At 36.6% G+C, this 144,179-nt stretch overlaps 3 protein-coding genes across 6 annotated transcripts in view; 2 read left to right on the top strand and 1 right to left on the bottom strand.

Annotated features, from left to right (window-relative positions):
• The window catches only part of LOC131144847 (cyclic phosphodiesterase-like), a 22,127-nt gene extending 14 nt beyond the window's left edge, over positions 1-22,113 (top strand). The window contains exons 1-3 of the mRNA XM_058093748.1: positions 1-529; positions 8,227-8,281; positions 21,714-22,113. The exon at positions 1-529 is cut by the window's left edge and continues 14 nt beyond it. Coding sequence (XP_057949731.1) covers positions 215-529; positions 8,227-8,281; positions 21,714-21,919 — 576 coding nt within the window. The 5' untranslated portion in view covers positions 1-214 and the 3' untranslated portion in view covers positions 21,920-22,113. The remainder of the gene's footprint in view (positions 530-8,226; positions 8,282-21,713) is intronic.
• Positions 22,114-67,703: 45,590 nt separating this feature from the next.
• Positions 67,704-134,330, top strand: LOC131144846 (integrin-linked protein kinase 1). 4 transcript variants are annotated; one of them, XM_058093744.1, is made up of 12 exons: positions 67,704-68,750; positions 71,205-71,279; positions 71,410-71,505; positions 85,022-85,107; positions 85,211-85,331; positions 93,669-93,748; positions 103,100-103,162; positions 103,332-103,450; positions 103,903-103,988; positions 110,864-110,985; positions 132,706-132,817; positions 133,956-134,330. In XM_058093744.1, exons 1-12 carry the CDS (start codon positions 68,424-68,426, stop codon positions 134,058-134,060), a joined length of 1,392 nt encoding a protein of 463 aa, XP_057949727.1. In that variant the 5' UTR covers positions 67,704-68,423; the 3' UTR covers positions 134,061-134,330. The 4 variants fall into 4 exon arrangements, with proteins under 4 accessions (XP_057949727.1, XP_057949726.1, XP_057949729.1 ...); XM_058093743.1 differs by having other exon boundaries at positions 132,706-134,330; XM_058093746.1 differs by lacking the exons at positions 71,205-71,279; positions 71,410-71,505.
• On the bottom strand, positions 114,595-117,225 carry LOC131144844 (exocyst complex component EXO70A1-like). The gene has a single exon (XM_058093742.1). The coding sequence runs from the start codon at positions 117,199-117,201 to the stop codon at positions 115,189-115,191; it is 2,013 nt and encodes a 670-aa protein (XP_057949725.1). The 5' UTR covers positions 117,202-117,225; the 3' UTR covers positions 114,595-115,188.
• Positions 134,331-144,179: the final 9,849 nt, after the last annotated feature.

Raw genomic sequence — 144,179 nt, 5'->3', positions numbered from 1 at the left:
TACTCATCCCTTTGTCTGGAATACGCCTACTTGGAAACATTCTCGCAGATTTAAATCTACTTTTTTTCCCCAATAAAAATCCAAGCGAGGTTCTTCTCGCTCAGTGACTCAGTATGCCTCGCTGCCTCTGTGAACGACAACTCGTCTCTCGTTGATTATATTTCTAGCGTTTCTGGGTCTTTCAGGCCTCTCACTCTTCCTCTGGCCAGCATCCATGGACACCCATTTGACCCCACAACAAGCGACGCACAGCACAAAATACATCTATTCGGTATGGGCCATCCCCGAGCAAAACGTGAGGCGGCGGCTGAAGGTGCTGATGGACGGCCTGCGATCCGAGTTCGGCGGTCCCCAGTTCGAGGCGCACGTCACCGTCGTCGGAGCTATCGAGCTCGCGGAGGATGATGCAGTTCAGAAGTTCAAATCAGCGTGTGATGGTCTTAGGGCGTATACTGCAAGTGTGGATAAAGTGGACACTGGAACTTTCTTCTATCAGTGCGTGTACCTCCTCCTTCACCCTACCTCTCAGGTAATTTCAATTATGTGTAAGAAAAAGGGTTTACATTTGGGGGAAAATGTAGAACTGCAATTTGTAGCATTGGTTTGTAGATTCTCTTTTTTTTTTTCCCTACCTGCAAGCATGGTAATCATTGAATTGAAATCCTAACTAACAAAATCAAGGAATTTTATCCTCTTATTACAATCCAACTAAAGTTGATTGGATTTGCGGATGAATTCCACAAATGAGATAGAAAGATGCAAGTTTAAATCCATTTCACCTCCCTCAAGTTTCTGAAATGACCCGACACACCCTTTGAGTTAATTCCACACGGGCACGTAACGCAACTATATAGTTAGATATTAAGGTTATGTTTAAAATAACTATTCTTTGGAATAAGATAGAATGTAGTGAAAATTTTAGGAATAGAAGTAATTACTATTCCTTGTATAATCCTCATTATTTCATTAAAAATGTAATAAGAAAGCAATAAACATTCTCATGGTGAAAGTTAGGAATAGTTATTTCTAGTCTATTCCTCATTATGGACTCATAAAAAGTTTCTGATTGTTATTTTCTTTATGATAACAATATAATTTTTTGGTTGCCAACAAATTTGGTGACCGTTTGAAAATTAAGTAAGACAATCAAATCATTAATTATATATTACTCCTTTTATTTTAGAAAATGGAGTTGCCACTTTATTTTAGTTTTTGAAAAGGTAAAATAAAGAAAAACCTTTTGAAAAGAGGTTTAGGTTTATGAATACAACTGTTAATAAGGAAGGTAGTCCCTTTAATTCCTTTTGGATGGAATATAGAGAGCTAGTATCCTACAGTACCTATTCTATGAATGGTTACCGTACTTACCTTATGCGTGTGTATCTCCCTCGAGAAAAGCAATTTTTTCTATGGAAATAATCATTTAAAATCATGGAAATTGAGTTGCAGCAGTGGCCGGTTGATTGTGTGTAGAGACCAGTCGACCGCCTGCAGCAGTCTTCTACCCCTTTTGTATTTTTACAGAAAACTCTTTATATCCATAATCCCTTTTGAAAAGGCGTTTGTAAGGTCTATTCAAAATATTTAACCCCATGAAGATCCCACTACTTGATATCTTTCCAAAACGAACGAACATTCATGCACAACTTGAAAGGAAAAGATGAAAGGAAAGAAGAAAGAAAAAAATGGAAGACTTATGGTCTTTTTTTGTTAGTGAGGTTGAGTCTGTCTACTACTGTAAATTGCCTATATATCCTTGAGAGAGAAATTAAGTCGTCTAGAGTTCATCAAAATACTTTCAAATTAGGATTTGAAAAACATTTTGAATTTTTTTTTTAATCCTTGAAAACACTTGAAGCTTTGTTTGAAAAACCTCCATTTTGTTTAAAAAAAAAAATTGATTTTTCAATAAACTCTCTACAAAGAAGAGCCTTGAAGTCAAGTTTAAGTTAAGAAATACGACACTTTTCCAGCCTCAAGCTCTTCATATATGATTGCTTTGAAAATTTTCATTTTAGAACTACAAACCTGCCTTGAAAACTCATTTTTAGAACTCGAAATTTCTAAAAAAAAAAAATGCCCAAAAGTTGCATCATGGGCATTCATTCCTAAATTTTGTTTTGAAAACACTTGAAATCTCTTGAGAACACTTTAGAAAACGAGTTTTTGGTTTTTCCATGGGAAAACTGTGAAACCACATCATGATCTCAGCAAACAAATTCAACCATAGACTCTAGGGAGTGTTTTGACCATTGACATCATGAAAAATCGAGAAAATGCCCAAAAATATGGCCTCTGGACTAAGAGTTAACCATCTGTAGAGACTGGTGGACCGTCGACAATAGCCAACAACTACATTTTTTGAAACCCAGAGGGGTGATTGGTCATGCCTGCTAGCCAACCAAATGTTTGCATGTCAACCTCTAAAATTTTGTAATTCTATGCAGTTTTTATGCAATTTTTCACAAAATCAGACTATAACTTCATTCCTCAATGCATCCTAGATGACATATTCATCACAAAAGCACATGTTTTTATATAAAAAACAATCACAAGTATCCCACATGACAACACACATGACTTTGTGAAAAACCAAAATGAAACTTGAAAACAACAAAGGTAGGGTGATAGGACTGACCTTGTATCAATGCCACAAAGGTATAACAAATGGGGATTCCCTTTTTAAAATTACACACTCCAAAAAACCCTAAAGTTGGAAGAGAAAAAATGTAATTCTCTTTAGAAAATCCAAAATACAACTCCTCTCAAACCCCTAAGGTTGCTCTAACTCTGACTGCAATTCTCTCCCTTAACCCCCACTTGGATGTGTAGAGAAATGTTCCCCACATGTTATATTTATAGACCATTCAAAAAATGGAGCGAAACAACCTTTGATTTTTGAATGTTGAAAATTCAAATTCAAACTAAAAACCACCAACCAACAACCCTGGTCATTGCCTAACATGTGGCAACAACTAGGACAGTCGGCATGCCCAAGTCCACTACCCAATCAAATCAAAACAACTCAAATTTTTAAATTTCCACTAGACCGATTGACCGCCCCAAAAGGGCTAGTCGACCGCTATTAGGTGGCGCCAAATTCCTTCACAGATGTGCAAGGAAAGGGGGTCGGTTGACCACTCTATGCAATGTTCCTTCAATCTTTTTAGCTTAATTTTTCATATATTTAGTTAGGTTATTTGACTATTTTGGGTAAAAAAAAAAATGACTATTGACAATCTCCAAACCAAATGTAACCAAAGTTTACAAAATTATACTGATGAAATGCCTTTTTTGCCCCTTTATTCACATTCAGTAATCTATATATGTTTTTTTCAATTGAAATATTGTATTTTATCATATATTTTGTGCTTGAGCACGTAACCTGTGTGCTTGCATGTGCCTACTTGAACATACACACTTGCACATTTTTACTTTGGACCTAATTATTAGGCTGCTTAAGTTAGGTTTGGCTAGGATTAGATGATGTTTGGGCCAGGCTGGGATATTATCTGCTAAGCCAGTCTATGTATATTTAAAAATATCCAAAATTATTTAATATTATATATAAATATTAAAATATAAAAGTATACAAATTAGATATATCTGCATACTAGTTGTGGGCACAAGTATCATGCATGCTCTGTTTCCTTCAGTACTTATGGATAGTGTTTTGAAGTTATGAACAGTTTTTTGGAAGTTATGGGTAGAAATGTGTGAAAAGTCAAGGAGTGTCAATTAATAATTTGTTGATTAGTTAAAAATTACTTTGACTATGAACCTGTAGAAAGAATGTTTCTAAAACTACATAGGGAGAAAAAGCAGAGTGAAAATTGTCACTTTTTGTTATTAGATGAGATATGTAGATGTATACTTTTTAAGTTAAATTGTTCTCTCTAGGCTGGCTAACCTAGAATTGCTTTGTCTCATTGAGTCCTGCCTATTATGAGGCTCATACTTAAGCCTTGTCTAACACATTCATATGTATAGATTTTTACATGTGCATGTGAATTTAATTTTTCCATTAACGAAAGAAGTATAATAATGTAAGAGGCAAGAATCACAATCTAAGATAGGAGAAGACACCTACTCAATCAGTTACAAAATATTTTTCAATATTGACCTGCCTAATACTCGAGTTTAACATAAGCATGTGCAAACTTAGCCCAATCCCCTATTTTTCTTGGTTTAACACAAGGGTGGGCAAGTGCGCATGTCCATGCATGCATACACGGTGTCTTGTATACCCATGCATGCACACATGCACAAGTTCTTTTGTATTTACACATAAATCATGTGCTCGTATGCAGCATGCACTATAAAATAAATTTATTATCTAATGTGAGGAAAATGGTAAAATAGGCATTTTGATTAGAACAAGTTGATGAACTTAATGGATAACTGGAGGCTGGGGGCTTGTATTATAACATTAGAAAGCAGGGAACATCTAAATATTTTTTTAAGATGTAGGGGGCTTAATGCCATTTTTAAATACCTAAGGGGGTATGAATAGATTTTACTCAAAGGTACATTTGGACATAAACCAACTCCTTCACATTTATTATGGGATAGAGTTGTTTTTCTTGCTTCCTTGTTGGCTCATTCTTTGCATTTCCTTTGGGGAGTTTTGTTGTCTAATCTTCGAAGGGATTAGAAGGGCATCTTTATATATATAGACTAAAATAACCCTCATCTAGTGCAACAGTTTACTCCAAAATAACCTGACGTCTAATTTATTGTCCCTCCCCTGGAATTTCACTCCCTTGTTGCCATTATGCTCTTTCCCTCTTGCTGCAGTCTTTACATCTCAATGGTAGTTGCCTAGTTGGCCTACATGAACTGGACGGCTATTGACCTAGATGATTGTGTTATGAGATATGAGATAATATTTATATGGATGGATGCATTTTGTTAATATGAATAAGTGTTGTGACTAATGTTTAGGTTACAATAAGTTGTAAAGGCATTAGCATTACTCATGAGCCACAGAACCCTTGGGGATCATTGCCTAAGTCCCTTTTTTGTTTTTTCCTTTGGGTGAAGCTTCTTTTCTGTTGTGCTTCTTCATCTTTATCACCTCTCTAGTATTTATATTGCTTCACTTAATTGTCATAATCATTGTCATCGTCATAGTCATCGCATCATCGATGCGTACTCTTTCACGAAACCTTAATTTCTTCAAGGAACTTTATGATAGAGAGGTGGAAATCTTGTTTTGCTTCTAACATTATTGGATTCTTTTCATGTTCTAGGGGTTGGAGTTTAGATAGTTTTGGTGTCCCTTCATGGAAATCCTTTATTTTTATTTATTTATTTGTTTGTTTTATTCAGTCTTCTACTCTTATTCCTCGAGGGAGTTATGGAAAGCAAAGGCCCCTTCCAAGGTTGTGGCTTTTGTTTGTCGGTGGTCCTTAATAGAGTTAAAACTTAAAGCTAGTAAGTTAACTCCTCATATTTGTTTGGTGTGCCTTAATAGTGGTAAATCTTGTTTTCATTTTTTTACTGTTTTGTTAAGCTGCTTGGAGTAGCGGAATAGGCATTTTGCTAGTTTTTGAGCAAACCGGCCTGTATTGATTAGTTGAATATTTTTTTCCCTACTAAGAGTTTTGGGAGGAAAAAGATTCCTAAGAGGTTGCACATTTGTGCAATTTTTTCTGTGATTAGTGTATTTGGTTCGAGAAGAATGCTTTAATATTTGAGGGTTATCATTTGCCATTATATGGACATTGAAGAAAATCATTTTTCTTTTGCTACCTGTATATGGTTTTGTTTTTATTTATTTATTTGTTCGTTGTTTCTTGTCAGATTTTTGTGTTCATAAGAAAGTATCATATCCTCTATTTGTACTTATCTCTGAATTATTTAATAAATTTCTTATTTTATGAAAGAATGGCTAATAAATTATAATAATTGATTACTGACAGAACTCTAAATTAAATGTGAGATTTGTAAGATGAAGAAGTTTCAGATTTGTATACCAGGGACTGTAGTTGTCAATTCAAGATTTGAAGCGTGAAAATCAAAATTCCAATTTTCGGAATAGAGAATCGACAATCAAATCAAATTGTAAGATTCAGTACAAACTTCTGTAATGACATGCATATATTGAACAAGCAAAATAGTACAACATGTTTAAATTTTGACAATAAAAAGCATATGGCTTCCATAAACAAATGAAAGGTAATGGAATGAGTGGAATGAGTTGAGAAATATTAATAAAAAATGAACTTTATGCTGTTTAAGAGAAAAAAAGAAGAAAAAAAAAATTGAAAATTTTGGTGTTTAATTGTTGATCACAATTAAAAAATAATATTTCTACATTTTTTTCTCGAATTAAAAATAATAAAAAAAAAACTTTGAAAAATGATAATAATTGAACAAACTACTGAAAAAACTAACTATTGGGTCTTAATAACGCAATGAAACATGAGTACGACCTTAGCCATCGAGTTTTCTGCCCCTTCTCAATGGCAGAACACTAGACTCCTATAACTTAGACCAAAAGTTCAATATTTTCCTCTTTTAGCACAAATCTAATGTAGACAAAGAATGGAAGGTAATTGTGTAAAAAAAAACAATAAAAAAAGTGGAGTTTTAAACTAATCAAGTATGTAAGAATACAATAGATCTAGAATGGTGTGGATTGATAAATTCAGTTCGATTCTTTAGATTCATGACGTGAATATATTCATCTATGTTTTAGTTGTTGATTCTCTAGTAAGATTTGAATCGATTTAGTGTTGAACTAATATGAATTGTATGAATCAAATCGAGAATCTTAAGATTCTAACTATGGATGATGTGCTGTTAATGAAGTGAAGCAATAGATGAGATGAATGAACAGAAAATGTTCTGTATAAATAGGAGAAAGTGATTTAAACAAAAACAAAAACAAAAAATTGTATACCCAGTTGCTAGTTTTATAAGAACTTTTATTCCTCCATGACACCCCCCCACCCCAAAAAGCTGACCAAATGTTTTTTTTTTGCTTGCATGCATCTTTAAACCCCACTTGCCCCTTACAATTAATTCCAGTTGAAGGACACGTACTCCTTCCACTACCATGCAAATATATGTATATATATATTTTTAAAAATAAATAACATGCACCTAAATTTTTTATGTCATGATTTAAAAATTAATAACTGCATTTATTTCTATTATCATATTTAGTTTTTTTTAATAAATAAAAAGAGAAATTATAGTTAGAACTTATTAGAAGAATTTAAAAAATCAAGTTAAAAATAAATACAAAATGTAAAATTTCATATCTAATAGTATAAAATCTAATAAAAAATGTTAAAAGTTAAGAGTTACTAATACCAATATATAGAATAGGTACACATATAACAACTTGATAATTCTTAAAAGAAAATTCTTAGAGAATAAAAAGTGACAAAAATATTCATCGTAAAAGTATATTAATTTTATTCTAAAGACTTTTAGACATTAGTTACAGCATTATTAACTTGATATTTGTTAGTTTCTAGAGTTTTTAAGAAGTGTCAACTCTTTTAAATTACATTGAGAGTTAGTGGAAACAATAACATTAGTAATCTATCCCCTTGTTGCTAGATTGACTGAATTTATTTTAATTATCCCTATTTCTAAAATTGTAATCAAGTGTGTTTTTTCCCAATTATGAATTTTATTAAAACCAAGCTTGTAATAAATGAAGATGGCTATCTTGTGAATTACTTTATTATGTGCAGTAAGAAAAAAAATGTGAAAAATTTTGATACTAATTCAATGATTGATGATTTTTCTGCTATGAAAGAAGCTGCAAACACAACTATAGGATTATTAACTCAAGTTAAATTATTGGTCTATATTTGATCTTTTGAAATTTCTTTTTGTACATGTCATCTTCATAGTGGCGTGTGTGTCTATATATATATTTTATAGTTACTGAGATATATTTACTCATGGCTCTAATTAATAATTTTTAAAATTTTTTTGCATATGTAGATAGTTTAATTAAAAATTAATAAAAGTCATAATAATTTATAAACATATTAAAACAATCTTCATTAATTTTTTATACATATATTTTGGCCTCCCCTAAATATAATTTCTGGATCTGCCACTGCCTAATATCTATAACTGGTGAATAATGTTTGGTTTTGCTATTCATTAAAGGTGATAAGCCAAATACAGAAATAGAGTTGCTTCCCCCTTGTAATGGCATGGTTTGCTGGGATGAATTTTTTTTTTTTTTTTTTTCAGGTAAAGGAAGCTAGTGCACACTGCACCCATTATTTTGGATACAAGAGCTCAACACGTATGTTCTATACACTCTTCCTTTTTTCTGAAGTCGTAATCTCTATTTTAACTATAAGTAGTACAAACTGGGAGAAGTCTTTGTCACTATTGAAACTTGTGTAATGTGATCGGACTATATCACCAGATTCCGCTTTTTTAGAGAAATTTAAAACAATGAAGCTTTACAGTTTTCAGCTAAGGAATAGAATGTTTATGAATCCCAGTTGAAGTTGTTATACACTGAATAGTATCAATATTTTATATGCACCTTGTACATCATCACAAGAGATTCTAAATAGAATCTAGGTCTGCATCTTGATGTATTAATCTGGATTATTTTGGTAAGGTAGCTGCAGTCTTTATCAAGCTTAGTCCATTCAAGTATTGAGCATAGAACCATTCCAGATTGATTCAATTCTAGGTCTACTGCCTGGGTAACATAAGCTGATTTAATGATGGATAGCTACGTTTATGGTTTTAAAACAGTTGAAGCTTTTTGTTACTCATTAGGGGTCTGCTCCTCCTCATACATAAATGCTGATAGATGAATGTTTCCCCAGATTCTGAGGCAAGGAGAGTTTAGTATATTGAAGGGAAAGAATAATTTCACATCCAAAGCCCTAGTTCCTTTCTTTACATTTTTTTGGGTATAAAATTTTTTTAACTGTCCTGTACTATATTTTTTTGAAACATAAGAATCTTTTTTCACTATGTCATTGCTGTTAGAATTGCCACATATTTCAGAATATTAAGCATTGTTGCTGTACATGTTGCTGTACATATTATTTCAGAAATCTCTCTCTCTCTCTCTCTCTCTCTCTCTCTCTCTCTCTCTCTCTCTATTGGGAATGCGGCTCATATTCTGAGTGGAACGCATGTATTAGGGGAAAGCACCGTGAAGCGAGGGACCAAGAGAGAAATGCAAGGTGCAGCCTTGAGGGCAAACCGTCGATAGTTTGGGGTGTAACCGTCCATGGTTTCAGGCAGTGCTGCGAAGTGTTCTTCTCGGCTTCAAACCATCGACAGTTTTGCCTAAACCGTCGACGGTTTCACTCACGGACGTCACGGATTTTCAAATCCGAGATCAATAGATTGGGCTAATCAGAGGGATTTCCTCCGGGGGATCCCTACAAAAGTTTTTTAGATCAACTATAAGTCTTATGTACACATTAGATCATTATAAAATGATTATTATGTAACCCTAAACGAGATTAGGCTTGTAAGCTTCATTGTTCATAGGGAAAACAGTCGCTACTCTCGTGGACGTAGGCAAATTGCCAAACCATATAAATTCTTGTGTTTTGATTGTTGCTTTCATTGATTCTCATTGTTGAGTGATTGATAGGTTCGTATGGTTCATCATTGAGTGATAGCTTGCTTGTTCCATTGATTGTTTAGTGAGAATTTGTGTGAGGTCTTCCGCTGCGCACACTTGGTGCTGACAATTGGTTTCTGAGGGCTGATTGTTGAGAACAACAATCAGTATTAGACCTAGGTGATTGTTGGCATGTTTGCACAACAATTGGTATTAGAGCTATTGGTTCTCAATGGTTGGGATTCCTTTTTTAAGGTTCGAGGTTGGTAAGTTCGATCGAATGGTGAACTTTGGGCTGTATTAAGAGGAGGGTGAAAGATTTGCTGGTGCAGCAAGGGATGGTGAAGGGTCTATACGGAAAGAAGTCGAAAAACATGGATGACGCAAGTTGGAAGGAGCTAGAAGCGAAAATTGTGTCCTCTATCAGATTATGTTTGGCCGATGACGTGTTGTATCACATAATGGATGAGGACTCGCCGGCGGTGGTTTGGCTAAAACTGGAGCGCCAGTGCATGTTGAAGTCATTCACAAACAAGCTTTATCTTAAGTAAAAGCTTTATTGGCTTAAGATGGCGGAGGGTTTGAGCTTGACTCAGCACATCAACACATTTAATCAGATCATTAGTGATCTTGGGCGAGTTGATGTGAAGTTCGAGGAGGACAAAGTGTTGATGCTACTGAATTCCCTACCTACGTAGCCTATGTATGAGAATCTGGTTACCATGCCAACTTGGGGGAAAGAAACCCTAGAGTTGGAGGACATCACGAGTGCATTGTTAGGGTTCCATCAAAGGAAAAATGCCAACGATGAGGGTTCACATGGTGAAGGGTTCGTGGCGAAGAGTAATCAGGATCGTGGGAAAGGCAAGTCCTAGAGTGGATCGAGTGGTAATAAAACTCGGTCCATGAGGAAGGACGTTCGCTGTTTTAAGTGCGGGAAACTAGGGCACATAAAATCGGAATGTTCGGAGTGGGAGAAGGGGAAGGCAAATGCTCAATAGGGTTCTTGAAAATCTGCGAATGTAGTGGAAGAAGGGGACTCAAGGAGCAGTGATTGTGAGATGTTTTCTATTTCATCAGGTTCACAATGCCTCACGGGTTCTTGGATTCTAGATTCAGAATGTTCTTTTCACATGCGCCTAACAAAGTTTGGTTCACCACTTACAGATTGGTAAGTCTTGGTTCCGTTCTGATGGAAAATGATGCGGTCTACAAAGTTGTTAGAATGGGGGATATCAAGATCAAGATGTATAATGGTGTGGTAAGGACATTGTGTGGGGTAAGGCATGTACCTGATCTACAGTAGAACGTGATATCATTGGGTGCTTTAGATTGTAACGAGTATAGTTACAAGTCCAAAGGTGGGACGATGATGGTGTGTGATAGCGTATTGATGGTGATGAAAGGACAGACGATAGTAGGCAATCTCTATGCACTACAGGGTAATATAGCTGTATGTGGAGCTGTAGCTGAGAATTCTGAGTCAAGTAATACCGTTTTGTGTGATGCAACCACACACAAAACGTGCGGCATTCTTACCTACATTGTTATGGATGTTTGGGGACCAGTGAGGACAGCATCACAGGTTGGACATGGGTATTTCGTGAGGTTATCACGAATGGTCTGAGGGTATCTCACACGGCACAAGTTAGAGTTGTTTGCTAAGTGCAACTTGTGGTGGAGGTGGAGTACCAAATCGGAAGAGAGTTCCTCAAGTCAGATATTGGTGCTAAGTACGCTGGTGTTCAAGTAGTTTTGTGAGCAGGGCATGGTGAATGCAGGGCTTGCAAGGGACTTCTTGGTGAAGTCAGCGATTATGGCGTGTTTTTCGGTTAATCGATCGCTAAAGGTATCACTAGATGGGAGAGTTGCAGGAGAGGCTTGGATTGGTTATACGGTAGATTTTGGAGGTCCAATTATGCACATTCTAGTGAGGTGGGATCTAGGCTTCGTGTGATATCCGGACAGTGCATTTTCTGGTATATAAGAAAGATGGATTCAAACTGAGTGATTCAATGACAAATAGGGTAGCGATTGGTGGATACATGATTTTAGGTGTTAAAACCATGGGACAGCGTACTCAGGTAGATGAAGAGAAACGGGTGCTAGAAAGTTGGAGTAGCAGCAATGAGCATGTTGTGCAGGCGGAGTTGGAGACTCAGGGCAGAAGTGTAGGGAATTCTCACTCAAGAGGCTTGCAGTATCATAGGATAAACTGGAGCAGAAAGGAGATTGTGATGCAGGTGGAGTTTCAAACTCAAGGTAGACATGACTTTGGTCATAATGCAGGGAGTTCAAGCTCAAGAGACCAGCGGGATCACAATGGGCTTAGAAGCGCTATCAAGCCACCGCCCAGGTATGATCTGATGTCTTATGCAACCATTACTATAAGGAAGGATTCTACTACTTTTCAGGAGGCAGTGCATGGCCTAGAGAAGGGTTGGTGGATAGGTGCCATGGTGGAGGAGATTGAGGTACTGTATAATAGTTAGACGTGAGGGTTGGTGGCGCTTCCAGAGGGGGAGAGGGAGATAGGCTGCAAGTGAGCAAATATTCTGTTGTTTTATGTAAGTGACATGCCGATTGTTGGGAAGGTTCCGATTGAGGTAAATCAGTTGGGGACTCTGTTGAGAAAGAAAGTTGACATGAAGGTTTTGAGTGCTGCCAAGAGTGTTCTTGGGTTGGAGATTCACAAGAATAAAGTTACAGGGAAATTTGGATTATCTTGGGGTGACTTTGTAGTCATAACTGCGGGGAGATTGGTGTTATCTCAAGGCAATTGTATAGACAAAACTACATGAAGATTGTGCTTATCTCAAGGTGGTTTTGGAGATCAGGTCTTGGTGAGGTTTAGCATGGTTAGTGTAAATCGATCGTAGGTACATTGTTGGCGAATGTAAGTAAACAGTCTACCGCTCAGCACTCGAGAACGAACGGTGATGTTTAGGTCGTGTCAAAGGTTTCCTACACTAGTGTAGTTGGGTACTTCGGCGAGCAACCAAAGGGTTTTGTCAATTGTGAGGTTCGTAAATGGAGGCTACATAGGGGACTTGGATGATAGGAGGCTTGCAACAGAGCATGTTGTGGGAAGGCTTAATTGTTAGAAGTCCAGGGTACAGTCTCAGAGTGTGCTGGTTACAAATGGATCAAAGTTCTTGGCAGAGGCTGAGGTTGCCAAGGTAATATTGTGGTTCAGAGGATTGTTCAAGGAGCTGAGTGTTCAGTTAGGTGGAGTTCCTTTTACCACAGTCAAGTTCAAGCGTGGCTTGGACTTGGTTTACATCTCCAGGTGTTAGAGGGGAGCTGGGTTCCAATCTACTGGCTTGAGTGTGTGCTTGTTTATTCCATTAATTGTTTAGCGAGAGTTTGTGTGAGGTCTTTCGCTGCGCACACTCGGCGCCGACAATTGGTTTCTAAGGGCTGATTGTTGAGAACAACAACCGGTATCAGACCCAGGTGACTGTTGCCATGTTTGCACAACACTCTCTCTCTCTCTCTCTCGTGCATACATATGGAGTTATGGAGCCTTATGCTGTAAGATATGGTGAATCCTTCGATCTTGATCAATGGAAAATCCTTTGATCTGCGTTTAGACAAGATCAGGGAGATTTCTTTTTTGCTCATGGTAAAAAATAATGTTGCTTGAAACAGATGGGTTAGGTTGTCTAAGGTGGCAACTTTCTGGTTACCTGATGGCTTGTCGGTCTTCTACCAGATAGAAAGGGGTGATTGGAGCATTCGTGAGGATATCAGGCGATATTGGATGTCAATTAGGTGGACGAAGGTGGGAAAATTTTTGGAGTTAGGGTTAGATAGTCTAGTGAGTCTTGAGTCCAATCACATAATATAAACATCCATTTTTTTCAGTATTTTTTCAATGTGAAACAAATTTACAAACCAAATTCTTAATCTTCCCCTTATTTATGAGTTTTAATTGCTCCCCTTCGAGTAGAAATTGTCTCCCACGCAGAAGCTAACTCAATTCTCCAACAATTGCTCGAGCAAATCTTGCTCCCATGCCTTATGTGCGTTGAATTGCATTTTACGTTCCTCTTAACCAATCTTATCTCTCATCACAACCCTATTCGAATCCATTTATCAAGAGCCTAGATAATCTTTATTGGTCTCAATTGCACACTTGATCCTTCCAACTATTAGCGGGTCAAGACAATTAACTTCATATCTTGACTTTATGATACCACTCTCTCGAAATTACGAATCGTTGGCTCTAATACCACTTGTTAACACCATAAGCGTCCATGGATGGACTTGATACACATGGTTGAGCATCAACTTGATTTAAAAGTTTAAACTTATTGGGTCTTGGGCCTAAGCATGTATATAAGCACTAATCTAGCTTCCACTTTATTTTTTCAATGTCGGACAAACCCAAGAAAAATTCTCAACCAACACGTTAAAGTGATGTGAGACTTAAGTAATTGGAACATCAAGGTAATCGATTAGTTAATATAAAATGTAACATGGTTAAATAGCCCAACAACGACAACAATCTAATAAATTTCTCCTTACTTTTGAGTCCAACTGATAATGGGATGTGACACCTTACAATAAAGAGAGAAATTATATAGGAGATTTATCCCTCCATGTTGTCCATGGATCTGTTTTTTGGATGTGATACATGATACATGTGGCAAATGCGTCTCGTTTCTCTCGTACATCCAATGCTAATAAATGTAAAACCAACCACGACATGTTTCACAGTAAAATATATGCATACAGACACATGTAGGGACAAGATCGACATGTTTCACAGTAAAATATACGCATACAGACACATGTAGGGACAAGATTCCTGTATAATTTCTGCAATTGATGGGCTTCAAAACCTAACTAGAGAAATTGTCCTTGTGAGCAAAATAACTGAATCATTAATAACCAAAATGCAAATTGCATTTGATATACCCAACCTAGCTAAATATCTAATGTAGGCACCAGAACAGATCTAACATTATCACTTACGTTTGTGTCCTAATGAACATCTAAATGGTTAAATTTTGAAACTTTCATGTTACAAATAATCTTATGTTCAAATCTTGAGAAAAATAGAAAATGGTAAGCCATAAAAGATATGATGGACCAACTCTTGTCATATAGTCAATGTCTAGTACTATTTGCCAACAATGAACCCAAGAAAAAAAAAATTATACTACAATTGGTTCATTTCTTATGAAATAAAACAAGATAAAATAGAATAATTATTGTCTTAATAAATAATTTACAATAAAAATATTGTCATCATTTTAAGACAAATGATTGTGCATCAATATTATTTTAATTAGTATGAAATACTGTAAGAATAGTTTGAGTAGACATTCTACTATAAAATGCAATTTTATAAAATAGTAATTTTTTATTTATTTTATATTAATTATATCAAATGATACACAATTTTTTTATTGTCATTATTTAGTGAAATGAAAAGGCACATCTGGTCTGCTTGTTTATGTAGAAGTGCCAAAGGCTTAGATAGGAAGATGAAGTGGGTAATTGGGTAATTCTGACGGCAAACCTCTCAAGTCCTAATGAAAAATGGATTCAAATTGAAATTAACTAATTATTTTTCTTCCTTAGATCTTAGGACTAAGTCTAGGGGTTGTGATGATTAAAAGGCTTAGGAAGTGGTTCTGGCTTAAAATATAAAACCTTAGTATATGCATTCCCAATACACTATCTCGTTATACTAAGAATCTAAATCCACTTCCAAATGGACAAAACACTTGTGCCTGGTAAATAATTCCTAATGCTTAATTCATATTTGAATGTAAAACCTTAAGCAAAGCATACCTCTTGTCCATTACACGGGCCTAAGCCTTAGGGAATCAATCTTGCCATATATCGTTATATACCCTAAGCTCATTCCAGAACATAAAAGCCTGATCAAATATTAGTCATCACTCTAGGCATAAAGCACTATTGATCATAAATGACTAATATATATTGAGTGCTCATCACAAGACATCCCTTCCACACACCAACTATATCCTTGCTTCATATCATAATCATATCTGAAGGATACTTTCCTTTCTCCAAAGAGCATTGTTCACAATATTTATTTTCTCTTATATGCTCTTTGCCCAAGCTTGGACATGATTACTAGGACGAAAATATTTTGGAAAATGTCTCATAGACACTCTTCTGAACTTTCTAATGATCTATCTTTTAAGAGTATTAATCCAAAATTCCTTTCATTAGCTCACAAACTTTAAGTCAAATCAATTGGAGCTTTTGATTGGTATCAAATGGCTGATATGATTGTCTAGGTTTCAAATTTAGATGGTGGAATGAAAATTCAAAGAAACTAGGTGATTCAATGACTAACAGGGTAGCGATTGGTGGAGACATGGTTTTAGGTGTTAAAACCATGGGACAGCGTACTCAGGTAGATGAAGAGAAACGGGTGTCAGAAAGTTGGAGTAGCAGCAATGAGCATGTTGTGCAGGCCGAGGTGGAGACTCAGGACAGAAGTGCAGGGAGTTCTAACTCAGGAGGCTTGCAGTATCATAGGATAAACTAGAGCAGAAAAGAGATTGTGATGCAGGTAGAGTTTCAAACTCAAGGCAGAGATGACTTTGGTCATAATGCAGGGAGTTCAAGCTCAGGAGACCACAATGGGCTCGAAGTGCTATTAGGCCACCGCCCAGGTATGAAGACTGTATAGACAAAACTACATGAAGATTGTAGTTATCTCAGGGTGGTTTTGGAGATCAGGTGTTGGTGAGGTTTAGCATGGTTAGTGTTAAATCGATCATAGGTACATTGTTGGCGAATGTAAGTAAACAGTCTACCACTCAGCACTCGAGAACGAACGGTGATGTTCAGGTCGTGTCAAAGGTTTCCTACGCCAGTGTTGTTGGGTACTTCAGTGAGCAACCAGAGGCTTTTGTCAATTGTGAGGTTCGTAAATGGAGGCTACACAGGGGACTTGGATGATAGGAGGCTTGCAACGGGGTATGTTGTGGGAAGGCCTAATTGTTAGAAGTTCAGGGTACAGTCGCAGAGTGTACTGGTTACAAATGGATCAAAGTTTTTGGCAGAGGCTGAGGTTGCCAAGGTAGTATTGTGGTTCAGAGGATCGTTCAAGGAGCTGAGTGTTCAGTTAGGTGGAGTTCCTGTTACCACGGTCAAGTTCAAGCGTGGCTTGGACCTGGTTTACATCTCCAGGTGTTAGAGGGGAGGTGGGTCCCAATCTACTGGCTTGGGTGGAGCAGCGGAGGGATTATGCTTTCGGATTTCTCCTCAGTGGTGAATATTCGGAAATGTAGCTCATATTCTGAGTGGAACGCATGTACCAGTGGAAAGCTTCGTGAAGCGAGGGACCAAGAGAGAGATGCAGGGTGTAGCCTTGAGGGCAAATCGTCGACGGTTTGGGGTGTAACCGTTGACAGTTTTAGGTAGTGCTGTGAGGTGTTCTTCTCGGCTTCAAACCGTCGACAGTTTCACTTGCGGAAGTCATGGATTTTCAAATCCGAGATCAGTAGATTAGGCTAATCGGAGGGATTTCCCCAGGGGGGATCACTACAAAAGTATTTTAGATCAACTATAGGTCTTCTGTAAGCATTAGATAATCATATAATGATTATTATGTAACCCTAGATGAGATTAGGCTTGTAAGCTTCATCGTTCATATGAAAAACAATTGCTGCTCCCGTGGGCGTAGGAAAATTGCCGACCACGTAAATTCTTGCATTTTGATTGTTGCTTTTATTGATTCTCATTGTTGAGTGATTGCTTGGTTCGTATAGTTCATCATCGAGTGTGTGCTTGTTTGTTCCATTAATTGTTTAGTGAGAGTTTGTGTGAGGTGTTTTGCTGCCCACACTCAGTGCCAACAATTGGTTTCTAAGGGCTGATTGTTGAGAACAACAATCGGTATTAAACCCAGGTGATTGTTGCCATGTTTGCACAACTCTCTCTCTCTCTCTCTCTCTCTCTCTCTCTCTCTCTCATGATACGATTCTCTCTCTCACTCGTGCATACATATGGAGTTATGGAGCCTTATGCTGTAAGATATGGTGAATCCTTCAATCTTGATCAATGGAAAATCCTTTGATTTGCGTTTAGACAAGATCAGGGAGATTTCTTTTTTGCTCATGGTAAAAAATAATGTTGCTTGAAACAGATGGGTTAGGTTGTCTAAGGTGGCAACTTTCTGGTTATCTGATGGCTTGTTGGTCTTCTGCCAAACAGAATGGGGTTATTGGAGCATTCGTGAGGATATCAGGCGATATTGGATGTCAATTAGGTGGACGAAGGTGGGAAAGTTTTTGGAGTTAGGGTTGAGATGGAAATGAAGGAAATTTGTGGTGTTCATTCCTTGTGTTGCAAAGGGCAATGGCTGGAGAAACTTTGCAAACAATTATTGCGGGATTGCTAAGGAATTTTGGAAGGACTCTGGTGGTGTAGTTGTTGATGATTCTTCACTTCCCATGTCATGGAGTCAGGTAGTGCTTGCTGTAGGGCTAAAAATACAAAGATGTAGTTTCTGGAGGTGCAATGCTGCTTTAAATTAGGAATAGCTTCCAAAGAGGGGGGGTGAATTGGCTTTTAAAACTTTCTTTTAATCCTTTTTAAAATTCTTAAACTTATTTTATTTCTTTTAACCAAATTGTGACTTATTTGTTTAATGTGTTAAGCACTCAAGAACTTAGTTTTTTTATTTAATCTTTAACCATACAAACATCCAATCATTCAACCAAACCCATCAACTATAATTAGAAAGCAAACAACCAAGCCAATACACAACACTTATGTAATATAAAAACTCAGAATGGTTGTTTGTTGATATTAGCCAAATTTGAATCAAGCCTTGTAGTGAATGAGAATTTATGCTTGCTGATGTAAAGCCCTGTATAAATGAATCCAATCACTCTTTCCAAATATTTAGAATTCAAATAAACTCTTGGTAAATTTATCTTTGGGATGTTAACCAAGTAACGTACTCCCGTATGGTTTCCGTAAGATATGGTGTAACCAACGTACTTCCTTTCGGTTTCCACAACCCAAATCAAAATTGGACTTTAAGTTTACTTGATTTCCAAATATACGTAGTATGTATAATTTAGATATTTAAAACATCCACGCAGTTGTATATGAACTGAAAATAAAGAATAGGGAAAAAGAGAATGAAACGATGATTTTTACGAGGTTCAGCTTATACCCAGCCTACGTCCTCGCCTTTGGTAAACCACCAAAGGATTCACTAAACCTGTTACTTTAACGGGCGGAACAAACCTTTACAACACTCCTTGGTTAAGGTTAGTGCCCGCCTTCTCCAAATGATATTCCCTCGTTCGGTCACTCCTTAACTAGGCTAGAGCCGGCCTCTCTAAGCAATATCCCCTTGCTTAGCCAACGATCCAAACAACCCTTGGAATCGTCGATCTACAAGATAAAGATCAAATAGATGCGTACAAATAACTTGCTTCTCAAAGAGCTGGTTAGTACACCAATTACAGCATAACTAGTATACTTCAAAGTAAATCACAATATGGAAATTAACTTGAAGCTCAAGGAAGTATATTACCGATTAATTCTTTCAATGATTGAAAGATTTAGAATTTGTAGCACAATTCCGGTGGAAGAAAATCAACAAAATCTTAGTTGAATTCGTGCACAATATGTGAGCTTGAGAGCAAGAGAGAGACTTGAGAATTTGAGAGCAATTTGAGAGAGACTTTGAATTTTTTCAGAATTTGGATTCTTGGTGTATGATTCAATGATCCTTTGAAGCTTATTTATAGACTTTAAAAGGTATGTAACTTGGTCCCCAAGTGGCTTGAAATATTACCCAAGTTTTCATAATTTTTGAGCCCCAAACAAACCATTTAAAAAATGTTTCCGTTGAGGTTTTTTTCAAAATCTGTTCATGGCAGTCGCCTGCCCCAATCCACCAGTCTCCTACCATGTTATTTTTAAAGGAATAGCAGGGGCAGTAGCCTAGTAGTCGCCTACCAGGACACAACCAGTCGCCTGCCACAACCACCCAGTCGCCTGTCCTGGTTCAGGCAGTCTACTGGTTGCTGTTAACTTCGAATACCCTTCTATTTTTCGACCATAACTTTTTCTGTATAACTCCAAATTTGATGATCTTGGTGTCAAATGAAAGCTAAGAGAAAATCCTACAACTTTCATGTTGAACACGTTTTAAAATAAAGAGTTTTTGATAGAGAAAAATACACTTCAATGCAAATGTAGAAAAATTAACAGCGTTTGGAAAAATCTCTTTTTGGTGTTTTTCATTCCAAAAATGATTCTAACCTTTTTGAAATAATTTTTGACCTTATAAAAATATTTTCCAAGTATGTTGAAAGGTATCTAGGTTCAATAAATTAACCTAAGAGTTTCATGTATCCATATTGAAATTCTTTGAAGTACTTACATGAAATTTTCTATAAACTCCTTCAAATTTTCAATCTTTGAATTCCTTGAGGTCTTTATGTTTGTTTTATCTTTCTTTGAGCTTTCCATGTTGATCACTTGGGCTTTCATTCTTGAAGCTTTTTCTTTAATATCAATGCTCTCATGATCTTCAAGTTTTATTCCATGCCTTAAGCTTTGATATAATCATCATTCTTTGAAGTATAAGCTCTCATGAATTCTTTAACCTTGCATTCATCATTGAGTCCTGAAAATACATCACTTAAACAAAGCATGTTAAGTTCTACTTATTTGTTAGCATCAAAACAAGATGTTAAACCTTGTAAGGCCAACACTGCTGAAGGGTCGTAGTGTTTCAAAGTCAGTTTCCTTCACAGACTAACAGGAATCAATTTGACTAGGTGTGGGGGGGAGCTAGGGTTCTGGTGGGAGTTACACCTATCTCAGATGCAGCTAGGGGGTTGTGTTCAGGGAGGAGATTGTGAAGAGGACTAGGCTGGGGGCATATTTCTTGTTTTGGACCTGGCCCAAATAGTTGAAAAAGGAGGCTCGTTTCTTTTAACAAATTGAGCCACTTACTGAGCAGTTCCAATGTTCAGGAAAGTCTGATTTGGATTTTAATGTGAGTCTAAGAGATCTCAGACTTTGGGCTCTACGCAGACAGGCCATGGCGGTAGTCGGGCTTATGGTTTAAGACTGATCCAGGTACTTTCTTGCTAGAAACCAAAAAAGGGCATGCCCAAATACTGATCCTAAAACGCAGAAGACAAGTACTGGGAAGGAGGACCCTAGTCCCTTTGATAATAGAATCAGCTCCCAGTCTACTGCTTTCCAAGTTATGAGTCAAACTAATCAAGTTTCTGAACAAATATCAGAATATTAGCAGATTAGATTTAAAACAAGATCATGAGATTAAAAGTGCAACTAGTTTTGGAGAGGGATTAAAAGTTGTTATGGAAAAGAATTTTAAAAAAAAAAATCAGAAGATGCCTTGCGGGGAAAACTGATGGTTTTGATATTAATAATAACAGATTTGAGGGAACAAGGTTTATGCTCGTCAAAAGGCAGCTTGTATGGGTGCTGAGATGAGGAAGGTGTTTGAAGATAAAGAGAGAAAAATTTTGGGAGTCGGTGGCAGAGCTATTAAGGAGGGATTCTCAAGGAGAGCTTAGCATGATGGAAGATTCTCATGCTAAGGAGGAGGAAGCTCAAGATATTTTGGATAAAATGGGCTTGAAATTGACTGATATTTGGAAAAAATGGAGTGCACATGGATGGTGGCATAGCTCAAAAGTTGAAGGGTCGAAAGGAATTAGTGAATTTGAAGAGCTCGGTAAATTATGATCGAAGGGGTTGAAGAGGGGCTTTCTTGGTTAACAATGTCTAGTTTTATTTTGTCTCTCTTTTTGTGGTTTTTTTGTCTTATTTGGTGGGCTCTTTGTCCCAACTTGTTGTATCTTCCCTTCTATCTAATATCGCTTCCTTTTTTATCAATTAATGACTAATGAAGTTATCTTCCTCCTAAGGATACAGGATATGCCAACAGTCGCACAGTTATTGTGTCAACCTTGCAGCCAAGAACTCATTGATATTAGTTATATATATGTTTAGAGTTTGTGTATGTATGTGGGAAAAGGCATTATATTGCATCAATATTTGTTTTGTGCCTCTTCCCACAATGGGATTCATAGTGACCTTGGCAAAGTTTTGCTAATAAAAATCTTCTATGCTTTTGCAGCTTACATGCCACACCTGAGCCTCCTCTATGGAGATTGTACAGATGATGTGAAGAAGAAAGCTCAAGAAAAAGCCAAGGTCCTTGATGAGGGCATCTGCAACTTGAGCTTTCTCATTGACCGCCTTGCATTGTACAAAACAGATACAGAAGACAGAACTCTTAAATCCTGGGAGAAGGTGGCTGAATGCCCTCTCATTTCCAATTAGGTGCTCTTATGCTTACAGTTTGGTAATATAAAACATTTGGCACTATCTTTTTTTTTTTTTTCTTTGCCACTATTTATAATAATGACAATTTGGTGTTCTTCTTTTTCTTTTTTTTAATGTATCTTTACATGGGTTTTACAATAAAAGAGGTAAGCAGACATAAAGGGAAAATTACAAAAGCATCCCTTTAAATATGGCCAGATTCCAAAGGCTTCCCTTTGGCTATTTGTAGATATTGCATGCCTATTTAGTTTTGAAAAATAATTTTTATTTTCCATTTTAATTTTCTAATGAATTATAGAAATTGTCTAATTTTTTTTTTTTTTATGACATTTGTATGAATTAAATGAACAACAATAAATAGTTTTAGCATTATTTGCTTGTAAAAATAAATTTTGTTTTTTTTTAATAATTTCTAAATAATTACAAAAATATAATTGTGGTTTTAAATTTTTCAAATTTATATAAAAAAAAGTTGGAAAACATCGTTTTATTATTTTTCTAGATTTTTAACTTTTCATTTACCTATGGAAGCAAAGCATTCAGATTTTAAATTTTAATTTGTGTGATTTATATATAACATTTCTTCTGATTTCGCATGAATCCAAATTTAAGTCTCAAAATCTATTATTTTATATATTATCTCACATAAAATTTAAAAAAACAAAAAACAAGTTATCTATTTTGCAATTATTTTTAAATTTAAAAATAAAGAAAAAATTATGTTGCTATTTAAACAGGTTTTTTATTTTCCACCTTTTTAAATATGAAGCTTAAGAAATTAAAAAATAAGATATAATTTTTTTATTTTTGACCTTTTTAGGTTTATATGGATATATAAAATATATATATAATTTTATATTATATTTTATTTGGATGTACCATCCAAACTTAATGTTAACAATTGAAAATACTCTCCCCATAGGTGGAAGATAATTTCTTAATTATAAGTACTCTCAGGCTACGACACTTTCTTAAAAAATTCACCAAACGCGCCCTTAAATTGACGGGATATATTAATAAATCAAACCAGGCTGACCTGAATGAAACATATGTGATTTTGATTGTACACCCATAAAATAAAATGGAAGTGAATTTGTCAATAAACAACTTTAGTCTAATAATAATATTAATTATTTTATTTCTATTTCATTTCATCCTTTGATTGACCAGCATAGCAGCCGGCAATCCAATATTCTGCCTATAGAGAATGGATAAAAAGGGGGTTAGCTGCGTTTATGTTAGATCTGGTCCAATGTTGGGATAGCTTAACTCACACATATATGCAGGTAGTCCGTAAAAGTAAACGTATAATATTTAATCATGTTTTAAAATTGAAGTGGAGTGAAGAAATTGAATGGGTGGTCAGGATACACACACACGTGATGGATCTTATCCCTTTTTTAACCCTAAATCAGGGCGTCTGATGGGCAATTGACTAAATGAAAATGAAATTGACCTCTTTAATTTAGCTGTCAACCTCTGCAGCATTCCATCCTCATCCATCCACCCTATCTTTGGACTGCATCTTATCCATTACATTGAATATTTGAATTACACATTTTTCTCACTTAGAAATTAGGGAAAAAAAAAGCCCCTCCAGTATTTTTTGTTTTTTATTTATTATATAAGAACTCCAGCCACCAATGAGCCCTTTGGATCTCCTAGTGTGGCACCAAACCTACGGATCGGCGTCTTCTGCCTCAGGTCTCGCTGATCAGGATAAAGTACGAAATGCGAACGCGGAAAAAAATAGAGGGAAAAAAATAGTGGTTGGGAAAGCGTGTGAAGGTGAGATGGGTTGTTGGGTAAGTGTAAGACTGAGAGATCGGGGTTCGTGAATGCACCACTCCTCTATTGCCATGTGTCACATGAGCTACAACATATATATCATTACGCCGACCCCCTTATTAATTAGTTAATTACTAGAGCATTATTAATATAAAAATATTTAAAAGTGGTGATTTTTTATTTAAAATTTAAAATTCAGTGATTATGAGATAATATATTATTGTTTGGGCAATGTTGAGGCGAGAGAATATGTTAGTATTAGTCATGCTATAACATCTTGTCACTTGTTAATGCGATGGAAAGTTATTATAAATTATATACCACAAAAGTTTAGGTCTAGTAAGTCTTGAGTCCAATCGTATGATAATAACATCCATTTTTTTTTCAGTATTTTTTCAAAGTGAAACAAATTTACAAACGAAATTCTTAATCTTCCCCTTATTTATGAGTTTTAAGTGCTCCCCCTCGAGTAGAAATCGTCTCCCACACAGAAGCTAGCTCAATTCTCCAACAATTGCTCAAGCAGATCTTACTCCCGTGCTTCATGTGCGTCGAATTGCATTTTACGTTCCTCTCAACCAATCTTATCTCTCATCACAACCCTATTCGAATCCATTTATCAAGAGCCTAGATAATCTTTATTGGTCTCAATTGCACACTTGATCCTTCCAACTATTAGCGGGTCAAGACAATTAACTTCATACCTTGACTTTATGATATCACCAGGGCCGGCTCTTCACAATATGGGGCCCTGGGCGAATGATTTAATCAGGGACCCTTAATATTGTGTTTAATATTTTCTTTTTCTTTTTTCGTTTTTCATATCCAAATTCACATTTTCTCGTTGACATAATTAAATTTTAAAATTAACACTAACTATAAATTGACAAATTATGTAAACAAATAAAAATAAATTTAATAAATCTATAGAAATAATAGATTGAAACAATATAATCTGATTATTATTATTATTGCAAATCGATCGGCGAATGAGACTTTAGAGATATTGGATTCTTACTAGATACAACGCTCTAACCTCAAAGCTTCCAAAATTTAAGAAAAAATAGAAAAAAAAAATTTAGAGTGAAAATAATAGAAAAATAATGCACAAGCATTAAAGTCAAAATTAGGGTTGATGAAAATTATAAAGAATCGGAGGCCCGAAGATGATGAACACAAGAGCCGAAACAAAAATCATACAGAGACCGAGAGATGAGAGTGAGAGTGTGAGAGATGGAAAGATAGTTAGAAATATAAAAAAGTTGTTAGTTGGGAAAGCAATGAGACATGAAAAAAAAAAAAGAATTAAATTGCATTTATTTTACATTTTAAAATACAATTTCATTTATTTGTTAGTTAGGAAGTCAATGTATGGGAAGAGAACATAATAAATAATATTAACATTATTTAATTAAAAAAAATTTGGGGTCCTAAAAATATATTATTATATTTAAAAAAAATTGGGGGGCACAAAATTTTTGGGACCCTAGGCTAACACCTCAGCCGCCTAATGGTTAGGCCGGCCTTGGATATCACAAGCTCGAAATTACGAATTGTTGGCTCTAATACCACTTATTAACACCATAGGCGTCCATGGATGGGCTTGATATACATGCGTGAGCACTAACTTGATTTAAAAGCTTAAACTTATTGGGCCTTGGGCCTAACCATGTATATAAGCACTAATCTAACTTCCACTTTATTTTTTCAATGTGAGACAAACCCAAGAAAAATTCTCAACCAACACGTTAAAGTGATGCGGAACATTGAGGTAATCGATTAGTTAATATAAAATGTAACATGGTTAGATAGCCCAACAACAACAACAATCTAATAAATTTCTCCTTACTTTTGAGTCTAACTAATAATGGGATGTGACACCTTACAATAAAGAGAGAAATTATATTGGAGATTTATCCCTCCATGTTGTCCATGTATCTATTTTTCGGATGTGATACATGTGGCAAATGCATCTTGTTTCTCTCGTACATCTATTGCTAATAAATGTAAAATCAACCACAACATGTTTCACAGTAAAATATATGCATACAAACACATGTAAGGATAAGTTTCCTATATAATTTCTACAATTGATGGACTTCAAATCCTAACTAGAGAAATTGTCCTTGTGAGCAAAATAACTGAATCATTAATAACTAAAAAGCAAATTGCATGTGTTATACCCAACTTAACTAAATATCTAATGTAGGCACCACAACAGATCTAACATTATCACTTACATTTGTGTCCTAATGAACATCTAAATAGTTAAATTTTGAAACTTTCATGTTACAAATAATCTTATGTTCAAATCTTGAGAAAAATAGAAAATGGTTAGGCATAAAAGATATGATGGACCAACTCTTGTCATATAGTCAATGTCTAGTACTATTTGCCTCCAATGAACCCAAGAAAAAAAAAATGCTACAATTGGTTCATTTCTTATGAAATAAAACAAGATAATATATAATAATTATTGTCTTAATAAATAATTTACAATAAAAATATTGTCATCATTTTAAGACAAATGATTGTGCATCAATATTATTTTAATTAGTATGAAATACTGTAAGAATAGTTTGAGTAGACATTCTCCTATAAAATGCAATTTTATAAAATAGTAATTTTTTATTTATTTTATATTAATTATATCAAATGATACACAAATTTTTTATTGTCATTATTTGAGTTACAAGAGGATCATATATCTTTTTTCTATAAACTATATTATGTCTCTTTATAATGGCTCTTTCCTAGCTATTTCATTTACAAATCTATATGTATATTTAAATTATATGTTAAAGTTGAGTTAGTGGAGGTCATGTGTCAAATGAGAAGAAAAGTTAGTAGGGTTTTTTTTTTTTTTTTTTTTTCATATCTTAAGGTTTTTTTATCCAATTTTTGGTTTTTTTTTTTCCTCCTACTACTGAAAAAAAAAGAGTCATTTTCTAACCGTAGTAAGTTACTAACACCCTTTCATATAGTTAGTTGAGTTCAGTAGGTGTCATATGTCGGATGAAGAGATGAGTTAGGTAATTGTCGATAGTTATTTTTTTGCACAAACAATTTCATAACCTAACTAAATATTTAAAAATTTAATTTTAAAACAAAGAATTAAAAATTTTGTACATGGCGATCGACTAACCACTTAACGGCAGTTTGCCGATCCTTGATCTCCTCATTTTTTTCACACATGCTTGAAGTGTTTTGGCGCCACCATGATAGCAGTTGACCAGTGCCCAAGGGGTGGTCAACTGATTCAATTAATTTTTAAAAATTTGACTCCTTTTTATTTGATTCGTTGATGGATTCAAATGTGCCAAGTTTCCTAATCAGTGGCATGTATCAGGTAACAAACCAAGTCGTTATTTATTGATAGTTGGTAGTTATAATGGTTGGAATTCAAAATCTTGCCTCCATTTCCCTCTACCATGCATTGTTCATTTCTTGTATGTCCGAGTAGGGAATAAGGAAAGAATATAAAGAGAAATTCAAGCTTTTTAAAAGTGATAGAAATTATTTATTGTTTGAAGGGATATTGAAGAGGTAACGTCAATCTCTCAATTTTTTTTCTTGAGCAATCTTTGAGTGTGTGCATGTTAAGAGTGTATCTCCTACTTAAAAAATACACTTATACACATTTTAGGTCAGTCCTAACTATAGAAACCCGAACAAAGAAAATAAATATAAAAGAGATAAAGAAAGGAAAACAAAGGAAAAAGGAAGGAAATTGGTTTGGCAAGACCTAAACCGTCAACGATTTTATAGAGCTAGGGAAAATCGTCGCCTGTTTTCAATCAACTGCCAAACCGTCACCGGTTTTCTGAGGGCAAGGAAAAATGTCGACGGTTTTCCTGCTAGCCTGCTTACTTAAGGGCTAAGCAAGGCATCTTTTTTTATAAACTTCTCTCTCTCTCTCTCTCTCTCTTAGAGTTTTGGACTCTCACTCTCTCTCTCTACTCTCACTCTCTCGTGGCTCTCTCTCTCCCGTAGACTCACTCGAAGCCCGTGCTCGGTCTCCGATCACTCTCCTTTCCTCTTTCGGCTTGCCGATTTGTTTTTGGTGGTGGATCGGAAAGCTAAGGTTTTCTGTTTTTCGAACGAAATCGATTTCTTTTTCAAGAACAGGTAAGGGGATTAAGTTAAGTCATGTTTTTATTAAGTTTGAACCGATTAAACTGCTTTATATATAAGTATACTGTGATTTCAAAGGTTGTTTCGAAAATCGACCGTTCAAATATGGGTTTTTCAAATATAGGATATATGATACGATATTTTGAATAAAATGAACGGTGGAAAGCTTGTTTATAAATTAAATATACTATGAGGTACTGGTTGGTTATTTATGGATTATGTTTAAATACTGAAATTGTGTGGCAAATGAATAATCGGTATGGTTATTTTGTAATCGAATTTGAGTATGGTTGTGAAAATACTAAACTGTTTGTGGAACATATTGGAACTGCCTTTGCAAAAAAATTAGTATTTCAAATGACGGCAGGGGGCCAAGTTTTACTTAACGGTCGAGGGTCGGGTTTTATTTAACGGCTGTGAGTCGGGTTTTACTTAACGGTCGAGGGTCGAGTTTTACTTAACACTCGAGGGTTAGGTTTTATTTAATGGCTATGAGCTAGGTTTTACTTAATGGTTGGGGGCCAGGCTTTATTAAGTGGCATGTTCTATATGAAATGAGATTTGTACTATAATTTTATTACTGAAATTTCATGACATGGTTTAAGAACCCTGAGGACCAATTGTATTATGAGCACGGTACCGTTGCTAGAGAATTATTTCGAGATGATGTGCGCCCACACTATATTGAGAGGTGTAGGGTGGTCTCCGCCGTTTAGCCTGCGTAGGATGAAGTACCTTCCCTAGAGTTCAAACCAGGAAGTGGCAAGGCTAGTAGACCTACAACTGAGTTGTGGATGCTTGCAGACATACTTGCAGATGGTTACTTTGACTGTGTCTAGGTAGATCCCCCACAGCATAAGTCCAACCTTCTGCAAAACCCGTCATGGGGGCTAAGCATGTCCTTAGTCCTAAGGAGTGTCTTTTACACATATTTGTTAATTTATGTAAATGATATTTCTATTTATGGAACTACTTTATATTGTGAAAATAAAATGCACAAATGTTTATGACGAAGTAAACTCTCCGTCCAAGGGCTTGCTGAGACAAGCAAGTACCCTAATAAGTATCAATTGTAGCCATACCAGGTTGCATAATGTATTAGAGCAAAGGGGAGCTACATGTATGGGCGTATAATCTCCCCTATCCTCGAGAACTTTTACTTATAAACAATTGTGTGTGTGTGTGGGTATGGTTTAAGAATGATTTTTTAACTGTGGTTAATTCACAACTGATGATATTTTGTATACATTAAAACTCACGTTGGCCACACATAGATATCAACTTAATCTGCCTTACTTAGAAGTGTCTCACCCCCAATATACAAATCATTTTTCAAGACCATCTCGAGGTCAAGTTTAGCAAACTTCGGGGCGGGGTGATAGCTAGTTTAATTTTTGTGAGTGTCTATAAGAACTCTAATGTGTTTAAGTCCTTGAATATGTAATATGGTCGTATGTACTGAGTTGGGTTTTGTATTGTATTATGGTTTATAATATAGATATTGCGAGACTTCTATTTATGTTAGCGGTTTAGAACTCTGGTAATGGTTTGGAGAATGTGTCATTTATTACCGTGGCTTTTATATATGATGAATATGGTATCAAGTAGACAGACGTCACTAAAGTAGCACCTCGGGCTCCACGTGGCGGGTCAGGGCGTTACAGGTGGTATTAGAGCCTAGGTTTGCTAGGTTCTGTAGACTTTGATAGGGGATGATTACCAAAGTATAGGTTGAGATAAAATAGGGATAAGAGTGGATAAATTAGGCGAGTCTTGGTCTAGAAGCTTAGAGGGGAGATCTTTTGATGATCTTCTGTGTTTCTCCTAAAATGACAATTTTAGGAAAACCATGGTAAATCCATCGATGGTTTCTTTCCTAGGTTGAGAGATTAAAAACTTGGGAATTTAAGTAGGAATGTTAGGTCGAGTGAGTATGTGTTAGTCTCAAAGTTGTGATTAGGGGTCGATGCGTTAATTTGACTAAGTTTATACGAGTAGCAGAGGTTAGTGTGGTTTGCAGGAAGCAAACCTTCGACGATTTCCTGGAGGATATAAAATTGTCGCCGGTTTTCTTCAAAAAGAGGTCTCTGTAATTCAGGTTTTCCGTTGATGGTTTTGGGACGGACCCTCTAGAAAAACCGTCGACGATTTTGTGGCAAGATTGGGTAAATGATTCTTTTAGCCACGAACTCATATGTTTTATTATTTCTTTATTCCATACTTGCATCAACCATGATAAATGTGGAATTTCTAAGTCGGTTTCTATGCTATCTTCAGGATGGGTTCCAAGAGAAAGGACATTGTGGCTCGAGGGGATAATCATGTGGAGACTTCCAGTGAGGATGATGTCGATGTCTCGACAGTGCTACGAAGTATAGCGCGACAAGCTAGTAAGGAAACCCAGAGGGACTCTAGAGAGTAGGATTAGCCACTAGTTGGTCGGAGTTGCACTTTTCAGCAGTTTACCAAGACAAATCCGTCGACATTTGTAAGAGGAGTGAACCCGATCACAGCTGAAGATTGGGTTCAGGAGATCAAGGAACTGCTGGGTGTGCTGGAGTGCACGGAGGAGCAGAAGGTACTGTAATAACTCAGAAAAAAAATTTTAAAAAATAAAATTAACTAATTAATTAAAATTATTAATCAATTAATTAGTTAAAAATTATTAAATTAATGTATTAAATAAACAAATAAAAAGAAATAGTATGAAAAAAAAAGTTAAGAGTAATTATTAATTAATTAATTAATTAAATATTATTAAATTAAATAAATAAAAGGAATAGTAAAAAAAAACTAGTTGGAATAAAGATATATATATATATATATATATGTGTGTGTGTGTGTGTGTGTGTGTGTATGATTAATATAATATAAGTTATATATATAAGTTTATTATAACATATTTATATAAGTAAAAGTATGATTTATCTATATAGATTAATATAAGCTTCTTTAGGAAGCTTTTTTTGTTGGATTCTGCGTTCATCTCTCTCTCTGCTTCTCTCTCACCGTCACTTCTCCCTCTGTCCATCCTCCCTTCTCTCCTCATTTACTCGGCGAATATTCGGCCGATCGTAAAACGGAAGGTACCGTTGGGTTCCTAACTCTGCCACCGACATTTTTACTGGAACGGATTTGTCGTAAGAGCGATGTAGGCACCATTCCTAGGGTAAGGTAACTTTTTCCTAATTTCTCAATTTCTCGTTAAATCTTCTGTTAAATCGACGATCAGGCACCATCACGGGATCTTAGTCGTGATCGTCGTCATTTTGACGTGAGTAAATTTCTAATTAGGGTTTTCTAGACCCCACTCCAAAGCGAGAGTAGGATTTGAAAATTTTGGTAAATTGGCTATATTTAAGGGTATAATTATTTATTTATAATTTATGGGCCTAGAAAATATTAAAATAATATTTTATTTATGGTTGATTTAATGGAACTAAGATTTTTACTTCAGGGTCAGGGTGAGCCCCGCAGGTATCTTTTCGGGGTCCTTGTTGGCGTAGTTCAAGAAACTAGGTAAGGAGGAAAACATATATAAAACTAGAATTTTAAGAATTTAATGAAAAATAAATTGTGTTATATATGCGTGTATATGTTTCGGTATGAGTTTAAAATGCAAACCATTTAAATTATGTTTTTCTGAATTTAGGGTTGTTTATTAGATACGTATATGTGAAAATGAACTGATGAAAGTGAAAAATATTTTCAGGATAATTATGTAAGAAATGAAAGGTATTTTCAGTATATAAACATTAAATGTTGATTGGCTTATTTTATAGGCAGTGTATGAATTTTATTGTTAAATTGTATGACATTAGTAAATATAAGTTCTGTGCAAATATATGTTAAATGTATGAGATGTAGGTTAAGTAAGTAATGCATTGAGAATGAAATATGATATGAACTATGCTACTTATGTGTTTTAATGCAACCATGTAAACAACTGAAAGATGTTGGGTAAAATAGTTGAAAGATGTTGGATAAAATAGCTGAAAGATGTTGGGTAAAACAACTGAAAAATGCTGGGTAAAATAGCTGAAAGATGTTGGGTAAAACAACTGAAAGATGCTGGGTAAAACAGTTGAAATATGCTGGATATGTAATGAAATGAAATGAAATGAAATGAAAATGGAAATGAATGAAACGAAAATGAAGTGTGAAATGTGAACAATGTAAAATGGAAAAGAGTCACTTAAAGTGAAATGAAGTGAAATGTTAAAGTTATGAACATGAACATAGGTGGATAGAAAGAATAATGTGTTATGATATTAGAAGTATCTATGCTCATAGAACATGTTACGATTGGGTAAGGCATACTCTTCGCCTGAGGGCTTGGTGAGAAAGGCGAGTGCACTAGTTGTATCAAATGTAGCAGTAGCTGCATAATGCACTAGGGCAGAGGGAACCTACTTGTATGGACGGGTAGATTTCCCTATCCTTGGGACCTTCACTGGTAAACCTTTGTTTGAACTGTGTAAGTACGAGATCAATCTAATACTTAAGGGCTTACTGAGTAAGGTGAGTGTCTGGTGTGCTTCAGTTGTGACTTTCGGGTTGCCAAATGTATTATAGTAGAGGGGTGCTACTTGTAGGGGTGGGTAATCACCCCTATCCTTGGGTAATATCGTGGGTTAAATCTTTTGCATGTGATTGATTAGGTTCAAAGAATAATTTCAAAAATTATGTTAACGATTTTCAAATGTAAAATATTATGTTGTTATATAAACTCATGTTAGTCACACACTGTTTTAATATATTATTTCTTCCCTTAATGAGATGTGTCTCACCCGAATATAAATTTATCTTTTTCAGGATTTCCTCGAGATCGAGTTTATAGAGCTTGAGGTTTTATAGCATTTTTGGAAAATAGAAAGAGAAAAGGGTATATTTTTATGTTAATTTTGAGATGTATAAATTTATATTTTATGTTCTATGTTTTAAGTTTTATGAGATATGGATGGTTGAGAATAATGGTATTTGGGGATTATGTTTTGGAGACATATATGTGATTACAGGTGATGAATAGTTAATTTGGATTATGGATAGGAATAGTAAACTTTGGTATTATATTTTTAAGATAGTTCTTATCTTATAACTGTCTTATAGATTTTTTTCTTTTTAAAATTTTATGAGTACTATACAATCACATAGCCATTGTTAAATCACTCTTCTATTTTAATCAACCTGCTTCGACTCTATGTATTACTACCTCTTCAATTTCTTTTTCCATTAGCATAATAGATCTAAGGTATTAAAATTTACTAGTAATATTAATTTCTTGACCACCAAGTTTAATTTTATCTCCAAATTCCTCCTTACATAGTTGAAATTGCATATTATATATTTTATCTTATTTCTACTTGTGTAAATTATCACAAAAATTTATTAACTATTCCATTTCTAAAAATGGATATTCAACAAACCAAGTATAACTTCAAATAATACCATTCGTAGAAATAGGATGGAATACGATGAGAATGTTAATGAAAATTGTAAAGGGGTGTAATAATTTTAAAATAAATTAATCATGCAAAAGTTTATGTTATTCCATCTAATGTGGAATAACCAAAAAGAAAAAACACTTCTCAAGTGTACTCACTTACGCCGAGGTGATGCGGAGAATAACGGTGATGTGGTGACAGGTACTATTTCCATTTTGTCGAATAGTGCTGTTGTGTTATTTGATTTAGGTGCGACGCACTCTTTCATATCCCGAGGATTGGTTAAACTGTGCAGGGTAAAGACTTAGTTGTTAGATGCCGAGTTAGGTGTGATAAGATCAGTTGTTGTGTGTAGTAAGTTGATCAGAGACTACCTAGTGAAGATTCAGGGGAGAATGTTGTTTGCTAGCTTAATTGTTTTTGACATGCATATGTTCGATGTCATTTTTGGGATGGACTGGCTAGCATCCAGCTACGCTAGCATCGATTGCCACAGGAAGGAGGTAGTGTTCAGACCTCTAGGGGAGCAGGTGTTTGAATTCATCAGGTTGTGTGCGCGCTCCGCGCAATAGATCCTTTCAGCAGTTCAGGAAAGGAGGTTACTTCTGAAGGGTGGCCAGGGGTACCTTGCATTTGTTAAAAAAGCACCAAAGGAGGGACTTAAATTGGAGGATATCCCAGTGATAAGGTAGTTATCGGATGTTTTTCCTAAGGACTTACCAGGATTGCCTCCTGATCGCAAGGTGGAGTTTGCCATTGAATTAAATCTAGGGACAACCCCAATTTCCAAGGCTATGTACAGAATGGCTCCGACTGAATTAAAGGAGCAGTTGCATGAACTACTTGATAAAGGGTTCATCAAACCAAGCGTATCACCCCAGGGAGCATCGATGTTGTTTGTAAAGAAAAAAGATGGGTAGATGAGGAACTACAGGGAAATTAACAAGATGACAGTGAAGAATAGGTACCCATTACCCCGTATTGACGATCTATTTGACCAACTAAAGGGCATACATATTTTCTCCAAGATCGATTTGTGATTCTGGTATCATCAAGTGAAGGTGAAATCAGAGGATGTACTAAAGACGGCTTTCTGCACTACGTATGGCCATTACGAATTTTTAGTTATGTCGTTCGGTTTGACAAATGTTCCTGCGGCATTCATGGACCTGATGAACAAGGTGTTTCACGAGTACTTAGATCAGTTCGTGGTGGTGTTCATTGACGACATCCTGATTTATTCGTGGAGCTCTACGAAGCATGAAGCTCATTTGAGATTAGTACTTCAGGTACTCAGAGAAAAGAAGTTGTTTGCTAAATTTAAGAAATGCGAGTTCTTTCTGGAACAAGTTACATTTCTGGGACATGTAGTGTCCAGGGAGGGAATTTCAGTGGATCCGAGCAAAGTAGAGGTGGTAGTTGATTAGGCAAGATATGTGCATGAGAATAGAAGTTTCTTAGGTCTGGCAAGATACTATTGTCTGTTCGTTGAGGGGTTTTCGAGGTTATCAGGTCCTCTAACACAGCTTACGAGAAAGAACAGGAAGTTTGAGTGGACTAGTGAATGCGAGCAGAGTTTCCAGGAATTGAAGCAACAACTAGTTGCTGCTCTAGTGTTGACCATTCCATCAGGAGAGGGTGGATTCATGATCTACAGCGACGCATCTCAGAAAGGACTCGGGTGTGTCTTAATGCAACAGGGAAAAATCATTGCATACTTTTCTCACCAACTCAAGGAATACAAGAAGAATTATCTGACGCACGACTTGGAGCTGGCAGCAGTAGTTTATGCGTTAAAGATTTGGAGGCACTACCTATACGGTGAAAAATGCGAGATATTTACTGATTATAAGAGTCTTAAATACTTTTTCACCCCAGAAGGAATTGAACATGAGGCAGAGGAGATGGCTTGAGTTGATTAAAGACTACAACTGTACCATTAGTTACCACCCAAGAAAGGCTAATGTGGTAGCTGATGCTTTGAGTCAGAAGTCGGTTAATGTGTCAATTTCAGTGGTTTTTGTATAGCATCAAATCAGGATGGACCTGGAGAGGTTGGGTGTAGAGTTAGTGGATGGGGATCCACAGGCGATCATGGCCAGTTTGATAATTCAAACAACCTTACAGGAGAAAATTAAAACTGCTCAAATGAAAGACGCAAAGTTGATGGAAATTGTGGAGAAAGTATGGAGTGAGCAACAACCAGACTTTAATGTTTTTGATGATGGAGTTCTCAGATTTCATGCCAGATTGTGCGTACCTAACGACGCAAATATTAAAAAGATGATTATGGAGGAGGCTCATTGCTTTCTCTATACTGTTCATCTGGGAAGTACAAAGATGTATAGAGATCTGCAAGAATCCTTCTGGTGGAGTAACATGAAGAGGAAAATTTCCAGATTAGTGGAACAGTGCCTGACATGTCAGCAGGTAAAAGCAGAGCACCATAGGCCAGCGGGACCGCTTCAACCACTTGATATCCCTAAGTGGAAGTGGGAGCATATCTCGATGGACTTTGTATTGAGGTTGCCTTCAGCGGTGCATGGAAAGAATGTTATCTAGGTCATAGTGGATCGGATGACGAAAATTGTGCACTTCATTCCAATCAGAGTTAGTTATTTTATGAATAGGCTAGCAGAGCTTTATGTGCAGGAGGTTGTACGACTTCATGATATCCCGATTTCTATTGTTTAAAATCGAGATCCATGGTTCACCTCTCGGTTCTGGAAGAGTTTGCAGGACGCCTTGGGATCTCAACTTACTTTCAGCATCGCGTTTCACCCATAGGCAGATGGGCAATTTGAAAGGACCATTCAAATTTTAGATGATATGCTTACGGGCATGTGTGCTGGATTTTGGGGATAGTTGGATTTTATATCTGCTGCTCGTTGAGTTTAAGTATATTAATAGTTATGAAGCCAATATCAAGATGGCACCAAATGAGGTTTTGTATGGTCGCCGATGCCAATCTTCGTTATACTGGGATGAGGTAGGCGAGCGGAAAATTTTGGGGTCGGAACTTGTTCAGTAGACCTCTGCAAAGGTCGAGCTCATCAGGGAGAGGATTAAAATAACACAGAGGTGGCAAAAGAGCTATGTGGATACTTGCCAACGAAAGCTAGAGTTCGAAATTGGTGATATGATATTTTTGAGAATTGCTCCGATGAAAGGAGTAATGAGATTTAGAAAGAAGGGTAAGTTGAGTCTAAGGTACATTGGGCCATTTGAGATCTTGAAAAGGATTGGTCCACCTATCTATCGAGTGGCGTTACCCCTAGCCTTGTCTAGGGTTCATAATATTTTCCACGTATCAATGTGGACGAAGTACGTGCCAAATCCTTTGCACGCGACAAGTTATGAGTCTTTGGAGATAGGGGATGCTTTGGTATACGAGCAGGTACCAATTCAGATTCTAGATAGGAAAATATAGGAACTTCATACTAAGGACATACCGTTAGTGAAAGTGCTGTGGAGAGATCACGCAGTAGAGGAGGCTTCTTGGGAGTTAGAGACGGAAATACATCAGAATTACCCACAGCTTTTTAGAAAGGTTTAGTGCTAAACAGATCAGTACGATAGTACAGGTAAGTGTTGGTTTTGTTTGCAGGTTAGGTAAGCTAGGTTTGGTTAGTTTTGTCAGTTATTTATGGTTCCATATATGGATGGTCTCTGGGAGAGTTTTATATGATATTGTAATCTCCCGAGACATTGTGTGTAACCACAGTATTCCTCCTCCATAAGTGAGGGTATTTAATAAACTTGAGATGGGGCCACTTTGTGGGTGGCAACCGACTCTTCTGTAGAGATGGATCGTGAATTGAGGATGTGATCGGTAAAAGTTAGAAAATTTCAGAGATGAAATTTTTAGAAGGAGGGGAGATTGTAGAAACCTGAAGCCGAAAAATAAATAAAATAAATATAAAAGAGAGAAATAAAGGAAAACAAAGGAAAAAGGAAGGAAATTGGTTTGGCAAGACCCAAACCATTGATGGTTTTATAAAGCTTGGGAAAACTATCGCCAGTTTTCAGTCAGCTAGGAGGGTCAACTGCCAAACCATCACCGGTTTTTTTAGGGCAGCGAAAATCGTCATCGGTTTTTTGCGAGCCTGCTTACTTAAAAGCTAAGCAAGGCATATTTTTTTATAAACTTAAAAATTCTCTCTCTCTCTCTCTCTCTCTCTCTCTCTCTCTCTCTCTCTCTCTCTCTCTCTTAGGGTTTCAGACTCTCTCTACTCTCACTCTCTCATGGCTCTCTCTCTTTGTCTCTCATAGACTCACCTGGAGCCCGTGCTCGGTCTCCGATCACTCTCCTCTCCTCTTTCGGCTTGCCGGTTTGTTTTCGGCGGTGGATCAAAAGGCTAGGGTTTTTCGTTTTTCGAACGGAATCGATTTATTTTTCAAGAACAAGTAAGGGGATCAAGTTAAGTTAGGTTTTTATTAAGTTTGAACCGATTAAACTGCTTTATATATAAGAATACTGTCATTTTAAAGGTTGTTTCGAAAACCGATCGTTCAAAGATGGATTTTTCAAATATAGGATATATAATATGGTATTTTGAATAAAATGAATGGTGGAAAGCTTGTTTATAAATTAAATATGCTATGAGGTACTGGTTCGTTATTTATAGATTATGTTTAAATACTGAACTAGTGTGGAAAGTGAATAATCGGTATGGTTATTGTGTAACCGGATTTGGGTATGATTTTGAAAATACTAAACTGTTTGTGAAACATACTAGAACTGCCTTTGCAAAATACTGGGATTTGATATGATGGCCTGTTGGCTTTGGTGTATTCCCAAGAAGGGGGGTGAATTGGAAATTTAAAAATTTAGCTCCTAGGTTAAACTATCCAGCAACAGTATATACACAACCTAGGGTCTGTCTATGCAATTTTCAAATGCACAGATAAATATAATGTGGAAATTAAATCATACGCAGCATTCACACTATAACAAACACGTGCAGGAATATAAATTGCCAAAATATAAACAGTGCACACCCCATATGTTATCGGGGTTTGACCAATACTATCTACATCCCCGCCTCTAGCTTGCAAGCGCGAGGATTCCACTAATGCTCACTTAACGGGTGCGGCAGCACTGTTTATAACCAGGTCAATTAACGGGGCTGGCCTCAATCTACAACTGCACCTTACCAGGATAGTGCACCTAGCTGACCTCGACCTACAACCGCACCTTACCAAGATGGTGCACCTATCTTTTCTAACCTGGTCTAAACCAATCCAGGACTATTCAACATTTTCAAGCCGCGCAGGCTAATGATGTGGAGTTGATAGAGGTTGTGGAAAAGGTACAGCAGAGATTGGCTTCAGAGTTCAATATCTTTGAGGGAGGTGTGTTGAGGTTTGGGATCAAGTTATGTGTTACGAATGACAATGAGATCAGAAGGATGATTCTGGAGGAAGCGCATCGCTCTTTGTTTACGGTACATCCAGGTAGTACAAAGATGTATCAGGACTTATGCAAAACCTTCTGGTGGAGTGGTATGAAGAAGCAGATTGCTCAATTCATGGAGCAGTGTCTGACGTATCAACAGGTGAAAGCTGAACATCAGAAGCCGACAGGTCTGTTACAGCCCTTAGCTATTCCAGTGTGGAAATGGGAGCATATTTTCATGGACTTTGTGACTAGATTGCCGCCAGCACTTCACGGGCAGAATGCTTTTTGGGTGATTGTCGACAAGTTGATGAAATCTACTCACTTTTTACCGATTAAGGTTAGCTACCCTTTAAGTAGGCTAACGGAGTTATATGTGCATGAGATTGAGAGAATGCACGGAGTACCGGTGTCCATTGTATCAGATCAAGACCTAAGGTTTACTTTTCGATTTTGGATGAGCTTGCAGGAAGCATTGGGGATGAAGCTTACTTTAGTACAGCGTTCCACCCCCAAATTGATGGATAGTGGGAGAGAACGATGCAGATCTTGGAGGATATGTTGCGGGCTTGTGTGTTAGATTGCGGTGGCAGCTGGATACAGTTGATGCCACTAGTAGAGTTCGCTTATAACAACAGCTTCCAGGCTCGTATCAGGATGGCATCGTTCAAGGCTTTGTATGGTTGGAGGTGTCGATCTCCCCTGTATTGGAGTGAGGTTGGTGAATGTCAGGTGTTAGGACTTGAACTTGTGCAGTAGGCATCTGAGAAGATAGGTTTGATCCGAAAAAGGATTAAATCAGCTCAGAGTCGGTAAAAGAGCTACGCAGATGTTTGCTGCCGTGAGTTGGAGTTCAAGGTGGGGGGTAAGGTATTTTTTAGGATTGCTCCGATGAAAGGGGTGATGAGATTTGGGAAGAAGGGCAAGCTGAGCCCGAGGTACATCGGACCATTCGAGGTTCTTGAGCGAGTGGGTCCAGTAGCCTATAGGATTGCACTACCCCCAGCACTCTCGAGGATCCACGATGTGTTCCATGTATCCATGTTGAGGAGGTACGTGTTAGATCCTTCACATGTTATTAGCTACGAGGATGTGGAGATTGGGGATACTTTAGCGTATGATGAGATACCTATTCAGATTCTGGACCATAAAGTTCAGAAGCTAAGTACCAAGGACATACCTTTGGTAAAGGTATTGTGGTGGAATCACGAGGTTGAGGAAGTTTCTTGGGAATTGGAAGCAGAAATACGCCAAAAGTATCCACAGTTGTTATGAGTTATGTACATTATCCTACTTTGTATTGGAATAGGTAGTTGGTTTTGGGGAGTGTGTGTATTTGTGATCTCGTGAGACAATTTATGTTTGTAACCACGATATTCCTCCTCCATAAGTGAGGGTATGTATATGTTGTGATGGGGCTGCGTTATAGTAGTTGCCGATTTTCTTCCTAAAGTCAACTATATAATTGATTTCTTGAATGAATTTATGAATAAGAGATAGCAAATTTCGATGACGAAATTTTTATAAGGAGGGGAGGTTGTAAGAACCCAAATAGTGATTTAGGGAATTAAATAATTAAGAGAAGGGTAAATTGGTAATTGAGCAGGCTTCATCGATGAAGTCAGGGTTTGTCAAGAAGGCCCGGTGCTGCTCGTCGACGAAATTCAGAGGCTCATCGACGAGGAGAAACCGAGGGGTTTCAGAAAATCAAAAATCTCAGGCTCGTCGACAAGCTCATCGTCTCGTCGATAAGCTGTCTATATGATCTCGTCGATGAAGACACCATTCGTCGACAAGGAGTGGTCGGGTCAAAGGGCTATATATAGATATCTTCATTACTTCTCAGCTAAGAAAACTCAAACTCTCTCTTTATCTCTCTAGAAACTCAAGCTACTCTCTATCTCTCTAGATTTCTTCATCGTATGTAGCAGGAATCATAGATCCGATGTTACCACGAGGATCAAGGAAGGATTCTCTACAAGTTCTACGGATCGGATTTTCGTTTCGGGCATTCTCGGGTTTTGGCCCAAAATAGAGGTAAGGCTCAGTTTTCAGTTCTGATTTGGTAGTCTTGTAGGTAACAAAGTTGTGAGCGTGTTTTATACTATGGGTTGTAGGTTTCGGAACTCGGTTCACGGTTTAGGGGCCTTGGAGTTTAGGATTTGTCATTTGGGGAAAGGTAAGAGGATTCAGTTTATGTCGGTTATTTTTGAAATCAGACTTGGTGGAACTATGGTTCACGGTCTTGCGCACCTTTTGGTTACTCATTTGGGGAAATCTAACGGGTAAAATTGTGGGTTTTTCATGTAACAGGTTTTGGGAAAAGGGGGGTACTGGGTTGCATTCCTTGGTTTTTTTGGAAAACCTTTGGTATACTGTGTTAGGTATTGTGTTAGGGATGGTCGTGCCTTGACTATGTTAAACTGTATACACTTGGAAAATCATGATTTATAGATTACCAAATGGGTGTGGTTTGTTTGGTTATATGAGCATGCATGATTGTGTTTTGATGAAATGCAATAGGAACTGGGTTCCAAGTTGTTCCAGGTACTGAAAGAGTGTGCGGCTCTATATCTGAGGGCGTGTGTTTATCACTTGCCACGTTGGCAAGAGTGTCCAGCTCTATCCAAGAGTGTGAGCCTTACTGGCTGATCACCGAAGGGTGTGGATCCACTAGTTTGTACCAGTACGATGCCATGGGAGCCTAGGGCTCGCCATGTGTCGGGGACGCCGTGTATGGCAGGCCGACTACGGGCCGACTCCAGGTACTGCGGGCCAGCTTTGGGCCGAAGGGTGTGACATGACTGGGTTACTTGATCATGTGTGTGTGCGTGTATGCACCGTTTTAAAACTATTTTGTGAAAATACTGGAATTGCATTTAATTATGTATGTTTTGATGTCATGATAACACTCAAATGTCACACACCGATATAACCTGATTCTTCCTTACTGAGAGGTGTCTCACCCCTTCTGTACGTACATATTTTCAAGTCCTTCGAGTAACCGAAACTAACGTCCTAGTGTTGGGAGCGTAGTGGTTGGTGTACTACGAGAGGTGCTTGGGTAAGTACTAGGGTTGTCTTTTGTGGTTTTGGTTGACACCCAGATTTGTATTGTATTATGGATCCTAGTCCTTCTTGTATAGACTCTGGTATGGTACAAGGTATATATGTATAGAATGACCTTTTTTTGCTATGAATATTCTAGTTGTATTTGAATGTGTATAGGATATCTAGGAACCCCACGGGGTCGGACCCTCATTCATTATTTTGTGTCATGGATTTGGTATGATACAGGGACATGATAGGTTACTTATTCACCCCTAGGTCCCATTACTGGGTTCGGGGCGTGACAACAAGAGTATTCAAACAAGTTATTCTTTGAAAACCAAGTATATCAAATCTCAATATCATATTAATGTTTCAAAGATGCTAGCAATAATATTCAAACAATCTCATAACTATTTTCTCAAATATGGCAAGAACAAGAGTTGTTTAAAATCAAGCTTTGTAAAATATTTTTGCACACCAAAAATAATGCTTAAGGTATCTTCCAATAACAATGCAAAGAACCCAAAACCTATGAGTTTTCCCACACAAGATTTATTTATTCAAATTAATGGGAAAATCTCTAGCCTTACTCTCAAGATAAAAATCAAGCAATAAAAACTTCAAATGAGAGTTATGGGCTTTTTAGAATGAAGCACAAACAATCTAACTACTCTTACTAGGCTTGAATTATCAAGGAATGTGGAGTGGGAGAGTATTTTGAAGTAGTATGAATCATATAGGCTTGGAAAATTTTAGAGAGTTTTTGAGATAATCAATTTCCTAATCTCTCCTTAATCTTTGCAAATGAAGCACTGTATCTAGACAAGGTGGAAATTATGGCAGTTAGGGACATATAGGGTATTATTAATTTTGTTTTAAAAACCATTAGGGAAATTAACCCTATTTACCCCTTTTTAATCTCGATAAAAATAAAACAACCCAAGAGTTCTAGGGTGCCTGAACCTCAGTTCGGTCGCCTGAACAAATACAACTTGAAAAGTTATTTTCAAGGTTTGGGTGCCCAAGTATAGGCTCAGTTTGTTGAACCAAGGCGATTCCCATTCTGTCCACGTTTCGGGTGCTCGATCTGAAGTTTGGTTTTCCGAACTCATAAGTTTGGTCGCCCGAGGCTATTTTGAATTTGAACGTTCATGCGCCCGAGTTGGTGGGAAAGTACTTGACATAGGTTCGGTTGCCCGTGGAAGATACGTCCATTTTTGGTTCAGTTTGCCGAACACAGGTCAACATTTTGACCCGTCCACGATTTGGTCACCCGAGGCAATTTGAACTACTAGGTTCGGTCGCCCAAATGCCTTCTAATTTTTACCTTTTAAGTCCAAACATAATTCAGTTTATTCCCCTGATAATATATGTGATATTCGGGACTATCTTAAGTGTAAGTTCAACAACCTAGGGTTTTTCTAAGGTCTTTGAGTTTAGTCCCAAAAACCTGGGGTCGGTCGACCGAAGGGTGATCCCTAAGGTCTTTCTAAGGTCTTGAGCTTATAGTCCTATATGCATGATATGCAAATTATTACAGACCTTGGATAATTATTATTACAGACCCGGCAAAATGAAATATAGATTACAACAATTAAAAAAACATTCTAGGTCTTCATTTTCCTTCTGGTCTCCAAATGCCATCATATGATATTGCTAAGATAAACATGCACATCAACTCGGCAGACATTAAATACCTAAGTATTTGTCATAATCAAAATAGGGTATGGCTCATAGGGTTAACAATCTCCCCATTTTGGATGATGACAAATACTTGCCTACTTCTCCCCCTTTTGGCAACAACAAAAAGGACCTAGATAAACATTTAAGTTTATAGGAAAAAATGAGGAAAATATCATTCATATACAATATATGGTTTGGTAAAATTTTAAGAAAATTCGGCAGCATGTCATTTGAAACTAGAGCATTTCCCAAAAACATGTTTGTATAGAAATGACCTGATTGAATTCAATTTACAAATATTAAAAATAACTAACTCAAACAGTCCCGTATAATCAATAAACATAAGTATAATCTTTCAAAAGCCTAGATATATAATAATCATGCAGGGCAAAATGAGTAACACAAACAATCTTACAAAGCATGGAGTATATGAATTAAGCACACAAACAGTATAACTGGTCATTTAAAGATTTAAATGATATGAAAACAGAATTAGACCATAAATATGCACAAACCATTGCAATTGAAACATATCATAAGACCCGTGAAAGATATGGGTTTAAAGCATACAACATATGACAACAAATAGTTGGTTTGAACACAAACACGGTCTAACTAGTTCGCATGCATTTTCATATGAAGTTACCGAACCAGTTATGCAATTTTAAAAAATATATATGTATATAATAAATATATATACCCCTTATGATGTTTGCAAAAAGGTACTAGGGGTTGCTTGCTGAAAAGAGATCTTTTAAAATAAGGCACAAGCAAGCATCATTTTTCTGGTTTGTCAATTAAGCACATACTTAGAACATAACTAGATAAAAAACAACCACAATGATCCTAAGGATGTTAGACAATTTAAAGCAAGGATCACATGACAAACACAAACAACATATGGCAAAGCGATATATATCAACTTAAGATTTTCACACAGATCATTTTATTTAAGCACAAGCCACATTTGATTTTTATAACAGATCTAAACTAAACACATGGGTGAGCAAAACAGGGGTAGTAATTTAATTCTAGATGTTCCCCCTATCAATTTGAATTGTTGCTTGGATGAGATAAACTGCTTATACTAGTTAAAGACTAATTTCATCTAACATGTCATGCAGTATAAGCCTTCATATTTAAGTCTTTTAAAAATAGTATATTGGATTAAGATTTATTCATTTTACTATGCGTCCAGTATAATCATCCCTATAGGTTACAGATGCATCTGAGAATATGTATTAAGGCATACAATAGAATTCATGACCCAAGAACATTCCTTATTAAATTATAAAGCTTCAAGTGCAGAATATAATGTTCAAGGATTTCAGAAGAGCCTCAATATTCAATAAGCGTAGTGATGCATATAAGTTTCTTATGCTCTTTTCTAAGGATGGAGCTGAAGTCCTCTGATTATTCAATGATTATGCTAGGATGAAATTTAATATATTCAGTTTTCACTCATCCTTTCAAAAAGATTTTAATATTAATTTTATCATAATCATCCATGTATAAGGTTTTACTTGGGAAAATTCCTGTCGAAATTTCGGCAGCATACCGTCTGTAAATTGGATATTTTCCCATAAAACCTGTACCTGATAGGTTCAAATAAGCAATTTATAACTCAGTTCAAGGCACACGAGAACCTATATCTACTACCAGCATGCAATACACATCACTGCATCCGCCATGTAGGAGGCTTTCAACACAAGCATGCAATCCAGTAGTAATCAACAATTTATGAAATATAAATTATCCATCAAAGAATATGCATAGTAAAAAGCAGAGGATTGTTATGAGTTTAGTGCAATGCTGCAATTCATAAAGGAATATGGGCATAGATATTATAAGATAATGAGAGCATTTAATTTTTATAGTCATAAAAGAGTAATGCTCCCCCTCAATTATGTACTCTACTCATTTTATGCCATCATATGCTTTAAGTTTCTTGGCCAAGTGACTTAAGGGTATTTAATGATATAAACTTGGCATTTTGATTATAGGCTTAACGGACCAAAAAATCACAATGAATATCTTTTCTGTAAGCTAAGCCTATCTTGCCTCTTTTCTTATGAATCTCAATACGTGTGAGAGGCACAAATTTGAATGGCTTTAAACTTTTAGTGACCGTGCATAGGTTTCCTTTAAAATATGTTTCTTCTTCTAGATTGAGACCTAGGCGATCAACTTAGCCATTCAACTCATTTCTGAAGCTCTAAAGGATATGACTTAACGTTTTTAGAGCTTATGAGATGAAGTAAAGAATAAATACTCTTAAAAGTTAAATTTCTATTAAGTTCAGAAGAGTATTTAGGAGAGGTAGGACATTGTTCAAAATGTATTCGTTCTAGCTAATATGTCCTAACAGTTAGACCAAAAGCAACTAGGAGTATATTATTATTTATGGAACAGTGCTCTTTGGAGGATGGAAAGTATCCTTTAGATATGAAAGGATACGAACCAAGGAATAGACAAAATCTCTACCTGATGTGATCGCGGTATGGTAAAGATTTCCTATGGAGGATATGGTGAACCAACCTTTGACGATTTTACAAATTAAGTACATAGGAATTTATTTTGGCTATGGTTTAGTGAAAGACTTAAATCCCTTAATGGATGCCACAAGTTTGATTAAGGAATGATATCTCATAACAAGCACTTATCGGATTAGGAATTTATAATAACGAGTGCTTACACCTAGAGTGATGACTTCTACTTATTCAAGGCTATAAAGTTCAAGGATGAGTTTAGGACTAAATGATATATAGTGTGAGATGGATTCCCTAAACCACAAGCTTGTGCAATAGACAATGTGTGCTTAACTAAAGATTTTCATATTTGCGTGTGAGTTAAGCAATCAGAATTATATACTAGGTCTAGTTGCCTTGTCCATTCGGAAGTGGATTTCATTTTAACAAACTGCCAATGTTTTCACATTTTCACCAATCATTATGATATATATGCATTAAGTTCAGATTAGATATATTACTTGTATTTCCACACTGACGTGATTCTCTAAAGGTTCTTAGTAAAACAATATTATATAGTGAATGCATATACCAAAATTTGACATATTAAGCAATGACCACTTCCTAGCCTTTTGGTCATCACTACCCCTAAACCTAGGTGCTAAGGATGATTAAATGATTATATAATATTAATTTGGATCTATTTTTCCTTAGGTCTTACAAAGCTTGCTTTTTCGATCACCCATATCATCCTTTTATCCAAGCCTCTTTCATTTTTACTTGACATGACATGATTATGGGTTTAATGAACTAACCATGGACCCTTTTTGAAAAATTTATTTCTTTTAATTCTTAAGGGTTCATTATGATTATTCTTTTCATTTTTAATTTCGAGTGTTATGCTAGAATAATCATCCATTACTTCTTCTAAGCTGATAATTTTTAATATCTTCTTAATTTTTCTCTTCTCAAGAATAGCATAATAATCTTTTAATTCTCTTAGCTATCCTTTTGTTTTGATTTTTTAGAAAAGTTTTATGATACGACATTCTAACTAGAGACTTATGAATTTTGAATGAATCCTTTTCTAGTTGTCTATTCAATGATATGTTTTCATCATAAAACTCATTGTATGATTCAATACAAGATTTATCTCTATAACTATCATATGAATCAATGCATACAGTATCATCATCAGAAACAATCGATGATTCATCATAAGATATATCACAAATTTTTTTATAAGAATCATCGCATGCATTATTAACAGAATTATCATGAAATTCAATAGATGATTCAGTATTTGACAAATCATAGCATTCAGTAACAGAATCATCTATAGAGGCTGAGATAAGAACATATACCTCTCTGTCTGTTAATACAATTACCCTATTATTTACCACTTCCTGAGTGGTGGTCTCATTCTCCTGGGACTCTCTATATTTCCTTCGAGTTCATCCTAGATATCCTTTGCACTCTGACATGCTACAAACTCAACAAAATATTAGAACTAATGCAAGATATAACATGTCCATGGCATATGAATTCGCATGTGTTAACCTAATATCATTTTCATCCAAGGGCATACAAATCTCATTAACAATCACCCGCCAGGCCATCCAATCCATTGATTTTATAAATATGCTCATTCTAATTTTTTAGGTGGTGTAATCGACACCACAAAACAATGAAAGACTGGAAGGTGATCGTCCCTCTCTGAATAGGGATACACCAATGTGAGTCATCCCGATCTTTAGCAAAAACGTTTAAGTCAATGCTACGAGACTCTGATACCAATTGTTGGCTTTGGTGTATTCCCAAGAGGAGGGGTGAATTGAAAATTTAAAACTTTATCTCCTAGGTTAAACTATCCAGCAGCAGTATATACACAACCTAGGGTCTGTCTATGTAATTTCCAAATGAGTAGATAAATATAATGTGGAAATTAAATCATATGCAGCATTCACACTATAACATACACGTGCAGGAATATAAATTGCAGAAATATAAATAGTGCACACACGATATGTTATCGGGGTTCGACCAATAACGCCTGCATTCCCACCTCTAGCTCGCAAGCCCAAGGATTCCACTAATGCTCACTTAACAGGTGCAGCAGCACCGTTTACAACTAGGTCAATTAACAGGGCTAACCTCAACCTACAACTACACCTTACTAGGATGGTGCACCTAGATTTCCTAACTGGGTCTAAGTCAATTCAGGACTATTCAACAAGGCTAGTCTCCCTCTTCAGGCCCACGCCTGGAATACAACAAATTCACACTATAATATGCATACATGTAAAATGCTTCTTACACTAAGAAGATATGTACCACTACGCACAGTATAATCAATGCACATCACTAATATAAGAACTATAAGTTCAATGGTATATATGTGCAAGCTACACTCAATATAATGTATAACCTCAAATATGCACAAGAGTGTTAAAACAAGCTATTCTTTGAAAACCAAGTATATCAAATCTCAATATCAGATTAATGTTTCAAAAATGCTAACAATAATATTCAAACAATCTCATAACGATTTTCTCAAATATGGCAAGCACAAGAGTTGTTTAAAATCAAAGTTTGTAAAATATTCTTGCACACCAAAAATAATGCTTAAGGTATCTTGCAATAACAATGCAAAGAACCCAAAACCTATGAGTTTTCCCACACAATATTTATTTATTCAAATCAATGGGAAAATCTCTAGCCTTACTCTCAAGATAAAAATCAAGCAATATAAATTTCAAATGAGAGTTGTGGGCTTTTTAGAATAACGCACAAATAATCTAAATGCTCTTACTAGGCTTGAATGATCAAGGAATGTGGAGTAGGAGAGTATTTTGAAGTAGTATGAATAATATATGCTTGGAAAATTTTAAAGAGTTTTTGAGATAATTAATTTCTTAATCTCTCCTTAATCTTTGCAAATGAAGCACTATATACAGACAAGGTGGAAATTATGACTGTTAGGGACATATAGGGTATTATTAATTTTGTTTTAAAAAACCATTAAGGAAATTAACCCTGTTTACCCCTTTTTAATCTCGGTCAAAATAAAACAACCCAAGAGTTTTAGGGTGCCTGAACCTTAGTTTAGTCACCTGAACAGATACAACTTGAAAAGTTATTTTCAAGGTTCAGGTGCTCGAGTATAGGCTCGGTTTGCTGAACCAAGGCGATTCCCGTTCTATCCGCATTTCGGGTGCCCGGTCTAAAATTCGGTAGCCCAAGGCTATTTTGAACGTGAACATTCTGGTGCCCGAGTTAGTGGGAAAGTACCTGACATAGGTTCGGTCGCTCGAGGAAGATACGTCCATTTTTTGTTCAGTTTGCCGAACACAAGTCAATATTTTGACCCGTCCACGGTTCGGTCACCCGAGGCAGTTTGAACTGTCAAGTTCAGTCGCCCGAATGCTTTATGATTTTTACCTTTTAAGTCTAGACATAATTCAGTTTATTCCCCTGATAATATATGTGATATTGGGGACTATCTTAAGTGTAAGTTCAACAACCTAGGGTCTTTCTAAGGTCTTTGAGTTTACTTTCAAAAACCTGGTGTCGGTCAACTGAAGGGTGATGCCTAAGATCTTTCTAAGGTTTTGAGCTTATAGTCTTATATGCATGATATGCAGATTATTACAGACCTTAGATAATTATTATTACAGGCCCGAAAAAATGAAATATAGATTACAACAATTAAAAAAACATTCTGGGTCTTTATTTTCCTTCGAGTCTCCGAGTGTCATCATATGATATTGTCAAGATAAACCTACACATCAACTCAGTAGACATTAAATACTTGAGTATTAGTCATAATCAAAACAAGGTATTACCCATAGGGTCAACACGGCCATGGGGCCGGGTTTTACTTAACGGTTGAGGGTCGGGTTTTATTTAACAGTTGTGAGCTGAGTTTTACTTAACAACTAGGGGCCAGATTTTACTTGACGACCGAGGTCCAGGTTTTATTTAACGACTATGATCCGGGTTTTACTTAACAGTTGGGGGTTGGGTTTTATTAAATGACATGTTCTATATGAAATGAGATTTGTACTATAGTTTTATTACAAATTTTTTTTTTAGAACAACAGACATAATTTGTACTCCTCACCTTAGTGTTGCAGTTGTGCCTAAGATCCTCAAATCAAAAATCTGCTCCGATTAACTTGCTCAGAATCGAGGCCGGGACCTCATGGTGGTGTCTAATCATCGATTCGACTGAAGATTGGAAAGAAATCAAAGAGAGAGAGAAAGTGAGAGCGTGAGGAGAGAGAGGGAGAGCTTGAGGAGAGAGAGTGAGGGAGAGCTTGAGGAGAGAGAGTGAGGGAGAGCAATTCGACTAGGGCAATTGGAATTCAATTTGGGCGAGGGAGGGGGTTTAGAAATCTTCCTAAGGAAGTCTTATACTTCCTTTATATATATACGTATATATTATAAAATTATAATAGTATATCTTTATATTAAATGGTTTTATATTAGTATATGTCATTACATCATATTATATTACTTACTTAATTATTATTATTATTATTATTATTATTATTATTATATTAAACTTACATATATATTATTTTTGGGGTCGTTACATTCTCCCCTCCTTATAAAACTTTCATCCTCAAAATTTGCTAACTACCCCTTTCAAATAAACTTTATCGTGAGCTCAACGATTTTAAGTTAACCTTGTGAACAAACTTACCAAAACTGGAAACTACCCGAACCAATGGATTGAACTTCTTACACTAATATCCCTTGCTACATAACCATCACCCAAAAATATTAATTCCCACTCCCAATTCCCCAAAATCTTATATGAACTTAACCTTTATCTCTTAGCATACTATAAATTTTGGATATTCCTTTGAAAATTCCTAGCATAGAATTCCACTGGAAAGTCCCCAACAACAACCTTATCCCATAATAGCCAAGATGGATTCAAATTTTGAAAATAAATCCCTATATTATTTGTGAAGACTATAGGGAATCATCACCATAATTATCACACAAAAATTTGATTTATATATATCAAAATATTGTACTCCCATGTGCACTCCGCATATGAATCCAATCATAAATTAAATAAAATTCAATCCACAACAAGGTATGAATGTTCCCATTTATTTCTACGCACATGCATCTTTGATCTTACTTCTCACTAACATATATCACTAAAATCTTACATAGTAAGTAATACAAACTACCCAGGTTTGTTCAACCCTTTCTCAACCAACAATCTCAGAATGCCAAGAAAGTAATGCAACATACCCCAATCATTGATTCTACTCAACGTAACTACGACAAAACCAAATAAAGGGTCACCCTACCAAATTTGTCAAGTCAAGCTAAACCTTAAATAGCTCAATGTAAATTACATAACTTACCATCCACCCTTTGAGCAACACACCCACGCAGTTCCTCCATATATTACTATTCCTGCAAACATTCATTCAAGAAAGTCTACAAGGCATTTTCACATCTAACTGATATAAGCCCCCAGTCAAAATTAATTCCCAACAAGATTAACATGAATGGATTATCCTGATCAACTCGGTTGCCCCTAATGAAATCACCATAAATAAATAACCGAATGTACCGTTGACATTATGAAGTTAATAATAATCTCTTGGTAACAAATTGCATTATTTCTCCACTATTAGAAAGAATTCAAATTCAAATTTTAAAACAAACAACAAAGACCACAACTATTTTTTCTTCTACTAACTCAACATGTTGTGGGTTGAACCTCAAATGTAGTGGTTCAAAAATTTCAGTAGCAACTTCCTCAAGTACCTTTTCTCAGTAGTTGACGTCTTTTTTTTTTTTTTGAATAAACCAAAAGGAAGGATTCTCTTCTAACATACAATGTTTTAGCCTAAAGAATGATATTCATTCAAAACCACCAAAATCTCCACATTGCCTTCCACCGTTCAGTAAATCTAGACAACCTAATAGGACCTCCTTCCAATCTCAAAATAACTGTTTGCGAATGGATTCACAACTACACTCGTCTTTTCCAAACCCACAATCACCTACAACTCTTGCTATAACCTTTACTATTCATTTGTAAACCCAACTCTCTAAGCTTACCATTCAAATTTTCTTTTGCCCCCATCCAAGTCTTTATTTCGATAACTTTTTGTAATGAGTACTTTTCTTCATATTTTCAAAAGCGAAGGCAAACATTCCCAAATCCATCTAACCACCAAATAAGGGAAACTAACTTCATTAGCTGCAAATCTGGGATTTCTCCTCCAAGCAAACAAAACATCATATCCAAACCTTTCCATTTACAATCTAAAGGGTTCTCTTTCAATCTGACACTATTCTGTGGAAGTTTCGCTTCCATACTATATATGTGCACTCATTTATTTGAATTCTAATTCCATGCATTAAAGAAATTTGATGGTTTCCAATCAAATTTTTCCTTAACTTATCAACTTAATATACTAGATTATCTTCTTAAATGCTAGAATTGTAACTTCCAAATCTGAGATGATGGGCCCGATTGATCATGGGATGAGTTTTAAGACACCTTATGTATCACAGTCTCTTTTACATGCTGATATTCTCTAGGGTGTTGCATACATCTTTATGGGCTAGTAATATGATTTCTTATTACAAGATCTTCTCACACTCACTAGAATTAATTATCTCCATATTCTTTCGTTTGTGGCCCCATTTAATTTAAATTTATTCCATTATTGTTGCCTCGTTTTCTTTAACCACTTAAAAAAAAAAATTCTCACTCTTTGAAATTCTAAATTCGCTGGATACTTGACTCATGGACTGTAAAAATATCTTCTATTCCTCCTTTGATTGAACAAAATTTAAATTTACTTCCTTGATATATTTATTGCAGACTGGAATTGAATTTGACCCTCTACTCTCCTTAGAAAGTGATCTAAGGACCCATGACTAACTTATGGAATGATTGAATATTTTCTTTTAGCATAAGAATTGCATGAGAGAATTACATACACCAAAGAACTATAACTTTTCAAGAAACCTTAGGATAATCAATATCCACAAAGACTTCACCATTAAAGAGCCCCTGGGATTTCTAAGCACCTAAATCTGAGGGTAACCACTAACATTCTTTCAGTTGCTCTCAGATCCACGCACACTAAACCATAAAGGAACCATAGAGAGTTAGGAGTATACCCTAATGTGTAAAGGTGCGCACATTACAAAATACACAAAATTTTATTTCAATATTCCAGTATTGCAAATGGTAACTCATTCCTTACAATGACTATTTACACAAAACAAGATCATAGTGCAACATTTCGGGAGAAAAACATCAATGGTTTTCCGTGACTTTTCTGGAACCATCGAATGTTCCAGAAAAATCATCGAAAACCCTCGATGAATTTATGCTTTTGGCTGCAAAACAAAACTCCAAAATTCCAATTTGCTTACTGTATTTTACTCCACTACGCATCCTATATCCAATCGCTCCTACAACACCCAGCCTACCCATTCCTATCCTCATCCTACTTCATACCTATACTCTGGTAATAATCATTTCTTGAATCTACAAGACCTGTATCCTAAGCTCTAATACCAACTGTAGAGACCTAAAAAATTTTGCTCAATTTCTCTGATACCAATTGTGACGCCCCTAACCCAAAATTGGGGTCTGGAGTGCTATTCTAAATAAATCTCTGATACCACATAAATACACAGTGGAAGATCTCCATAACAATTACCAGAGTAACTAAAATATCCTAATATAACAATAAATCCATCCCAGTATCACAATGAAGTTTTGAACTTATCAAAATATATAAAAAAAATAACAACAATATCTCTAATATCAATTTAATACTTCCTTAGGAATTTCAAGATAAACCAAAATAACAAAATTAAAATTAATCTAAACCTTTCTATCTAGTCTCACCCACGCTTCCACTGTGCTACTCTGATTATTGTCGTACCCTATAGGGCATCTGAAAAATGATATATAATAATGGGATGAGACACATCTTAGTAAGACGAAATACATTATTATTAGTGTGTGGCAAATGAGCTCTATTGTGTTAATTATTTATATATGTCTCTTATATTCCCCTAAATATACTCAACATCAGTATAATCAATATTAAGTAGTTAGATAAGTCCACTGGCGTAAGTTTTACGACATATCACACACAAGGTATAGCAGTTTATAATAAATCTACTAATGTAAGGTTTACGACATATCACAAATAATATAATGTAGTTCAAATACATCTACTTAGGTAAGTTTTACAACACATCATAGATAATTAAATTTACACTTCTATAGCACTTCTATATGCCACACAGGCCTTGAGCTTTAGTATAGACTTCATATAAAGTTTCTATACTGAGCATCACCACTTCATATTTATATGCCACACATGCCTTCTCCTTTGATTTATACGCCACACAAGCCTTTGGTATCAGCATAAACTTCACACAGAGTTTCTATACTGAGCATCACCACTTCAATTTATACCCCATACAAGCCTTCGGCATCAGTATAGACTTCACACAAAATTTCTATACTGAGCATCACCACTTCAATTTATACGCCATACAGGCCTTCGGCATCAGTATAGACTTCACACACAGTTTCTATACTGAGCATCATCATTTTATATTTCTTAATCAAATGCAAAATCTAACTTACCACAAAACAGAATTAAACTATCATTTTATAAGTTCACAATAATCCCACTATATACATATATCCATAAATTAGTATTACGCCACATACTCACAATAACATACCATAACAATTTCAACAAATTCATATAAAATTATTTGTTAATTAATCTCATGCCACACGGTTATATGTTAAAATTTTCATTTACGTAATCTGCCGGGAAAAAGCGCATATTTCTAAAATCTGGTCCGATTGTTTTTCGAAAATTCTATTTAATTTAAACATGCAATTTTCCTAAAATGGAGGCACATGAACCACCCTCCTAGATATTCTCAAACATGTATAACACTCAAAAACAACCATTCCATACGTCTAAATCATACAGAAATTCACATACGGCGTATACGTATAATATACTCAAATTTATTTGGTTAAAAAATATTTTAAAAAGCAGACATAATGTATACCCCTTACCTGCTTACTGGGAATGTGCCTGCAAGTATCCTAAATCGACGCCCATGGCGTTCACACAAATCCCTGTATTCACATACCTAAGTTTAATTAGCTCAATCTCGAAATTATAATTATCTAACATCCCTAAGCTCACACGCTCCCGTTAACCAGTTAAATTCTAAAAAAACGTGGGTATGATCCACTTTCCATATTTAAATTTAATTTTTAACATATTTTAAAACACCAATATGATCATATCTCTGCAATTTAATCTTATTTCAAAATATTCCTAAAAATCTAATTTAATCAAATCCCTGCAATTTAACTTAATTCCAAAATATTTCCCGAAAATTCTATTTAATCAAATCCCTGCAGTTTAACTTAATTCCAAAATATTCCCAAAAATATAATATAATCAAATCCTACAGTTTAATTTATTCCCAATAATATTTCCAAAATCTAATATAATCAAATCCAGTAGTTTAATTTAATCTTAGGAATATTTCAAAAAATATAATATTGTAATGACCTGAAGAATAATTGTATTTAAATAATTAAGAGAGAGGAAAAATGGAAATTATAAAAAGGCAGCAGCAGACTTCGTCAACGACATGGTGTTTTAGGCTCGTCGACAAGGGTACGCTTCATCGACGAGAAAATACCAAGAGGATGTTTTTGGCAAATATGAATTTCGTCGACGAGGGGGAGAGTTCGTCGACGAGATGCCTTCTTGACCTCGTCGACGAGGTGACGTGGCTCGTCGACGAAGCCCATGGTATAAATAGTCTTGAACTCAGATTTTTACGTAGGAAAATCAAAAAATCTTTTTTCTCTCTCTCTCTCTACTCTACGGTTCCTCCCTCTTCTCTCTTTGATTCTGGCTCCGTTAGTCACCGATCAACGATCTGAGGCCACCACGACGCTCTTGGGAAAGTTCTCTCCAAGTCTGCTGGAGCGGATCGTTGGTGGGACAGAGTTGAATTTCATCCCAAATTTAAGGTAAGACCTTTTATTTAATATTTGGCTTTCAAGTAGCTGTAGAAAGTGTAGTAAACGAAGAAATGGTGATATTTTGTTCTGAAAAATGTTGTTTCTAAGATATTGAGTAGGGAATCCTGCGGGTGTAGGACCCGTCAAAGTAAGGGACTTTAGCAGGAATCAAGTAAGGGAAATATGCTATGCTAGGAAACCTTATTATGATTTCAGTACAAATTATATGTTTTCATCGAATTATTATTCATATCATAAATATAGTTTTCAAAACCCGATAATACGGATATTTAGTTAAGTGGCATGAGTTTAATATTAGATCAGCACAAAATTTATACAGTTTTCATAATACCATAATTTATAGTATACATACAGAAACATGTATTTCACAGTATTCTCAGAATATTATGATATACTAATTTCAAAACCATAACATTTAGTTATCACAGTTAATCAGATATTTCAGTTATTCAGTTATGCAGATACCTTAGTTATTCAGTTATTATAGTTTATTCAGATCAGTTTATATAATGTTATGGTTATTTCAGTTGTTACAAAATCATGATAAAAGCAGTATTTTAGAAATATCAGTATTTATATGCAGTATCAAACCCTAATGGACCATATTCAGCCAGCAGAGCACAGTACTGTAGCTATATTCAGCTCAGAGTGTAACCACTACTCAGATAGTATGTGGTATTCAAAAGTCGATCGTGCCTATATTGTGGACAGACTCCCCATTAGGTATGGGTTGAGGGGGTCAATCTTACTGTCAGAGTTCAGTTGATTTACCCTGGTCGGCCAGTCAGGTTAGGCCTTGCCTTCGGGCCGCACAACCCTGTCATGAGGGATTAAATCATGACTCTCAGTTATCCATCAAGGGAATCTTTTCAGTTATTATATACGTGTATGATCAGATTTTTAGAAAATAGCCATATCTATAGATATTAGCAGTATTCTAAATATATATATATACAGGAAAATCAGTTTATGTTAAGCAACCTAGGTATGATTTATTTTGCAGTAGGTATACAGGTTTTATTCAGTTGTGTTATTTATGGTATTTTCCTAAATCAGATTTTACAAGCATGTAGCTCACTTGCCACACACTAGTAATAGCATATTTTGTTTTACTGAGCGTCGTCTCATCCCAATAAATTGATATTTTCCAGGTGATCCAGTTAGGCGAGCAGATCAGGCTCGCAGGTAGAGGGACTACAGTGCTGCCCTGTCAGTAGGGTGAGTCTTTTGGGGAGGAGAGTATTTTTGTGTAGTCCTTGTTCAGTTGTATATGTGTGTTTGGAGAATATTCTGGCAATCTGGTATTGTGTGTGTGTGTATATATATATATATATATATATATGATTATGGATGTATATGAATTTAGCTTCTCGCTGCTTAGGTTGTCAGCTAGATTTGAATTAGTAGGTATCAGAGTAGAGTAAAATTTCAGTATACATGAATATTAAATATTAAAAAAAAATTAGCAGGTCATTACAAATATAATCTAATCCTGCAATTTAATTTAATCCCATGAATATTTCCAAAAATCTAATATAATCAAATACTACAATTTAATAATTTAATCGGTTAAATTTTTTAAAACAACAGACATAATTTGTACTCCTTACCTTAGCCTTGGAGTGGTCCCTAGGATCCCCAAATCAAAAATCTGCTTCTGATTAACTTACTCAGAATCGAAGCCAAGACCTCGTGGTGGTGTCTGGTCATCATTTTGGCTGAAGATTGAGAAGAAATCAAAGAGAGAGAGAGAGAGAGTGAGAACATGAGGAGAGAGAGGGAGAGCTTGAGGATAAAGAGTCAGGGAGAGCAATTCGGCCAGGGCAATTGGAATTCAATTTGGGTGGGGGATGGGGTTTAGAAATCTTCCTAAGGAAGTCTTATACTTCCTTTATATATATACATATATATTATAAAATTATAATATTATATCTTTATATTAAATGGTTTTATATGTCATTGCATCATATTATATTACTTACTTAATAATAATTATTATTATATTAATCAATTATCATTATTATTATTATTATTATTATTATTATTATTATTTAAGATTACACTTACACATATATTATTTTTGGGGTCGTTACATGAAGGGTCACGTGTCAGGATCATGTGGCTTCGAGCCCTGAGATAGTTAAACTCAATTTTTTCTTTTGATTCTATTTTTCATTCTCTCCTCCGAAGGCCTCTCTCTCTCTCTCTCTCTCTCTCTCTCTCTCTCTCTCTCTCTCTCTCTCTCTCTCTCTCTCTCTCTCTCTCTCTATCCTTTCTCTCCTCTGCATCTTCCTCCCTTCTTTGTGTTTCTCTTCTGCGAACCAACCCAGAACTCTAGCTTCCTTCCATCCCCTCTAGTCCTCTGCAAACGAAACTAAAATATCCTAAACCCCTTCAATCATTCTAGCCTCTCCAATATTTTCTGTCAAAACCCTAAAGGAAACCGTTAAACTCCTTCGAGCTTCATCTCAAGCTCTCTATTCTCCCATTCTCTATTTTTTCTTGATCTCTCATTCAAGTTCTTCATTTAATCTCTCCTTTCTCAGTTCTTCGTGCAAACCCTCTTCTGAAACCCTAAGCTCCCCTCCCCCCTCATGAGTTATTCTCTACAAATCGAAACCCTAGGCCTTTGGAAACTCCAATCCAGGCCTCTGTCCCTGGCTTGAATCCTCTTAAACTCTCCTAATCTCTCTTTCTCTTATGAGTTTTATGTGATTTGAAGCTGAAGCTCGCATATGCTTGTGAGTTAAAAATTTGAACATGATTTGCAGATGTCGGAACAGACGCCTAGTATAGGGGGTGGACTCAGTCCAAGACTAGACCACGTCTTTTAAAAACACAATGAAAAGCTAAGTGTCCTATTCTGCCAATTTTCATTTTTGTTTGCTCGGGTTGGTATATAGTCTGACTGTGATGGTGTTGGTGTTGTTTTCTGGTTACCCTGGATTTAAGCTCACGTTTCATTCTGATTGTTAGAGTCTAACTAGGGTTTCCTAATTAGTTGGGGGGTCCAAAGGCGAGTGGACTCGTCTTCAGAATTGGTGAGTGAGCATCAGGGTTGACCCATGTGGGTCAACCCAAGGAGTCGTACAAGCTGACTCACATGAGCGGGCTTAGTGGGTTGAGACATGTGCCAAGCTCAAACACGTGTGGGCTTCAAGTTCGAATGGGCTTGGAGTAAGAGGTTGGTTGGGCCTCAGGGTTAAGTTTCAAAATGGGCCTCGTGGGTTTTTTAGAAAAACAGGTTGGGCTTAAATTTTTTAAGCAGATGGGCTTTGTGGTTTTTTTAAAAAAATGAGTTAGGTTTGGGGGGGGGGGGTTTAAAGAAAAAAAAAAGTAGGCCCAATTAGCCTTACTAACAAAATGGGCCTTGATCAGTTTTTAAAACAGGCCTGATTGGTTCTTTTTCAAGAAATGGGCCTCAGGGTGTTTTCAAAGTGGTTTGGGCCTCAAGTAAATTTTTTTAAAAAAACAACTCGGCCTAATTAGATTTTAAAATGGGCTGGTCTTGGCTTTCGAAAAATGGGTTGGCCTTGATTTGTTTTTAGCTTTCATGGGCGGGTTTCAAAATTTTAAAACAGTGGTTTGGGCCTCTAGATTTAAAAAACTTGGGGTAAATGCTTAAAGTAAGGCTTAGGCCGAGGTGACTTTAAAACAGGGTTGGCTCTGTTATATATATATTTTTTTTTAAACAACACAGGCTTGAGGGGTGCCTTTGAAACAGGTTTAAACCCGAGTTCGGGTTCAGGTTTTGGGTCTAATAGGTGATCCAGATACAGTGGTTTGAACCCAAGTTTGCGTTTGGGTCTGAGGGGTCTGAGGGATTCAAGTCTGAATTCAGGTTTCAAGTTCAAACACAAACCTAAACCTGAAAGGAGGTACCTGCATTCACTCACATATTCACAATGATTATACAAGTTGAACAAAGTAAGAAGGGTGGTTTAAAGCATTTTACCATTTTCTTTGCTCTCTGGTCTTCCTTCCCCTCCTTCTATATCTGTCTCTGTGTGTCCGGTGTTTAGTTCTGCTTCTTTACTTCTCTACTTCTTCTTCTTCCAGCTCCTCTGCTCTTTCTTCTACTTCTTTGCTCTTTGTAATTTGGTTAAGTTTTCCCTCTTTTTTTTTTTGGTCTCTCTATTTTCTCAGAATTTTTCTATATTCTCTTAATGGTATGTGTAGCTATAGTTTGAGCCTCCCTATGGGTCTTAATTGGCGCCTAATAGATTTCCCCTGAGCTGGCAGGGAATAATTCTATAACCAATTTTATTTTGCACATGTGATTGCATTTTTTATTTTTTTATTTTGGAAATTCTGTTGCTAACTCTGTGTTCTCTCTTTCTTCTGTGCGCAGGTGATTTGAGGGATGCATGGTTTAGCCAGGTGGCAACTAGAGAATGGAGGGCTTTGAGAGATGCTTCCAGGTTGCACTTGAGGATTGGAGGACTTAAAATTTTGCATTCCTGTTTTTTTTTGTATTTCCTTTGTATGCTGATGTGCCCCCACCCCTTTTGTAATGCAACTACTATTTGTAACATTCCCTTTTATTTCTCTGTATTACTCAATTGTGCCCTTTTATCATGTACACGCATCTACGCTTTGTATGAATATCCCTTGTTATGTACACTGCAGCGTCCTGTACTTCAATTTTGGGCATGTGCCCACCCCTTCAATAAATGTGACCTCATGTATTTCCACTTTGACCAACCTTGTGCCATAGTTGACTAGCCTTGCCTAAGAATACATGGTTAATAAAATATGATTTTGAGACTAGACTCAAACTCAAATTCAAAATTGAAAGACTTATACTTAATTTGGGATTTTCGAAAAGCTCGATTTTAAAATCTAAAAACTCAATTCAAAAGTTAAAAATTCTTAGACTCAAACTAAAGGAATGGAAAATTGGCCTTTTGACATTTGAAGATCTTGACTAAAAAGCTTTACAGACTCAAATTACAAGGACTTAGTTTTGAAACCCTAATAAAAGCAAACTAACTCCTAAATTCAAATGGACTCAATTTTTTGGATTTTGAGACTTAAACAAACATACCTAGTTTAATTGGTTTTGAAATTTTGGGACCTAGACCCATGAAAGAGATTAATTTTGCAACTAAATTGAAAACTTGACTTGGAAGTTTTCACATACTCTATTTTTCAAGATTTGTTTTTAAAAATGAAAATTAAAAGGGATTCAGACTCGAAAATAAAAGACCATTTTGAAATAAATCGGGATTCTAGAAACAAGACTTAGATTTAACACCTAGGACTCAAAGGGCTTATTTTTGGAACTCGGGGTTGTTTGGGATTCAAAATCAGTTTTATTGCACCGAGTTTTCTCAGGTAGGCCTGGTTAAAATTGGGGTGTCTATACCCTTCATTTATATCACCACTAAATGGATGATTCAAAATATGTTACAAAAGAAATTATTTAATATTCTTACTTTTAGCATTTTTGAAATCTAAAATAAATTCATATACTAAATGAGTGTGTTTTTTTTTTCTCACTATTCAAATACTAACAATTTGTATTACATCATGAGACTATTTTACTTTAATCTTTTAATATATCTTAACACATGATTTTTAAAATTTAATAGCTTTTAATTTTTGCAGTTAGGTACGTTTGTGCGTGTGCATGTTGCAAGTATTAGATATTTTCATTTTTCCCTTTCTTTGACTTTTTAGCATTTTCATTTATGTAATTAAACGCTATTGTCTTTAAAAAAAAAACTACTCAAGGTAAACTACTTAATAGATTATAAAAGAAAATTTAATATTTATGCCTTCCTCCTATATTTTACCTAAATCATATATTTTTTTCCCTATATGTTACCACGTAGAATTGCAACTTAGTCTTTTAAAAATTAAAAAAAAAATGAAACTATCAAGTTAAATATTTTTACATAGTCAATTCATGATAAAAGGGTCTTGTCGATGTTGAATTCATTTAGGACGCTGCAACGAGAAATGAAATGGAAGAAATGAAGAAAGATAAAAACAAGGTTGTTGCTTTATCGTTTAGGAAAGAGAGAAGCAAAGAAAGCCCTAAGATGGTATACAAATAAAGAAATAGGTTTTAGGAGTCTAATTATAGTAAGAAAGGTTTTAGACACTTTAAGGCATTTGATTAAGGAACAAATGTCATTATTGATTGAGTGCTTCAGATAGGGGACAACGGGAATTGTCCATTATTTAATGTGAGGGAACATGTAGGACCCATTAGGGGCATGATGGTCTTAGTGGACTTCCTCAAGGGGTTTTCATTGATTTATTAGCCATTGGAAAAACAAAAGAACGTGATTATGGGAATTATAAACTAGTTGTGAGAGCTGACTTTTAAAAAAACAAATCGTATGTGGATCATAACTTTCTTATATGATAATTTCCCTATTCTAATCAAGAAATGGGCAGCAAAGGTGGTGTGGTAGAATAGGCAAAGTGCAGCAAAGGTTGTGGTGGCAATAAGGAGAAAGAGGAGGAGGAGACGATCCTTTTGTGGCAGTGGGAAAGGTAGATGATCCTTTATAGTAGCGACAAAGGTAGCTTTGTCGGGGGGTGTAAAGGGCTTTGAGGGTCAAGGCAACAAGGGAGCCAGATAATACGATCTTTAAAGGGGTGTGTGGAGGATGACCAACAAGCTTCTTTTTTCCATAGGAGATGGTCACCTAGTTAGGCAAGGCAATCCCTTTGTCAAAAGGACATGCATATCCTTTTCTTTTGGTTATGGAGATAGTTAAGTTGGGTTAGTCACCGGGGGAACATCAACTAGCCCTATAGCACATATATGGGTTGAGTACCATTTTTTTAGTCAATTATATTCCATTAGTGTTGACTATTTGAGTCCCATCCCATTTTGATTATGACAAATCATAACATTTCATTTGTGTGCTAGGTATATGAACAAGTTTATCCTTCTATAAGCACAGATGACAGATGCAAAATGGAAGCTGTGAAAGCTCTTAAACGTTCATATTTTCGGCATATTCCATGGACACCAAAAGAGCAGAGCTTGAAGATTTTTGTTTGTTTTCAGTTGTAATGTTATTAGGTTTAATTTGTGCATGCATTTCATCTGATTTATTTTGAAGCTCACCTCCGACCTTAGATTGACCTTTGGATCTCCAATTTACTTGAAAACCCTTTTTATTAAAATGTTAATCTTTCACAAAAGGTTTTGAAATAGTTTTGAACTTAAAAAAAAAAAAAAAGAAGGCAAAAACTAAGTTTTTCCAAGGGGTCAGTCGACTGGCTATTAAAGCTCAATCGATCAGATAGTGTAAATGACCAAATTTATAAAGGCTAGATAGACCAGCTCTAAGGCCTGACAGACTGGATAGAACAAACAGGCTCAAAACTCAATTTTCCAAAGGCTAATCGACTGGTGATTAAAGCCCAGTCAACTAGGCTTCATACAAAGAGGATCTAGCAGACTGGATCATAAGGCCTGACATGCTGAACCACGCTAAAAGGGAAATCGTGTAACAACCCGAAAAATTTTAAATAATTTGAAATAGTAAAGAAGATAGGAAGGGAAGAAAGAATAAATTCGAAAAAGGTGGCAGCAAACATTCGTCAACGAATAGACTGGTCTCATCAATGAATGTTCTTCTTAGCTCGTCGACGAATCGATGTGTCTTGTCGACGAGGAATTACCGAGAGGGGTTCTTTGCCTAACTGAAATTTGTTGACGAGTTGGCTGTCTCATCGACGAACTGTGTACTAGGACTTGTTGAGACTCGTTGACGAATCGACGTGTCTTGTCAACGAATCCCTGTGTATAAATAGATGATTCTTTTCATTCCAGCACGAAAATTTTGCATGTTCCCCTTCTCTCTCTAAAACTTTCGGCCATACCACCTTCTCTCTTTGATTTCGGCCCGGATTCAGTTCGGTTTGACGATCAGAAGCTACCACGAGACTCCTGGGAAGATTCTCTATAATATAGGTGAAGTAGATCTTTGATTTGAGTAGTTTGGGAAACATCCCAAAACCAAGGTAAATACGTTATTTTGGAATTTCTTTCGTAAATATGGTCATTTGGAGCTTAGGAAGTATTATAAGGGTGTCTTGCTAAGGTTTGAGGGATTTGGAATTTTTAATTTTCGTGGTCTCATTTTGTTGATCTTGGGTCGAATTTCGAGGAGCAGGTAAGGGGAAATATTTTATAATGGTTTTTTCATAATTTTTAAACGACTAGTTTCGAGTATGAATTTTTATATATATACAAGTATAATTTTCTAAACCTTACTGGCATTGAAAATAATGTTTTAGGTAGATAAATTATTTTGGGAAAAATCGTGTGGTTGAAACCATTTTTGATAATTAAATGATTGTGATTAATGTGGAATGAGGAATTATTGAGATCGCAGATTTTGTTTGGTTGTGAAGTCTGTCTGGTTGAATATACTGATTGTTTATGGATATTGATGTGATGTATATTGTGGTAGAATTGTGGATATGTTGATTGTTTGGTTGATGTTAATTTGGAATGTGGTTCATGTAAATTACGATATAGAGTTGGCAGTGGTATGAGGAGGTCGTTATATCGTACCTGGTATAACCGTCATATAACGTTGGCAGTGGTATGAGGAGGTCGTTATATTGATGTTTATATTGGGAGGTAAACATTGGCAGTGGTATGAGGAGGTTGTTTACCTATTTACTATGAACGGAGTGGTTGTCTTGTAACCTGTGTGGTTTGTTTTGTCCTGTGTGGACTGTATAATCTGCGTGCTTTGATTAGTTCTGTGTGGACCAGTCTTGTGTGGACATTTATACTGTGCTTTGATTAGTCCTCTGTGGACCAGTCTTGAGTGGACATTTATGTTGTGGATTGATTAGTCCTGTGTGGACCAGTCCTGTGTAGACATATGTGTTGTGTGGATCCTGTATTGATTAATTATGATGTGGGTGTATTTGTGAAATTCTGTGAAGCGATTGTGTTAGCTGTGTACGACTTTTAATTAATTAAGTATCTTGGGTAAAGTAGATTATTCCACCCGAGAGCTTGCTGAGGAAGGCGAGTACTCTGGTAATTATTTATGGATACCAGGGTAGAGGGAAGCCACTTGTATGACGGGTGATCTTCCTCTCGGTGTCTTTACCTAGATACATAATCCGAGGGCTTACTGAGAAAGGTGAGTGCCCTCGTGTTAGCACTAGAGTAGAGGGAACCTACTTGTATGAGCGGATAGATTTCCCTATTCTCGGAAATTAACAATAAAATATTGAAAACTGCGAATATGTGAGTGGATGATAATGACATTGACTATTGTGTGATTATGGGTATGACATCTAGGTTACTTGTGGATTATGTGTACACTTTAGATGGATATTTTAATTGTATTTTAAACACTTCAACCACACACTATTATAAACTATTTCTTCCTTACTGAGGGGTGTCTCACCCCGTCATATGTTAAATCTTTTTAGGTTATCCACGTGATCGAGCTTAGGTAGCTCCGGGGTGGGGTAGTTTTGTGAGTGAAACTGGAACAGTTATATTTTAGTTTTTATGTTTCTTTATATTTTTGTCAGGTTTTGTATTATAGAGAACGTGGATGTGCGAAATGAGTTTGATGATCTATAATTATAGAACTCTGGTATATTATGTTCGAGGTTGCTTTGTTATTATTCGCTGCGTAAATGGTATCAGAGACGCGTGTCGTTCCCATAACACTCCGGGCCCCACGTGGCGGGTCCGGGGCGTTACAAATTGCTCTTTGGTCAATTGACCGGACCTTAGGCCAGTAGACCGGACCTCTCTAGTTTAGGCCAATTTTAGCCCCCAATGGTCAAAAAAATTTGAAATAAATTATTATTATAATACCCAACAGCCATATAACAACCATATTTCAAGTTTGCCTATAAATACCAAGACATTTCACTTGAAAAATGTTTGAGAATTATTTTGAAAGCATGCACTATTATTCTTTGATTCTTTCTCACATTTAATACTCATTCTTGAATATCAAAGTTGAAATTTTCTCCTACTCCTCTTTTGAAAAACATTTTTGGAGAAAACCTTTTTGAGTTTTTCTTGAAAGGCTGGAGCATATATTAACACTCATATATATTGCTTCAAGACCTTCTTTCTCTTGTGATATTTTAAAGCATCAAGTTCTTATTTCTCCAACTCTTATTTTGAAAATCATTTTTGGAGAAAATCTTTTAGGTGATTTAGGAGAGTTTTGAGCATATATTCAACTTATATATACTTGCTTGAAGAACTTTTTGTCCTTGTTGTATCAAAGGTCAATCTTAAGGAAAATCATTTTCCAAACTCTCATACTCACTTGCAAAATATTTTTGAGAGTAAACCCTAACTTTGTCGAGCTTCATTTTAAAATCATTTGAAAGAGCATATAGTTTTTCAACTGTACACATTAGCTTTTGAGAAGCATTCTATTGTACACAAAAATTTCATTTTTTCATTTTGTATTTGCAGTTTGGGTTGTGAACCGTGCCAAGTGAGAGTACATCACTTGGAGAGCGGGGGGGGGGGGGCTCCTCCCTATTGAATGAGTGTTTACAGTGTGATTCGTACCAAGTAAGGGGACATCACTTGGAGAGGTGGTTCCACCTAAAAGGAGTGTACCAAGCGTGGAGTGCATGGAGAGCGGGACTCCACCCTATTTGAAGGAGTGTTATAGTGGAATCCTTGGGGGGTTTGCCCAAGGCGAGGACGTAGGCGAAATTAACTGAACCTCATTAAAATCTTTGTGTTTTTCTCTCTATCCCTTATCTTTTTTATTTCCACACATGTATGTTCATTTATATTGTTATGATTGTTTTACATACACACATTTAAATTTTGATTGGGATATTACTTGATGAATCGGTTAAATTATTCTACAAAAGTTTTAAAATCTAATTCATCTCCCTCTTGGGATTACACCATTCCTCACATTTGGTATCAGAGTCTGGTTGCAATAAGCATAATCGCGTTTGTATAAAGATTGGAATGACTCATTTTGGTGTATCTTAGTTTAGTGAGGGTCAATCTTTTTCAAGGCCTCCATTGTTTTGTGGTGTTGATTACATTGCTTGGAAACAAAGAATGATTATTTTTATTCAAACTATTGATTGGAGGGCTTGGAAAGTAATTGATCAAGGGAACTATATCCCGATGAAAATTTTCTATAATGTAGATTTTTCCAAAATTGAAAATGAAATGAATGAGCATGATATGAATTTTTTCCAAAAGTGCACATTCAGTCAATCGGACCTTCCTAGGGCACAGTTATTTCACAACCCTAGTTTTGTAAATGAATTTAAAATTAAAACTTAATTAAATAAATGCTGATTTTTATCCTTAAATCAAATAAAAATTTTAAAAATATGATTAAAATAATAAAAGTACAGAATAATACAAATTAAAATACTAGAATAAAATAAAATTATTAAAATAATTTAATTTGACTATTATACTTCAAAGTTTGATTCCACAAGAATAATCTTAATATTGCACATAATGATTGAAAAATATATTTAAGAGCGATTTTAAAAAAAATGGGTTACCAATTTTTCATTTTTTAAAGTTTATGAACATTTCTATCTTAATTATATTTTAAATTATATGATTATTTTAATTAAAAAATTTGCAAACTAAATGATTTAATTTTAAAAAGTTGATTTCACTATTAAAATACATTGACAACAATAATTAAAAGTCATTAAATATAGTTTTTAATTTTTTAGAATTAATTTAAAAATTTTAAAAATAAAATTATTATATTTTAATAATTGATTTTCTTATGATACAAAAATATAAATAAAAAAAAAACAGACAATATCACATAATTCGTTTACTTCTATCTGAACGAGAAAAATGGTGGTTCCCAATATTTGAGGGGCTTTAATTTTTTTAAAAAAAAGAGGAAAGTGCCTCCTATATTTTATTTTATTTTTGGAAGCCCTTGCCGAGAAGTCCAGAAGTCGTCCCACTTACTTCCGTCTGTTCAAAAGGCAGCAGTCTTTCTCTAATTATTGAATTCCCACTTGCGCGGCGCTTCAGTGGGGACGGCGCACGTTAATCAAATACGCGCTCGCTTGCGCCGCCTTGTCGACGCCGACACTTCCCCACGCCCGCTCGGTTAGCCTCCTTCCTCATTTAAATCGTCAACGTACCCAATGGGGAAGATTCTACTCGCAGCTCAATTCGTTTTCCTCACATTCCTGTCTCATTCAAACACTCCGAAATTTCAACCCCCGCGAGGAAAAAACCTCCCAATTTCTAGTGCTTTCCTGCACTTTTTTCCTTCAAAGCCGCTCGAGATCGTCTCCAACTTAGCAAACTGAGATCTGCGCCATCACTTTCTTTCCAAAACTAGGGTTTAATTTAATCAAGCATTTCAATTTCAAAGCTATCAGGGTTTGAGGTGTGATCAGGTTGAAAATAGCTGTTAAATCAGTTCTTGATTTGGGATTAGTTTCTATGGAGTCGAAGACGGCGGTGAGGTTTACACTGGGGAAGCAGTCGTCGCTGGCGCCGGAACGGGGACACGGAGCGCCAGGGGAGGCCGTTGACGCGGAAGAAGATGTGGAGGGAATTGATCGGAGGGTGAAGCTGATGTATCTGGCCAATGAGGGTGACTTAGAGGGCATTCAGGAGCTCGTGAAGTCGGAAACTGATGTGAATTTTCGCGATATTGATGATCGGACAGCCCTCCATATTGCCGCGTGCCAGGGATACAGTGATGTTGCGGAGTTGTTGCTTGAGCTAGGAGCTGAGGTTGATCTGAAGGATCGGTGGGGTAGCACGGTACACACTGTACCCTCTTACTGATTTCTCTTTCTCACCCCCTCGATGACGATATGAGCTTCTCATTTCTATTGTTTTATACGTGAAATGTGGAAGTTCTTTAATTCCACTGCATGTTTCTGTACTCGCGCACTGTTTCACCGATTTTGGGTATTATTCTGCTAAATATTATGGGTTCTCCCCTATTTTTTTTTCAAAAAAATTGGTAAGAAACACTAGAAAAATGAACTGCGTGCCATTGGCAATGTGACGTGGATGTCCTGTGTGGTCCAAGAAACATTTTTTGTATAACAATGGCCGACTCCCCCTCTTGTTGTCTGTTTTGGTGTCTGCTTCTTGTTGTGCATGCCAGCTTGTTTTGCAACTGCTGCAAATTTGGTTTTATATGGTGACGTGGTTTCTGTGAGGCCTGTGTTTAGAGTGGGTTTGTCTTCATCGATGCATTATGGTTCATGCCTGTGATAATTTATGCCTGCTATTAATCAGTTTCATTTGTCTGAGTCCATGTTTGAGTTGTCCACTCATGTATTTTAAAGTTATATTTTTATCTGCTGTTCGACCAGGTTACACAGGATCGCAAATAAAGTGCGGCGGTCGGTTAATGAGTTGAATTTAGCTCAATCTTTTTAGTTTGAGTAGGCTGCCTTGTGCCCCTATTTTTCTTGGTCTAAGCTAGTGTTTGGGCATGTCTGTCTGTGGCGTGTTAATTGTTGTTGTCTCTTTGATTCTTCTAAAATGGTCTTTGAATACTAACAATTTCTGGAAACTAATGGAAATTCTTTGTGGAGTTTTGTTTTAAGCAAACATATTGCTGCATAAGTCTAAAGTTTTAAGAACAATCAGTGTTAAGTAGTTTTTGTTTTTCTCTTGTTCCCCCTCCCCCTAGCCTCCCTGTTTATCTATAATATATCTATAATTATATATTGTGCTTGAAGTATGCACTGTTAGTGTACATTACACTCGTCACAGGTTGGCTCACTTGCTTGAAGTGTTAATCCAACTCCAACTCGAAGTCTATAGTCTTGCTGAGCAACTTGAAGTCCCACTTACCAAACTTGCTGTTGATAGCGGTGTAGCCTTTTCAGCACTATGTGCTAATTCATGTTCTTTGTGGCTCATTTTAATTCCTTGTTAAAAGTGTGCACTTTTTGCTATTGTTTTTGCTCATTCATTTTATTTTGTATTAAACATAGAAGGATCATGAGACTTTATATAGAAGGTTACGTTTCTAAGATAAATTGAGAAACTTCCCTTGATTCTCTTCAGTTTTTGAAATTGGCACATACCTCTCTCAAAGTTCTAAAACTTCTAGGAATAAAATGCATAACTGGCCTCTGAGGTTTGATTCTGTTTGCAGCCACTGCCCTTGCTATCAGTTGGTTGTTAATGAAGCGGTTTAATCTACTGACATTACGGACTAAATTTTTTAAATTAATTGCAATAAATCTGAAGTCGGTGCCACTAACTCGTTTTCACAAGGAACAAATTGCTTAACATTTGAATAGAGATTTGAAGAAGAATTCACATGCATAGACATACATAATTTCAATTTAAATTCCAAACATGAACAAAATCAAGAAGAAGAATAATTAGTTAAATATCCTAAACCTATGTTCTAATTCTAAAACATCTTGAAGTGTTTTATGGTCTTTTCCTGAGACAAAGAAAAGATTAAAAAGTTCATTATTGTTAAAAAATAATGTCTATTGTGATGATGTTCGAAGGTGAGCCTTGGATCAACAGTAAGGTTGCTCCTTTGTGACTAGTTGGTCACGGGTTCTAGTTCGAGGAAAAACCCCTTTGCATAAAAGTAACGGTAGGGCTGCATACACTGTGACGACCTTCCCCCTACCTTTGCAAAGTAGGGAGCCTGGTGTGATAGCTCATTCCCACTGTGTAGGTATTATCAACTTTGGAGGTGAACCCATCATGGTTTTGTCCTTCCCCAAAAGATGCCTATATAGGAGAGATATCCAATCCCCATATAAGCTGAGGCCCCTTCATCTCCCCGAGCAATTTGGGACTCTTCCCCATTCAAGAACCTTAGTTCTAGGCTGTCTCTTACCCCAACAAGGCATAGGATAGTTAATATGCTGTCCCGGGCATGTGTCATTGCCACATTTAGCTTTGATATTGTATGTGACAGTCCACTCCCGCTAAGTATTGTTTGCTTTGGGGGCGAACCCCTCACAGTTTGATCCTTCCACAAAAAGCATCTACACAGGAGAGGGATCCAATCCCCATATAAATTGAGGCCTCTTCATCTTCCCTGAGCAATATGGGACTCCTCCCCACTCCAAGAACCTTTGTTTTGGGCTGTTTTCTCCCTCTCTCTCTCATACATATTTTTTTAATAATATATTTCATGGAGATATTTTAAAGCCTTCAAATGACATAATAAACTTTACTGCACTTGCTATTATTTTGCTAATAAGTCTCATATTGGTTAAACAGCCTCTTGCAGATGCAATATATTATAAGAATCATGATGTGATCAAACTTCTAGAGAAACATGGTGCAAAGCCTCTGGTATGTCCTGGTTTTGGGTTGTGTTTGGTGAAATTTTGGTTATGATGATATCTATGCTCATTGACCTTTGCCCTTTGAGTTCCATGTGTGTCATTCCTTGGATACAGTCTCATTTGATATTATCTCGTAGGTGGCTCCCATGCACGTCAAAAATGCGCGTGAAGTGCCAGAATATGAAATTGATCCTAGTGAACTTGATTTCACCAACAGTGTTGATATTACTAAGGTGAGCATTGTCCTTTTTCTCTTTTACCAGCTAGATAATTAAGACTTGTTTGTTCATTAGTGGTCTTATTTGAAAATCACTTGCAATTAAATTCTTGATGGAGGATACCTTTCCATAACTCTAGGCGGTCAAATTTTGTTTGAAGACTTAAAAATTATGGATTTTATATTAGTTTGGAGATAATTTGTTTATCAGAGCCTAACTTCAATCCACAGAACATTTACCATTGCCATCATTGCAGCCATTCAGCCAAACTCCAGAAAAAAACCCTAGCCTTTTTTCCCCTCCAACAAATTCCCTAAATCTGCAGTTTGAAAAAAACTGTTGGTGCTGTGAAAACCAGAGAAGCAGCAGGAGACAGCAGGAAAAACAGAAGGGGGGAAAAACTGCCGACGGGTCTGAAATTTAGAGATGACTCCAGGGAGAAAAAAAAAAGAACTGTTGTTGCTGCTGCTTCAATGTTGCATTGGACAAGAAGTTCCATCACCAGAAATGAGTCTTCTATAAGAACATTTGCCGGAGAAGGAACTTTGTCAAACCACTGCCAGAAAAATCTTTAGCCCACACCTTGTTGACTTTTGCCAGAATCTCCCCCAGAACAATTTTCTGTTAGAAGCCCTTCCAGCCATCAAAGAAATCCTTCTTCCATCACTGCAGCTCCTTAGCCACTTCTTCCCATCACTCGACATCCAATCTTAAATTCATCATCATAGCCCATCAGCGCAGCCCTAAGCCCTCTCCAATTCCAGGCCTGTTTTCAAGGGAGACTCCTCTGCAATTTCCTGGCCCATTTTATTACCGGAAACCACCTGAAGTTAGTGTGACCAGAGCGGAGAGATATTGACTGCTGCCTTGAGAGAATTTGGATTGCAACAATGAATACTGATGATAAGTTGAATGTGATTGCAAGAAATTGAGGCCTTCTTGTGAAACTGAAGAGAATCTACATTTGTACTGTGTGAAACTGATTTTTTTCTGTGAGATCTCGATTGTTAGTGTGAGACTATGAAGAAAGAAATGAAGCTGCATCTGTGCTGTGTGCAAGCTGCTGTTACTTAGACCATTAGTGTGAGACTTTGAAAAAAAAAGTGGAGTGATAATGCATCTTCTTGGAAGGAGTCTTTCCGAAGTCGGAGAGAAGTTGGTCCTACCAGCATCACTTCAATTTCCACGATGATATTTTGGAGTTTTCTGCATGAAATTGGGTGAATCTCTGAGAAATTACAGAAATAGATATCTAGAGTTGAAAGCTTGCATGTAGGCACTTGGTAAGGTTACAGGGATATCCGTATGTGCTTTTACTCCCTTGAAAATTAATGTAATGTTTCTTATCTAATTAGTAAGCTTGTGAATTTGCACTAGGTCCAATGTCTTTTTCCCATCCTTGCTCTTCTAAGAAACCATTGCCTTGATCCTTAGCAGCAATCCTATTTTTGTTTCTCTCTCTCTCTCTGTTTTTTTCTTTTTTGCCCCCTTTTATCATTGCCTACTCTCAATTCCAAAGGAGAAAATAAAAAAAAAAAAAAAAAAAAAAAAAAAAAAGAATGAGCCACTTTGAGACATTTGGTTTTCAAGTAGCTCTCAGCTCTCAACAAGAACTCACTGAAATCCAGGTGTCCCTTTGAGTTTGATGGTAGTTTAAACCCCAATTAATTTTATTAGATTGGTTAGATAATGTTGAAATATTGGGTAAAACTGAAGATCTCCCTCTATTACATATTGATGACTGTAATACCTTTATTTACACACTAACATAACAGTCACACTTACTAATAATGTTGAATGACCAAAATAACTGTTAACACTCCCCTTCTAGATGGATTTTAGATATCATATGCTCCTAGCTTGTTACAAACAAATTTAACACGAGCACCCTCCAAAGCTTTAGTGAGTAAGTCAGCAAGCTGCAAATTAGACTTTACATGAGTGGTTGTAATGAGCTTTTGTGTGCAAGTTTCTCCAAAACAAAGTGACAATCAAATTCATTTTGTTTTGTATGCCTAGGAAGATTAGGTTGGAGGCAATATGAATAGCAGCTTAATTATATCATACATCAAGTCCATAGACCGAGAATCTGGAAAACTTAGGTGTACCAAGATGTTCTTCAATCGAACTAGTTCACATGCAGTGTGAGCCATGGCCCTATACTTTGACCCTTGACTTGACCACCATAGTTTGTTGCTTACTCTTCTAGGAAACCAAATTCCCACCAACAAAGATACAATACCCGATCTTTTGTTGGAAGGTGACCTGCTCCAAGCTGCATCTATATGTCTTTGAGTTTGAATGTGGCCTTGGCCTTGATGTAAAAGACCTCTACTAGGGGCTCCTTTGAGATATCTCAAGATGTGAAGTATTGCATCCTAGTGACCTGTTCGTGGAGAATGAAGAAATTGACTCGAAGCACTCGTTGTGAAAGATATATTTGGTTGAATGATTGTGAGATAATTTAACTTCCCAATAAACCTCTAGTGATTCATGGGTGTATCAATAGGTTTGGATCTCAATAGCTCAATCTCACTCTAGAGATCAAGAACATACTTCATCTGTGACAATACGATTGCATACAAGATTTGGATACTTTATTTATTTATTTTTGATAGCAAAAGAAGTCCATTGCTAGATTAGGAATATACGATTAGGAGAAGAAACATCTCCTTATCAAATTGTAGGAAACCCTAGAGAAGATGAAAAATTAGAGCAGAAAGGAAAAATTAGAGCTAGTCAAGAACTCTAAATAAGATTTGCAAGAATAAAACCTCAAGGGATTCAAAGACCAGCACTTGACCTAGTCGCCATAGTTTGTTTCCTACTGCTCCAAAAAACCAAATTTCCACTAACAAAGGTATAGTACCTGGTTGTTGATCTTCTGTCAGAAGGTGACATAGCCCAATTTGCATCAGTATATTCTTGAATGTGAGTGTAATCTTGATCCTGATATAAGAGAACTCTCCCAGGTGCACCTTTGAGATATCTCAAGATGCGAATTACTGCATCCCGGTGACTTGTTCTTGGAGAATCAAGAAATTGACTCACAACACTTGTTGTGAAAATTGACTCACAACACTTGTTGTGAAAGATATATTTGGTCGAGTGACCATAAGATAATTCAGCTTTCCGACAAGCCTCTGATATTGTCTTGGGTTGGGCAACAAATCACCCATATCTGGCACTGACTTACTGTTAGGATCCGTAGGTGTAGCAATGGGTTTGGATCCCAATAATTTTGATGTGACATGTCTAGGACCCCAAACATCGGAACTAACATAAAAGGGCTAACAAATCTTTTATTGACTCGGGAGGCAAAGAGAACACGATCATGTTTTCCTAATTGAGAGCCTCACGTCCTATGCCGATCGTCTTCCTCATCTTTAGATCCTGAATAAGAACAGAATCATGAAAGAAGGTTACAGAGCAATTTAGTGATTGTAATTGTATTAATAGACATGAGATTAAAGGCGGATTTAGGATTGTACAAAACAAAAGGAAGAGAGATGGAGGGAGTGGATGGCTTCTATTCCCTTAACAACAGTAGTGGATCCATTAACAAGGATAACTTGATGTAGATTTTTGGAATACTAGAGAAAAGAAAAGAAGTTGGTGACACCTCTCACATGGCCAGTAGTAGTAGAATCGATAAGCCTGGGACTAGTGGGAGAGATATCGTAGGCAGTATGATTACTTTTCTAGGCAAAAGATGCAATGTGATGAGATGCTTGTTGGGATGCTTGATACTGTAGGAACCTTAAATACTCCTCCTCTGAGATAGTTATAGTATGCTGTTCACTCAAATAAGTAATTGATGAGGGAGACACACTTGTGGAATTTGGGAACTCCATCCCAACACACAAACAACTTCAATAGATCATACATAAAAAACACTGCGGACAACATGTTTTTCGAATTCATCAACTCTATCTCAGCACACACAACTTTTGACAACCGATGCAAACCACAAGCACACAAAGTACGAATAAAAAACACTACAAATACCACTTTTTAAGGCCCAATGAACTCAATAACCATTGAAAAACAGCTTCAGGAAGCATCAAACAACCATTTCTTGGGTGGACACTTAAGCAATTAAAAAAGTGAGATCTTTGGACAAAAAACATCATGGAAAACTTCACTAATATGTTTATATAGGGATTCAAGCACTGCTTGATGAATTCAGGCCACAAGCAAACTTGAAGTTGATTTCACAGTGGTGTGTGGTGTCATGGTCCCACATTAGATGTGTACTAGGGAGATCTTGGGCTTATAAGAATGGTTTGGGCTTCGATTATGGGAGGTAGGGCTGCAATTGAGCCGAGCCAAGCCGAGATTTAACATGTTCAGGCTTAGCTCGAATGAAGAATAGCTCAGTTGGGTGCGAGCTCGAGCTCAGTTCAATTCGAGCTGCAAAAATCAAGCTTGAGCTTGGCTCCAAAATTTAATCAACGGCTTGGGCTTGACTTTTGCTCAGCTCGATCTTGACCTCTAAGCAAACAAAACCAAGGCAGCCCAGTTTAATTCTTCAAATTTTATAGCCCATTCATGGCCAATTGGGCTTAAATTGAAGAGCTGAAGAAAGGCTGTCATTAAACAGGCCCAAAGACAACTTGAAGTGCCGAGGACCCATAATAATAAAGGCCCACAATTATAATTACATACTAAGTAAGCTGGCCTGCAATGGAGCTGGTCTGCAGCCTTGAGGGAAGGTGGATAAAGGGAGATGCTAGAAAAGGGTTTTTATTGGTTGTTGTCTTGTTGAGGAGGCCAACATGCTTTGGATTCCCGATGTGGGACAAAAACATACAGCTGCAACTTGTCTCTCTCTCCCATGTGGCCGTGCTTTCTCCTCACTTCAATCCTTTATATCAATATCCCACATCGAAAGATTGGGCTCTTCTAGGGTCACCCCTCTTCTATATTAGCCTTCTTTTCCACATTTGCTTAATTAATAAATAAATTAATAACAATTAGGTATTTTTGAGTTTATTATTGTTTGGTTGATTTTTGTGAGACAATAGTTAATTTATTAACTTAAATAAATGAAAATAAAATAAAATAAAATATTTAAATTTAAACTCGAGCTCATTATCAAGCCTAATCGATCTACTCGCAAGCCAAACTAAGTCAAGCCCGACTATGTTCAGGCTCATCTCGTTAACTAAACGAGCCTAAAAATTGAGCCTAAGAATTGTTTGTTTAGATAATAAACGAGTCTGAATGAGCTCTTATTGAGCCGAGCTCTTGAGCTGCTTATGAGCGGTTTGGTTCATTTGCAACCTTAATGGAAGGCGCCTTTTGTAGTACAAACCTGTGAGGCCAATGGGCCAAAGTAGACAATACCTTATCCAAGGTCTTAAATTTCGATTTCAACTCAAATTTTCGAAGCTCCAAAGGTACAAAAATTTTGACGGAAATTTTGATTTTGATGTTAATATTGAATTCGATTTGAAAAAATAACGGAAATCAATAGTAAAACATGGAATTCTTTGTGAAACTTTAGAAATGGTTAACACATAAAATGTAAGTTTTAGAACTAATATATTATAGGTTAATTACATCTACGTTGTGTATGAGGTGGAAAAGTCGTAATACAGTCTGTGTGTCAAACATATTTGTAAGATAATGAGCATTAAACATATTCAATTAATATCAATGAAATTCATAAATCATTTAAATATTATATATTATACAAATTATGATAATTTAGACATGAATAGTTAAATAAAATGTTGTTGTAAGTTTATTTTTTCATAATTTCAAAAGCACTAGTAATAATCTTTTGTTTCGATAAAAAATAAACAAAACAAATTAAGAGAGAAATTTCTCTCCACTCCCAAATCTCTCATTGAGTTCCGAGGAAATTTCATTGCATTGTTAAAATTTCGACAAGTTTCGCTAAAATTTTGAGATTTCGATAAATTTTGAATGATTTGTTGAGATTTTGACGAAAATTGTGTAAGATAGAAATCGATTGCCATTTCAATTATGAAGGTGACAAAAATCAAAAATTTCGATGGAAATTTTGACAATTTCGTGGAAATTTAAGACCATGACCTAGCTGGAGCTAGAAACAAGATCGTTACATTTGGTATCAGAGCCACCTTGGGAGTACCATCATGTGGGTGGATCCTACACAGAGGTGTAAGACACTTTGACAAGGGCGTCAGAGATCGGATCGGAAAGCCTGTCATGGTCCCACATTAGATGTATAATAGGGAGATCTTGGGCTTATAAGGATGGTTTGGGCTTCGACTATAGGTGGCGCCTTTTATAGGATAAAGTCGTGAGACTAGTGGCCAAAGCAGACAATACCTCATTGAAGCTGGGCCAAGACCATTACACGTGGGGTCATCCTTGCAACCTTCGACTAGAGCCTGAGGGCGTGTGGGGGGCTGTTTGGAGATCGAATTTCAGTTGGGGGCAGATCAACAGTGTCTATGGGCGACTGTTGTTTTTGCAAAATCTGTGGTAGATTTTGAGTTCTGAATTGGCAGTGCCGCCCAAAAAATTTTCGATGACTAGTCTCATTTCTGGCTGCTGCTGGCTGTTTTCTTGGGCTATATTGTTGCTGGAAATTCTTCTATGATGGTAGGCACGGCGTGGATTTAGGGTTTTAGGCTTTGGTTTTGATGGTGGTTGTGACAATTAGGGTTTTAAGTCTCAGAATCATGCTCTAGTACCATGTTGAATAATTGAGTAAAATGGAAGACGTAATCACAATGTTAGTTTTCTCCCTCTATTTATAATATATGTCAAAATGCTCTTACTACCTTTCACTTATTAACATAAAGCTAACACATTAATAATGCTAAATGACTAATATAACCATCAACAATTCCCTTCAAGTTGGAGCATATGTATCATATGCTCCTAGCTTGTCGCAAATGAATTTAAAACAAGCTTCCCCCCAACGCGACTATCTCTACTAAGAATAATAAGATTAATGAGAGAGAGAGAGAGATGACAAAGAGATGAGGTATCCCTCTTGGCGTGATTGTCTCCGCCATTCGAGCGCTTGAGCATGGCCTTCTCCTTCGTGTCTCCTCCTAGCGCCCTTTTAAGCCTCCCTCACCATTGTTTGTCATCCTGTTCGTGAACCTTGACTTTGACTTTTGATACCTTCGTCATCTTGGTTCCTTCGACAACCTTGGTGAGTTCGAACTGAATACCAACAATGGCAGAGGCCTCCATGTCGATCATATACCTATCTCAAACTTTTGACTTCTAACCTCGACCACTTGTCTTGATCGAAACTCTCTCCTCAATGCCGTCATGAGCCAAGCTTGTTTAGTGCTTTATGCTTGCATGTGACTGCTTGTCTTTGTGCTTGGGATGAGTTACCATCATGTATATATTAGTGTAGGGTTATTTTTCAAAGATAGTTTTGTCCTAGGCTAAAAGGGGGAGTATGACTCCTTGAACAAGTTGATGTTTCCTAATGCCAGAGTGAGAATTGCATAGAAAGCTCCTTAGGGGAGGGTGAGTCAAGTTGTAAAACTCACTAGTCATTGTAAACGTGTTTAGCCTACTTGTCTCCCTCGCTAGATAGATATTGTTAGTGGATGTGTTGCTTTTATGAATTATGTTGCTTCGATGTTTACAATTTGCTTGCCATTGCTTTCATAAATTGCTTAATGCTTTTGCTTACATTTCTTTCAATGCAATGAAAGTGTTTTGTTGGTAACTTGTGGTAAACTTTTGGCTGGCTACTTAAGCAAGAGTGCTTTAGGTAGCGCCACATTGTCCTTCACAAAGGCATGAAATATTCGGCTTGCGACACCTTGCGATGATCGTGTCCTTTCCTTGATAGGTCGTGAGTTGAACGCTAATCTCGCATAACTCCCTTCCATCATTCTACTATTCACTCTAGTCCCCTCTTATCCTTCCCTCTCAGTTTTTTGGGAATGCCTAAGGCCCTTGTAGGTGCTTGAATTAGGGATGGGAGAGTTTGGTTCCCTCTAAGTAGAAAGGAAAGTGTTCTTAGTGGTTTGGCTGGACTTTGTGACTTATGCTTTATGGAATTTTCTGGGAAATTCATCTCATTTGTTGTGCTAGTGAAGGAAGAACTGGTTTGGATCTTGAAGATGTTGGGAGTGATTTGCGGGGCTGATGTAGGGACTATAGAGTGCCAACAAGGAACAAGATTTGACAAGGCTGAGACTAGTGTGGGTTTGAAGTTCCATGACGATGGTAGGGGTGGGGGTAGATGCATGTGCTTGGCGAAAGGCAACAAGAAGTTTCTATCTATTGTCCTTATTTCGGACAGTGATTAGAAAAATGGGTGGGGGGCCCTACTTGAAGCCTTGCTGGCTTTTTTTGTTGACCACCATTGCCCTTCTTGCTAAAAGAGTCGAACGGAGGTGTTTGGACTACAGTTCATCGAACATCAGTTTAAAGGAAACCATTGAGACGAGAAGTGTGTTCTAGAGACTCTCGTTTTATTCATCCTTCCCCAATGTAGTCGGAGGAGGCTCTAAGCTGATGATGGATTCAGAAATGGTTACCTTGCACAATCACAGGGGTTGTACTGAGCAGAGAAAGATGAAAGTCGTTTGCGTCATCAAGTAAAGAGGCCCAAATGTTGAGTGCCTAAATTCAGAATTGCAACATTCTAGGCCTAGTTTCGGAAGGGCGGAATGTTTACTTGAGAATCGAGAAGAGGTGGTTGGGCTGAGTTCAGAGGAGTGTCCGCTTTCAAGGGAACCTATGATAGAGTGTGCTAATAAAGATGATGCAAACTTTAGCAAGCAAGTTGATATAGGAGTAGTTGATCATGCTGAGCCGACGAACTTGAATGCTAAAGGGGATACGGGAGAGGGTTCAATGTTTGATTCTGATGAGGAGATGGGCAGCATATGCAAGTTCGAGAAGGAGCTTCTAGTTAATTAGATGAGAGCTGAGCTCGAGGATGAGGGATTGTTTTAGTTGTTTGAAAATCCCAATGAAGAGCTAGAAGAGGGTGAGGCTAACAAGGAGGAGGATCTGGAATCGAGTTCGTTGCAAATGGAGAGTGTTAGTCTTCATTTGTCTCAAATCTTGCATAAGTAGGTACATATTTTTCTATGTGCAATTGTGACCATGTGAATGCTTTAAATGTTTTGGGAACTTGCCTTTTGACCCTGGTCATGGGCTTAGTCCTTACCTTGTCTTTGAGTTGGTCATTCCTTGTTGTGATGTCGGGGGAAATCTTATTGGGAAAATAGATCTTCTTTTGGGGGACCCTTGTGTATCTAAAAGTAGTAAAGGCATCGTCCTTGTCCTTATTAAACCTATGTCTTCTCCAACTACTCTTGGCCACAAGGGGGATGGTCTTGACCTTAGCTTTAAGGGGGTGAGAGGCTACCTTGACCCGCAACAACTCCTCAAGATATAGGTTTGGAGTTGGTTGACCTCGTTGGTAAAGTGGTTAGGTTGGGTTTAAGTCATAGGAGGTATGAGAGAAGAAAGAAGAAAGACCATATAGAGTCAAATAATTTGGTGGTGTTGTTCAATTTTGGGGGTAGGAAAGGAGTCAGGAAGGGTGGTAAGCATGTTAGATTATGAAGATAGTCAGTTGGTATGTGAGAGGATTAGGGAGTTTAAGGAAGAGGAGTTTGATTGAGGCATTGGATAAGAGCTCCCCTGATATTGTACTTGTCTAGGAAACTAAATTGGAAATGATAGATGGGGGATTGGTGAAGACTATTTGGGGTGGCATTGTAGGGAATGTGAATTTTTCCCATCAAAAGGCGTGTCATGGGGCATTCTTGTCTTATAGGATTCATGCTTTATTTCAAAAGTGGATACCTTGATAATTTCTTTTTTCTTTGTTGATTTTATTCGAATTTAGAGGGAGGGGCAGGTCTTTTTCAGTTTACAATGCTTCTAGACATACCTTGAGGAACTCATTTGAGGAAGAGCTCAGCTCTATTTTTGGCTTTTTCTCCCCTAGGTGGATCGTGGGAGGTGATTTCAATGCGGTTAGATTTCCTAGAGAGAAGAAAGGGGGGGAGGGGGAGGTAGAACTACTGCGAGTATGCTCCAGTTTGATTCTTTAATTAAGGATTGTGAGTTGAGTGATCTTCCTTTGGGAAATGCTTTTTTCTCTTGGTCAGTTGTGGGGGCTAGAGCGGTAGCTAGTAGATTGGATAGATTTTTGTTTTACAGTGAGTGGGAGGATGAGTTTCCTAATCTATCTTATACAACTCTTCATAGGACAACTTTCGGTCACTTCCCTATTTTGTTGGAGTTTAGTAAGGTCTCGTGGGGTCCTACACCTTTCAGGTTTGAGAACATGTGGCTTAACCATGCAACTTTTAAGCCTTTGGTTAGGGATTCATTGGGAGAGGATGTGGAGAGGCGTTAAGATGGGTTTAGAATTATGAGGAAGTTAAAACAGTTGAAGGAAAAACTGAAAGTTTGGAACAAAGGGGAGTGTGGTGATGTTAGGTTTAGAAATTCTAGTCTTTTGAGCTAGTTGGCGGGTCTGGATAGAAAGGAGGAAGAGGTAATGTTGTCGGACAGCGAGGGGGCTAGAATCTATTAAAAACGAGTTGGAAGAAGTGATCTTTTAGGAAACGAGGAGTTGGAAACAAAAGACAAAATTTAAGTGGGTGAAGATGGTGATTGTAATTCCTCTTCTTTCCATAGATTAGCCAATGGAAGTAAGAGGAAGAATTTGATTAGGGAGCTGGAGTTAGTTATAGGAGGAGTATTAATGATCAACGTCTGATATCTTCTATTATTACCGATTTCTTTTGCAATTTGTATTCAGAGCATAGTCTTAATAGACCTATGATTGAGAGTTTAGATTGGGATCCTATATCTGCTAATCAATTGCTTTGGCTTGTGAGGCCTTTTGATGAAAAGAAAGTGAGAGGGTGGTTTTCGAGATAAGGCTCCGCGTCTGGATGGATTTAACATGACACCCTTTGAAGATTGTTGGGGGATAGTTAAGGCTGATTTGATGAAAGTTTTCATTGATTTTTGTGGGAAAGAGATTTTAAGCAAGAGTATCCACTCTAACTTTATAGCTTTAGTGCCTAAGAAAGCTAGATCTTCTAAGGTGGAGGACTTTAGACCTATTGGTCTTGTCTCTTGTGTTTATAAGATTATCACTAAATTCTTAGATAATAGGTTGATGCGGTGCTCAATGATTCTATTTCTAGAGCCCATCATGCCTTTGTGGGAGGGAGACAAATAGTGGATGCTATCCTGGTGGCCAATGAGGTGGTGGAGCTCATCCATAGGAAAAAAGACGGGGGGGTTGTTTTTAAAGTAGATTTCAAGAAATCTTATGATAGAGTGAGTTGGAGTTTCTTGGATAAGGTCTTCATGAAGAAGAGTTTTGGGGAGTGATGATGTACCTGGATTAGGGGCTACTAGTCTAATGGCTGGTTTTCAATTATTGTTAGCAGTGAACCTAAATCTTACTTTACTGCTTTGAGAGGCAATAGACAAGGTGATCCATTATCCCCCTTTTTGTTTGTACTTGTAGCTAATGTTTAAGTAGGATGGTGGATAGGGCGGTTGAAGAGGGTTGGTTAAAGGATTAGCTTTGGGGAATGAAGGGGTGGTAGTCTCTTATCTTCAATTTGCTGATGATACCATTTTTTTTCTTGATGACCACAATCTTTCATTTAGAAAAATTTTGGGTATTCTTAATGTTTTTGAGAGAGTTTTAGGAGTTATGATTAATATGGGGAAAGGTGGTTTGGCAGCCCTACGTGTCTCCGATGGGGTGTGGTTTATTGGAATAACCCACAAATTATTTAGGGGTTCCATTTGGTGGGAAACCTAGAGGGGAGGATTTTTGGAATCCAGTAGTGGAGAGGATTACAAAGAGATTAGACAATTGGAAGGGTGCCCTTTTCTCTTTTGGCAGTAGAATTATGCTTATCCAAGCTTGTCTCTCTAGTATCTTTTTGTATTTTTTTTTTAAAATCTATTTTTAGAATTCTAGTGGGAATTGTGAGCAAGTTTGAGAGAATTGTGAGGGATTTTTTGTGGTTTGGTCTGGGGGGGTTGTAGGGACCATTAGTAAATTAGGTGGAGGTCAGTAAGTCTAAAATGGGGGAGGGTTGGGTCTTGGTAACTTGGTGTCTAAAAGCACTGCTCTTTTAGCTAAATGGTTGTGGGGCTTCCCCTTGGAGTTTACTTCCCTTTGGCGTAGAGTTATTTGCAGTAAGTTTGGGTTGGATGAGAATGGGTGGGATACCAATGCTTGCTTGAGATGTTCTTTGGGGAGTTGTGGAGATCTATTTCCTAGATTTACTTTATTTTAACCCTCACTAATTTTTAGTGGGGAGGGGATCTCGGATTCGTTTTTGGAAGGACCTATTGCTCAGGAATGATTCTTTTTCCATTTCATTTCCGTGTTTTTTAGATTGTGCTCTGAGAGAGAGAGTTATTTCTTTCTTGGATAATGGGAGGGGCTTTGAAGTGTCTTGGAATCTTCATTTCAGGAGACCTTTGAATGATAGGGAGATGGTGGAGTTGTCTTCTTTGTTGTTTGTATTGAAAAATTGCAAATTATCTTTGTATTGAAAAATTGCAAATTATCCTCGGGTTGGGATGTTTGTTCTTGGTGTCTGGATCATTCGGGAGTGTTTTCTTTTAAATCATTCTTTGAATTTTTGTCCTATTCAAATTATCCTTTCCCCTTTATGCAGTTATTTGGAAGGGTAAAAATTCTATAAAAAATTAAAGCATTTACTTGGTTGGTTGTGCTTAACAAAATTAATACCAATAACTTGCTACAGATTTGGAGACCTTTGAAGGCTCTCTCTCGAGATGTTTGCGTGCTCTATTATAGGTATTCAGAAACAGCCTCTCTCCTCTTTTTGCATTGTGATTTTGCATGGAGGATTTGAAATAAATTGTTTGGTGTTATGGAAGAGGGTTGGGTTTGCCCTTATTCAATGGAAGATTTGTTATTCACATTTTTTTTTTGTGGGCTTTGGAAGAAGGAAGGAAAGGGCTCTATGGAAGTGTAGTAAGTATGCAGTTTTTTGGGGTCTTTGGATGGAATGTGATGCACTGTTTTTCCCGGGAAGAAATCGAATTCTTATTTGGTGTGGGAAGAGATTTGGTTCTTGACTTCTTTATGGTGTATCAAGTTTGGAATTTTTGGAGGAGCTAGCTTTTCAGGATTTAAATGGGGATTGGAGGAATTGGTTGGTTTGATTTCTGTTTTTGATGTTTTAGATTTTCTCTGGTTTGTTCTAGATTTTTTTGGGAGATGCCTTTTATCTCCGTTGTAAGTTCTCTTCCCATTAATGAATTTCTTTTGCTACCGAAAAAAAAAAGAAAGCTTTTCCATATATGTTACAACTTTTGTTATTAGAAGTCAAATGCCTTTCTTATTTTTTGGTTATATTCTAAATAAACTTGGGTTTATTGATATGATTTACTTTCGTGTTGCGTGTTCATACATGCTACTTTTTAAGTTTGAATATCATAGTCAGTTACATGTCTATTTCTATGTGTATGTCTCTTAGTATTGGCATTTTTTCTAATCTGATCACATGAAAATTAATATCAGGGAACATTCCGTATGGCGTCATGGCGTGGAATACAAATAGCAGTAAAAAAACTTGGGGAAGAAGTAATTACTGACGACGATAAAGTGTGAGTTGTTCATATATAAGATACAATGAGTATGCTTTTTGTTCTTTAAGGTTTATTTTGCTAGTTTTCTTTGATTTTTCTTAAAGCAGTAACTATTGCACAGGAAAGCATTCAGAGACGAGCTTGCATTACTTCAGAGGATGCGCCATCCAAATGTAGTTCAATTCTTGGGTGCTGTGACTCAAAGCAGTCCAATGATGATTGTAACAGAATATCTACCCAAGGTATTTCCTATTGTTTGAATTGCTGGCATGGAATAAAATTACGCTTGACCATACCACCCTCATGCCATGGCGCCACCCCCCACCCCCCAAAAGAATTTGTTTGCATCTTAACTGCACTTATTTATTTATTTTTTTAATTTGTTTTGAGTGTTCTAGCAACTTCTAGTTTTTATTCCCGCTTATGTGATTTCTAATTGTAACCGCTCTTTTAATCTTTTCTCATCGGACCTTCAATAAAGCATGTGAATGCAATATTCTGGCAAACTTGATGGATGATGAGGCCGGGCCTTGGATCAATGATAAGGTTGTATTTTTGTGATGGTTGGTCATGGGTTTGAGTCCAAGGAAGCAGCTTATCTGCATAAAAGCTGGGGTAAGGCTGCATATGCTATGATGAGCCAGGGCCTCCCCCTATCCTCGCTAAGCAGGGAGCCTTGTGGCCTGTGGACTCCCTTTTATATGGGGGCTGCCCATCACCCTATTTGTCCTGGTTGATGCAGTTCCTGTGAATCTAGAGGCACTTGAAATCTGTTGAAATATTTTATAGTTGTGGCAGAAGAATCTACTTTTAAAATAATTTATAATGATGCATGGCCACTATTCTGGTTATGTTTGTAGAACTTCAACTTGGAATGCGTATTCAATTTGGTTTCCTGATGCCTTGTCCAACTTGAACAGAACTAGTGTCAGGTTCAATACTTTCAGGCCAAGCCTTGGCTACACTCTCCTGGTGATTGGGTTGGGCTCAGTGTTTTAAAAGGTGTTTCCCAGGTGCTCCTTAAGGCAAGACAAAAAGGCGTTCTCTAATAAGAAAAAATCTGCTTTCTGTTTGAGGCATTCATGTTTTGCCAAGTCGTGTGCTTTTTATGCTTCCACAAGTAAGCACACGTTTTTCAAGAATCAAGATTGTCATTTCTTTGAGAATTTTATGAAAAAATCAGGGCATAAAAGATTTAGAACTCCTTCAAAAGCTCTCTCAGCCTCCCTCTCCTTCGATGGTTTTGTTGATGACTCACAGTAGCTGCCGCCTGCTGTCTTGCTGATGCCTCCCCTCTGACAATCTCTATGATCTCCAGCAACATCTGACAATGCCCTTCCATTATGTGATAGATTTTGCATTTCTTGGATTGAGAGCTGTTTCTGCATGCAGAGAAAATCATCTAGATCTATTATAAGGCAGCAATCTTTGATGGCAAGGAGCTCCCAGATTCTCTTGAGCGGCCAATAATCACGGAACCAGCAATTAGTGTTTGATTCCCTTCTGCTATGAGTATGTGAAGCTGTAAGAAAGCATTGAGAAAGATGAGGTGTGCGAGGCGAACTGCTGTGGCTCTTTTGTAATGAACAAAGTCAACGTATTTTGTCTCTTGCATAGACATGTGTCTGTGGCATTGCAAATGCATATGGGTCATGAGATAGTGGATTTTTTTTTTGTTTTTTTGTTTTTAAAGTGATAAAGTTCATATAACAAGTCTTATATTAATTTTAATAAAATTCAAAATATTTAGTATATATAATTTTTATATATATTTAAGTCAAAAATTAAATTCCCAGAAGGCTTACTCCTTAACACCTTGAGGCGTACGCCCTACCTCATTAGGGTTAAAATGCCTTATCCTACCCCTTCGCCATTTAAAACACTGGTTGGGCTTTGTTTAGGGAGGTTTAATTTGTAAGTGCTCATCCAATTGACTAAGGTGCTGTCTAGGAGGTTTTTGGAGGATTTGGGTGAAACAGGATGTCCTATCAGCACATTGCTTTAACCGAGCATTGATTAGTCCTCTTGATGTCATGATTCTAATGAGGTTTTAAGTGATAGGTTACTTGATGCAGGTTGCTTACGGTAGATTGAATTTGGACTGGGATGGTTGCTTAGTTCAATAGACGTCCAACAAGTCTCCATTTTCAGGACATGCATAAGATATATTCTTCCTAAATAATTTACTTAAGGATGAGCATGTGAACAAGTCTCCACATGCACTTAATTTCTGAAAGCTTGCTTTTAGGCAAGCCATTATTTTTGGGTTATGAAACCTCTCCCTGTCTCGTCCCTATGCTTGTCATTGCTTTAGCCTGTTGCTATGGCTCCAGATTAAAGGGAAAACCTTGAGTGGATAGAGTGGGAAATGGTGAGTTTCTATTTGTGCCTTGTAACCTAAATTACAATTGATGGGTCAGCATATTCGGAGGCTGCAAAGTGGTTCTTGGGTGCCTGCGCCTAACCTAAATTCTTGGTGTTTGGAAGGTTGGGTTTGTGGATATTGTAGCTTACAATTTGGTAGTGTCAAGCATTAGATGTCAATTTGATAAATGAAGTGAGGAAGTTTTGGAGCTAAGGTTGGCTTGGAAAGGTAAGAATTATTGGTTTTTGTTCTTGGTGGGTCTATAGGGGATGGTGGTGAGGCTTTAAGCAGGAGGTGTGATGACTTGTAGTTTTAATCTTGATAGTAGCACTGATGCAAGGTGTAGAACAATGCATGATCGTGGAGCTAGGTAGTGACGGTTGGAAGTCACATGCTTTGTGATTGTGGGAGTGTGATGCAACCATGAAGCTTGTTCATGCAAATGGATATTTATTTATTTTTTTTTTTGGGGGGGGGGGGGGGGGTTGGAAGGGGGGAGTGGAGAGTTACTACGATTGTATTAGAGATAGCTAGGGTTTCTAGAGAGTGGACATGCATAGAATGACGGAGTGGAATGGGGTGGGTTGTGTAACTATTGTTTTGAACTTAAGCCAAATATTGGGTAGTATAGGCCTTTTTGAAGTTAATTCCCAAGTGGGTGAAGGTCTTTCAAGAGAACATGTCAGTTCAAAAATGGGCTTTGAGACCCAATTTATGTTGTGAAGGACCATATGATGCTGTCCAACATAATTGAGGGCCAACAAATGGAGAGGGCGTCACTGGTGTTTTTCAACCTCAACTAATATAGCGGCTGGATCCCCGTAGGAGATGCCTGCATGTTGGGGTGGTTTGAAAAGGACGGATACAGCAGGTCTGGTTTTGGGTAGAGTGTGTGGTTGGAGAAAAACAAGATTCATGGCTTGTCAAGTGTTTCTTCTTCAGCGAGAGCTAACAGTGTGAGTGGGCATGATGAGAATTTGTCTAGTGCACCAAGTGCAGGGGGAAGATGAGGTTCCTAGAGGTGGTCCTCTGGATAATGGAGGTTGGGCAAAGGTTACAAGGAAGTGGGAAATGCAGATGGTGGTTATGTGGTTGATGATTAGGTTGGCGCTCAAAAGTTGGTGGGGAAAGTGAGCTATGTCGAAGATATATACTTGTTGATAGTAGAAGGGCATGGAAGAAAGGAATTACTCAGTTTAAAGGCATATTGGTGGGTAAGTAAATTTTCAAAATGAAAATAGTGATTCAATTTTATATTGATGAGCTTTCGAATGGGTTGAAGTTAGATTTAGTAAAGGAAGGTTTGTGAGGGAAACCCAATTGTGGAGAAGTAGAAACGAGGTGATGCGTCTGATGATGCGAGTGTGTTGGATTCTTGGGTAGTGATTTTTATTGTGATGGAGGGTTACTTATAGATGAGATTCATGATCAATTTGGGTATGGATCATAATCTTTTGATTTATTGGGTGATACTGGTTGGTCTTTGCAAGTGTGGTAGAGGCAGCTAGGTTGCAATCAGGGAAGGCGAGGGCACAAAGGCTAGCTGGGATGGCTGGTTCTAATCTTGGATTTGGCAAGGTATGTGAGAAGGGAGGGTTTCCTTAACAAATTTAGGCCATTTAATAGAACATGCCCAAGGTTTAAATGATAATGCTTTGGGCCTTTCTTTGGGTTCAAAAGAGGGTTCTCGTTAACTGGGGATTTCTCAGTTGGTCTTGCATCTAAGAAGGCCCATTGTGAGGTTATGGGCGACGAGGCCCATTCCATGTCTGATCCGACTAAAGAACATGCCCATTCTCCTAGCCAAAATTCACAGAAGCCAGAAAAGGGGATGGGCATTCAGACAACTTTTAACAAAGTCCAAATCCTCTCTCCATTCTACAGGACAAACATAGAGTGGATAAACATTCTGTGTGTAATCAAGACAACTTTAGCTTGGTTTCTAAAACAGTTAGGGAAGAAAATAATGATATTAACAAAAGCATTAGATCAGTTGTTGATTTTGGTTTTGCAGAAGGGTTAGAGGCTGGTATATCCAGGAGTAATAGAAAAAAAGGTGTTGGTTTGGGTACAAAGATGTTTCAGGTTTTAACTCTGAATAATGTAAGGGACCAAAGGTGTAAGCTTGTCAAAAGGCTGCGCTAATGGGTGCAGAAATGAGGAAACTCAATGAAGCGAAGAGAGAGCATTTCGATGAGATAAGGCCAAAAATTTTACAGAGAGATTTTGCTGGTGAATTGAATATAGTGGAAGATGCACTTGCTAAGATGAAGGCTAGAGGAAGTAATGGGGTTAGCAAAAAGGAAAAGAGGAAAAAAATGGGGAGATTTTTCACATAATGATAGTGATGACATAAGTGAGTTTGAGTGTGATGGGGTTTTCCTGTTGGATGAGGTTCAGGAACAATATGAATTTGTTTTTGAACCCTGCGATGATCTTGGGGGACCTATAACATGTTCAACTAGCACCATTGAAAGGATTGGAGGGTGTTTCTATTCTAATAATAATGGGTTGGACGATAAAATGCAGTGCAGTGATGACATTTTACCTACACCAAAGGAGGTGATTTCTGGGAAGGATTTAGAAGTCAAGGGATATTAGATAACTTGCATTTGAAAAATGAGTGATGCTGGAGGAATAATGAAAGTGCAATTTGTTGGGGGTAAGTTTAGAGCGAAGAAAGGTTAGAGGGAGCTAGCAAATCTGAAGTGCGCCGCGAATTACAATGGGAAGGGATTGAAAAGGGGTTTTCCTTGGTTATTTGTTTTGGTTTGTTTTTTTCTACTTTTTTTTTTTTTTGGTTTTCTGTTTTTTGTTTTTTGTTTTTTGTTTTTTTTCTTTGGGGTGGACTTCTTACCCCCTTAGTTTGTAACTTCTCTCTCTCAATCTAATATACCTTCTTTTATTATTAAAAAAAAAAAAAATCCCTTTGTGCCTCCATCTCCGTGGGTGGTTTATAGTATGTTTCTATTTTCAGGGATGATGAAATAAGCAAGGAAAGAGGGAAGATTGGGCTGGTTTTTTGCCCACCCTTGCGTCTTGTGTCGGTGAACACAATAGAAGGATATAGATGCTCAACAACTACAAGATAAGATGGGTTTGTGGTTTTCTAATCAAGCGAGGCAGAGAAGTCTTTAAATGGTGGTAAAAGTAAGGCTAAGAGGTGGCAATGGGAATTAGTGAATCTGCAGTGCTTATTAACTATGGTGTACAAGGATTGAAAATGGGTTTTCTTAGTTAAAATTCTTAATTTCTTGTTCTAACTTGTTTTGGGTGGGTTTGCTTTAGTTTTCTCTATCTCTCTTTGTTTGTTTATTTGCTTTTCCCCCTTTTTTTGAGTATTTCTTGTCCTCTATTTATTGCATTTCCTTCCTCTCTTAATATATCTTCTTTTGTTTTTCATCTTAAAAAATTGGTATGAGAAGGCTTATCACAGGGTGTGCTAGGATTTCTTAGATAGGGTGTTGGGGAAAAAGGGTTTGGGGGTTGCTTTGAGAAAGTCATTAAGGGCTGCTAGTCTTCCACTAACATGTTTGTCAATTAATGAGTGGCCAAGGGATTGGTTTAGAGCCTCTTTGGCTATTATAGGGGGAGCCTCTTGCTCATACCATGTTTACATGGTGGTTGATGTTTTGAGTAGGATGGTCTTACATGCTTAGGGTGTAGGTGTTATGAAGGGGTATAGTGTTGTACTTGGGCAGAGATGATGTGAAGATTTCCCATCTTCAGTTTGTAGATGAAATGATGTTCTCCTTGAAGGATGATGTGATGAAACTTTGGGAAGTGCTTGCTTCATTTAACATTTTTGAGGAAATTTTGGACTTAAAAGATTATAATGGCTATGCCTGGTTTAGCATGGATTAATATGGGGTCATTGTAGGATTGAGGAGAGTTTAGTTATGTTAGATTACCACTTTAGCTTTTAAGCTATTATGTTGTGGGTCAACAACGTATATCAATCTTTAACGCTCCCACATGTGCAGCCCAACAACACGTGGAGAGATGAACACATGATAAATAACACCCGTGATTGGGAACACTATAATTTTTTTTAAACACCACACAATAAATGTGGGCAACAAGCTAGAACCCATGACCTCTTGGTAACTAGCTTTGATACCATGTTAGATTACTACTTTACCTAAAAGCTTAAACTATTAAGTTGTGGGCCAACAATGTGTATCAAGCTTTAACATGTTTATTTAGCAAGCCGTTTGGTCTTGTCTTGGCCTTTGACTGACTTAGGTATTCTTTTATGGGGTAACCCTAGATCTGCACCTTTTTGGGATCCAATGGTCAAGCATGTAGGTTAGAGATTAGATTAAAGAGTTGGTAGAGAGTATTATTTCCTTTTTTCTTTTTTTGGGTGGGAGTGGGGGATCACACTTATTAGAACGTCTTTCAAACAATCCATTTTATATTTTCCACTTTTTTGAAATTCCTTGTAGTTTTGTTGAGTGGTTGGAGGGGAGGATGAAGGATTTCTTATTGTATGGTGTCAGTTAGGGCAAGAGGGTTAGTTATTTAGTTGGGAGATGACTAGGAGGTCTAAGTCAAGTTTGGGCCTTCTAATGTTTTTTAACTAGGGAAATGGTTGCGGAGGTTCTCTTTGAAAATAGATTTTGTTTTGCGCAAGGTTATTAAGGTGGTGTTTGGATCTGGAATACGATGAAGGAATTAGAATGGGATTGGAATGAATGATTCCAGTTCCTTACATTTAGTTTGTGGGAATCCTGTTCTGTGCTAGAATTGAATTCCCCATTTTTTTTTTTTATTATTGATTCCGACCTCCTAGTTGAGGATTAAAATTTTATTCCAGCTAGAACTTGGGAATTTTGAAACCCAACTTTCCCTCTCACCATATGTATATATCTAGTCATATGCATACATAACACATCCATCCATCCATCCATCCATCCATCCATGAATATGCATATGCACATTCATGCATGCATAGTTGTCAACTTCAGATTTGAATCAAGACATTGAAATATGAAATTTGCAAATCAAGGGTTTTATTGAATCAAATACAGTAAAAATTTCCAAATTCAATTCCAAACGAGATACATATATGGCAATAAACAGCACTCGTTGAAAAGTGAAATATTTTAACAAATATGGACTTAGATTAAAACCTTAACAGTCAAAAGAACTAAGATATAATACATAAAATATGGGAAAAATAAAGAAAAATTACCAAAAAACCAAATGTATGGTTTTTGAAAAAAGTCATGCTTTATGTGTATGTATACTTTCTCTAGAACTAAAAAGAAAGAAAAGCTGATAATTTGCAACGTGAAGAAAAGCTTGTGAATAAATTGATTCAGGTACATTCTAGGAAGTTTCTCAATTCTCCTATGCAACGTGACTTCTTTTGGGCTTGAATTGGAAATTGCATGGTTCTAACAACTATGCATGCATGTATGGTACATTTATTTTTTTTGCTAGGTGCATTTATATTACGTACATATGCATAACATAATCATATACATATATCCATACACATGTATATATCTACGTGCACACACACATATAGACGGATAGCACACATCTTTTGATAAAATATAATATTATTACCATGGTTTGAATTGTTGATTTATTATATGATTTCATTATTTTTATTTTAAAGTAGAAAATGAATTGAAATAATATATTTTATCATTACATATACGAATATACATATATAATAATAATAATAACATACATATTAGTAAGGTATTCAACAACAACAACAACAGAAGGGGAGCCTAGGCGCAACGGTAAAGTTGTCGCCATGTGACCTAGAGGTTACGGGTTTGAGGCGTGGAAACAGTCTCTTGCAAAAATGCAACGTAAGGCTGTGTATTATAGACCCATCGCATGTGACCTGGAGTTCACGAGTTTGAGGTGTGGAAATAGTCTCTTGTAAAAATGCAAGGTAAGGCTACGTATTGTAGACCCACAATGACCCCCTCCCTAGACCCCGCATACACAGGCTTTGTACACTGGGCTACCCGTTAACAACAACAGCAAACCAAGGCTCTTAAGTCCCACTAGTTGGGGTTGACTCTATGAATCCTTTTTCGCTAATTTACATGATTGTGGGCAATTTACTCCAACAAGAAGTAGCTCACTCCTCACTGAGACTAAATCTTTAATTAGTTAAGCTTTTTAATTCCACTTTGAAATTAATTAATAATAGTTTTTTATTTTACTTCTTATATGTATGGAGCAGGGTGATCTTCGTGCATTCTTGAAGAGAAAAGGAGCACTAAAACCCACAACGGCTGTGAGATTTGCACTTGACATTGCAAGGTCCACTTTTGTATTCACATGCCTTTTTTGATGCTCTATTTTCTTTTCCTTTTCCTTTTCCTTTTAGATCTTTCAGCATCAACATCTTATATTAAACAATGATTAAATATATAGTTGTTGAATTAATTTCAAATTGTAAATTTGTCAGTTGCATTGCATGTGATTGCTGACTTAATAGTCTAGTTTTATGATTTATGTTTTTTTTTTAATAAAAATGGTAATGCTTTGTTTAATTAGATTATTAAATTATATATATGATGTGGTAGAAAAAGTTATAGTTAGATGACTCATAGTCTAGTTTTATGTTTTTTTTTTTTTTTTTAATCAAAATGATAATGCTTTGTTTTAATTATGTTTAATGAATTTATTGTAATGTTATATAATATGTAGTAATGGGTTATACTTTTTAACAAAATTTTGAATAAAGACCTACCATGTGTACCTAGTTTTAGATGAAAAATTTTAAATTTCAATAGGTGACTATCTTATTTAATTTGAACTTTAGGCATAGTTATGCTGTTGTCCATACAGGTTATAAAACAAATGGATATAATTTTATGTTAAACTTATTTTGGTATTTTTACCATATGTACTGATTGACTGTGGTCTACTTAAACATAAAATTTTGAAAGGAAAAAGTTATACAGAGCAGTTTTCTTTGGATAGAGTTACTTTTGTAGCTTATTTTTGGGCTCATTATTGAGGTTTCTTTTGGGATTTTGCTGTCAAATTTTCAGAAGGACTGGAAAGGGGCTTTGATGTAATTGTTGTTGTTTTCTTTGCGTATATTTGAATTTAGGAATATATCTTATCCTGCTTCTTCTGTAATTTTCTTTGTCTTTGTTGGTGAATTCTTCTTCTATCAAGAAAATTTATATGGAGTTGATTGAACATCCCCTGCCGACACAAAAAAGTGAGGGTTGGTTAAGTTATTAATTTATTATGTGACAGATGTGGAGATATAATAGATTATTAGTGATAGGTGTGTTGATGCAATATTTTGAAATGCCTGTGTTTAATATAAATATATTGTTATGCTATTTTCAGAATAGTTAAGTTTATTTAAAAAAATCAAATGTATTTTTGTTTAACATAATGTTTTAAATTGGAAAAACATTTAATACATTTATACTCTCATAGCCATTAATTTTATAAGGTTCATAATGCAACACTTGAAATTTTCCAGTGCATAAGAAAATTAAATAGTAAATGATTGGGTGAGTTGAGTTTAAGACCAAGCCTTTAAGATCAAGACATGTGTAGGTAAACACTCGGCCAAAAAAGAATTTGGACAGTTGATTTTAATTGTGTTTTGATATTCAATTATCTGATCAGTTGATCTGCTCAGTGTTTTTGTGTGTGTATATATTGACATTGATAAAGAATTTTATTAGAAAGAAGAAGGAAAATATGTGCAATAAAAGAGAACAAAAACAGCATGGAAAACCAAAGCGTCCTCCAACAAATAAATGCAAACCACAAACTAAAGAAAGGAAAAAAAAAAAAAAAAAAACTACAATACAGCTCAAATGAAGCTAAGTAATCAAATCTAACTGCAGGCCTTCTGGAGAAAAATTTCTTGAGAAGCCATTTGTAGAGTGCCATAGGGGCACAAGACAATCCATTCTACTCTAAACAAAGTTATGATATATAACAATATCCTGTAAGATTCTTGCATTTTTCATTAACCAGATATTCTTCACAAAGCTTTCCCTTCCTGCCCCTCCCAAAACCCTCTAAAATTAACAGTACATAAGCATCCAAGGTTGAAGGACAAACTCAGTTCTTACCAAGAACTCCAAAGAAGCTATTCCAAATAATCATGAAAAAAGTATAATAAAAGAATACATCCTAAGAAGCCCCCAGTCGTAAAATAAAGGATCATACATTCAGTGACGGGCTTTCTCTGGTCTTCGCTTTTGGAGCTAGTCATTAGTATTGATTTTATTAAGGATCATAAGCCCCCCAATCCTTAAATGAAGGAATCAGACATTCGGTGATGGGGCCTTTTCTGGTTTTTGCTTTTGTAGTCTTTAGTATTGATTTTATTAAGGATCATAGTCCAAGTTGAAGCCTGTATTTTTGAGGGAACTTTAGATTTTTCCAAATAAAAAGCTTGATATACGAAAGGATTAACATTAGGAGCATCAATCCAGTGAAGTAAGAAAGACTTGCACAAAAAGTCTCCAGAGGAATCCAGAAACCAAATTCCTATCTCTTTCCCCATGCAGAATGAGAAGAGTCGAGCACATCCAATAGAAGACGAGATCATTAATTTCCCTTTCATTTAAGTGTCTCATGAAGTGAAAATCCTACAATGACCCAACCTCCTGCAAAAGGAAGGAAAAATGGAAATCAGAAATTGGAGTATCATGGAGATATATAAACAAAAAAAATGGATATACTCAAGACAAAGGAGCCTCCCCAATGCAATGAACTTCTCAAGAACAAATTCTCTCTGTATTACTGACCTTACATAGAACATGAGGGTGAATCAAAATTTTCAAGGACTTGTGCAGGTAACATTTGCTCCAACTTTAGCATCCCACTTATTTTGCTGAATCCCAGACTTACTTTGGATTACCTTATGCAAATGAGAGCCAGGTTTCAAAGCAAATTGCTGTAACCACTTCCTCCACAAGGAAATGTTTTTAGACACCAAATTATCCAGACTGAAACTCACTCCCTCTTAGATCTACTCTTATCTCCCAACCTACAAATGATCTTTGCCCCTCATCTAGACTCGGTGATAAAAAATCCCCCATCAAATTCTCTAATTTACATGCTCCCCTCATGGGGATCTTAAAAGGAGACAAATAATACCACGAAATAGGATAGAGACTAATCTGAATAAGAGTAATATGACCCTCTGAAGTAAAGAAAGCTCCTTGCCACCTATTCAACCTTGAAATTCTCTCATTAATCAGGTCCCAACAAGATGTTATGGGATTACTGTTGAAGGGAACACCAAATTAAGTAATAGGACAACTCAAAACACCACAGCTTGCTGTCCTAGCAAAATAAGTACTCAACTCAATGCCAATACCCATGATATGCCTCTTTGTGATAAACTCTTAACTAAAAAACTTTCTCAAAATCGTTAACATATTAAAACAGCTACTCATTATCATCTGACCAAAAAAACGTTTGCGAGCTTTAAATGTGAGATAGCCAAATTGTCATTGCCCATCTTAATCCATTCTATTGACCTCTATCAACTCCTGTTTCAATCATTCTAATCAACACATCAATCACAATATGAGAGAAGAAAAGGGAAGTTTGGATCCCCTTGTCTAAAAACCCTTGGGCTTTGGCCCATGACTTTGTCCCTGAAATTGAGAAATCTAGAGAAGAGGGACACCCTCTAATCGAGTTCCTCCTTATCCCAAAACCCTTCCTATCCAAAAAGTTATCCATAAAACCCGGCGAATGTGACATAAGCTTTTTCAGTATCCAATTTCAGAACAGTGCATTGTTTCCTTCTTCTAGCACCTTCCTCAACCTCATTTGCAGCCAATGCTGCATATAAAATCTGTCAGTCACCAATAAAAATGCTCTGATTATGGGAACTAGTATCCATCAATACTCTACCCAACCTCTTAGATAAAACTTCGTTGAGATTTTATGTACTCTTTGTCAAGATAATGGGCTGAAAATCGCTTACCCTGGTAGCTCAGTCTTTCTTAGGAACAAGGTTACTAAAAGTTTAAATAATACTGTTAATTACTCTTAATACTCCTATCCACCACTCCATTAGACACTCTTACAAGATCTCCCTTCCAAAAGTTTCAACATTCTTGAAATAAAAGGCTACTTTAAACCCATGTGGTCCTAGTGCTTAGCTCCTTCCATCTCAAACAATGGTCCTCTGACCGCACCTTCCTCAAAAGGCCTCCCTAACTTGCTCATTTTGTTATGATAAATAGGGTACTGGTCCAACCCCTCAATCTTAGCTCTGCCCTCATCCTGTTATGAATACAAATTCTTATTAAAAACAGTTATCACTGCAATGCAATCAACATTCCTTGTAACCTTTACTAAAATCCTTACCATCTTCTAACTCTTTACTAAAATCCTTCTCCTCCTATCACTTGCCACTCTATAAAAAAAGCTTTGTATTACAATCCTTATTTGGAACACATTTCATTCTAGTCTTCTGTGGTTCTACCTCCAACTTGCATTCTCCTTCAAAAGAACTTGCTCTAATTTTAAAAATGAACTCTTCTACCATCTAATTCTTCTGAAAGAGTACCCTCTTCCTTTAATCTTTCTTTCACACCTCATGTAAAATATCTCTTTTTCTAATACGCAAATCACAAAAAGCCCATATTGTGATTAGAAATTCTTTAGATTCTCGTCCTTCAGTCCTAACATTGATGGTTACTTTGTCATACATATCCTTAATGACATCAATATGTCTACTGCATACTCCCTTATTTTCCAATGCCCACCAAAGTGCTCCCCTAGGTACTCTACCACATGCTTTCTCAAGGTCAATAAAAACCATATACAAGTCCCTCTTCTTTTCCATACACTTCTCCATTAACATTCTTAGAAGATGAATAGCTTGTTTTGTCAACCTCCTAGGCATAAAACCAAATTGATTCTTTGAGACCGTAGCTCCTAATCTTATTTTTTGTTTAATTGCCCTTTCCCAAATTTCATCATATGACTCACAAGTTTGATTCTATAGTAGTTATTACAGTTTTGATATTAGCTCTCTTTTTGTATAAAGTTATTACTGTGGTTTTCCTTCACTCCTTCGACATTCTCTTGGTTTTTCATGTATTGTTGAAAATATTTGTTAACCATACACTTCCAATATCTCGTAAACATTTCCAAACTTCAATTAGGATGTTATCTGGTACTAAAGATTTTCCACTTTACATCTTTTTTACACCATCTTTACTTCACCGTCTCTAATTTTATGGATAAATCTCATATTTTTAGTTTTTTCGTCATTTGTCAGATCTAAGTTCAAACTTTCAATTTGGTTTTCATTAAACAACTTTTTAAAGTATCTTTGCAACCTTTTTTTTATGTCTTCTTCCTTAACTAGGATATTATCTTCCTCATCCATTATATGATTTACCTTACCAAGGTCTTTGCACTTTCTTTATCTAGCTCTAGCAAGTTTATATGCGCCCCTTTTTCTCCTTTTTAATCTAATCTAGCATATAAATTATCATAAGCTCTATGTTTAGCTTCACTAATGGTCTTTTTTGCATTTTTCTTGCGTCTATACTTTTCAAGGTTTCTTATGTTTATACAATTATACCATGTTTTGTACCAAATTCTTTTGGTCTTTATGGCTCTTTGGACATCTTGATCCCACCAGCAACTTTCTTTACTACCTAAGCGACTTCCTTTAGATTCACCTAAAATCTCTTTTACTATATGCTTGCCCTTTAGGCTCCACCACCTAGTCCTCTTGCACTAATTTATTTTGTTCTTCTCTTCTATGTCCTATTACATATTTTGAATACTATAGCTCTATGTTGTCTAGTTAAATAACTTTATAATCCTTACCAGATAAATGATCCCCCCTCCTAGTTAAGAAAAAATCTATTTAACTTTCATTTTTACCATTCTTGAAGGTTATTAAGTGTTCTTCTCTTTTCTTAAAGCATGTATTCAATATAACCAAATCATAGGACATGGATAATTTGAAATCGATTCATTTTATCTCCATATCCATGGCCTCCATGTATCTGCTCATAGCTTATTGTCCCTCCTATTGTGTCCATTCAGATGAGCTCCAATGAATGTTTTTTCAAATCTTTATATCCCTTGTACAACACTATCCAAATCCTCCCAAAATTGTTTTTTGAGGTTTTCTACTAATCTTGGTGTACACACTACGGACATTGATTATCTCTAAGCCTAAAACTATCTTTATTTTAATTATCCCATCCCCTATTCTTTCGACGCCCGCAATATTATCTTTAAGGTCTTTGTAGTAAATGAAGTCCTCCCAATCTGTAGTAAATAAAAATCTATCGATCTTAGTTGCAACAGTGCTACAAACCAAGTGAACTACACATTAGAAAGAGGGATATCACTCCAATTGTAATCCCTAATGAAAGAATCAACATCCCCATCCCCACCAAAAAAAAGGGTGTCCTTGAGCCACAAGGCTCCCTACTTCGTGGTGGTAGGGGGAGGGTTGTCATAGTGTACACAACCTTACCCCTACTTTTATGTAGAAAGGGTGTTTCCTTGGACTCGAACCCATGACGAACCGGTCACGAAGGAGCAACCTTACCGTTGATCCAAGGCCCGCCCTCATCCCCACCCCCATCACCAAAAAAAAAAAAAATTCCTAGAAAGAGGAATGGTGCTGCAAATTAAGTGAACTACACATTAAAAAGATGAATATCTCTCAAGTTGTAATCCCAAACGAACGAATCAACACCTCCTCATGTAATCCTAGAACACCCAAATTAGGCCTATAAACCTGAACTGAACTTCCAATTTCCTTGATCCTTATCATATAAAAAAACAAACACAAAAAGAACCCAATAAATTATCCAATTTACAGGCAAACCTAGTGGCCCAGACATTCATAATGCCCCTTGAAGAACCAATAGAATCTAAACAAAGCCAGTCCTTCAACTTGGAGTCCCAAATACTTCTAGTAAGAAACCCATCCACAGTTTCTAATTTTGACACTTGTAACAAAACAATAACAGGGAAAATCTTGCACATAACTTTGTTATGGCTTGATATGCATTGTTGGCTTACAGTCTAATAGTTTAAGCTTTTAGGTAAAGAGGTAGTCTTACAATGTCTTTAATCTTACAACGGTTAACAAGATCTCCAAACCCTTAATACTCTAACTCAGTTCTTTCATTCTGAAACCTTGCTACCCAACCTTGCTCCCCTTCTTCCCATAGTTGATAGTGGTTTCTATTTTTTGTATTCAACACCCATTTTCCCAGCTCATAGGTCCCAAGGCCAAGGGTCACAACAACCTTCCATTTCCCTGACCTAGAAGACTCACTAACGTGCAACCAAATCTATCCACCAACTCCTTCGGGTCTCAGTTGTCCCTCATCCCTCAGAGGTTTGAAACTCACAACTCCTTCAGAACATAGTTTTCTTTGGCAATACAAATAAGTCTTTTCATTTGAACATCAACAGGTATGGGCATACTGCTTTTGTCAGTTAAAATCATCCTCATGAGTACCTGACAAACTCATTCACAGTATTAAGAGCATGAGAAGTAGTAAAAGGAGACAGGGAAGAAACAGTAGGGTCATGATTACAAGAGAAATTAGCAGCATCTAAATTCATGACTCACATTTCCTGTAGAAACCTCTACTAAATCAATAGTTCAATACCATGCTGTCCAGTTTTACAATGACCATCAAAGTATCAAACACACCCCTGACCTTGTGTAAGTCTCATTTGTCTTCCCATGCACATCCTCTTCGGTCCGGAGACTGTCCTTCTTCATCAAATGTATCAGGTTCAACCAAACCAATTATAGGAGGCCCAGCTGTACAGGAGAGTGATTATCCTCTTGATCGCCAATTTCATCTGACAGAAAATCATTTCCCCTTCATAAATTTGATCAAATTCCTGTTCTTGCTCAAAAAGCAGTCCTGTTCTTCCCAAAATCAACAGAGTGGTTACAATTACCTACATTAGAATCCCTCTCCAAACAGGCCTCTGTGTCACCATATTCAGGTTGTTCAACCAGAGCTGGTGCTGCAACTCTCCTGGCTGAATCACAGATCCCTTTCAGCTCCGTACCATTATCCAATAATCCCTAATTACAGATAAAATGCGACTGATGTGGGAACTATTACCCTATGGAATAATTTATTATGTTATTTAACATTCACCATTTCCATCCATCTCTTCTGCAGCGGTCACCCGGATCTCTATTTGCAGCACATCCTTCTGGTTACACCCCTTCTCATCACTCCCAAGAGGATTGATGCAAGAAATATCCATGTTAGGTCGGCTATTGGTTTCTATCCTGAACTTTCAGTGATCTGGTAGGTCCCTTGTAAAATGCATTTTTCCCTTGTTCAATTGAAGTGTCTTGATCGTGGCCTGCAATTTCTTTGACTGGATTCTCTTCCATTTCCATCACTGAACTGTGTTAATTTTTTTGGCCCATGCTAACTGGCGCATTATCTGTTTTGTTATTAGGGTGAACAGCATTAATTGGGTTCTTAAAGCTTGGCCCAAAATCTAGCAACTTAAGCTTTTAGTTCAAGTGGTAATCTAATGTGATATTAGAGGCATGGTTGCCAGGAGGTCCTGGCTTCCATTCATCCTTCCTGTGTTTATTGTCAAATTGTTGAATTATCTTATGTTCCCAAGTGATGTTACTTATTGTATGTTTCCCTCTCCATGTGCAATCAGGCTGCATGTGTACGGGAGTTTTAAATCTTGATATACCTTGTTAGTCCACAATCTAATAGCTTAGCTTAGGCACAGTGGTTTTCTAAATCTGGGCATGCTGACATTATAATAAAACCTTCAGGGCCAAGATAGCTAAAATAAGCGATAATTTGCTGAGCTTGTGATCTACTAACAAGCAGCCTTCTTTTGCTTTAAATTTTCCCATGACTCATCTTGTTGAAAGTCCAAAAAATGTTGTCTTAGAGGTAGAGACGGAGAATCTCTCTTGTTCAATCTGAACTTGCCTGAATTAATTTTCATGCCAGCCTGTTCTTTCCAGCCATTGTTGCTGGAAAACCTCCTTTGCTGCCCAGAAGGACTGCCAAATTTTTTGGGTCTGGACACAGCCAAAGAAGACTGATAATCTCTCATCTTCTTTCACGAGATTGAAAGATCCACAATCTTAGCATTCGAGCTATGAGCCTTCCTGCATGGCAAGCAAATTAGACTCTTGAATTCAGCTAGTCACCATATAAAACCTGTATTTTCTAGATTCTTTTTGTGTTGATCAATATTGTTAACCATCCTACAATATAATAGTTTGTTTTAATATCTATCCTTTCTATCTCTTGCATTTTTGACATTTTCTCAGATTTTTTCTGTACTATTGTTTTCTGTCAACAATCCTTTAATATCCCTGCAAAAAAGAAAATATCATTGAATTAGTTTTCTGCCAGAGTTTTGTCTTTATTTTGTCAATTTGGAAATAGATTGCTGTTGGAACCAAACTTACAAAACTAAGTGTGGCTTGGGGACATTATTTGAGTTGATTGGTTAAAAAATTGGCTTAAAAACATATACATGTTCTAAATTCTTGTGGCTGGTATCTGCCTGGACCTGATTATCAGCCAATGTTGTATACCCAAGCATCAATGGAATTTGGACTTCGATCTATTTTCCTTCATTATGTTTCTTTATTCATCATGCTTGCAGGGGAATGAGTTATTTGCACGAGAATAAACCAGGACCAATAATTCACCGGGATCTCGAGCCTTCGTAAGTTTTTTCTTTAATTGATGTTTGGTTTTCTCTGAGCTTTGTGTGTATGCTTGCTCACATGCATATATGCACGGTACAATTTTGCATGAAGTTACTACAATCTTCACTCTCTGCCTTTGTCTGAAAATATCAGAATTTTTTTTGTTGCCTACGAATAAGTTAACAGAAATATATTGCGGGATGATTCTGGGCATTTGAAGGTTGCAGACTTTGGAGTTAGCAAGCTACTGAAATTTGCCAACACAATCAAAGAAGATAGGCCTTTAGCCTGTCAAGATACTTCTTGTGAGTATGTTATTTATGAATGCATATTCACACTCATGAAGTCATATACAATGAAATGGAAGCAATAACCCTAACCCTAAATTTTTATAGAAATTAAGAGGATTATTAAAACATTGAAAGGCTAAAGTTCCTCACATATTTGATGGTAGTTGATCCCATTGTCCTTGAATTTTTATCATATTGCTCCCCATCATTTAAAACCTTGGCCATGCCCTTGCATGCTATTTGAGTTACCATTTTTCTGAATTTTTTTCGTACTTGTTTCTCCTTGGCTTTGTTGAAATTTTGTAGATTAATCCTTATAATGCTTAGAAAAAATAATAAAAATTTAAAATAGATTTATGATCATTTTTTTCTTGAGTACTTGATATAAAATAATTTTGGTCAATTGACTTGCTACCATGTTAATGGTTTTTGTAGTATTTACTTAAAATGTTATTTGCTATGAACAGGCAGATATGTGGCTCCGGAAGTTTTTAGAAATGAAGAATATGATATCAAAGTGGATGTTTTTTCTTTTGCTTTAATACTGCAGGAGGTAAATTTTTCTTTTCTTTTTCTTTTTCTTTTATTCGTTAGGCTTTCCCTGCATTAGGACATATAACCTTTAAAACTGAAGTTTGATTTAAATTTAATAAATGTGGTTTATGTTTGAGCATATATTGATATAGAAGAGGATGCTCTCAAATCATTAGAGTTCTTAGGTAGCTATCATGGTATCACTCATCAATGAGTAGTGATGGCAATTACAACCCATACACATTAACCCGCCCATACCCACTATAAATAAATAGGTTAGGGTACACTTATATAATTATACGAGTCATAAATGGGTGAACCATTTAGACCCAAAATAAAATGGGTGAAAATGGGTTTAGCCGCTTAACCCATCAACCCATTTGAATTTCCAACTTATAATATTAATTGATTTAATACACCTCATTTAAAACTATACTATAATAATATAAATACGTAGTTAATATTATAATTTGGATGTTATGTATGTAATTACGTAATTTTGGATAGTTTGGTTCTACTATTTTTGTAATTATAATTTGGTTCGGTTATCCAAACTAGTTAATATGCATGTATGTAATTGGTTCAATTTAGACATGTTTGTAATTATGTAGGTATGTAATTATGGTGTTGACTGCACCTATTATTTGAAATTAAATTACATAATTACGTAACTAATACTAAGATTCAGAAATCTATGTCAATAGTTTTTGTAATCGTTGATAATTCGATTCCAATATGTAAATTATTATATGATTATGCATGTACATAATTGGTTTTGTTTGGTTATACAATTAATATGCATGTGTACTTAATTACGTGATTGGTTCGATTTAGATATGTTTGCAATTATGTAGGAGTATGATTATAGTTTTAACTACATAATTACGTAATTAATACTATAATTCGAAAATATGTGTCATTAATTTTGTAATCATGGTAAATTTTAATGTATGTATGTAATAGCGCAATTGCTTATGTACGTAATACTGCAGTTACATATGTACGTAATAACGCAGTTACGTATGTACATAATTGGTTTGGTTTGGTTTGGTTTGGTTTTATGAATAATATGCATGCATATACGTAATTATGTGATTGGTTTGATTTAAATATATTCGTAATTATTTAGGTATGTGATATAGTATTGACTACGTAATTACATAATTAATACTCTGATAATCTATGTTTATAGTTTTGTAATCATGGACAATTTGATTCAAATATGTTCATAGTTATGCAATTATGCGTGTACTTAATAATTAGTTTAGGTTGGTTTTCCTAACCAATTAATATGCATGCATGTACATACTTACGTGATTAGTATGGTTTAGAAATTTCTGTAATTATGTAGGCCTGTAGTTATAATATTTAGTGTGAGATTGGTCCCCCTTTTTTTTTTCTCAAATTTTCCTTTCTAAAAGTAAAAGTTGGGTCAAACGTGTTTGGTAAACAACTTTCCAACTTTTAAAATCAACTTTTAGCTTTTTTAGTGAGCTTTTGAAAGTTACAAATTTGAAGCTTCTAAAAGCTAAAAGTTAACTTTTTCTCCAAAAAATTATTCAATTACATTATTGCCCTTAATTTTATTCAAATATTACAAAACTATCAATGCATTAATTATATTTTCTAAAATACTTATATATTTTAGTTATTTTAAATATTTTTAGGCACCTTACAACTTTTTTACGAACACTCAAAGCTAACCTTTTCTTTCTAAGAGCTCATTTTTTACATGGGCAAAACATTTTTAAAATAATATAAAAAATCTCCTTTTTATCAGTTCCTTTTTAAAAAGCCCTTTTAAAAAGCCACTGGGGTGCCAAACTAAGCTTTAGTATTTACTACACTCATTATTTGAAATTAAACTGTATAATGACGTGATTAATACTATTATTTGGAAATTTATGTCCATAATTTTGTAATCATGGACAAGTCAATTTGAATACGTATGTAATTACGCAATTACACATGTATGTAATTTGTTTAGTTTAATTTTCTAAATCAATTAATATGCATGCAGCATGCATGTACGTAATTAGGTGATTAATTTGGTTTTGAAATGTCTGTAAGTATAGAAGTATGTAATTATACTATTGACTGCTCTTATTATTTGAAATTAAACTATATAATTACATAATTAGTATAATTTGGAAATCTGTGTACATAGTTTTGCAATCATAGACAATTTGATTCAAATATGTACATAATTAAGCAGTTACATAGGCATGTAATTGGTTTGGTTCAGTCGGTTTAGATGTGTTTTTGAATTGAGATTATGTAGGTATGTAATTATGGTATTTGTTATACATAAAATCTTCTCAAAGCAATAGCCTCAAGCTTAGACAGTGAGTCTAGCCATGAAGATGATGTTCTCGTACTTTGTGATCCAGATGAAAATTTTTTCGGCTATTCAAATAATTGAAAGGGATATTTAAAATTGAAATGAAATTGAAATTATTCAAATACAACAACGTTTGAAAAAAAAAATATTTATATTCTCAGAATAATAGAAACACCTAAAAGGAAAGAATGCTGAAAACATTTTTACAAGAGATTTCTCAAACACTTCCAGAAATTTCTCTCATGATGCACAGATTTCGTAAGATACCTCCTTACATATAAAGATTATCCATTTATAAACATAAACTAACGGACTTGAACTAGTTTGAAATTCAGGGAAGCTTGATATTGTAAGTCTTTACAGCTGGATAGTTGAGCTTGATATGTTGGTAGAGCTCAAAGTGTTGGTACTTGATGCTTTGAAAGATTGAAAGCTTGAAAGCTTGATATGATTAGTTTTTAAGGCTGGGTGGTTGAGCTTGAAGTGTTGGTGGGGCCCACTACTTTTACCTGTAGTTGAGCTTGAAGTTTCAATGAATCTTGAAAGCATTAGTGGGTAGGGCCCACCACCTTCAAATTCTTGTGCTCTTGAGGATAGGCTTGAATAAAAATCTTAAAAATCTCCATTAAAGCTTAAAAATCATCATTGAATTAGAAAGTACAGGAACCTGGTCTTCATGGTCAGAGTCACTAAACTTGAGGCTACTGCTTTGAGAAGATCTTTGTAATCTTCTTTGCCACTGCAGGAGTGCTTGAATTTTGATTTTTGCAGTGAGAAAGCTTGATTGTAGTGGAGAAGCTGAAACTTTGGATCCTTAAAGATTTTGGAGCTGGAATTTTAGAACTTGAAGAGGTTGAGAATGAATTTAGCCATTTTGAAATTCCTGAAGGATAGAGTCTTTCGACTTCTGTCATTTTAGCCCACCATTTGATTTTAAATTGCCTGGCTAAAGAAAGGGTGAAATCGAAATTTTATCCTTGAACATAGTCCCAACAATCAATCCAAGGGACCTTAAGCTTGATGATGAATTGAATTTCTGCCTCTGCATTTGAGAGCTTGAAAGTTTTTTTAAACAGTTTTTAGCCATTGAGAACGTCAGGCGGAAAAACATGGGGCTTCATGAGCTTAATGGGATCATGGGAGTCTACTTCATGAGTTTAATCATAAAATTGTAGACTCTTAATGGGATCGTAGGAGTCTGCTTCATGAGCTGAAATTGGGGTTTTAAAGGCTTGTGCCTTATAAATAAGGCCCAATATTAATTTCTAAAGCTCCTGAATGGGTCTTTCTCTACTCTCGTGGCCCATTTGGTCCAAAGCCTTACCTTATAGGGAAAAAACTAGGGTTTTTATTTTGGGCAGCAACCATCTAGAGACTCCTTCAGGTCCTTCAACACTCAGCAGTAGCCTTTGGCAGCAGCACCAGTCACAGAGGGTAGAGCAAGAGCAGGAGAGCCTTCCGAAGCAGCACCAGTCCTTTGACCGAAGCATGAAGCCTTCGGAAGCAGCATATCCACTTCTCCAGTTGCGGCTCTCGTCTCCATCGACAGCAATGGAACCAAAGCTGAGGAGCAAAGCTGCTTTGGGCTTTGACAGTGCTATCTCCTCTGTGAATAGGTTTATCGCTTCTCTCTGCCTCTCTTCTTGTTTTGGCAGCAGCAGGGTGTCCTTCTGAAACTCTTATATTTTCTTCGTGAGACTTGAAATCTTCTGAAACTCTTATTTCTTCTTGTTGAGAGTTGAGATTTGACATCTTCTGTTTTTCCCTCGTTCTTAGGCTCTGAAAAATCTAATTTTGTTTCTGATTGGAGATTGATGATGGACTCAAAAATCTTCTGGAACTCTGATTTTATTTCTGATTTTGTTTTCAACTTTTCACCATGACTTCATACTGATATCCTTTTGGCTTTGACAGAGCTATCTCTTCTGCTAATAGGCCTCATGTAGTCACTGCAGTGCAATTGCATACTTCTTAAGCATGTCTTGTGGTATTGGTGGATTAGGGAAGAGCAAAAATAAAAATTCAGCAGGTAATGGGACTCATGTTGGATGGGAGCATGGTACAGAAGTGCATAATAATCCTACGAAGGTGAAACATAGATATTGTGGAGTTGTTTGATTTGGTGGTATATATAGGCTAAAACATCATATTGCTAAAACTAGATTCTGTTGATTGGGCTTGCAAAATGCCAATAAATTGTTTTCTCACATCCTCTGGAGCATTACTACAACACTCAACATTTTGTCTAGTTCCAGCAAGATGATGTTTTAGCCTATATATACCACCAAATTGAACAACTCCACGACATCGACGTTTCACCTTCTTAGGATTATTATCCACTTTTGTACCATGTTCACATCTAACATCAATTCTATTACTTGCTGAATTTTAATTTTTGCTCTTCCCTGATCCACCAACACCACTAGACATGCTTAAGAAGTATGCAATTGCACTGCAGTGAGTGCACGAGACCTATTAGCTGAAGAGAGAGCTGTGTCAAAGCCAAAAGGATATCAGAAATCAGAAGTCATGGTGAAAAGTTGAAAACAAAATCAGAGTTTTAGAAGATTTTAGAGTCAATCATCAATCTCCAATCAGAAACAAAATCGGATCTTTCATTGCTTCATACCTTAAAGAACAAGGATACAAAGAAGAGGAAGATATCAAATCTCAACTCTCATCAAGAAGAAATAAGAGTTTCTGAAGATTTCAAGTCTCATGAAGAAAATATGAGAGTTTCTGAAGGATACCCTGCTGCTGCCGGGGAAAAAAAAAAAATGAAGAAGAAGAGAGGCAGAGAGAAGTGCTAGACCAATTTGCAGAGGAGATAGCTGTCAAAGCCGAAAGCAGCTTTGTTTCTCTGCTTTGGTTCTTCTGCGGTCAAAGGAGATGAGAGCTGTGACTAGAGAAATGGAGATGCTGCTGCCGAAGGCTCTCCTGCTCTTGCTTTACTCTCTGTGATTGGTGTTGCTGTCGAAGGCTACTGCTTAGTGTCGGAGGACCTGAAGGAGTCGCTAGATTATTGTTGCCCAAAATAAATCCCGAATTTTTGCCCAAAAATGTGACGGCTTTGGGCCAAGTGAATAGAGAAAGACCCATTTGGGAGCTTTAGAAATTAATACTGGGCCTTATTTATAAAGCCCACACCCATTAAAACCCAATTTCAGTTCATGCAGTAGACCCCTACAATTCCATTAAGCTCATGAAGTATATCCCATTTAGAAGCTAATGTGTAATGGTTCTATGGTATGTGCTTCTTGTCGATTTTCATCTTCAAAGTGACTTATGGTGTACCTACAGCCTAAATAGATAATGATATGCTAGATTTGCTTTTGCTTGAATGAAAAAAATTTTCTAATCAAGTAGCCGGAAGAATAATGTGAACAATCCCAGATTCCAAAAATGACTCTGTAATTCCCATATTTGAAATAATTGAGTTTAAATAGCCTGCATTATTGGGATGAATGAAAGTATTAATGAATACATATAATTTGTAGTTGCAGATAATATTTCAAAATATCAATTGCTATGATGGAACAAATTCTTGCTTGGTTCTTCGTTTCCTACATATTTCATATTCTAATTTTTTGTAGTTCTTTATTCTAATTATATTCTTATTACCTTTTTTTTTTAAAAATTAAATTTACTTCCAAGGTTTGTTGTTGCATTTTCCAAAAGTAAGTCCTAACATATGAAGCCTTGTAGCATCATATCAATTGATGGTTCTAAGCTAATATTTCTTTCTGATTTAAATGTGGTATATCAATCATTCAGTTCTCTCATTTAGATGTGGTGATTTAGACATATAATTACACTAGAGTTACCCATGTTTTGTTTTTCTTTTTTGGATAGAAAAAGCTTTATTAAGCCAAGAGGGAAACAGATACAATAGCAGAGGAGCAAAAGTCCTTGCACTAAAGCCCATGAAAAAGTAATAAATATATCAACATAATAAAGCCACCTAGTCTCAACTGACATCCTGAAAGCAACAGCCCTTAAAACAGCCTGTGCTATAAGCCCAAAGTGAAGCCAAATATTGCACCTTGCAGTAGAGTTACCCATGTTTCTTACCTTGAAGAACAAATGATGCTCATCATTTGTGGGTCATTTGATGGTTAATATGCTCAATGGTTGGAATAATCCTGTAAGATGAAAGCCTATTGGAAATGCATTTGTGGGTCATTTTTGGGAAATGTTGGAAAAGTTTTAGTATAATTTATTTCATATATGTATTTGTATCTTTTAGCTGTTACTTTCTGTGTTGCCATGGTACTTGCCTTGTCGTTAATCTGCATAATGATTCTTTCATAAATTGAATCAAACAAATGGGCCTTTTAATTCAGTGGGAGAGTAATGCTATGGTAAAGCGCAAATCATCAGTTTTTTGGTGGTCATTTGTTGTGTACTAAGTTCTAACTTGAATAATGTGAAGTTGTATAATGGCAATTATAGTTGACTTGTAAAAATTGATGATAATTTAATCTTATATTTTTTGGCAAATATTTTGATATAAGAGGCCTAATATCCAACTTATGAAATGTTTTATACCTTAGATGATTGAAGGCTGTCCACCATTTCAAGCAAAGCAAGAGAACGATGTTCCTAAAATATATGCTGCAAAAGAGCGCCCACCTTTTCAAGCTCCAGCTAAGCGTTATGCATATGGTCTTAGAGAGTAAGTCCAACATATTTTTGCTCCATCTTCGTATTATGATAAGTAACATAATATTTTGTTTTACAAGGACTTAGCCTTGTATTACCTATAGCTTTCAGTATGCTCTATCCTAATTTCCCCTAACTATTTATAACGTTTATTTATTTTTTTGGGTAACCAAATGTTACATTTTCAATCATGTTTTCTTTTTGTTACATGATCTGACACACAGAATTGGATGTCTTGTTTCTTTGATTTACGAGCATATTGGCACAAAGAATTGTTTGATTACTTTCGAGCAAAAATATCATAAGGTTAGAGATATAAGCGAGGTCATAATTGTTGATTTTGACTAAAATTTTGAAAGTGTGGAAATTTTGGTGGAAATTTCAATGTTAATGTCAATTTTGAATTTAAAAAATGTTCGAAATTAGTACTAGAGCATGGAATTCTTTTGTGGAACTCTAGAAATTATTAGTAGACACAATAATGCAAGATTTAGAACTAAAAATGTCTATAAACATTATGGATAGATGTGGGGTGTAAGGGAAATTGAAAATAAGGTAATCATAAAAAAGCATCCTTGGGCCACAAGGCTCCCCACTTGCGAGGGTGGAGGGGGGAGTTATCACAGTGTACGTTGCTCACCTCTGCTTAAATGCAGAGATACTGTTTCCTTGGACTCAAACCTTCACCAACTGGTCACAAAGGAGCAACCTTATTGTTGATCCAAGGGCCGCCTTCAAAGCAGCAATCTTACCTTACTGCAATATAGCAGTCAATATGTATATATATATTTTTGATAAGAGAAAAATTTTACTGACCGTAACAATGTACGAAAGGATGGGGACAAAATGTCCTCTAGGTACAATGAGCTACAACCAAAAAGATTGCAGTCATATTTTTAACATATTTAATTAATATAAATGAAATACATAAATCAGTTTGTTGTTATTTATTATGCAAATATAGATAATTTAGACATAAAAGAAGATACATTGAGAGAGAAATTTCAGTTTGGTTTTGAATATCAAATTCAAATTTAAAGGAAATTTTATTCTGTAGAAATTTTGAAAAATTTCATTGGAATTTTGAGATTTAAATAAATTTTGGATGATTTGTTGAAATTTTGAATGGAAATTATGTAAAACAGAAATTGACTGTCATTTTGATTTTGAGGGTGACGGAAAGTGGAAATTTCAATGGAAAGAAATTTAAGACCATGTCTATAATTTCCTGGATAAAGAGCTTATTCATGCAAAGCAATGGTGGCTTAATTATAGAATTGGGGTTATCTTGTGTTAGTAACCTCTGTTTATGAATGCACTGGCTGCATGTCCAGTTACCCTCCCATTTGTTATCGAAATAATTTGATCTTAACAAGAACTGACAAATGCTCTTGTGACTTTATAAATTTGATATATCATCTATGTGTGTTGATGTTTATTAATTTCAATCTTATTCAATAAATGGGGGTGAACTAGGAGTGAGTTCCATACAATAAATTAGGGTTCTCTTGCATTATATATATATATATATATATTAATAAAAAAGAAGATATACTAAGAGAGGAAACGGAGGTTACAACATAAAAGAGGACGAGCAATCCTCAACAAAAATAAAATAAATAAAAATACCTAACTATCAAGTCACGTAAGAAACACCCTCTCTAAGCCCTTACTCTCATAGTTCACCAAACACTTAAGTTTGCTATTTGACTTTATCCCGAATAGTAGTGTTTGGTTTACACTTAAAAGATATTTCCAAAAGTACTTTTCAAAACTACATTTAAAAAAAAATAAAAATAAAATAAGTATTTCTAAAAAATATTTTTCTGAAAAAAGTACTTATCTGAAAAGGTATTTATAAGTAATCCCAGACTACTTTAGATAAGTACTTTTCAGTTAAGTACTTTTTCTAGAAAAAGTACTCGTTTATAAGTAGTTCTGAACAATCCTTAAACTGCTATGAGCTTCAATAGTCTGCTAGTTTTTATTCAAGTTCCATTGTGCTGGAAATTGGGCCAGATCTCCACCGAATACATTTGGATTACAGCGGTTACGCAGTCAGGCTAAGTCCTCAAATCCTGGAGTACCTAAAATCCGCTCATGCTTAATAAAGAACTCATTTTTTTTTTTTCTTTTTAATAAAGAAACTCTATACTATATTTGATAAAGTAGAAAAGATAATTTTGATGTCATAAATATGTTCGTATTCAACACATTATGTATGATATATATATATATATTCAATATATGAAAATATTAGTTGAAATTGGGAAAAAAATGTTTTATTAATATTGTTTTTTTATATTTACATTTTTTTGGGTATGTCAAACCAACCCATGCATGGCAGGTTTCTGTAGCAAGGTAGAATGTAATATCTTTTTACTATGTCATTAGTTACACTCATCTTCATGCAGTTTAGTGTTTATCACAAGAACCTCATGGTTTATTTGGGGATCTGGCACCTTTGGAATTTTGTTAGGATCTTAGAAAACTCAGGGTCTCAAATCCATGTCCCAAATGCTTCATGAAGCTTATTATGTTAGTTGTCGTAACTAGTTATCTTAGTTAGATCCTATTCGAACTCACCCTCTGATTTCTAATCTACAATATTTGAAGCATGTGTAGGCTTAAGAATCTGTTCTTTATCATGCCAGTCCACTTGATCCCCGTTGACACCCTTAGATATTGATATTCTTTCACCAGTGTTGAGCATTTCAAGTTATTTTTCCTGGACTGTACCTGTACTTTTTTTTCCCGCTGGTGTCAGACCCATGCTAAAGCTGTGGATTGCCGTAGCTAAACTTCATACAAAAATTTGTCTCCCATTAATTTAGACTAATTAATCCCAATCTATAAGAGATAATATCCACTTATCTGAGGCAAATGGATTTACATTTGAGTGTTTTAAGTGGGCATATGTGGAAGGGAGCACCTTAGCAGTGCTGGTGGACATGAAGAGACAACTTGAAGGCTGCGCTGATGTAGTTTTCAATCTTAGATAGCTTTTAGGATTTCTTTAAATTGCTTTGTGAAAAATTTGATCACTGGACCAGTGTTACCATGGATATTCTGCGAATGTTACCTGGAATGTGGAACATTCTGGTTCCTCAAATGGGAACAAGAACGGGATTGGGATTGGGATCGGGATATGGTACATGCTCTAAAATTGGAACTTTGGGGTTATATTTATGTATAGATATATTGGTGAAAAATATGGAAGGGCACTAGTATATTTTTGAGAGGATGTTGAAGTGTTCACAATATAGAAGAGATTTTCTTTTGTGAAATAGTTTAATAATTGCTGAAAACAGAATTATAATGTGATAATTCTCCAGTTCGACTAATTAAAAATGTGTTTTGTGAAAAATATTGAACTAAAAATTTGAAGGTTACATTTAGTGTTCCAAAATGAAAAATGTACCACATTTCATAACGTTTGTACCAATACATTGTTTGCTCTGGGTATTAGCATTCTAAGGCAACTTTGTTCTGCTCTAACTAGCTAGTGCAGATAGTCACTGTACATACCAGACAATATTCTTCAAAAATTCAAAATGATAAACAAAAACCTATTAGAAAAAGAAGCCGCCAAAAATCAGTTTATATTTGCAACATAGACATGCCTAAATTTTAAAGATCTACAAGCTCCATTAAAGATGGCATGCACATAACATTCATCCTAGCAAATGCAGAGACTTTTCTAATACAAAAAATTTCAGCATCAACGATGTACCAGTTAAGTCAATAAGCTAAGACGTGAGTAAAATAATGCTGACCTTAAAACTATAGAAACTAAAATAATTAAAAAGAAAATTCTTTTTCTGGTGATTAGTACTTAGATCATCATGAAATATTGGTTTTCTCTGAGAACCTCTTGCAAACACTTGTGGCAAGGAAGAGGAGCTTCAAATGTGCACTGCAGGCAGGTGGTGGGGAAGGGAGGAGCAATTGTGGATTGAATTTTTGGACCTTAAACATTGGGGTTGGGTTCTAAATACCCCCAATAGTATTATTGTGTCAAATGTATTATCAAGGTTAATTCAGTCTAGAGCATCCAATTGCAATCAATACTAAAGGGGCCATTTATAAACAAACCACAAAGTTCAAGGTGAAAAACTGTTTTTTGCCTTTTCTTTTTCGTTTTTTAAATAAAAAATATACCCTTCTCTTTCAGTGGGTGTTAGAAAAGCCAATTACCTAAGGGATAGCTCATAAATCAAGTGGCGATAAGAGCCAAGCCAGTCCGATTGGTAACAGCACTTCTGGTTTGGCTGATCAAATGTGTGTTCTTGGTGCTGCCGCATGTCCATATTTTTGGCTGGAAGAGAGAGCTAAGCATATTCTCCAAATTCTCTGCATTGTATATTGTGTACTTGCTGTCACCCGTGTCCAATTCAATCAGGGTCTCATAATCCTGCAAGTAACTTCTATACACTGGAACAATCACCTGGATGATGAGCTGGCATATCTTTTCCCTTAACCTTTTGTCAGACAATACATAGTTGGAATGCTTCTTTTGTATTCCATCAAATTCTTCATTAAATTCCTTTAGTCTTTTCTTCAACAAATTACAGGTGGTTTCCCTCCTGTCAGATAACACTGTTTGACCCTCCTGGCTCAACAGAGCAGCAAGCTTTCCCCAACTATCTCCTAAGTAGGCACTGATGAAATACTCCATTGACTGTTCATGTCCCCTTAACCAGCCATCCCCCATCAAAGCTCCAAGATGTGTGTTATGCTGAGTTGTATAGAAATACCACATATTGTTTATCATGAAAATGTTGGACAGGGCTGTGTCATCATAGGTGTCTGACCATGCCTCAAGGTTCAGCTCAAGTTCCTTCATTATATTACGAATCTCCTCTATTATAAGTTCCTCGTGAAATCTCTCGTGCTTCCAGCTCTGATGAATTGCCAGAATGTGGGTCAAGATGGGCTTGTACTTGTTCCCCAAAAGCTGATTGCAGTATTCAGTGACGAAGGTTACTAGCCTCGGAACAGTGCCATCTGCAGGTGGAGGAGTCTGCCTTTGTGATTCCACTTGGGGCGAAAGCTCCCAGAAAATCTTGTGAGCCCTGTAGACAATCCTCTTAATGAGATTTCGGGTCATAGTCTGGATATCAATGCAAGCTTTCCCGCTGAAAAGTCTATTAAAATCCAATCTCAGGTTGTTAAGAGCTGAGAAAATTTCCAATAGTTTCAAGAGCTTTATAGGGTCCTTCTTACTTTCAGTAACTTTGTTTCCGAATTGGAGAAAATCAAGGAATCCCGATTTTGTGACTATCTTTGCAAAGCAATTGATACTGAAATCCAATCCTATTTTTCCAAAGAGTTCGTTGCAGAGTTTGTGCTCAAGCTCAAGCAGATACTTCACAGCAAACTCTAGATGCTTGCTCCATTCATCTATTGAACCCTCCACAATCTGCACATAGTCAAATTTGGATATTGATAGCTTGAGGTAGTCCAAATCAAGAGCTTGTAAGCTTGCTTTAACATTTGAGATCCGAACTTCAATATAAGCAGAAGCACAATTTTCAAGCTGGTCCTTACCTTTTAATCTTTCAATGATGGCTTCCAACTTCTTAATCACAGAAAGTGGTAAAGGTGAGGGAGCAATGGACACTTTTGCTGCCTTTGGAACCGGAACACTGATTTCTGCAAGTTGTCGCTTGAATTCAATTTCTAGCTGGTCAAATGCAACATTTAGAAGTCCTCCATTAAGTGAGGCATGCTTCATGGCCACCTCTAGCTCCTGAAGAATTTTCAGGGACTTATTCAAATTTGAGAGGTATCGATCATTGGTAATTACAGCATTCTCTTCCAGAAATTCAGCAATGTCTTCCAACCACTGAATTGCTAGTCTACAATTGCCAGCGAGGAACTTCAATGCCTCCTCTAGCTGGTTCATGACTGTGAGGTATTCAGGGAGATCCAAACATGGGTTAGACAAGAGCGAGTTCTTGAGCTCATGGACTGCATCAAATACCTTCAGAACTGCAGCTGCAGGTGCAACAGCACGATTTATATGGCCTCTAACTGCAACAAGAGCACGCATCTGCACAAGGATGGGCTGGAAGGCAGCTTCTAGTGCTGGTAATCTTTGGTGAATCTCTTCCAATCTTGGTCCAGTTTTCTCTATTGCAGAAGCAAGAGCTTTTGATTTCTCTAAGCTAGATTTCAAAAAATTCCTAGCAGCCACAAGATTCTGAATGCCCTCTACCTCAGCCATTGCTCAAAAGAAGCTCCAGCTTAGAATTTCAAACTGAAGATTCACGAATATGTGGGTTTTAAGCTGCTCCTTTCAGCTGACATTAGTGGAAATATGTAGGTTTCTTCTGGAACATTCTTATCTTCTCAAGGATGTGGTAGCCTGGTAGGAAACCACTGTTTATTTTTCTCACCAAACTCACCTATCTAAGTGAAAAGAAGCCTACCTGATTCCAACCAAACTTCACTTGCACAGCAAGAATCTCAATTCTCAAAGAATCCCCAACCACCAAGTAGGAAGATTTGGTGAATGAAAGAGGTGTCATGAGGAAAGTTTAAAATAAAAAAAATGGACAAAAATTAACAAGCTGGAAAACATGAATTATTTTTTATTAATTTTTTTTTTTTTCAAAAAATGTTCAATATACAAAAATGGGCCCCTTCAAAATTTTTTGGGGATGCTGGGGATTTGTGGACTGGAGGGAACTACATACAGATCCCCATAGGTGGCATACTTGCATTCATATGCATAGTGCTCACACATCCAAGCGTTACATACACCTAGTATGTAAACACACATAATGCATATACATTCATATAGACATGCATCCAAGCATTACATACGCCTAGAATTTAAACACACATAATGCATACTTGTGTGCATGGATACATATTATACTGTGTAATTTGTTATGAATTTTTGCAAACTCTATATATATATATATATAATGTAAAAATGATAAAAAACTATACATATACTGTGAAACAGTAAAATTATTTTAATAAATATATTACATAAAAATATATGATAATAAGATGTAATTACCCTAATAATGGTTATAATATGATATGTAAAATATAGTAGAATACAATTGTATTATAAAATATAACGGTATTAGTATTATTATGGTAATTATTTCATATTAAATAATAATATATGGTATATAATATAATACGATACAATATGGTCACTGGATGTGGCATTAATGATAATATAACATTTAATAAATATATTAGAAATTTTAAAGGTAATAGAATATATAATGAGAAAATATTATTATTGATTTATGCAATTCTTATTTGATTTTACATTAGAAAATATAATTTGGTGGACATGTAGAAAAAGAATTGACAAATTAGTTTGATTCCTATTCTTATGTTTGTATCATGGTTTTAAAACTTGGACCGGTTGAACCGGTGGGTGTGACCATTGATCGAACTGTTTATGTATATATGGATACATGCTGTTAGTTAAGAGGAGTTTAGGCAGTTCTCAATCAACATTTCTTCTTCATTATTCCTAGAATGTCCTTGTTCTTAAAATTTATCATTTTATTTACAAAATTTACAAAGCATTTATTCATAAGATTTTAATAAAATAATTTTATTATTTTAATTCTCCCATTATCATTAGTATCCTCACTATCTACAAAACTTCAAAATTTTCAAAAAGAAAGGTTTGTTGAGCATGTGCTTGCTTTGTATATATTTATATGTATATATTTTAAATTATAATAAGTCAATTAGGGAAAAAAAAAAAAAACAAAAGAAAATTTGTACGATCTTTTCTATTATTAAATATTTCTAAAAGTTATTATTATTAAAAAAAATATTATATTCAATCAAGAAATTATATATACATATTGCACATATACTCATTTGTTACATAAGAATACATGTATATTGATTTGATCAAATGCTGTAGCCTAAGATGCAATAAGGTGTGGTGGTTAGCTGGGCACTTGAATAACAGATGGTTGCAGGTTCAAGTCTCCGGCACTGCATAAGTTCCATTTCCCATGTTTTTTTCCCTTGTATAAGGCACTGGGTCAACCCAGCGGGTTAACTAGGTCCAGCTGAGTCAGTTCGAGTCACCCAGTTTCCGCTGAGTTGACCCCGTTTCCCTGCAAATCAGGTTTGATTCTATCACCCGGACTGGCCAGGGGTCCGATTCCAGTCCAGTCCATTCGGATCAGCCGGTCTGGTCCGGCTTTTAAAACCATGTTTTGTACATGGCAAACAGTTACAATGCTATGCTGATTCGAAAATGCAATTGTCATATCTTGGGAAGGAATATGCTGTCAGTAAATTCAAAATGTTTCTTGTTGTGGCCAAGATGTGGTTGGTTTAAATTTCCTGTATAAAATGCAATCTGCTAATGATCATCATATGGCTGCAACGAAGGAACAGAAGCTTGGATAATTGAAAATCCAACAGCATCTATGATTGACCTTTAACTATGCTACCAACAGTTAATGTCATTAAGTTAAAAATGTTGAATAAGGGATCTACTCAAGCACAGATGAGATCTAGAGGAAGGTGATCTAATTAGAAGTGATAAAAAATATTTCTGAGCTGCTTGCTGATTATGTTTTAAAAAGGCAGCGTGGTGGAAATAAGGGAAGTCATAGTGATGCTGGTCCTCGGGACAGTAATAAAGGTGCTTGAGTTTAGGCATTCATTTTTAGTGGCTATCTTCTCGATCAAAGGTTACTGAGCTTTGGGATAGTTGCATCTTGGAAAAGGGCGACTGAATCTGGGATTCAGTTACATCAGCATTTTGAGCAGCAATTTTATCAAGCTGAGATGTACACAAATATTATCTACTAAAAAAGCCAAGCAACTTAAGGGGTTCATCAATCTTGAATGTTCAGTAGGTTATAGTTGGTGGTTAGGAGAAGAATAGTAGGGGCAGTGTTTGTGTTAAGGGCAAAGAATGGTTTCAAATTTGATGAAACAGGTATCAAGTATGGTTGCAAAATGGATTCTCTTTTGGATGGTGTTTTTCATGTGTCTGAGACACCTAATGTTGATGTATAGGGGGGGTCTCTTAAATGAGTATTGTGACATTGAAAAAAGGGTGGGCATAGATAGGGCCAAGAATTTGTGAAGTCTTGAGGTTAATCATTGTGCTAATACTAATTTTCAGGAAATCAGTTAGCATAAAGTACGGTTCTTCTATTAAGGGTTAGACCAGGGACTAATGATGTCTATGACACATTGGAGTTATTGGATGAGATGGGGCTGAAATTGGTTGCTCTTGGTAAGTACACATTTAGTAATTTAGGGAAAATCTTAGCTAAGAAAAGGGTGTTGAATAATCTTTCATTAATTATGATTGAGGAGCAATATAGAAGGCCTTTCTTTACTAGTAATTTTATTTTTTTATTTTCATTTTTATTTATTATTTATTTTTCCATTGCTATATATTTCTTTGGATGATGTCCTCAGTTTGCATGAGGAGCAATATAGAAGGCCTTTCTTAACTAGTAATTTTATTTTTTATTTTCATTTTTATTTTTTCTTTATTTTTCCATTTACTATATATTTCTTTGTATGATGTCCTCAGTTTGCATCTTTTATGAAGACCTCCTTACTAGGTGATGCTACCTTCTGAGAACTCTATTCTATTCTTCTTAGACAGTAGCTTGATAGAACTTTGCCTGCATCCTTATAAACCTAGCATAGTTTTACTCGGCCATATACCTAGGAATTTATTACTTTTAGTTAATTAAATATGGATTTGCAGTGTAATCTTGCAACTTCTTTGGCGTCATAATGTCAATATTATCTTAATGTTATTATGTGATTTAACATGCTGGAATAAGACATGTTATCTTTGAAAATATTATGTTTTAATTTTTATTTTATAGTTTGACACATTTTTCAAAATTATTTATAATTTATACCAATGCTTCTAAAATCTAAGACCTGCATCTATCTACTTTTGTGCACCCTCAACCCCTCACCCTGACCCACACGTGCTCTTTCTCCATTTTGTGTAACTGTGGTTTGTACTCTGTTTTTTCTCTTAATAAATTTGTTTTTTCTTGAAAAAGAAACCAATTCAAATTTCAATTCCAATTCAATGTTGAACCAAACATGAAAGGAGAATTTACAATTCCATTTCTGAACCATTGCATTCTGATTTTGATTTTGGCTGCAAACCATATTCCACCCAGTTCACAACCTTGGCCTGATTTGAGTCAGCTACTTTTGTTTTTTTTTCCCTTGTTTCTTTTTGGGGGCTGGTGGGGGGATTAATCAATCCATTATTTAGAAGCATTTAAATTTGCACAGAGTTTTGGTCCTTTTGGTTCTGTTATATTGCATGAGTAGGTGATATGTCGTGCACAATGTGTGTCTCCAGCAAGTCAGCATGAGAGAACGAAAAAATAGTTGTCTGTTTAGGATTACAAACATGAAACCACTCTGCAAAATATAGAATCAAGATTGAAGCAATTAATGTGCCTTAGAATTGAAAAGCCTTGAGATGCATACGTGTAATTGGGAGGTAAAATGTTCAAGCGACAAACAACCTCTCCAATTGCGGAGGTAATGTTGTGCATCCCTCCCTCCCGAAACCCCTGATATGGTGTGAGAGATTTATGCCCTGGGATGTTGACTTTTTAGCCCACCGTCTATTACTCAAAATCATGAGTCCGTAATCTATCAATTACTTTCAATTTAAGGCATCATTTATGGGCACAAATTATTCAGATTCATGAGCTATCAGTTAATTTCAATTTAGTTGATGACTTACAGGGATGTAATTGAGATTTTGGCAGACCAATTATCTGAGTCGAACTGAACCAAACTTCCTGGTTCAGAACTGATACTTAGAGCACTGTTTTAGTTCTTGTTTATGTAGTTCAAGATGCTGCCTAAAACTAGTGGCAGTCATAGAGAAGCAGTGATTTTTGTATGAGACAAACCCCATCTCTTATTCCCTCAAAAATCTTTTTTTGTAAATTTTTAAACCACTATTTTTGGACTGTCCTGCGTGGCATTATATCATTTTTCTAGAACCTGCACAACATGCTGAGGTTTTTTTTTTTTTTTTAGGGTAAGAAAAATTGTATTGACTGCAATCCAAATGCTGGGGGATGTTGCATTGATCTCTCTCTTTGAAGTTATGAATTCTTTCCATTATTCATGTTCTTCAATAGGTTTGATTCCTTTGTGCCCCTATTAGAAATGCACGTGTTCATCTATGAGGTCCTGCTTTATGCTCTTTTTCTTTATATTTTTTTGACGAGTTTCATTTAAAGGGGTGCTAAACCTGTGTGCAAGGAACAAAAAATATCGGAGGTCAAAAAACTCTAACCAGTCTGACATCTGGGAACAAAAACCCAGTGTTGCAACAATTACAACAACAATAACAAGCTTTAAGTCCCACTATGTGGAGTCCGTTATATGAATCGTTTTCCGCCAATTCATGCAATTGAAGGCATTTTCTTTGGCTAAATTAAGAGCTATTAAATCCTTCCTAAATACCTCGTTCCGAGTTATTTTAGGTTTACCTCTTCCTCTTCTAGTATCGTTTTTTTACAATGACTAGCTCACTAGTCCTTATTGGTGCTCTAGTTGGTGTATGTTTCAAATGGCAAACCATCTGAGCCACCCGTCCCTTATCTTATCTTCTACCGGTGCTATATCTAATTTATTGCGAATATGTTCGTTCTTTAACTTATTCTTTAATGTTATACTTCTCACCCACCTTCGTATGCACAATTCAGCCACTTTACTTTTTGAATGACTTGTTCTTTTGTTGCCAAGCATTTTGATGCATAAAGCATGGCTGGTCTTATAGCTATCCTATAAAACTTTCCTTTTAATTTTAATAATATTCTACGATCACACAACTCAACCAATGTACTCTTCATTTTACCTAACTTGCTTCAACTCTATGTACTACATCCTCTTCACTTTCTCCTCTGCTTGCATAACAAATCTAAGATGTCAAAATCTATTAGTGCTGTTGATTTCTTGATTACCAAGTTCAATCTTGACTTTAGTATCCTCCTTACATGGCTGAAATTACATTTCACATAGTCTGTCTTATTTCTACTTTTCAATTCCAACTTAAATTTTACCTTCACTCTTAATTTCATCATTCTCAACAATATCATCTGCAAACAGCATAAGTCATCGGATCTCATTTTTTTTTTTTGGATATTCCTAGTAAGTTTATCAATCACTAATACAGACATATAGGGCTTAGAGTAGAACCTTGATGTACGCCTATTGTGATTGGAAGTTTCCTGGACTCAACTTCTACAATCTGAAAGCAGGAGGGGCTATAAGATCTTTGATTTCTGTACATATGCAGCTTGATCTTCAAAAACTTTCTGTCTCTCTCCCACAAATACATGACAAAACTTAGTGAGGGGCCTTCATACACAGTTCCTTACCTCTGCCACTCAGGCCCTGACCTTGCCCACTCTTGAGCAAAGACTTCACATCCTTGGGCCTCATGTGGTCAACCTTGAACCAATTCCTCACCCATCTCAACAAAATCCCTGCAGAATCACATTGAATGAAGACATGGTTGGTAGCTTCATCTGAAGATTTGCAAAGAAGCATTGGTTGGTCAGAGTCACCCCTTTATCTGAGGTTGCCACCCTTCAAAAATTGGTTCCCAAGTTGCTTCCAAATAAAGAATGAAATTTTCCTAGGGACCCTAGCCTTCCAAATGATTTCCATGGAAAGGATGGAGCCCTCTGTCCGCATAGCAAGTAGCAGTAGTTGACATAAAAGATGCCCTTGCTGTTTCCCATCCATCCATTTAACTCTTGATCCTGCCTCCACCTGGTTCTATACAGATTCCCCAGGTAACACTCTACTTCTTTTTTTGTCAACAGCCAGTCCTCCTTTGTTCCCAGCGAGATTAAACGAGTCTGGGTATTTATCTTTCAACATGGAATACCTCCACCAGATGTCAAACCAGATGTGGATTCTGTTACCATTGCTCACCAAAAAGCCACAAATTTAGAGAAGCGTACCAAAAATCCAGAAAAATCAAGAAGTTAGCCTTTCAGTTCATCTTTCCTTGCCAGAGCCTGACCCTATAACTATACTAACGGTGGACCTTCATAACAATTTTTTTGTGATTTTCTCCTTCCATAAACCCTCATTTTATGAACAAACCTCCGCTGCCATTTTCTGACAGAGCTTTGTTGAATAATTGGGTGTCCTAAGACCCAACCTTCTCCTCATGAGAGAGCAAACTGATTTCTGGACTTCTCTTCAGAGCTACCCCACAAATGCTCCTTTGAAGCTTCTCAATTCTCTTGTTAATTGCCACTGGGATGGTAATAGGGGATAAATGGTAAATTGGTAAGCTTGGAAGGGTACTCTTAATCAGTGTTATCCAACCTCTCTGAGAAACTGTTAAAGCTTGATATACATTGTCGGTGCACAATCTAACAGATTAAGCTTTGAGATAAAGTGGTATTCTAACATGGTATTAAAGCTAGTTACCAGCAGTCCTAGTTTCTAGTCTTGTTGCCTGCGTTTATTGTGTGGTGTTTAAAAAATTCCTGTATTCCCTGTAGTGGATGTTATTTATTGTCTGTTTATCTCTCCATGTGTTGTCGGGCTGCACGTGTGGGGGGAGTGCTCAAGCTTGATATACATTGTTGGCCCACAGCCTAGGAGCTTAAGCTTTTAGGTAAAGTGGTATTCTAACAGAAATGTATTGCCTCCTCCACCTAGCCAATCTTTTCTCAATTCTCTTTATCACTGGCTCCTCACAGATTGTACTTGAATAGTCAGCCTTGAGGAAGACCCATATATAAAGTTGGCTGATACCCCACCTTACATGCCAGATTGTCTGCCTTTCTTTCTTTCCAATTGCAAAGACTTCACTCTTCTGCATGTTGATTCTCAAATTAGACAAAGCTACAAACCACAAAAGCATACACCTTAGGTAATGCAATTATTCCTCTTCAGCCCTGCAAAATATTTGAGTGTCATCTGCAGGTAGAAGATGAGTGACCTCCAAACTTGTAGTGGCTTCCCTCTAAAGCTTTATGCACCACTCCAAAGAATGCCCCCATAACCAAGATATGATTAGGTAAGGGGACATGGGTTTTCTGTCTCAAACCTCTTGAACTAGGAAAAAAACATGGGGGTGCCCATTGATATGGCAGAGAATTTTTCTGTTGACACACAGAACATGATCACATTGAATCCAAAATTTCCAACACAATATACACCAGAAAACCCCGGGATGCGTGGACATTAGCCTTGAAGTTCAATTTTGCAGTCGTCGTCGTCTAATCTATGAGATTCAACACACTCATTAGCAATGGGGGCTGCATCTAAGATTCGTTTTACAGGTACCAATGAATGTGGGTGATTTGAAATGACTGAACCCGTAACATTCTTTAGTATTATTGCCAACACTTCTGCAACCATTTTTGTAGATTCTGTGTACCAAAATGATTGGTCTAGCGTCCTTGATATCTCCAATGCCTATTTTTTTGGGGGCACTAGCATAATCAACGTTGCATTGAAACTTTGTTCAAAGCTCTTCTCTTCATGAAAATGTCTAAGCATGGCCATAACATCACTCTTGATGAAACTCTCAACTTCTTGTAGAAAAAATCTGTCCAGCTTAGGGCCTCCTTGACTAGAATTGTGAGCAGACTCACTTCCTCTTCAAACGGCTTCTTCGACCACTCCCTGTCCTACTCATTAGATTTGAAGTCCAGCCCATCGATCGTGGGTACCTGGTTGAGTCTCAGCATTCATGTTCTCATAAATGCCAGCAATCCCCTCGTTAATTTTGATTTCCTAATGAGCTTCCTTCCTCCAATGGTTATACTTGAGGGATGTAATTGTTTCTTCTATGAGCATTGACCACTTTTTTTTTGGGAAGAACTTGGCGTGGAAGTCCCCTTTAATGTAACCAAAGTGCCCTGTTTTTATGGTGCCAACATATTTCCTCATGTCGAGCATATTGCGAGCTAGGTACTTCGGCTCCTCCCTTTTTGTTTTTGTTTTCCTTAGAATGTGGCCCTCCTTAATATCCAAATCCTTAAGTATCCTGCAAGGTCTTACCAATTTTTGGTCTCTATCCTACTAAAAACTTCTCTGTTCCATATTTTTTATTTTTTTCCTTGAACAATTTGAATCTCAGATGGCCACTAGGATTACCTTCTCCTCAATGACGTTCACTAATCCTTTATTTGTTCAATGAAACCCTCTTCTTGATGCTACATATTCTCAAAATTGAAGGAGATTTTGCTAGCCATACCCCTGCAATCAGGAGCAATTGGGTAGTAATCATAGACCATCGTCGAAAGCACCTGAAGCAAATCTGGGAACCCGCTTCTCCAATAATTGGTGGATACTAAAAGCCTTGATTCTTGACCAAGTGGTAGCTTCTCTATTACTGAACCAGGCAAAAGGACCCCCTTGGACTGGAAGATCCATGAGATGACCTTGTCAATGAAACAGGAGAACTCTGTCGTTGCCATGGTAACACCCCCTCCTCCCACTTCTCAAATGTATCAGGGGATATCCTATTTAACCCTACAACACCACCACCACCACCACCAAGCCTTAAATCCCACTAGGTGGGGTTGACTACATTTGATATCCTATTTAATGCTGTCCCTTAAATTCAGCCCAAATATTATTTCTGACATTTTCATTAGTTGAACCATTAATGCCTGGTAAAATGAGCTGCAAATTACTCCTTGCAAGCTCAAACTGGGACAATGAGGAATGATTACCAGAACAGGCATGCATTGCTCCGATGTTGCATTTATTCCACACAACAGTACCTCCTATGGAACTGTTTGCTCGATAGCCACTCAGTCATTCCCACCTTTCCATAAAGAACTGATTGAGTTTTGAGACAGCCTTCAATCTTGGCTTCTTGAAAACAAGTGATATCTATTTACCATTTTCCAAGAAGGCTTCTCATCACCCTTCTCTTATCTGGGTCCTTCAGCCTTTGGCGCTCCATGAGACAATTTTGCATTTTATAATCACTTGGCCTTTGCTTTCTTACGAACCCTTGCCCCAACCGATCCTCCCCTTGAACTTTCTTGGCCTTCATAGTTGATGTTCCACTCCAGTCTTTTGAACTCTGACTCCTTTTGCTGATAGGGCTTTTGCTTTTGCCTTCGTTTTTTGAACTCTGACTCCTTTTGCTGATAGGGCTTTTGCTTTTGCCTTCTGCAGCTCTGCTGTTCTAGTGCTATCCTTCCATTTTTCCTCCAAGTTCATGAGCAGCTCTATGCATTACTTCTTTAAGCCTGATACAGACACCCATTGGGACCTCCTGAACCAGGTTCATGAGCAGGTCCTCTTGAAGCCTTATTTAGATACCCCTAGGAACCTCCTGAACATAGTTTATCTTTTTCTTACCCACCTGGAGGCCTTTGCCATGCTTGGCTGTGGCAGTTGTGTATGCCACCACGTTTGCTTTAGGGATTGAAAGCTGCTTGTAAGTCGTCACAGGTTTTGCATCTTTGTCCTTGATCAGCATCTTTTGTTCTTCCTCCCTTCTCCCAAATCTGCCAAGCTAAACCATCTTTGATACTGCTCCACTTGTGGTTGGCTACTGTCCTATTGCTTGGCACTGTCCCTTTGTTCTCTTCATGATGAGAACTGCCTTCTATCTCCCCTTTAAAGTTGATGGTCCTCTGAGATTCAGTTTCATCTCATTATAGCTTGTTAGAATCCCTTTGATAACCTCCTGCCTTCCTCTATCCTTTTCTCCCTCCAGAACCATTGACATTGAGGTATTACCATATCCTTAAAAACCCTAATCTTGGAATAGGATTGGGCTGCCTTGCCTTTCTTTCTACTCTGTTCGTAGATTCCAGCACCTCCGCTGCTGTGACCTTAGAGGAGAACTGGAATAAAAATGATCTGTCAGACATTTCAAGGACTTGAACCCTAAAAGAATTTCCCCAAATTTGGTTTACCCAAACCAATCTTTTTGGTGGAGAAAACAACTGCATCTTCATCTTTGGCTCTTTACCTTGAAACCTGCCCACAAGCGCTTTTCTGAGATGGACAATCCTGGATTTTGAAGAGCTAGGGAATACATTCTCTCCAAATTCCTATTTTGTGCCCAATAGCATCAATCTTGTCGGAAAATGATAGTGAGCAACTCGGTACTTCACAACAACCGTTTCCCTGTTGAAGATATTGCTGCTGCTCCTTTCATCAGCAAACTCCATAAAAAACTGGCTTAAAAATACATTGTGCATGAAATGGCTTGGTACGCCTTATCCCTGTGCTATGTACCTCCATGAAGTTATATAGGGTTTTCATGTTCGACTTCTTCTCTAGGCACTCACAGGCCCAGTGTAGGACCCGTCAGCCTTGTGGTCTTCACCCTCTTTCCACAAACTGAAACTCTGATCACCTCCTCCCTTTAGAATATATTAAATGTACAATTCCCAGGCTGCGCTGTGATTCACCTCCTCATCAGCTCCTTGAGACACAACATGCGATAATTACACCAGAATTAAGCTTGACAACCAGTTGTCGATGAATTGATTTGAGGAACTCTGCAGCGGTTTTTGTGGTTGCTGACCCTTTCTCTCCTATGTTCATCTCCTCCCGTAAATCTGTAATTCCTTTCTGAACCTGTGTTTTTATGCTAGAATGACTCTGATGATCTTCTGTTTTTCTCTCTAGATCTTATCAATCACTTACTTAAATAAGGGCATACCTTGAGTACGTGGTTTTAAGAGCTGGTTGGTCTTTGTGGACCCGTTGCAACTTGGTTTCAGTGGTAATTTGCCATTGTTTGTGTAGGAACAAAGTATGGCTGGGCTCCACTACATTTTCCTGTTGTTTTGTGTGTGTGTGGTTGGTCCCTCTGCTCCCTGTGGTGGTCCTCTGTCACCCATTTTCCCCTCTGTTGTTGGTGTTGAAAAGGATGCCCAAGATTGGCTGCATTATGACAATCTAGTGTGATATATGGAATATATGACAAAGGTGGAGTGTTGGAGCATTTCTATTGATGGGTTTCTTCAAAAAACAAGGAGCTGGGTCAACTATTCAATCAACTGATATTGAGCATCGGTTTTTTAGCAAAGTATGGAATTTATCATCAAATATTCAATATGATGGTCACAACAAGCTAAAGCTAAAGTTCCATTAAGGAGCGTTTCCACGGGGTAGCCTAGATACTTCATTTTATTGGTAGGCATCATGTCATCATCAGGAGGTTCTAATTGTGGAGTTGTTTACAGGATATGTGCTGCGTTTACCCTTGGGGTCAGATGAACATTTTGGTAGCTAGTAATTACAAGCTTAGCCAGCACTGTACTGGGACATAGGGTTATTAGATGAGAGATTTCCTCTGATTTTAGGAAAAAAATTCAAATGCAGAGCCTCCCTGTCTTGGCATTATTTTGGGCATCCATTTGATTCTTGGTGTTGAGGCTTATATTCTTTGTTAGCTATGGTTGCAAGGGGTCTTAGGTTCTATTCTTGTTTCTCGTGTTTTATCATGTGTTTTTTAAAAGTTGTTTTATTCCCCCTAATGACACTGACTATTGAAAGCGTAGTATACTCCAATACCACTCGTCGGTTCGGGAGTATATAGAGTTAGAGGGGCGGGGGTGAATGGAATCTTTCTCGTATTTATGACTTCCTCTACAAAATAAAAATCTTGGCAAGATGCAACCAATTATATCACAATATATAAAATAAAATCATGCTCAAGATAAATAATCAAGAGAAGGGTAGAGAAGCTTAACACCAGTATTTTAACGTGGTTCGGCACCGAGCCTTGAGACCAACTCAAGGATTCCTTAATCCACTAAGGAACTCCTTCACCGGAGGAGAAGCTTATAACTCGGGAACAAATTCCTACACTCAGGAACAAATCCCTACCGCTCACCAAGAGCCTTCACCAAACAGTTCACAAAGAACCTTACAACTTGGTTCACAAAGAACCTTTTACAAGAAGATGGATATACAAAGAAATTGCTCCTCAAATGAGCTAATATCAAATACAATCAACCTCACACTATTCTCTCAAGGAATGAATCACACTAGATTTAGAGAGCAAGAGAGAAATTGAGCACTTGTGAATATAAACTAAGATGCAAAGTTCCTAGGTTTTGTATTCAAAGATATTTTTCACTATGAACTTGTAAAATCACCAAAACCATTCCTAAACAAGTATAAGAACTTGTATTTATAGCCAAAATCACGTGCTAGACGTTATGTAACCGTTGGGAGTGAATCTCAAAAGAAACTAGCTGTTTTCTAGCCATTGGTGTTTAGTTCACGATGTTAATCGTCAATGAGTGCTATCCAATCATCAACGAGTCACCCTCAGTTGTTGAGGAATCATGCCTTTTTGTCGACGAGTCACCTGAGCTGAAAACTCGTTTTAGCTACTAGAAAAATTCGTCGACAAGTCAATATTTGTCAACGATTGAGTTGGGCAGAAACTCAATTTAAGCTATTGGATTAATTAGTCGACGAATGCATCCCATTAGTTGACTAATGCCCTATTTTTCATGCTTAATAAGCCTTATAACGACTAAGCTCAATCTTGGACAAAAGTATATGAAAGTTATTAAGTCTAATGGAGATTAATACTTGTTCAAATGAGTTTTCCCTTGAATATAAGATATCTTGATTATGAAAACACATTTGAAGGCTCATTTTGATATCTTATATGCTACTATGTCCTTTATAAAAATATACTTGACTTTCTTGAGGTTTAGGGACATAAAACTTGTTTTGACACAACTGGGACTAAGTGTGAAAATGTTCTTAATACCAAGATGTTGAAAACTTGTCCGTTATGAAAACATATTTTGAGTATAGGATATTTTTGACAAACTCTTTGTTTTTATCTTTGAAAACCATGAGTGTTGAATTTATGACTTAGTGAAATTCTAATACTCTTGTGTCCTAGTATGCATGTGCATTTTGCTCAACTCTTACTTAGAAATCATGTGAGAAACAAAACCTTAAGAGTTACAAAATATACTACCTCAAACACTCCCCATCACATATAATTCTACAATAAGCTTCCTTGGATGTGCTTGAGTCCTTCCGAGTGAGTGTCCTTTTGATCTTTCCTTCTTGACGTCTACTCGGTCCAATCTTTGCCTTTGATCAAGTACTTCATGTATTTGTCACTTGCACACATATAGGTTAATATCATCAAAACATATAAAACATGATTATGTAACCACAAAGGCTAACAACTACAATTGGGGCATTGATGGCCCCCATTTTTCAAGCCCTGCAAACCAGGTTGTGATATCTCCTTTGCCTCCTCCCCATGAGAAAAAAACCCAAAAAAAAAAGGAGAAAAGAAAAAAGGAAGAAAGAAATGTACTGGAGCAGAACCTGCAAAAAAGCAGGGGCATTATGGCTCGGTTTTCTTTTTCAATCTACCTGGACCTTGACTTTTGGAGAGAAGTTGAGTGCAAACCTAGTTCAGCTTAATTTAATTTGTTTGGGCTGGAAATCAATATAAAGTCTATTCTTATGTTACTTCAGAACTTGGATTTTGGTATTGGCTATGTATTTCTTACTCCCTTCAGTTTAGGTTGTAAGGGACTGTTATGTATTGCAATATAGAGAGTCTAAGGCTGTTGAGTGTGCAGGTTCAAATTTTGAAAATTGCCCTTCTTTTAAAATGCTTGAGCTTAGGTTGCATGGCAATGAATATGTTTTCAGGTTGTCTGTTACAATGATGCTTCACACCCTGAGTCAAAACACTGGCAATATAGCTTGCTATGCACACACGTGTGTGCGCGGAGATTCAAATGATTAAAACGTCTAATATGATAGAGTGCAACATAGACATGGTAAAAAAAAAAGAAGCAAAGTTTAATGCATGCAATATTCCGAATGTTCATCGTACTAGCTAATGTTTTGGTAATGTTTTTTTTTTTTTGAATTGTAATTGTACGTGATTTCAGTTGTTAATTTAACCAACCATACTTCTGTTCACTATGCTTGATAAACCATGGTAGTAAATGGAGTGGTTTAGTAAATGGAGTGGTTAGGTATCGAATTTACCAGAAGTATTAGAACCTCAAACAATATTTCACTTGCTTTAAGATGGGCCATGGGTTTGTATGGGGATTGCCCCATGTTTGTTGATTCATTTGGGAGTTTGAGGTGGGGTGGGGGCAACGTGAATGCAGTTCCAAGGCACCATTAGAATCCCCTACTTAGTTGACCTCTAGATGATCTTCATTATGATACAGAGCTAAAATCAGGTGGTGCAGTGGCCCAAAGCTAGATCAATTCTCCAACTGAAAAAGGAACAAGTTTTTCCATGGTTGTTGCTTCATTTGCGAGTTTGGGGCGGGGCGGGGTGGGGTTTGGGGGGGCCAAAGGAATGCAGTTCCATGACACCATAAGAATCTCCTACGTAGTTGACCTGTAGATGATATTCATTAGGATACAGAGCCCCTAAAATCAGGTGGTGCAGTAGCCCAAAGCCAGATCAATTGCCCAACTGAAAAACAAACAGATTTTTCTATTCCTCACAATCTGGCACATTCCTTTTGTAATGATGTTCAAAGCTAGTTATGAAGCTATTACGTATTAACTGTTAATTTTTATGATTCCCATTAATTTTATGTGTAGATGTTCTCTCTCTGTTAAAGAATGTGTCTATAAAATCATAATGGACTTATATGATGCTAACTATAGTTGGCTTTTTCTTAAATGTTTAATTCTCTGTTATTTTCTGCCTCAGAATTTTGCTCATTTCTTGTGTCTACAGGTTGATAGAGAATTGTTGGAATGAGAAGCCAGCCAAGAGACCAACATTCGGGCAAATAATAGCTAGATTGGAATCCATTTACAACAAACTCGGTCACAAGAGGCGCTGGAAGGTTTCTAAGCCCCACTCTGTGTGTGTGTGTGTGTGTGTGTGGGCTTGTGCCTGTGGCCGTGCACTTGCATGTCCCTCTGTGTATGCATGCATGCAAGTGTTGTGGTTTATTGCATTTACATGGGAGATGCTGGTAATTTTATAATAGTATAGGAACAGAATGCCCTTGACAACATTGATTAGTTTTAACATTGGCAAGAGACAGTTTCCCATTTCTGTTTACATGATCCTCTTATTATTTGTGTTGTGGTGTCATGATTGATGGATCACCTCTTGGGGATTGGATGTGCCTTCAAAGTTGCACTAGCCAATTGAACTTTGATGAATAGCTTTTTGTTGAATGCTCTATATTGTCTTGGTCTCAGTTCATGGAAGATGTGAAGGAGCAACATGCATGAACACGCATAGTGCTGTGTAAGCTAGTGGTTTAGCCATCTCAAATAGTTCCTTATCATGCACAATGTTGCAACTTTGGGCCTTGTCACCATAAAATCCCTGTTATAAACTTATGCATGTGTGGGTCCTTGCATAAAAAAATAGTTTTGTCAAACATTCGTTGATCATATTGTACTCATGCATTCACAAAAATTTTTCAATTTCCAAAAATATTTTGTTACAACTAAATTTGTGAAATGATTAAATTAACCTGATTTTTTGGTGTGCATGACATGCGTAGGGAAGACAAAAATTCAGTCAAGCCATTTAAATAACAATAAAAGATCTAATTTTTAAACTGAACTAGAATTAGTGGGAGAAAATGGTCCATATAGATTAACCTAAATATTTTGGCTTAACATAGTCTTGTCATTGTTGTCATATGGTATACCATGTGGGACCACCAGATGGCATGGGGCGTTTGTTGTGAAATGGTGCTGGCATATTTCAAGATTTCATGTGCAGTGGAGGAATAAGACATTAGAGATGATCAATCCCATCAAGTGATTGAGGTGTTGGGTGAATTAGTTGGTCTTAGCATCTCTTGAGAACTGGGAATTGATTTGTAATGGTGGTTTATGGAGCTCTACGGATTCATTCTTCCATGCTCATGCATACATGCATATGGCTATTGCAACTTGCAAGAAAACAAGTAAAGATCTGAATTATGCTCCACTTTTCTTTTGTTTGCGTGATCTGTTCAGGTTAGGCCATTGAAATGCTTCCATAATTTTGATGCCATGTGGAAGAAAGATCAGTCAAATTTTAGCAGCCGCAGTCGTTCATCTCGTTCTACTGGTCGCTTATAGTGACTCGAAAGGGCGCGGAGGCTCATTTTTTTCCAACTTTGTGGGAGAAAGGGAAGTTTATTTTGTCCAAGGGAAGTTCATTTTTGTCATTTTGTGTGTAATTTCACGACGATCTCTTGAATTAAAGGCTTCTGATTTTCTTATTTTCGATTGTGATTGTGGGCTGAAAAAAAAAGTCCACATCATGTATGAAGTAGTTTGATTGTGGTTGTACATTATGTGTATAATTACAAGGTTTGCTTACATGAACTCATGATATCTTCTGACCAATGATGCCCCCGTGTTCAAGTAATTTTGAATGGTGCGTGCTAGCTTTTGTAATGAACGGGTGATGGTGCATGAATAATGTTTCAGTGTGGGAATTTATCGATTCATTCATCTACTTAGCATTATTATGACTAAAGCTTCGTTTTGGTTCTTGGGGAGTGTTTAGATTTTTGGTATTATTATTATTATTAAAAATACGGTTGAGGCTTAAACCCTATATTTTCCCTCAAAACAAAATGCAAGTGACTAGATCACAAGAAAAGTAATGAGAGCGAAGCTTTTTGGTTCATGGCGGCGGCGGAGATTTGGCAAAAACCGCTGGGAGCTTTTCACAAACATGAGTTCTGGAATTGTTACTCCTAACGAAAATATTCACCCAATAGTTTTGCCATAAAATTTCAAGGGTGTGAAATAATGCAGGGTGTTTGCTTGACAGTTGCAGGCTCTGCTCGGGTCTTTATCATGGAAAATGACCATATGGCGGTATGGGCTGATGGCGACCCGCCCTTTTGGTCACCATCAGTATTCTCAGCTTTGACGAAATAGTTTGGACCACTCAATTATTGTGCTTAATGAATGATAACACTACTCAATAGTTTTCACCCACGTATAATAAGATTGGTTGGAAGGCACTAAGCGTACGGTATCTGCATATTTTATACGTACCAACATTCCCTTTATTTTTCTTGGGTTTAATTCACATTCCACGCCTCGCCGTGCATGAGCGCGGACACTAGTTTTTATCACACCTATGTTATAACACTGTTGCACCTTTAACTAATGATTGGATGAAAGTTTGTTCATGAGAATATCAAAGGTTTCTGAAATTAGTAAACATTGAACGGTGTTACAGAATTACTTATGAATATATTTAGGTTTTTAAGGGCTAGTTTCAATTTGTGAAGTTATTTTCGGTAAGAACTTTGAAGTTTAGTGATTAAATTTACTTCTGTGAAATGACATGTAATAATTTAGAAGTAATCTTTCCTCTAAAATCAACTTCCAAAAATAAAAAAGTTTTGAAAGTGATATTTTGTTTTAATTAGTTTCTAAGTTTAAAAATATCGTTTATTATCTCAATTACATTACACTTTAGTTTAGAATTAATCCTGCACCATAAATCACTACACATCAAAAGTTGTACCAAAAACCGTTGTTATTAGATATATGTTAATCAAATACTTGAATTTGTTATTTAAAAATTCCGTAACTCTATGTTTGGAGAGATCTTAAATTTGAATTTGTATCCGATTTGGATAAAAAGTAGTGCAGAAGTTGTATTGAAATTTGTTCTAATACACTTAAATCCAAATTTAAGATTTGAAATATATGTTCTCAAACGTTGTGTAAGCGTTGATGGTAAACAAGAATTGGAGTTAAAATGAACTTTGTTGCAAGTCTGGTTTATTATGGATACTTTATTTAAAATTAGATTTACATCACCCATAATTAGTTTTGTTTCCTATTATAAAGAATGTATATCATTGCAAACGTTTTATTCTTAAGGGTGTTTTTTTTTTTTTAAAAAAAGGGTGACACCTCTATTTATTTATTAATATATCCTCACTTTTGGCGGAGGAATATCGTGATTACAAGATAAAACAAAAGGGAGAGTACAGAAAAACTAACACCAGCAACCAACCAAAGACAACAAAATTAAACATAACTAACAAATAAGATAAAAATTTCTAGGTCCTCTTGAATTATTATTTCCTATGTTTATTTTGATTAATTTACATGTAGTTTCACTATTTTTGAATTGAAACTAATCTTTGGGAAGTCAACTAAGTTGAAATATTCTTTATCATTTTAAATGGAATAAATTATGATTTCTATTGGAGAATTCAAATTATTATCTCTTGAATTTTCAAATATCTTTTCTTTTTAGTTGTAGGATTGTCTATCATAAGGAAAGTGATTGGCACTTTTTTGAATCAAACAAGGAAACAATTCTTAATTTACCCGATTTTCTTGTTTCTTATTTTAATTCTTGCTTGTCTCGTTCTCTCTTTAACATGTTGACTTGTTCTCAATGCTAAATGGAAACTTCGTCTTAGAATCTTTTCATTTATTCTTGAACGAGTATCTATCATTATTGGTTTATAATTGTTGACTTTGCTGTAGGATATTTTTAAGTAGTATCATTAGAAGCAACTCTATAAATTGAGCATGTTGGAAGCTCTTTTGAGGTATAGAAACATGCATAGATAAGTCATGAGACAAACTCCACTGACTTAGAAAGTAATTACTCAAATCCAATGACAAAAGAAACTAAATGTGCAAGCTTTCCAAAATTTAATTTGCGTGGCTTGTGAAGGCTACTACATGTGATTGAGAAAGTTATACTACTTTACTTTCTCAAACTACTCATTTTATCAATGGGCATGAAAGTCTAAACTTTCACTATTCAACTATTTACTTTATCTTTTAAGTTAGTTTTACTTAGGATGCTTGATATATACTATTTTATTCATTGCACGTAATTTTATTTTTGTATATCTTGGGGCAGAAATTAGATCAAGTTATTTGTGGACTATTGTTTGTTTGATGATTGTAATGTAGTCGAGATTGATTGGTATATCCAAGGTGATTGTTGGCTTTGACATATATAGCTAGAATTGAGTTGTATACTCTATATAATTGGACAAGGTTGTCTCTATGTTGTGGGAATGAGTAGTAAGCTATTTGACATAGTGGAATACTCAAGAAGATTACTTCAATATGGTATGAAATTCTTGGGCCTAGGAGTAATGTTATATATTATTATATAATGGTATTTTATAATGATTTTAACATATTGCTATGTATACATGCTTGCTGCATAGGGTTGAAACTACAATTTTCATTGATGAGATAATGTAAATTGTGCAAAAGCTTTATAGATATAGGTAAATTGGTGAACCATGTAAATCATATTTCTATTTTTTTTTTTTGTTTCGCCTTTAATTTTCATTGTGTGTGAGTTAGTAACAGATTTTTTTTTTGTTCCACAAAAGATTTACTAGGCAATAATAGGAGAGAAACAGGAGAATATGGATAAAGCTGATTGGATGGAACTAGAACAAACCATTTTTAGTACCACTAGGTTTTTTTAGTAGATACGACAAAGAGCTTGTATATGGAAAAGAGCAATACCAATGGATAACTTTCGAAAAAGTCACAAAGTTTCTTTGTATGCCCCAGGGTGAGGATTTGAATCACCAAATGAATTAGCTTCTTCGCATTTTCTCAAAGTAGATATGATTGGGGAATGAAGACGAAGATAAGACATGGATGTTTTGATCTTGTGTTTCTTCTTCTTTTTGAACATGCATTTGGCTACTACACTACTTTATGGGAAGCCACCCTAAGATACATTATGAGGTTTTTGGTGCTTTCAAGTCAAACGAAATTAGGAGAGTCGACAACGAAGACAATGAATTAGGGGGTCTGGTTTCCAAGGTCATGCATGTGATAGTGAGATCCAAGAGAAGGGAAAGCAAAGGGTAGGTCAAAGTAGTTTAAATCAAGGTCCAAGAACATAGAATATGCTTCAAGTGCTAAAAAAAAGGGAAAATTATATGCAAGATTGCCCTCTTCGGAAGAAGGATGAAAACAAGAAACACCGACCATCAAGCTTTGCAAGTGTGTGACATATATATTAAAATACTAAAAGTACCTCAATAAGTTTTATATGCTAAATACTTAAGATACCATAATAAGTAATACTAAATATAAACATAGTAATAATACCATAATATTCTATATACTATCATACTAAATATAATAGCAAGATAGTAAATATATATCAAAATGCTAAACTTGCCATGATGATTAATTCCTTTATATATAAACATGATAAAATACTAGAATGCTAAAACTAAATATCTTAAAATACTAATATGAGTATTCATACATTAAACATGATACCAATCAATAAAGAAAATCTTAAGTAATTAAAATTGGATATATATCAGCAACGAAAACCCTATATAAAAGATATGAACATGAGTATTAACTATAAGAACGAATATTATAACATTGAAAATAATAATATTTATTATTAAATATTCATAAAAAAAAAAGGAAATTTAAACATGCATGAATATTATGACATCAAAAATACTCCGCGAAAAACATCCTACAATAATGAGAGCAAACCGGTTAATATTTACTATAAAAAAAATGAAACAAGATGATAATAAAACTAAATAAATAAATGGATAAATAAACAATTAAAACAAATCTTTACATATATGTGCTGGCGTGTGTTTCAGTGTGTGTGTTTATGTGTGTGTGTGGGTGTGTGTGTCGTGCGTGTAGGCCACTCACAGCAAAAAGGGGGCTGTGCTCAGAGTGTTGGTTGTTTGGTGTGTTCGTCGGAGCGGTGGATATGGAGATGGTCGTGCAGGATGGCTGCGGCTATTCGTGCAGGAGAAAGAGAGAGTCCGAGAGAGAGGGAGGTCGTGGTTGCTGGTGTTGCGGTGGCGAGGGTGGCCGTGCTCAGTTTACGGCTGTGTGTGGCTTGAGGCAGCAGCCGAAGCCGGGTCTTTGGCTGGAACTCTCAAGTGGCTTGCAGCAGTTAGAAGTCTGGGGGTTGCTGTGGCTGTGAGTTGCAGCAGCTGAAGTAGCTGGGCCGCTGGGGGTGGCCGGAGTTGAGCGTGGCCTGCTGGAGACGGCGGAGGACGATCCGTTGCTGGTACGAAGACGCCGGGCGGTGACAATGAAGGAGGCTGGATATGCGACAACCAGAGGGTAGAGATGATCGGAGACTTGACAGTGGGGCGAGGTGAGGTTGTTTGGTGCTAGTTCAGCTATTGTGAAGGAATGGGAGAGAGGGACGGAGATGCTGAGAGATGAGGGGGAAGAGAGAGAGAGGCCGGGATGTGGTGAGGGTGTGGGAATGGATGCTGTGCGGCGGCCTCTGCGAGAAAGAGAGGTGGAGATGAGGGAGGTGCGGCGGCTGGGATGCTGTGAAAGAGAAGGAGGGCAGAGATGGAGGTTGAGCGTGCAAGGTTAGGGTTTTTTTTTTTTAATGCTTTTGCCCCCTTTTTTGTTTGCTTTTTTTTTTTCTTTCTTCTTTTCCTGTTTTTGTTTTGCTAATAATAATAATAATAATAATAATAATAATAATAATAATAATACTAGAAATAATAATAATAATAATAATAAAGTAACAATAATAATATTAATACTTTTGTTATATTGGGTTCGGGTAAAAAATGGGGTGTCTATAGCTGCCCTTTTTGTGGGCTTTGTTGCTTCAATGCAGCGGTAGAAACTCTCCTATGTTTTTGTAGCAACAAACTTGCAAAGATAAAAGACGCTGATTTTGGATTGGGCCAAATGTAACAAAAGAGACCAAAGTGTGACTTCCCAAAAAATAACCAGTGAAGGATCAACATGAGTGAGACCGCAAAGGGTTAATAGTAGTGAGATCGCGAAAGGTCAATAAGGTGGGACCACGAAGGGTCAATAAGAGTGGGACGACGAAAAGTTAATAAAATGAGACCACGAAGGGTCAATAAGAGTGGGACCACGAAAGGTCAATAAGAGTGGGACCAGAAAGGATCAATAAGAGTGGGGCTCCAAAGGATTAATAAGGCGAGACTACGATGGGTCAATAAGAGCAGACCGCGAAGGGTTGATAAAAGTGGTCTGTGAAGGGTTAATAAGAGTGGACTGCGAAGGGTCAATAAGAGTGGGACCGCGAAGGGTCAATAAGACGGGACCACGAAGGGTTAATAAGGCGGGACTGCGATGGGTCAATAAGAGCGGACCACGAAGGGTCGATAAGAGTGGACTGCGAAGGTACAATAAGAGCGGATCGTGAAGGGTCAATAAAAGTGGGATCATGATGGGTCAATAAGAGTGAGACTCCAAAGGGTCAATAAGAGTAGGACCGCGAAGGATCAATAAGGCGGGACCGTGATGGGTCAAAAAGAACGGACCGCAAAGGGTTGATAAGAGTGGACCGCGAAGGGTCAATAAGAGCAGACTGCGAAGGGTTAATAAGAGTAAGACCGCGATGGTTCAATAAGAGTGGGACTCTGAAGGGTTGATAAGAGTAGGACCATGAAGGATCAATAAGGCGGGACTGGGATGGGTCAATAAGAGCGGACCGCGAAGGGTCGATAAGAGTGGATCGCGAAGGGTCAATAAGAGCAGACCACGAAAGGTCAATAAGAGCAGGACCGCGATGGGTCAATAAAACGGGACCATGAAAGGTTAATAAGAGTGGGACCGCGATGGTTCAATAAGAGTGGACCGTGAATGGTCAATAAGAGTGGGACCACGAAGGGTCAATAAGAGTGGGACCGTGAATGGTCAATAAGAGTAAGATCCTGAAGGATCAATAAGGCGGGACTGCGATGGGTCAATAAGAGCGAACTGCGAAGGGTCGACAAGAGTGGACCGCGAAGGGTCAATAAGAGTGGGGCCATGAAGGGTTAATAAGAGTAGGATCGAGAAGGATCAATAAGACGGGACCGCGAAGGGTTGATAAGAGTGGGACCGCGAAGGGTCAATAAGAGTGGACCGCGATGGGTCAATAAGAGTGGACCATGAAGGGTCAATAGGAGTAGGATTGCAAAGGATCAATAAGGCGGAACCGCGATGGGTCAATAAGAGCAGACCGCGAAGGGTCGATAAGAGTGGACCGCGAAGGGTCAATAAGGGTAGGACTTCGAAGGGTCAATAAGTGTGGGACCGCAAAGGGTTAGTAAGGGTGGGAGCGAAGGGTCAATAAGAGTGGACCGCAAAGGGTCAATAAGAGTGAGCTGCGATGGGTTAATAAGAGTGGACCGTGAAGGGTCAATAAGAGTGGGACCGCGAAGGGTTAATAAGAGTGGACCACGAAGGGTCAATAATAGTGGATCGCGATGGGTCAATAAGAGTGGACTGCAAAGGGTTAATAAGAGTGGGACTCTGAAGGATCAATAAGGTGGGACCGTGATGAGTCAATAAGAGTGGACCGCGAAGGGTCGATAAGAGCGGACTGCGAAGGGTCAATAAGAGCGGACCGTGAAGGGTCAACAAGAGTGGGACCGCGATGGGTCAATAAGAGTGGGACTGCGAAGGGTCAATAAGATTGGGACCGTGAAGGGTTAATAAGACGAAGCCACGAAAGGTCAATAAGAGTGGGACCACAAATGGTCAATAAGAGTGGGGACTGAGACGTGGTGTTTAAGATGGGACCGCGAAGGGTCAATATGAGTGGGATCGTGAATGGTTAATAAGAGTGAGACCGTGAAGGGTCAATAAGGTGGGGCCGCGAAGGGTTAATAAAGTAGGACCGCAATTGGTCAATAAGAGTGGATTGCGAAGGGTAAATAAAAGTGGACGAAAGGTCAATAAGAGTGGGACCGCGAAGGGTCAATAAAAGTGGGACCACGAAGGGTCAATAAGAGTGAATAATATAATCAAAACAATTTTGATGAAACTACTCCCATGAATGAGATAATCAAGAAGGCTTTGAGGTGATCCAATGCCTCGGTTTCATCATGAACAACACAATTTTTGGATGTGAGGGCCGAGGCCCTAATTTCAAGGTAGATGACTCAATTTGGACCATGGGATGGTTACTCTGTATGGGGGATGATGAATCGGGTACGAGGTCTCGAGATATTTTGGGAAGTGTCCTCAAGTGTAGGGTTCTAAGTCTTGAAGAATTGCTCCGCTGAGAATGATCAATCGGGTAGAAGATCTCGAGATCACTTTTTTTTTTTTTTGGAAGATAAGCATTCAAGTGTGGGATTCCAGGTCCCAAAAAAGTTCCTCCACTGGGGATGATCAATCAGGTGCGAGATCTCAAGATCTTTTGAAAAGTTAGTATTTTGGAAAATGGTTACCCTATTGAGGATGATCAATCGGGTGCAAGCCCCCGAGATTCTTCTAGAAAATGTCCTTTGATGTAAGGCTCAAAGTTACTCCACTGGGGATGATTAATCGGGTTCAAGATCCCTAGGTTCTTTTGGTTGTCTTTAGATTACCCTCTTTGAGACTCAACAACCAATGCCTCAATTGGTTCCTGGGGTCAGTTGCCACAGTTTCAAAGTATGTTAATTTGTGCATGGGGTCAGCTGCCACAGTTTCAAAATTTGTCCTAGTGTTTGGGGTTAACTGCCCCAGTTTCTAGGTAACTCTTTGTGTACCTAGGGTCAGCTGCCCTCAGTTTCCAAATATGTCAAGACAAGAATGACTCAGTCAAGGATGCAAAAGGATTATTCAAAAGTTTATTCAACCAGACAAGTATGAATGAATGATGCTCTATTGCTATATGTATGCATGTTGCTACCTAAGATGCTAGAATACAATGATATGTTGCTATGTGTACGTGTGCATAATAATGCATGAATGCAAAGATGTATGCACATTGCATGAGATGCCCTTTGTATTTTATTTCTTATGCAATGCATGCATGCTAACGCATGGACTTTCCTTCTTCCTATCTTTGTTGGGTGTGCTTTCAAATTCCAAGTTGCTGCCGATTCTGGCTATGTTCCAAATTTCAAAAGGTGCTCAAAATATGCCCTAGTGTTTACATGCCACTAGTCATGGCCCTGTTTTCGACTTTTATTTAGTCATGAAAGCTCCTGAATTTGCTTAAATGGAACTAAAAAAATGCCCCAGTTTCAATCCTCGTCCACTGATCTTGGTTACGTTTTCATCGTGCACTCTGATATGAAGGCATCAAAATTAATCTAGACAAAACTCAAACCAGAATCTGCCCCGGTTACCATAATTTGTCACTGATCTTAACTTCAAATGAAGGCACTTGAATTGGTTTCACGGGTACTCAACATGGAGTTTGACTCATTTAAGTGCATCTGTAACTGTTCTTGACCATTTTACCCACTTTTCACAAGTATCCTCTTTTGGCAAATGTGTCGGTGATTAAGCCCTTTTCACTATCCGTCCTCCTTTTGGGGCTTTTGAAGAATGGAAAAGGGAATTTTTCTTTTCCTCTTTTTTATTTTTTTATTTTTTTAATTTTTTATTTCTTTTTTTTTTTTGTTTATTTTTTTGTTTTTTTTCATTTGAATGAATGAATGAATGAATGATCATGCATTTAGGACATCAATTTACTAAATCAAAAGACCATATACACAAAATAGATGTTTTACTGTGTTCACATGCTATTTCAATGGAAAAACTTCATACCGGTATTCGAGAGCCATATGATGATGGTGCTAACTTTTCAAACTGAATAGCTAATGTTTTTCTTTCACCAACCGCCCTAGTTTTATCGATGGACTATTCTTCTATCTTGTTCTGCCGTGAAACCATTGGGAACCTCTTGTTTAACGGTTGCCCTTAGTTTAGCCAAGTCCGACCCATGTTTTGATCTCAAGATGATCTTTAAGACTCGAGATGAAACGTAAGCTTAGGGATACATGTTTTCAGAAGAAAGGGGAAACCAAGGCTCAAAAATCCCATCCCCTGATAATGTTTGCCTCAATTTGGGGTTTCTGCAAGGTATTGACCGAACTTGTCACTTGAACAAGCTGCCTACGTACCTTTCCAGGATCAGGTCATTACGTAGTTCAGACTCAATATCGAGTCTGAAAAATCATTTGAGACAACAATATATACTAATCTAGTCAGACTTTCACTTAACCCGTAACGTAGGTTAGGGGTATGGGTTAAAGAAAGAAAGATTTAAATAAGGCTCAAAATTTATCAATCTCATCATAGGTATTCGCTGGTCAAAGATTACAAATGAACCATGTCCCTTATTTTTATTTCATTCTCTTTCTTTCTTTCTATTTTCCCTACATATTCTTCTTTTACTGCACTTTTGTTTTCCTTTCATGAATGACCTTTTACCATTTTATTTGGACCTCTTTGGGACTGATCTTTTTAAAACTGCCC

The sequence above is a fragment of the Malania oleifera genome, chromosome 12 (assembly GCF_029873635.1).
Source record: "Malania oleifera isolate guangnan ecotype guangnan chromosome 12, ASM2987363v1, whole genome shotgun sequence".
In the NCBI taxonomy this organism is placed as follows: Eukaryota; Viridiplantae; Streptophyta; class Magnoliopsida; order Santalales; family Ximeniaceae; genus Malania; species Malania oleifera.
Note: the sequence above shows the minus strand (reverse complement) of the source record. Positions and strands in the feature narration are given on the sequence as shown.

What these genes read in the sequence shown, in the direction of transcription:
- LOC131144846 (XM_058093743.1), top strand. Translation starts at nt 68,424, where the DNA reads ATGGAGTCGAAGACGGCGGTGAGGTTTACACTGGGGAAGCAGTCGTCG. An exon ending in AGGATCGGTGGGGTAGCACG is followed by an intron (nt 68,751 to 71,204) that starts GTACACACTGTA and finishes TTGGTTAAACAG; the next exon opens with CCTCTTGCAGATGCAATATA. An exon ending in TTGCTTTAATACTGCAGGAG is followed by an intron (nt 103,989 to 110,863) that starts GTAAATTTTTCT and finishes TTTATACCTTAG; the next exon opens with ATGATTGAAGGCTGTCCACC.
- LOC131144844 (XM_058093742.1), bottom strand. Translation starts at nt 117,201, where the DNA reads ATGGCTGAGGTAGAGGGCATTCAGAATCTTGTGGCTGCTAGGAATTTT.